General features: G+C 38.0%; 2 protein-coding genes across 4 annotated transcripts; both read right to left on the minus strand.

The window, feature by feature from the left end:
* Positions 1-14,882: 14,882 nt before the first annotated feature.
* DSC3 (desmocollin 3) lies at positions 14,883-54,360 on the minus strand. 2 transcript variants are annotated; one of them, XM_058676892.1, is made up of 17 exons: positions 53,969-54,360; positions 46,391-46,475; positions 43,991-44,187; positions 43,033-43,152; positions 40,949-41,104; positions 39,179-39,323; positions 36,962-37,128; positions 34,152-34,286; positions 33,599-33,784; positions 29,269-29,528; positions 29,025-29,167; positions 27,270-27,494; positions 25,039-25,263; positions 21,205-21,326; positions 18,769-19,023; positions 15,880-15,922; positions 15,666-15,801 (listed from the first exon to the last, which is right to left on the minus strand). In XM_058676892.1, the coding sequence occupies exons 1-16, from the start codon at positions 54,032-54,034 to the stop codon at positions 15,896-15,898; spliced, it is 2,514 nt and encodes an 837-aa protein (XP_058532875.1). In that variant the 5' UTR covers positions 54,035-54,360; the 3' UTR covers positions 15,666-15,801; positions 15,880-15,895. The 2 variants fall into 2 exon arrangements, with proteins under 2 accessions (XP_004579640.2, XP_058532875.1); XM_004579583.3 differs by lacking the exon at positions 15,880-15,922 and having other exon boundaries at positions 14,883-15,801; positions 53,969-54,359.
* An 18,583-nt stretch (positions 54,361-72,943) lies between these two features.
* On the minus strand, positions 72,944-107,688 carry DSC2 (desmocollin 2). 2 transcript variants are annotated; one of them, XM_058676990.1, is made up of 17 exons: positions 107,164-107,688; positions 100,316-100,400; positions 97,964-98,163; positions 96,927-97,046; positions 95,118-95,273; positions 93,693-93,837; positions 92,253-92,419; positions 88,098-88,232; positions 87,416-87,601; positions 85,588-85,844; positions 85,318-85,460; positions 80,853-81,077; positions 77,925-78,161; positions 77,411-77,535; positions 75,266-75,520; positions 74,736-74,781; positions 74,511-74,648 (listed from the first exon to the last, which is right to left on the minus strand). In XM_058676990.1, exons 1-16 carry the CDS (start codon positions 107,230-107,232, stop codon positions 74,746-74,748), a joined length of 2,541 nt encoding a protein of 846 aa, XP_058532973.1. In that variant the 5' UTR covers positions 107,233-107,688; the 3' UTR covers positions 74,511-74,648; positions 74,736-74,745. The 2 variants fall into 2 exon arrangements, with proteins under 2 accessions (XP_004579642.2, XP_058532973.1); XM_004579585.2 differs by lacking the exon at positions 74,736-74,781 and having other exon boundaries at positions 72,944-74,648.
* Positions 107,689-117,708: the final 10,020 nt, after the last annotated feature.

Below are 117,708 nucleotides of genomic sequence, written 5' to 3' on the forward strand. Positions count from 1 at the left end.
GCTCAGCTCCAGCCCTTGTGGTCATCTGGGGAGTGAACCAGTAGACAGAAGATCTTTCTCTCTGTCTCTCCTTCTCTGTGTAAATCTGCCTTTCCAATAAAATAAATAAATATTTTTTTAAAGAGTGATGTTTCCCAAGCATTATAGCATGAGTGGATAGGCTTAGGACGAAGAAAAGATATTCAAAGCTAATGCGGCTCATGGCTGTATGGATATGTCAGAAGACAAGCCAAATTTCCACTGTGAAAATAAAAGCAAGCTGCCAAATGTTGATACTCGCAACTCATTTCAAAAACACGTGCTTCTTCATGCCTTTTTTACATATACTTTGTAATATTCCAAACTCACTTGCACAGAAGCCAGCGCCAAAACATGCAAATGACATCTGGCAACTGGCAAAGCCAGAATGATAACTGAGCTCCAATTCAGTGAAGATGTAAAAATCAGACAAAAGAATAACAAAAAGGAAGAAAAGAAGAAAACTCAAAACAAGAGCAGGGGATGAAGAAAGAAGAGACAGCAGAAGAGAAAACCCGTGTGCTCACTTAGCACACAGCCAAGGTTACAGCTCATGCTTTCCGTTCCAGAAGGCCTCCCAGTAATTATTTACCCCACTGTGTAGCTAAGCTAGCCAAAAAGCAGCACACAATCTTTAATTCCCCCTCCACAAAGAAGAACAAGAACAAATGGGTAGCTTCATGTTGAGGCAGGTGTTGTCTGAAGAGCTTTGAAAATCATTAGGAAAATAAGAGGGACCCAGTGTTATGCAGAGATACTGGGTAGCAACACAGAGGAACACAGCCAAGCAGCCACTGAGCCCCTAGTCCAGTGACGGCGTGAATCCCCACTGTAGCATGAAGGTGAATAGGAGAGCCTCAGCAGAGCGCAGTGAGACTTCAGAACCACCACACACTGAGAACCCAGTCAGGTGAGAGATGCATTCCCTGGAGATCAAATGGTAAGACGCATTGATTCAGGAAAGGAACCCGCATCCCCCAGAATCTGCAGATTACATCTGTGGCTACATGGCACCATTTTGGAAAAGAGATCATCATTTCAGATTAACTGTTGCAGGAGACAGAGCTCCTGCAAATATTCTCCCATGGAGCCACTAGTTAAAAACAAATTCTGGCAGTCTCATAAATCTAACTATACCTAGCAACATAATAAATCATGAACCTTTACTTACCACAATGAAATCAAATTAGAAATCATCAATTAAAGAAACTCCAAGGCCCAGCGTGATAGCGTAGCAGTTAAGGTCCTTGCTTTTTACATGCCAGGATCCCATATGGGTGCCGGTTCTAATCCCAGCAGCTCCACTTTCCATCCAGCTCCCTGCTTGTGGCCTGGGAACGCAGTCGAGGACGGCCCAAAGCCTTGGGACCCTGCACCCATGTGGGAGACCCGGAAGAAGCTCCTGGCTCCTGGCTTTGGATCACCGCAGCACTGGCTTTGTGGTTACTTAGGGAGTGAATCGTCAGATGGAAGATCTTCCTCTCTGTCTCTCTTCCTCTCTGTATATGTGCCTTTCCAATAAAAATAAATCAATCTTAAATAAATAAATAAATAAATAAATAAATAAATAAATAAAATAAACTTCAGAAATTATGCAAATAAGTGGAGATTGAACAACATGCAACATGATCCTGAATGATCACAAGTGAATGCAAAAAAAAATTTGGTTTATGTTGAGACTAATTTGAAGTTGAGACAAAGATACAAAAACAATTACAGCAAAAGCAGTTCTAATAAGCAAGTTTACAAGAATAGGCACTTAGATTAAAAAGTAGGGGAGTATCAAGTACACAGCATTAGAAATGCATCTCAAGGACTTAAAAAACCTAGAGGAAACCAAAGCCTAAGTTAATTTTTAAAAATGAAATAGTGCAGACTGTTAGAAACAAATGAAATGAGGACTAGCGCTGTGGTCTCGTAGGAGCTGTGGTGCTGGCGTCTCAGATGGATGTCAGTGTGTGTCCCACCTGCTCCACTTGTGATCAAGCTCTATGTTTACATTCCAGGAGGACAACAGAGGATGGTTCAGTTCCCTCTGCCAGTGCACCCATGTGGGAGACCCAGAGGAAGCTCCTGGCTCCTGGCTTTGGATCGGCACGTCTACAACCTTTGTGGCCATTTGGAGAGTGAGCCAACAGATGAAATCTCTCTCCCTCTCCTTTTTTCTACTCTGCCTTTCAAGTAAAAATAAAAGAAATATTTTAAAAGAAATAAGCAAAAGTAAGAAAATAATTCAAAATGGTAATAAAATGAAAGTTTGTTATTAAAAAGATCAGTAAAATTGATGAGTCCATTATCTATAAAATCAGAGATTAAAAAATAGGAGACATCACGACTGATAATACTGAAATACCAAGAACCTTTAGGGACTTTTAAACATATCTGTTTAGTTTTATTAGAAAGGTAGATTTTTATAAAGACAAGAAAAGACAGAAAGATCTTCCATCCTCTGATTCACCTTCCAAATGACCTCGCTGATAAGAGCTGAGTTAATTCAAAGCCAGGAGCCAGGAGCTTCCTCCTGTTCCCCCACACGGGTACAGACCTAAGGGAACTGAACCATTCTCTACTGGCCTACCAGGCCATAAGCATGGAACTGGGTCAGAACTGGAGCAGCTGGGACACAAATCAGCTTGGGGTGTTGGCATTTGAAGGCAGAGGTTTAGCCAATTGAGCAAGTGTGAAGGCCACATTAGAAACTATTATAAATACCTATTTCCCACAAATTGGAAAACCCAAAAGAAACACATACACATTGGGATACTTACAAATCACTAAAACTGATCTATGAAGACATAGAAAAACAGAGCAGCCCAAATGGTTTCACAAACTTATCTTACGGAAGAATAGACACCAGTCCTCCTCAAACTCCTTTAAAAAACTGGAAAGCAGGGCACTTTTTAAAGAGTTATTTATTTTTATTGAAAAGTCAGATAGACAAGAAGAGAGACAGAGAGAAGGATCTTCCATGCGATGATATACTCCCCAAGGGACTGCAATGGCTGGAGCTGAGCTGCGGTGATCCAAAGCCAGGAATGAGGAGTTTCTTCCGGGTCTCCCACGCGGGTGCCGGGTCCCAAGGCTTTGGGCCATCCTCAACTGCTTTTCCAGGGAGCTGGATGGAAAGTGGAGCTGCCAGTATTAGAACCAGCATCCATATGGGAATCCCAGAATGTTCAAGATGAGAACTTTAACCGCTAGGCCACCTCGCTGGGCCCAAGGAGGGCACTTTTACAAACTCATTCTGCAATGCCAATATTATCTTGATTCCAAAACCAGACTAGGATACAACAGAGAAATAAAGCTGTAGGCCAATATTCTTGTTGAAAACAAAGCAAAAATGGTCAACAAAGAATGAGCAAGCAAAATCAAATTTTATGTTAAAAAGATCATTCATTCTAGCCAAAGGAAATATTTCAAGGATATAAGAATGATTCAGCGTTGCAAATCAGTACACTAATACATCACCCCAACATAATGAATGATAGAAAGATAATATGGCTATCTGATTAAGTCCAGAAAAAAAATGTGTAGAGTCCATCACACATTCACTACCAAAAATCATAAAGTAAATCAATTACAGAATGAACATACCATGACACAATAAAAACTATATACGACAAATACACAGTAAATGTAATATTAAATTGGAAAAAGATAAAATTGAGTGGATATTTAGTCTAGTAATTAGCACCTCACCTGGGGTGCTTGCATCCCATGTCTGAGGGACTAGCTCTGGTTCCTGGCCCAGGTTCTTTTTCAGACTTCTGCTTGTGTACCTCTTGAGTGCTGCTGTCCTTGCCAGTCCCGTAGGAGACCATGACTGAGCTCTCAGCTCCCACATCTGGCTTTATCTAGCCCCATACTCATGGACTGGAAGAATTAGTAGCATTTCTTAAATATTAACTAATTTATTCAAAGGCAGATCTACACTATGTGTGACACACACACACACACACAGATTGGGTTGGGAGACTGATATCTTTCATCCACTTCCAACATGGTGACAACAGCCAGGACTGCACCAGGCTAAATCCAGGAGCCTGGAACTCCAGCTGGGTTCCCCATGTGGGCAGCAGGGCCCCAAGAACCCAAGCCATCTTCCACTGTACTCCCAGGTGCATTACCAAGGGTTTGGATAAAAACTGAAACATACAGGACTCAAAAAACTGCTCATACAGAATGCTGGCATCGCAGATGGCAGCTTGATACACTATGGCACAATGCCAGCCCCAATCAACATGATTATAATATGCTTACTACCCAAAGTAATTTATACATTAAATGCAATTCCTAATAAAATACCAGACATCTTCAGAAAATTAGAAATCATCCTGAAATTTATATAAAAATATCTCAGACCCTGAATATTCAAAGCAATCTCGAACATAAAACAGCCAGAGACCTCACAATAGCAAATTTCAAGACACATTGTAGAGTTATTATAACCAAATAGCAGGGCCCTGTCGTTCAGAACAGAGACTAAATCAGCAAAACAGAATAGGAATTCCAGAAATCAGGATTATACCACCATCCTATTATTGAAAAGGAGGTAGCCATGTACACTAGAGAAAGTAGAGTCTTGAATAAATGTTTCTAAGTAAAATGAAAATTCATATGCAGAAGATTGAAGCAAGACAACCCTCAACACCCAGACTTCTTGCTCCATCTAGCAATTTGCTTAAAAGGAACTAAAAATCTAAAATACAAGACCTAATGCTTAAGAACCATGAGAAGAAAACACAGCAGAAGCGCTGAGAGACATGGCCATAGAACATATTACTTAAAAAATCAGATCCTAAAATTAAGGCAACACATGTAAACATAGACAAATGGAATAATACTAAAACAAAAGAAAACTTCTTCAGCAAAGGAAACAACAAGGTGAAGAGACAAGTGACACAACAGAATAAGATGTTTGCAAGCTACTCAACCAACAAGGATTCAAATCCTGCACACAAAATCGAGCACGTTTTTGAAGGATCACAACTCGTGACTACAGTCACAATGCCTACATGATCTGGATTCTCACCCACCATGCTACTCTTCCTTGCTTCCATTCAAGTGCAGTTTTATTAATTTCACTGCACATAGCAAAGCCAAGTTCCTATCTCGGAATCTTTGGTTTTTTTTTTCTCCCGAGGATCCTTGCTCCCCTACTGAAGCTCATGTCCACATGGCTTGCTCCCTCAATTCCTTTAGTTCTTCACTCAGGTGTCATTGTAAGGGATTCCTTTGACCTCATAAAATCAAAATAGCTCATGATTCTCTATGTCTTACTCTAATTTATTTTTCCATATTATTCATTGCTACAAGATGTTGTCCATGCATTTTGCATTGGTGTAGTATTTGTGTCCCTTTGCTTCCTGAGAAGTACATACCAGGAAAACCTCTAAAACTGTGCATGACATTAGGTAATTCACCAAGAAATATTTGCAAATACCTAATGAATTAAAGATAAGTGTTTTTGAACAATGACCTAGAACAAGAGAAATGAAGCGCTTATCTAGGTCACTTGGCAGACTGAGAAATATTTTCGCCCTTCTAGGTCAAAAAAAATTTTGTTGTTTTGTTTATAAATGCTTTTGTTTATATATTTTATTTGTTTGAGAAACACAGAAGTAGAGACAAATTCAGAAATAATTACAGGGAGACCAATGCCGAATAGCCCTTGTCTGCTGATTCACGCCTCACATGCCCAAAACAGTACCAGAACTGGAAACTCAGTTCTGATCTTTATACGGTTGTCCCCAAAATGTGAACCATTTTCTGATGCTTCCTAGGGGTACTATTAGAAGGAAACTGGACTTAGTAGTAGAGCCAGGATGTAAATCAAGACATTCTGATATGGGATGCTGGAACCCAAGGGGTGCCTTAACCACTAGAGGATCACTTGCTTTTGTGTGTGCTTTTATTTTTCTCTTCTCTGCATGCTGTTGTTCTGGAGTTGTCCTGTTTCCATTACCTATTAACATAATAATTTTACATTTTTTAAAAATCTTTCAAGCATCACAGTTTCCATGATTTGTGCACTTCTTAGGATTGGGTTTTGCTTTTGAAGATTTATGTATTTTTCTTGGAAAGGCAGATATACAGAGAAGAGGAAAGACAGAGAGGAAAATTTTCTGTCTGCTGAATCTCCCCAAGTGACCACAACGGCCAGAGCTGCACTGATCCAAAACCAGAAGCCACCAGCTTCTTCCAGGTTCCCCATGTGAACGCAGGGTCCCACGGCTTTGGGCCGTCCTCAACTGCTTTCCCAGGCCATAAGGAGGGAACTGAATGGGAAGTGGGGCAGCTGGGATTAGAACCGGTGACCATATGGGATCCTGGCACATACAAGGCAAGGACTTTAGCCACTAGGCTACTGCACAGCATCCTAATTTTACATTATTGTTACATATTTAATACACATGTTGGTGTAAATTGGAGATGGGCAGTCTAATTGGTTCAATGGAATGATAATTTGTTTCGCTGGATTATCAACAAAAGAAGACTGACTTGGAGTTGGCACAATGGCTCAACTGCTTAATCCTCCACCTTCAAGGGCAGTATCCCATATGGTTACTGGTTCATGTTGTGGATGTTTCACTTCCCATCCAGCTCCCTGCTTGTAGCCCAGGAAAACAGCAGAACATGGCTAAAGTCCTTGGGATCCTGTACCTGTATGGAAGATGGAAAGAAGCTCCTGGTTCCTGGCTTCGGATCAGCTCAGTGCAGCCTTTGTGGACACTTGCGTAATGGGACAACAGATGGCAGATTTTTCTCTCTATCTCTCCTTCTTTCTGGAAATGTGCCTTTCAATGAAAACAAATCTTAAAAAAAAATAAGATTAGCTTTCAGTACTTAGTTTTTAAAGATGTTTTAATTATTATTATTATTATTATTATTTTGCAAGTAAGAGTTACAGAGAGAAAGGGAGAGGCAGAAAGAGAGAGAGAGACCCTCCACCTGCTCTTTCCCTTCTCAGATGGCTGCAGTGCTGGGCCTGGGCCATTATGGAGCCAGGAGTCAGGAGTTTGTCCTGACTTCTCCACATGGACAGCAAGGGTTCAAGTGCTTGGGTCTTCCGCTGCTGCTTTTCCAAGGCTATTAGCAGGTAGCTAGATTGGAAAAGGTAAGTTGGGCCATACATAGGTTAAAAACAGTATTAATTGCATGAATTCTTTAAAATGTAGGCTCCTGTTACTAACAAAAAATGACAGCCTTCATTTTAATTTTATGAAGAAAATTAAATATTGGTTTCAATTTTGTCAACCATTAGGTTAATCACTTTTCCACTGCCCAGAGAAATAGAAGGGGAGTGAATGCCAAAGTAAAAACATGTTTATTTTAAAATGTGTATTTTCTAAAATTAATTTTGTGATCAAAGCTATTGCTAGTAGCCTAACTTAGCCCATGTAAGAAACATTTACAGAAAAAAAAATGATTATTTGGCATAATTTTAAAATCCATTCTTATCATTTTTCACAAACTTCTTGAAAACCCATCAAGTATACAATCTGGTTCCTTCTAAATGACATATATTTTGAATCAAGGGGATAAGAAGTTTTGAAGATTAGAGCATCCCCAGGTGTGATCTGATGACAGGCATTCTGTGTAGAGGTTAAGACACTTGTGATGTTCATAATCTATATCAGAGTGCTAGGTTTGCACACCAGCTCCATCCCAATTCTAGCTGCTTGGGCATGTGTACGATGGGAGGCAGCAGCTGAGTGCTCAGATATCTGTGTCCCTGACATCCCCATGGGACTCACAGAATTCTGTGTTTCCAGATTCTGCCTAGAGCAATCCCTCCTGTTGCGAGCAGATGGGGAGTGAAGCAAAGAATGGGAGTGCTCTCTTTCTAACTCTCTCTCTCTCTCAATTCATAAAATCATGTTTTTTTAAAAAAAGATATGATATGGAAATTGTATTCTTATTTGAACTCTAAGACTTTGTCCTTACTGTGAGTCAGATACATCTTGCTTCACCAAGTTAAAATGTGACTAAACTAACCAAAGTCCAGTAAAATCCTCTCCATTTTTGTTTTGTTTTTCCAATCCTAACATATTTAACCCATTTTTGCACTCCTCCAAGCAATCATATATTCATATGTCAGTTCTAACTTGTCTGTGATGATTAATATTAAGGAAAAACCTAAAAAATTTCAACACAATGATAATTTGTGAAATTTCCTTTAGCTCAGAACTGTTCAGATCATGTCAGAAAAATCTGGGTAGTCCATAAGTCTTCATTTCAATGTTAGAGAATAAGTTATCAACTAAGTGTTATACTATTTTGCTGCATGGACTTGGCACACATATAAGAAATGAACCCATTAAATCTAACATTGAAACCTGTCATAATAAATGCATATCCATTTATATCACACAGCCCATAATTACACTTGTATGCTTTGAAGAGAAAGCAATAAAATCAATATAAATTATGGGAGAATTACATAACAAAATGTTCAGGTGCTTCTGGAGTCAGACTGCATTTAGTTCAGGCTGCTGAAAATTCTGGCTCTTGGAATTCACAATAAATATTCCCGCCCTTCCACCCTGCTTTTTATGAGCCATACACAGGAGATAAAGAATAATTACACCAAGAATAGGCTACGGTTTTCAGTCAAAACTCAAGTTTGTTTGTTTCTCTTTGCAGTTATGTGTTGTGTGTAATCACAGCGTGCATCTTAATATTGTCAATGTGTGCTCAGCCCCAGATGTCTGCTCCTGTTCTCTCAGTCATAGAAGTTTGAGTCATGGGAAGGTGTGTTCCCTCTCATGTAAGATTTTTGAAGAGGAGCCATGGACGTGGAAAGCCAGAGGCAAAGGCAGAACCCCAAGCCTCTCCTACTTTGAGGATTCACATGTTTCTTGCCTAGCAACAAGCAAGCCAACAAACGAAAAACAAGGTGGACCAATTTATCTTGAAAGGAAATATGTTCTAATCCCTCCTTAATTAATCTCCAATGATTTCTTTGTTCACATGTTAGGTGAGAATTCCACTTTACCTCTCCCATTGACCAGGAACATATTTCCTTTTGTATTCTGGTAATTATTATTTTCAGTCTTTTTTATATAAGCACTTGAAGACAAATAAGTGGACAGAAAGCAAGACACTTTTAAACTTAATCTGGGTACTATTGTTAAGCTTTCTGACATGCAACCAACCCCAAATCTAAATTATAACAGTGCTGAAAAGAAGTGTAGGCTGGCATTCACCTTTAAAACAAAAAAGAATAATTATCACTGATGTTCCTTTTATAGAATGAACATAGAAGCAGGAAACAACCACAGTTCCATGGTCTGGAAAGTATATGTTTATGCCTTCTTAAGATCTGTCATTTATTTGTTCGAAACTTAGAATAGGAAGAGGTAGACAAGAGAGTTCTTCCACTGGCTTACTTGGCCAAGGACTCCAAGAGCTAAGGCTTAGCCAGGCCACCATCACCCTGGTCTCCCACACAAGTGATAGGCCCAAGACCTTGGGTCATCTTTTGCCTTTCCAGGCTCAGTACAAGGCAGCTGGGCCACAAGCACTGTTTGGGGAATCAAACTACTACCCCAATATGGAATGCCAATATTGGAAGTTGAAGTTTTGACTCATTGCCCTACAACCAAAGAAACAGAATTTCTTCTTAATCACAAATTTTCTTTTCATGGAAAATGAAATTAGATACAATTTTGTAGTACATCCAGCTACATGCTTAACACAGTTTTATTGTGTCCAGCAATATTCTATGTGCTTTATTAACTAATATAATGATTCCAAAAAATCATTAAAAGTTAGATTTATTAGTTTAACTTTACAGATGAGAAAACTAAGGAAATAAGGAATCTAAAGATTAGGTGACACAGTCAAGACAGTGTAGAAATGACATTTGATCAGATCAGTAATTGTTTAGGTGCTTGGAATGTGTCTTACACTTTATCATACACGCAAAAGTCAAATGAGCATTCCTGAAATCAAATTTTATACACAAAGAAAATAAAATAATGATGACAGCAAAATTTCCAGGAATTGAAATACACAAATCATACTGAAACTAAAACGTTTTGAGACAATTAATATATTTTTGAAATCGCCAGGCTTACATTTGATGCAGAACACACTCAAATATGGGGGAAGAGTCACTGTGAAATGTACAGTGCTAGTGCCAGTGAGATAGCTCAGCTGGCTGATCCGCTGCCTGCAAAAGCCAGCTGGTTTGTGCTCCAACTGTTCAACTTTTTTCTTTGTTTTTTTTTTTAAGATTAATTAATTAATTAACTTGAAAGATTAATATTTTTCTGAAAAGATAGATTTACAAAGAGAAGGAGAGATAGAGAGGAAGATCTTCCATCCACTGATTCACACCGCAAGTGGTCCCAATGATGCGAGCCAAGCAGATCTGAAGTCCAGAGACAGGAGCATCTTCTGGGTCTCCCACATGAGTGCAGGGGCCCAAAGCTCTGGGCCACCTTCTACATCTTTCCCAAGCCACAAACAGGAAGCTGAATGGGATGTGGAGCAGCCAGGACAAAAACCAGAGCCCATATAGTATCCTAGCCAATGTAAGGCAAGGATTTTGCCAGTAGGCTATTGCGTCAGGGTCCCAGCTACTCTACTTTCTTTTTCTGTGCGTTTGTCTTTATTTTTTACTGTCATGAAGCTTCTTACTCTCTCACCTCCTTCATTTCTTGTTTTTCATTTTTTATTCCATTATTCCAGATACTGTTCCATAGGCTCTGGAATTTCTCATCCATTCTCTTCAAATCCTCCATCCTACACTGATTTCTCCATATCATTACATATGTATTGTAGTATAGTCCTTCATAAGCAGTTGTAAGTGCATAATTTTGCTATTTAAGTGTATCCTGACAATTGTAGACATGGACAGTGGCAGAGTCCAGCGTCCTATCGTTAAAATACATTCAACAGCTCCATCGGGAGTCCATCTTTGATTTGGAAGTAGAGACGCACACTGCATTATATCTTCACATCTGTATGTGATAGTCTGTACATGTATCTCCTTAAATGAAAAGCCATAAAACAACAGAGAGAAAAATAAAAAATTTTCAATAACATGAAGTTAAATATAATGCTACTGAATGACTAATGTGTCACTGAAGAATCAAAAAAAAAAAAAAATCCAAAACCCACCTAAAGTAAATGATGCTATTGTATAACCTGAGTCAGTGAGGAAATTAATAAGAAAAACAAAAACTTTTTTTGGATGAATGAAAATAAAAATAAAAATATCAGACCTCCTGAGGTGTAGCAAAAACAGGATTGAAAAAGCTATTAATCTTGTATTTTACATGAAGGTTATCTTATATAAGACAGAAAGGATGATATTTGCCTTTTGGGATTGACTTATTTCACTGAGAGTAATTGTCTTTAGGGACCATTTGGTTGTCAATGGTAGAATTTCATTATTTTTAATGGCTGTGTAGTGTTCCATGGAGTAGATGTAACAGAGTTTCTTTATCCACTCCTCTTTTGATGGGCATCTGGGTTGTTTCCATGCCTTTGCTACTGTAGATTTTGTGCTGTAAATATAGGAATATAGATCCCTTTCTTATATGCAGATTTCATTTCTTCTGGATATATTCCCATAAGTGAAATAGTTGGACTATACTGCAGATTCATGTTAAGTTTTCTTAGCACTCTCCATCCTGAATTCCACAGTGGTTGTACTAGTCTATACTACCACCAACAGTTAAATACAACTCCCTGCTTATAGCTTGGGAAAGCAGTCGAGGATGGCCCAAAGCCTTGGAACCCTGCACTTGCATGGAAAATCTGGAAGAAGTTCCTGACTCTTGGCTTCAGATCAGCTCGACTCTGGCTGTTGCAGCTAGGGATTGAACCAACAGGTTGAAGATCTTTCTGTCTGTCCTTTCTGTAAATCTGTTTCTGCAACAAAAAATAAATGATTCTTTAAAAAATGTAAAGGAAATGAGCAGTGCCTTAGTTGCAGGTTCATCTGTTATCTAGTCTGAAACTATCAGAACCAAGGTTGGAATATTACCTGTTCTTAAGAAAAGCACTGCAGTATTCTCCCCATAATTATGGTGCGTCTCAAGGTAAAACTCCTGCATCAATATACAATTTGGAACTCTGGAACATGTGAAACTGTAAATACTTTTTTATTTTTATACTCAATCAAAATCGTGTAGAAATGTGTGTATGCGTGTGTGAATTTGTAAAGTGGCTTATTTATAAAGTTAGGGAAGACAGTGGTCTCAACAGTATAATATGTATTAATATTGACAATTTAATACTCTGTAAAATATCTCTCACTGTGATTATTTCAAAACTTAGTTTATATAAGTGAAATGCGTACCTTGTCATTAGATTATTGTTTATATCCCTTGTCTATATTCCCACTGAATGTCATCTTTTTTACTTCTTGAATTAGTTAGTGTCAAAATAAGCCTTTGAGTATAACAGAAATTAGAAACGTTAACTCAAAAATAAAAAGGAGAGAGAGAAACAAGGAGAAGCGAGAAAAGAACAAAGGAAAAGTGAGGAAGGAAGAAAAGAAGGGAGGAAGGAGAGAAACAAAAATAAGAGAGATAGGGAATGAATGACGTGTTGTACACACTTGTATGAACATATGAACAGCATGTACACTGCTCTCTCTCAAACTCTCAAACACAGAAGCAATGTGTTATCAAGTGCTTCTGTTTCCATGACATCCTTAAGCACAATTTTGAAACATGATCTCTTTAGAATCATTTAATCTTGAGTAAAGACAAGAAACCAAGTTAACATTATTTTATTATTTTATCAATTGTAGATACCATTTTTACACATGAACTTTCCCTTATTTCAATCTAACAGGTACCTTTTTAAAGAAAAGTGGCTTCATTCTTAAAAATATTCATTTTAATTTATTTAAAAGTCGTCGACAAGTGAGAGAGAGAGTCTTTCAGTGGTTCACCTGTTAAGTACCCATCACTGCCAGAGCTAATCCAGACCAAAACAAGGAGACACAAACCCCATCCAAGTCTCCCCCAAGCAGCTTAACCACTGCACCACAACGTGACTTGCAAGGCAATCCACCTTGCAAAATAACTTCTTTTAACAGCAGAATTAAAGTTCTGTTTAAAACATGGTTAAAAGAAAATAAATTCATGGCATTTTAGACAATTAAGCTGTTCCTTATATGTAACAAAATAGCCTATACATTAACATAAACATTCAACACAGTTCACAAAAACATAGAAGATATTTTCCTATAAACTGAAACAGAATAATTTTCACTCCACAATTATAAGGAACAAATAACATTCCACATTTTAAATGATTGTGTCAAAATAAGAATTGCAGATTTATTTTTTAAAAAAAGTCTAAGAAACCTCAAATGTTAGGCACTAAAATGAATATAGAACCAAGACAGAATATCGGAGACATATTTAGCAGAAGAACTTCTTAGAACCCAGAGGGTTACAGAAGGAATGAAACATTGATCATGAATGCCTTATTTGTTCTGTGTAATCAGTCCAGACACATCCTGTATATGCCTTCAGACTCATCGTGTTCTTAGCTCTCTTCTCCATGACTGTACTCCAAATAAAATGGGTTGTAGAGAAGAAGTTGGCTGCTAATTCATAAAATCAAATTGCAATTGTACTAGTAGAGAAAAGGTGGAAAAGGTGGGGACAAACTCAGGGGATAAAATGAAGCCGACAGTACCATAACGACTTCTATCCTTGGTTAGCCACTCTCTTTGCCCTTGAAAACCTAGGTCTTCAAGTTGCTCTGACTCTCCAAATATCCTTCTTGAGCTTGCAGGCTAACTCCTTGGGTCCCAAATGGACAATTCCATTTTTGTCCTACATGCATTCAAAATTCCTATTTTTTTCATGATTTTTAATAATGTATCATAAGGAAGTAAACCGATACCAACTATTAAAGTAAATCAAACAGAATGGTGATTCACACACAGTATTCCTGGCTCACAAGTGAAGCCCTGTTACAGATTTCATGGACAACGTTGGTATAGTGATGAAAGAAGGGTGCCATGGAGTGTTGGGTCTCTTGGAAACACAACAGCAACACTCTAAAACAAGGCACTTGGTGAGGAAAGGAGACTTATTTTGTAGTTCTCAGGATGTGACTACAACATGGTGTAGCACTGACAGGGTTGTAGGTTTGGGTTAAGGATAATCACTCCCAACTCACTGCTTTAATAAGAATTGCCCCAAATAGACTTTAACCTCTACATTCTGATGGACAGGTTTTGATTTTTTGGGTCTATATAAAAAGAACGTTGACAGATAACAGAAAGAAAATAGTAATAGAATATTTGATTTCAGGTGAGATAAGTTTTAAAATGCTTGCAGTTTTGGCTTTAACTAATATTGATTCCTCTGAGGAAACTTGTCACCAGAAAGCAAGAGGCTCTTGCTATGGCACACAGTCCTAATATTCACTACTTATGCAACAGCAAATCCACTGTGTCACCTGTCTCTCTCTGTTCTTCTAACTGAAATCTGGTAAATTTTACGTTTTTACAATAAAAAAAAAGTATACCAATGATGTTATACTACCACATAGTTCATAAGAATCGGCATAAAAAAGCTATCTCACTTCTCAGTCTTGGAATCCTATCATAGGACAAAGCCTGTCTCAGCTATATTTTTAATTAACATTGTCCTTTTTGTTCTCAATTTTTAATGTTGCATTGGTTAATAATTTTATGTCCAAAATATTTATTTCAGGTTATATTCTTATAGAAAATTTCTCCCATTGCAAACTCAACAAATCTGCCCTTTAAAGTCAAATTGAGAAGTTCGCAGGAAGGCAGGGTTGTTGAGCCAATTCTTAAAAGTTACCCAAATTTAAATTTAAGTTTAATTTCTTTTGTGTGTGTGTCTCCTCAAACTTTCCTTAAGTAGTAGTATTCAACATGTTTTATATTTTTGAACTGTCATAGTAAGCAAGTATATTGTAACAGTAGCAGCAAAGCTTAACTAATGCTAGACTTACATTTATCAAAGATATTTGTAAAGAAATTATCTTTAAAGAAGAGGAGATACTTTTAGACCCTAATTCCAGTGTTGCAGCATGAGTTTTGGTTATTGCATATTAAACATTTTACACTTCTTGAAAAAAATAGCAATGAATTTTCTTAAAATACAAACTGATGAATACTGCTGCTTGAAACTTTGAAAGTTCAATTTATATTCACGTCCCTTCAATGGAGTCACACCTTTATAAACCCCTCATAAATGAAAATATCCTAAATCAAAAATCCATTTACAACAACTGAGCTACAGACAATAGAGCTCTGAAACACAGTACCCTGTAGAATACCACCTTGTAACTATGTTACTCTTTAGGAACTGAAACTACCACTGCCCCAAATCTTGAAAGGAAATATCAACCACATATTGCTAGTCTGGGAAAAGGACAACATTTAAAATGTGAGGCATAGTTTTATTGGATTCACATAGCTTCACATCATCATGAAGCTGAAAAATTATACGTAGCACCGTCATAAGGCACAACCCCTCTCTATGTAAAATGTAACTGAGGTTTCCAGTATCATTTTTGGAACCCTCCCAAACATATAGCAAAGACATCTCTAATTGCAGCACTGGGACTTTATCTCTTTGTGCACGCTTCAGCTAAGTTAATGAATTTGGGTTCCAAGTTATTTAAGAAGTCAAGCCCATCTTCTTCCTGCTTTTCACTACAGCAGCCTACAGAGCCGGCTGGAGATCCTCTTCCTTCATAGTTATACGCAAGAACATAATCTTGAGATGGCACGTGCTGTTCATCCTGATTACACAGATGCAATTTCTGCAAAATTTGAAAGAACAGATTTATTATTGTTTAAAACAATTTAAACATATGAACATAAAATTAATTTTTATTTACCTTTCATGTTTAATTTTTAACCAGTGTGTCCTCTAATGGATTCCTACACACAAAAAATGCACATGATTGGTCTATATCATGATTGTACCATAAAGACAGTATTACTACATTTCTAGTAATCCGTACACATAGAAATATGCATACAAATGTTTTACTTAAGTACATTTGAGTTATGATTAAATGTTAATTCCTGAATTTTCTATCTATAGGTCAGGCTAGTACACAGAAAAATATACATCATGAATAGGAATTGAACTTGAATGTCAAACAATCCACGTTGTAAAACAATGGTATCCATGGCTTTACCGACCAGCGAAGGGCTTTGGGGTGAGTTGTTTGACATCTTTAAGTCTCATTCTCTTCACATCCAAAATGAGAACAAAAACAATGACCATCTCAAGGGATTATTTTGGAAATTAATGATGAAATACTAAGAAGTTTGATCAAAATACCCAGTACACAGCGAATGCGTGATAAACGTTAGCTAAAATCACTAGCATGTGTAGTTATAAAACAGATAAGATTTACCAAATGGCTCTCAAGACAAATTTTCTGAGAGAGTCAAAACATGACAAGATAGACAGCTGTGTAATAATAATAATAATAATAATAATAACAATAAAATTTAAAAGTCACTGAATTTAAGAGCCGTCAATAAAATCCGTTTTGTAAATACAGGCTTTTGTAATGAAGAAGAACCAAGCATTCAATCCATCTTTTGTCATCATTATCTTTCACCAAAACAACAGAAAAAACTACAGTTTTATCACAGAATATTGCTCATTTTAGACAAGTCAAATACTAAGAATTTTGGGGGTGTATGGTAAAACACTGGTAATCTGATGAGAGAGGTAAAAAAAACATCACCCCCCCAAAAAAAAAACTTTCGGAGACAAGCTGTTGGCACAGAAGATCAAATCCTCTTTGGGAAGCCCATTTGCCTCACTGGAGTGTCTCTCTGGGTGTCACAGTTCTGTTTCCAAGTGCGGCTGATAAACCTCCTGGAGAATCAGCAAGTGATGGCTCACCCAGATTAAGTTAAAGGCTCTCAGCTTCAGCCTGATCCAGCTTTGGGAAGTCTACCAAAAGATGGAAGATTTCTTTGTTTCTTTCTCTATCTCTCTGGCTTTCACATAAATAAAGCTAAATTTAAGAAAGGGAATGCAATCAAGTGATTCTCAACACTGGCTATGCAATCATCTGATGAATTACCCAAGAACAAAAAATTTAACACCAAACTAATTAAATTAGAATTTTTCAGGGTAAAAGGACGACAACAGCAGTATTTTTAAGAGCTTCCCATTGCATTTCTATACATACTGAGAATCCCTCATTTAATTCACCCTTTCCTTCACATTCTTGATTCCTTCTAAATAAAACACTGCATTTGCTTGACACAATACATACTAAAAATATTCCATGGTAATTATATTTAAAATAAATAATGGTGATTATACTAGATTACATATTTCAAAATTTTTGAGGTAATAAATTTTAAACGCTCTCTCTATAAAAATAAGTATTAACATGCTAACAAGTTTAACCTAATCACCCCACATTCTACGTACAAGTACACTATAATGTGTTTTTCTATAATGTTAGATACATGTCTGATTTTTCATTAAAAAATTCATATGAAACTTATTATTTATTCTTTGCCTCAAAACCATGTACAGATGTTTGTGTTTTCACAGAGATATACAGATTTGGTTTTTAATTGTGAGGCGTTAAAATTTTTTTCACATTTTTCTTTTTTATGTTTTTTATTGTTATTATTCTCCATAATACAGCTTTGTAGGTATAGGGTCCCCCCTCCATCACTCCTTCTACCCTCCCCTCCTCCCCTACTAGTTTCCCCATATTATAACAATAGTATAATCCTTCACTGACAGTCACAAGTCCAACATTCAGCTATTTAAGTATATCTTGGCATTGTAGGTATAGGCAATGGTAGAAAATCTGGAATCATATTGTCCTCGTATAATTAACAGTTTCATTATGAAGCCTTTTATTCAGAAGTGGAGATGCCTGCAGCAACATGTTTTCACTTCTCAGTTTGATAGTCTCTATTATGTAGTTCATCTATAAAAATATATCTATGTGGGGGGAGGGTGTGGGGAGGGGTGGGGAGAATCCCAGTACCTATGAAACTGTGTCACATAATACAATGTAATTAATGAATAAAAAAATTAAAAAATAAAATATATGTATGTGCACATTTATCTATCTATCCAACTCCTGTGATTATGCCCAAAGGAAGTGAAATATGCATATAAGAAAGTTACCCACAACACTATACTTATAGCAGCACAATCCACAATACTGAGTACATGGAAACAACCCACATGCCTATCAAAATAGGAACGGATAAAGTCGTGGTGTATCTATTCCGAGGATACTACTCAGCAATTAAAAGGAATAAAATTCTATCATTTGCAACAAAATTGTCCCAACTGGAGATTATTACGCTCAGTGAAATAAGTCAATTGAAAAGGAAAAATATCATATGTTCTCTCCGGTGTAAGGCAATATTCATGCAAAATACAAAAGAGATACATAGCTTAACATATATATATATTCACATTTTTCTATATCAAAAAGTTTTCATGAGGCAAAACCATATGTAACAATGAAATTTTAATGAAGAATATGAGCCGCCTCCAATTTTATGAGAGATTAGAAAGTAAGAAATATTACAGAAATAAGATATTTTACATCAAATAACATAATAAAATCAAAGAGCATTTTAAAATGACCAGAACAAGCTAGAGAAGGCAAATGGAAGAATATGGAAAAACAAAATTATTTACAAATCTGTTAGTTTCAATTTCTCAATATTTTTCACTTGGATATTTAAAGCTTACACTCAAAAACACATAGAGAACTCACTTCACCGAGTCGGGGCTGAGTGAAATTGTGCCACTCGGAGTAGGTGTATCTGCAGCTGTCCATCTCCACGTGTCCTCCCCTGCAGGAGTCCAGCGTGTGGTGATGCCCGGCTCCCCGGTAGGATTCCAAAGTCTGCTGTCCTTTCAGCATTTCAATAGTTTCTTGCCCTCCGTTTCTGACTCCTGATCCCATGGTGCCACAAAAGCCTTGGCTAGAGTTGTTGGCAGTCTGCATCATAACTCCATTGACCGAACACTGAAATCAAATCAAATGAGGTCAGTCATGCCAGGAGGAGTTAGCCAAGTGTGCATAAGAAATATGAGAGAAAGAACATTTATTCAACCTTCATTGATTCATCTGTTCAACAGATATTTTATTAGTTTCTACCTATATGTCACAATGCCAAGACCTATGCAACAACAGACATAGTCCCTTCAATAGCTCCAAAAAGGTGTTATTCCAATGTGAGAGAAAATAATTTGGAGCATGTGATTACTCTGCTAAGTGAGTACAGACTGACAGAAGATTACAGAATCAGAACATTCAAAAGCAAAACCAAGCAGACCAGGTGAAGGAGACTGGGGAAACTCTGAGCTGAAGGACCCAAGATCAGCAAAAGTGGGAGAAACAATCCAGGAGCCATGGGGCCAGTCTGGAGGCAAAGGCAAGGGGTACTTCAGCCAGCTGAGAACGGCTCACCTGGGGGAGCGAGAGACAGAGAGCTACTCTGCATAAGTATAGAAGGCCAGAGAATATAAATATCTATCTGCCATGCTAAAAAAAAAAAAAAGAATAGACCTTATGAATTTTGTGGATATCCAATAAAGTGTTTTCACCTATCGTGGGGAGGAACAGATTTTAAAAAATACCATTCTGATCCATAATATGGAAAACAAGTATGGAGACAAATACATAGTCATTGAGATCACACAGGGTCACTATACTGTTGGAATACGATAAGGATATAAGACAGAGTCAAAGCAACCATCAATGAAAAAAAGTGGCTGCGATCCATGGAGATTCTGCTGGTGGGATCGAGGGATAAGGCAGTCAGTCAATAACTATTTATGCCATGCCTTATTTAGAGTGTCCACCTCCGTCATCCCAGTAAACTCATGTTTCAAGTATCAAGCGCTCCTAAACCTTCATCTTCCCCATCACTAATGTCTTCCTGTGCTCATTAATTATCTTCTGACTTTTTTCTTTTTTTTTTCTTTTTTCTTTTTTCTTTTTTTTTTTTTTTTTTTTTTTTTTTTTGTATTTGGCCAGTCTCCTGCAGAAAATCCTCTTACACTAAAACTCCCTTGCGAAGAAAATAAATGCATACCTTACCTGTAGGTCACCTCCCTGCTTCTACCCTCTCCCTCCACATCTCATTTAGGTTTCAAATGTCCATTCCAATACTTTATTTCTTTCATTCTCCTGACCACATTCCTCAGGCTTTTTCTTCACTTTCAGCTATTTTCACCAACTCTTCACTCTCAAACCCTTCTTATTCTTTAAGTCACGGTGTACACTGTGTCTTTTTCTCTAGATTGTGTGGTTGATCCAAATCACATGCAAAGGCTTATTTATCTGAGTACCACTAAGTATCTTTGAACTCTTATAATGCTCCATCATGCTGTTTATTGCCATGATTCTAGATTCTACTTAATCTTCCGGATACCAGTAGGTTCTATTTCCCCACTAAGTAAACTGAAACATACTTAAGGAGAGACATGCCTTATAAATACTTTTATACAAAGGCACTTCAAATAATTTGTGAAACAAAAAAATCAAAAGCTAAAGTTACTTTGATGCAAAAGAAACTGGAATTCATTTCATTTTTTAAAAAATATGCATTTTCTATCGACCTTGTAAATTCAGAATGTGTGCACGAACTTCAAAAATTGCTGCAACAAATAAAACTTATCAATGTCATTCTCCACACTCAGAAGTGACTAGGATATTTCCAATAAGACAAACGTAAAGCCCAGCATGTCAGATATCCCAACCTAAAAATAAGATAGAAGAGATTTCCACCTCCAGCCGATCCTCGTTCATATCTTCTAGGTTATCTCTAGAAATTTCAGCAAGCTGCTTTATCATTTTTAAATTTCTTCGCATAAATGGCCAGTTAGATATACAAATAATATCTACAAATACAAATTGTAGAAAGTACCAAAAATCTCACGGTTATAGTAAATTTACAACACCAAAGAATGAGTTTAAATTGGAACACTTGAGAGTGGAAAACAAGAGAACAAAAAACAGAATGTCTCGTTTAATAAATGTCACTCTTTAATAAATGCCAAGCAATTATCTACAGACAAAACATTGATACCTACTAAGACTGATCCAATCAAAATATTAATTCACTTCTAAGTTTTGAATAATCTCATGGGAATGAGTGGCAGAAATTATGAGCTGGAGATAAATATTCACTAAGTGACTTACCACTCTGTCATCCCCTGGAGCTTCAGTGTTAGATATAATTAAGTTTTGCTGTGCTATATCTTCAGGAAAATGTTTTCCTTTTCTGGTACCAACAATTCCACATACTAAAGTTAGCAATACAGCTGAGTTTAGAAAAAAAACAAAAAAAGATACTCTATTTAATATACATAGTATAAAATAATAATCCCTTATTTTTATTATAGAGTCATAGACGCAAAATCAAGTCATTACACGGGGTTTCCCCTACATGACCCTGCTTTTCTAATCTGACAGATCATAATTTAACCAAGAATCTCATATCTTGGGTGATCACTTGTATATTTTAATAGTTTTCTTCTATGATTAAGGGATTCGATTATACCCACCAAGCAGAAGTATTTCAATTATGAGTTCTACTGCACAATAAAATATTATGACACTTACTTAAGGCAAAGACATTTAAGAGGCTTACTGATTTTTCCCCAAATTCTTTCTGGCCATTAAAAAAAACAACAAAAGAGAAATTTCCTTTAGAACAGATTGAAATCCATCTATCTTAATTAAATCTATTTTGTGTTATCTGTTCACAGTTTTTATCCTACTCAAGATTTTGACAAACCTGTAATGCAATAAAACAAACAGAAATAAAACCAGCAAATCTTTACAATGTTCTGCAGGATTCTGTACTGCATATTGGCACACTCGATTCCCCCACTCCAGCCAACCACGTATCTTTATACAGACCACAAGCTAAGACATTTACTTTTTAAATGGTTGATAAAAAAAATCAAAAAAGGAATAATATATCATGATATGTGAAAATAACATGAAATCCAAATTTTGCTATCCATATGAAAAGTTCTATTGGAATATAATTATGCCCTCATTTACATTCAGGTTTTCTATTGCTGTGTGCCTCTAACAGGGATAGACATGACTGGTTAAACACACACACACTATCTGGGGCCGGGGTTATAGCATAGCGGATTAAACTACAGTCTAATATATCAGCACTCTACATGGGCACTGGTTTAAGACCCAGCTGTTCCACTTAAGAGCCAACTCCCTGCTAGTGCACCTGGAAGGGCAGCAAAAAATAACTCAAGTGCTGGGCCCCCAGTGTCTACGTGGGAAATCTGGAAGAAGCTCTGGATTCCTGACTTCTGTCTAATACAACCCCAACAGTTGCAACCTTTTGGAAAGTAAAACATTTCTCTCACTTTCTACCTCTCCCTCTTGCTTTATAACGCTGCTTTGCAAATAAATAAAAATAAATCTTACAATGTTCGCTAAGAAGACACTTCAAAAATTTGTGAGAAAATGGGATGAAAAACTTCTATATTTCCATGACTTAATCTTTTCTTCTTCCACTAATTTCTAGCTATGCTGGTCTTAGAGCATCCATTGACTTCTCCAGACAAATTCAGCTTGGAATGTCAGCGATAACTTTACATTCAGAGTGAAATCTCTCTTCTCCCACAGACATTCCACACACTTAAGCTTTACCTCTTCAAAAACAAGGCAACACATCAATGCAGCCTTCTCACTTAGGCCTGGCTAAACAATCTTCTAAAAATTGCAATCATTAGTGGTCTGTGCAGTATAATAGTATGCTAATCCTCAGCCTGCAGCACTGACTTCACAGATGGGCAATGATTTGTGTCCTGGATGCTCCATTTCCCGTCCAGCTCCCTGCTTATAGCCCAGAAAATTAGCAGCAAATGACCCAGATGCTTGGAGAGACCAAGAAGCTGCTAGTTCCTGAATTTGGGTTGGCCCAGTTCTGGCCATTGTGGCTTTTTGGGGAGTAAACCAGCAGATAGAAAAACTCTGTCTCCTTTCTCTGTAAAATACGCCTTTCAAGTGGAAATAAATAAATATTTCTTAAAAGGAAAAAAGTTGCAATCGCTCACACCAATATGCTTGCACATGGATTCCATAGCATTTCTGATCCTAATTATTTTCTGTTGGTCTATGTCTGTCTCTCTCTCTCTCTTTCTCTCTTCTGTATTTTACTATTACATTTATTTTCCATTACACAGCTTCTAGGGTATAGAAATACCCCCTCCCACCTTCCCTTCCTCCCTCCCTCATTATCCCCCAGCCCATTTTCTCCCATATTATTTCAGTAGTATAGTTCTGATCCTAATTCATTTCTACCATTTTTCCTTCATATAATTTAACTTATTTATTCATTCCCTTCCACAAGGCAAAATGTTTGTGGCTTTTTTTTTATATTATGTTTGATGACTAATTCTAAACATGCCAGACAATTTGTAGCAAGCAAGACATATTCTATATATAATTTTTTTGCTGAATAGGTGAAAAATAATGAGCTTTTATTAGAAATATGCCATGCACTGCTCTACATGCCATGGACACTAACTCAATTAATTTCAAGTGCTGTCCATAGAGTAGGATACTGGATTTGAAGATAATTGAAGAATAGCTAAGAAACTTGACTTGGTCATATGGTTTAAACATGACAAAACAGGGATGCAAACCGAGGCAGTCTGCTTCCACATATATATTCTAAATAATAACATTAATCACAAAACAAAGCCCATTGAGGCTTGAGAACTGGATGGAGGTAAAAAGATGGAAAAATAAGGTGTCACTGGGAAATATGGAACTTGCAAAAATGAACCAATATTTCAACATTGGTAAAATTCACCCTAGAAGAGGTATTGGATGCAAATTTGAATATCTCCCCTAGTTCTGTGACTGAGTGATGAGAAAACATGAAATGAAAGTGGGTTTTAGTGAACTTTCCTAGTGATGCAGTTTTACATTACCCTAGTTAGCTCTGAAACAGCTACACAGTCCAAGTATGAGATTTTTGAATTCCAAGAATAATGTTGTGCCCTTTCATAGAAAATGCTAAAACAATTCAAATGATACAAAACAGATTTGGAAAGCACACACATATAAAGGATGTTTACCATTTTAAAAACTCTTTCCCTTCTTATTTTTTTCTTATTTATTTATTTATTCAAATGATCTTAGTTGATTAGGGTACAAAGGGTCAAGGGCTACAGGAAAGTAGGTAATACCATTGTTTCCACACTAATATCATTTTTTTTTCCCTGTACCTGGGGTCAGGGGAGAAACAAAGGGAAACAGACTGAACAAGCCTGCAGTACATACTGGCATGCATGGGAACCAGGGTAGGGGGCAGGCCTGGTGGGGTTATGGGGAGTTGCCTCAGCTAGGCTGCAGCTCCCACTGGTTTGCGTGAGGACCATGTATGAAGTGGGTGGGATCAAGCTGGATGACAACACCAATTGGTTCAAGCGGATGACAGGGCTGGAAACAGAACTGACCCAGCAATTGCAATGACCAGCATGTGCGTAAGATGATTGCGGCGACGGACTGTGCCACACACTGTACTGGCAAATTCACACAAGAACCAGGTTTGGGCTCATCTCAGATGAAGTTTCTTTGGAGATACCTCCAACTGAACTGCTGAGCTCAGAACCCCAACCATGAAGAGACTATGTCAGCCAGTAGATTCTGAAGAGGTTTTATCATGATTGGAACGGCGAGATTGGCAGCAATTCAGAACTGTTGAACTATCAAAACTGCTTGAGCAGGACCATCAGAACGTGCCTCACATTGGGGACCTGGGATGGGTGGGAGGGTGGGTGGGGCTTTTCCCTTTGTTTCTCCCCCACCCCAGATACAGGGAAAAAATTATTAGTGTGGAAACAATGGTCTTACCCACTTTCACCCTGTAGCCCTTGACCCTTTGTACCCTAATCAACTAAGTAAGATCATTTAAAAAAATAAATTAAACAAAAACCTTTCCTGAACTTAGATATTTTTTATATTTTTTAAGTAAGTGAAAATACTTACAGAATAGTAGTGCTATACCCAACAATATCGCAAGGATGGCCCATTTTCCAAGTTCTATTTGTCCACTCCTTGGGGCAGCAAAACATTGACTTGAATGTGTACAGTCACAAAGATTAACCTTCAAGGTTTTTGTTGCAGACATTCCTGCTCTATCTTTTACAGTAATAGGAATTAAATATTCTTGAAATTCAGCATTTTTCTGATATGAAAGACGGGCAGCTGTATCTGAAAATAAATGATTATTTTTATAACTAATTATCTACTACTTAGAATCTACTTCACCAAGTTCATTTGGAAAACCATTATTCTTAAGGAACTACCTCCCATATGAGAATAAATATCAAGACAGTGCTATCTCAAACCTTTGTATGCCCTTTGCAATAATTTACAAGACATTTATAAAGAAATAGTTTGGCATTGGAGGACCCAATGGCATTCAAGCAGTATTTGACAATCTTTTATCTATACAAATGAATAATGATAGATTGTCTGTTAACACAAGGCTCAAGCATTTTGAATGAATTAGCATATTCATAAAGAATTAACACCTTCAGTAAATGCAAATGATGTACAAAGTTCACAGACTCTCACTCATTTACCTTTTGCATTCATCCATTATAATAATAAATAAAGTGATTTTTGAAAGAACAACCAAATGCTACCATTAATACCATCTATCTGATACTAATATCAATAACAGGAAGTTAATTAAGGTTATCCAGACTGGTTATAATGCATATACAAATACAGATAGATCTTTATCTCAGCAATTTGGTTTTTTATTCAATTATGATAGTCAAATTTTTCCAACATTCTTGATATCTATTTTAGTGGCTTTATTATCACCAAGCCAAAAGCTCCATAGACTTTCCATGCAAACACAACCTTCTCAGATTTCTAAAACAGACCAAGTGATGTGGCGAAGCAACATGATGTGCATTGAAAGAAGTCATGTGTTTTTTCTAAGACTTGATAAATGCTTTGTTTGAACTGTAAAAGCTTCAAAAACTTTTGGCTGCACTTCTCATTTAAGAGCTCCACAGGGAAATGTGAATTAAACTTGGGTTTATTCTGCATCCTTCATAATTACATAGTGTCTAAGACAAAAATTTCCTCACGTAAGAACACAAGCTGAGCAATAGCATCTAATTTATTCACTGTAATGCGATAGCTTCTGGTTTTCCTTATCAATCTTATCGCCTTTTAGACTGACCTTCTGTCACCATCATCAACAATAATAAACCTGGACAAATGGGTGCTACATCGCCCTATTTGCACCCTTCCAATGCATATCAACTGTTGGCTGCACTGCAACGCTCAATCTCATAGGAACGGAACATAAGGTCCTCTGGTAACCCTTGGCATTCCTTCACAATATTTTTATACTCCAACAACTCTGCTTTCCTCATTCTCCTAGTATGTTTCTTTTTTGATGTACATTTATTATTTAATCTATTACGGATTTAAAAATATTGGTTTCCCAGTTCATATCTAGTAATTTTGGGTTAGGTGCTAAATAACAAAGATGAACTACAAATCTCTGAAAATCCATGTATTGGAGGAAAGCAGTAAACAGACTACAATACAATAAGAAATTGCTATGACACAGCTAGCAAAAGTCGCAGCCTCACTCCTCCTTCAGGACAGACTTCGTCAATCCTGACACTTAAGCTGATTTGTGTCTCTCTTCTTTATAATGTCAGAAACTGGAACAGTGGTTCATAAATAAAGTAATATTATGAACTTAAAAGTAACTTTCAATATCTTATTTTTAAAAATCAATTTCACCCTGAGATTACACATCTTCTCCTTCATTAGTATAACATAATTTTAATAAAATTAAAAATGCATTTATTTCCTGTGAATTCGAGATTCGCAAACCGCTAATATAATGCATACATAGTAGAGAATATATAATCTTAATCATACACATTAAATTTCTGTTAACATTGTAATATTAAGTATGTTTCAAAAGTTTATCTAAATGATAAGCTTCCCAATACCATAATGAAAGATTTTGGTCATTGTCATAAGTATAAACTTTGCCTTCATAAAACCTGTAGTTCCTTTTACTTTTATCCACTAAATAACATAACATTATAAAATATTTGTGAAATACCAATTTAACCCTCTAAAATCAACTGAGAAGCAATCTTTTTGTTTTTGTGCAAGCAAATAAATCTAATCTCTAATTGTTCAGAATATATCACAGATTGCACATCATTAAATACCATTAACTCTGTTGAGGGTCCAAATTCTACTGATATCTGGAGAAGCACTTTCCAAGCTGAAGTAAAATGGAGCTCCGTTGACAGCATCATCAGGATCAGCAGCTAAAATGTCAGCGTATTCCATCTTTGACTTGCAAATTATTATATAATCTTGAGGAATTGTTGGTGCGTTATCATTCACATCTTCAATGCTCACTATAAGTGTTCCAGTACATGACCTACCAACTACAAAGAAAGGAGTAAGACTTAGAGTTGCTTCTAAATTCTTTCATAGTGTCTTAAGGAAAATCATCAGTTAGATTCCATATATTGATATTTTGGTGCTTTTTTTGTTTTTACAAACTCTGATCATCATAGGAATGTAAACAAATACACATGTATAAATTAAATATGTAAATCTTTAAAAATAATTGCAGCTACCCTAACAATTACAGGCTTCAATTAACCTTTTGCCAGAATTACTATCAAAGCATAGAAGCATATACTAAATTTCAAATGCTCTCTTTTTTAACATATTTATTTTATTTATTTGAATGGTTGAATGGCAAAAAGAGAGATGAAGAAAAAGAGCTCTTCAGTCAGTTGGCTCACTTGCCAAATGGCTGAAGTAATTAGCCCTGGGCCAAGCCAAAGTCAAGGGCCAGGAACTGCCTTCATCTCTCCAGTGTGTGGCAGAGACCCAAGTACTCGAGCCATCTTTCTCTGCTGTTGCAGGAGCATTGACATGGAGTTGGATCAGAGGTGAACCAGTCAGGACTGGAACTACTGCTCTGATACGGGCTGCCAACATCACAGACAGTGGTTTAAGCTGCTACATCAAGTTGCTTGGTCCATCCTGTTTCTTTAGGTTAATAGTACAGATACTGAACAGTAAGTGAATACAGGAAACTGTAATCCCACACAGAGCCAAACTACCCAGACACACTTCAAAAATATATGATGGCAAGACTTCACAAGCAGAGATTCCAAACGTGTTAGTCTAAGACAATATCAATGCACTAATATATATATATATATATATATATATATATATATATATATATACATACATACATACATACATATAGGCAAAAACTCAAGTTCTAGTAAACAAAATCTCTGTGGCAGTCTCATGAGACCCTACTCCTACATTTAAGTTTCATTTTACCATTTTTTTAAAAAATAGATATTTGAGCATAAGTGCCTCCTACACTGGGACATAAAGAAAAATAGGACATGACATGAGTTCGTGTCACCAAGCAGTTTTGTCTCATTACAATGATTAAGAGTAGTAGAAGGGCCCGGTGGCGTGGCCTAGCAGCTAAAGTCCTCGCCTTGAAAGCCCCAGGATCCCATATGGGCGCCGGTTCTAATCCCGGCAGCTCCACTTTCCATCCAGCTCCCTGCTTGTGGCCTGGGAAAGCAGTTGAGGACGGCCCAATGCAGTGGGACACTGCACCCGCATGGGAGGACCCGGAAGAGGTTCCAGGTTCTTGGCTTTGGATCGTCTCAGCACCGGCTGTTGCGGGTCACTAGGGAAGTGAATCATCGGACGGAAGATCTTCCTCTCTGTCTCTCCTCCTCTGTGTATATCTGGCTGTAATAAAATGAATAAATCTTAAAAAAAAAGAGGAGTAGTAGAAACAGTGTGAAGTAATGTTTAATCAATCACATATAATTATTACATGAATAATTTCTAAGCAAAAAAGAAGTACAGAAGTGCAATCGGTTTTCCTATTTACTTACAAATTAAATGATTAAAATCACTGTTTTTACCTTGGTCTGTTGCCAGGACTGTGATATTAGACAAGTAATTTTGGGGATCCATCACCTCTCTGTCTAGGGCTTTGGAAGTTATGATCGATCCTGAATTTTCATCAATAGTGACCCACCCTCTTGGGTCATGTAATATTTTGTACCTGTTAATAAAAACACATTTAGTATCAAAATTGTTTTGAAATGAGTAACTATGCCAAGTATTACCAATAAATTATTAATATGTGGGTATATATATTTGTACCTTAGACCATTGCTATTCCTAGTTTCAGGGTCATATGCCTTATAGCCGTTTGTCTTTGAGCCCACTGCTGAGTTTTCTTTAATCCGGACGTACTGGGTGAGAGGGCTGCATTCAGGCCCCTCATCCTGATCTCTTATGTGAACTGTAACTAAAGCTCTGTTCATGGTTGGCACCCTGGCTGCAAAATCTCTGGTGAATGGTTCTTCATTGCTGACTCCAATTTCAAGGACCACTTGATGATCTTCTTCATAATTCAATGGCTTTAAAAGAAAGTAGATGTAGCTTGGCATCAGTGTGAAATATATTTGATATTTCATTGAGCAAGTGAACTTTTGTCAACATGAAGGGTGTTACAAGAATTTTATGATCGCATTTTTGTCAATATTAAATTTTACATTTTGCTGAAGAAGTCTGTGATACTATGCTATCCTTTAACCAAAAAAAAAGTTCATGCAGCTATTTTTATAGGGTAACAAAAAAGAAATTCTTGAACAATTGTGACAGTTCAGTCTTACTAAGGAAAGCTATCCTGAACCTCTAAGCAATAAAAAGATGGCAGTGTCTATTTGCAGACCTAGGGCTCGTCTTATTCTCTAGGGAAATGATTCTTAGGTTAACTTACTCTCTCCCATCTACAGGATCCCGGGCATCCTATAACTTGTAAAACTAGGGATTGTCTTAAAGGAAACTAAGAGTATAATGATTTCATTTTCCATCTGAGAAGAAATATTCTGCTTTAGTTGCCTTATTAGATATCTGAGCCATTTCATTTCACATTTTCCTTTTATCAAAATCCATCCAGGTTCTGATTGCTTCCTAGGTATCTATTTTTTTCCTTTTGCTGGCTACCTTATGAATGAGTTAGGTAACCCTTTTGCACATACTCAATGAAAATTTCACTTTGACAATTTGAGACTTACATTTTAAAACTGTAATTTATCCAATGAATTTCTGACAATCAAAACGAAAATGTGAAGTATTTAATGGTAATTATCTTTAAGTATACATTAGAGAACTTCTCTAAGCCGTCAACTTTTAGAGCTCATTGAATCCTCACACCTTTATGAGATGGATATGATCATCATCCTGCTACAGAGCAGAAAACTGGAAAAAAGAGAGGTAAGTTGACTTCTCTAACAGCAAACATTCCTCCAAGCTGGAGTTTGAAACCAGGGTATCTGTCTTCAATACATATCTTTAACCACCAAACTATAACCCTTCTGCTATCCTATGCTGCCTAATTGGGCTAAAAGCCTCTAAAAAACTGTTCAATCAAGAGTTTAATCATTGAATTTTGGACAATAAAACCAGAGAAATCCATAAAATATTAGTTTGCACTGCACCATTATAGTATTGTCTCTTGGGTTTTTATATCAAAAACCATCGTGTAAGCATTGAACAAAACCACAATTAATGAATAATACTGTTTTGAATATTTCCTCAAAGCTAGACATTAAGAATGACATTGAAAATTCTAACGGTATCAATTTTCAGCGACCTATAAGAATGAATATATTGACATACTACTGATTATCATGAGAACACTAAAACGTTAGGTAAATTTCTGAAATTTTACAGTATACAAAATATGTATAAGACTTTTTCTCTTTAATAAAAGAATTTAGAAGCTGGAGAGTCAAGCGTGAAGGAACACTAATATCTGTTTGCTAGATGCTATGAACACATCTCACAAGTTCACAGATCACACACGTCAGCACTATCATGCAGGGAGAAACGGGCAAGAAATGGATGGGAACTTGGGAAACAGATGCTGCATTTCCGGTATCTTTGTTCAGTTTATCAGTTTAAAATGCACAAATCGGGGATGAATAAATCTCAGCAATTACTGAAGAATGTGAATTCTCTTCTGCCTTCTTGTTCATCATTTTTTTAAACAGTGGTTCAAGATAGCTCATATCGGCACCATCGTTTGCAATTTCCTAGAAAAGGGACTGTCATGGAGACAAAACTGAGGGAGCTCCTTGCTCACACCAACCCAGATGCTGCTACCGCTGCTGCTGAAATGGATAGAAAGTGGTCAAGTGTAAAAGTCATCCTTGACTCAGCTAGGAGATACATCAGCTCATGCCCTGTGTGGTCACAGAAAGTCACCTATTATGCAAAATTACAAAGGCTAGTCCCAAAAACAAATGACTTTTGAATATAAAATACTAACAGCCTGAGAAAAATTAGCATAGCACTTAAGAACATGTGCTTCGTATCTGGTCTCCACTACATCATAGCTTTGTGACTTTAGGAAAGCTTCTTAATTTGTCTGATAGTAACTTTGCTTTTCTACACTACTATTGTAAGAATAATATTCAAAACTGTGCCATAGGACTGACATTGTAGCATAATAGGTTAAACCTCTACCTGCAACACCAGCATCTTAAATGGGTGCTAGTTCAAGTCCTGACCAACCCAGCTCTCTGCTCATGAACAGGGAAAAGTAATAACAGATAAACCAAGTGCTTGGGCCTTTGCCACCCATGTGTAGGACCTATATGAAACTCTTGGCTTTGGCTATCTGCCTGACCCAGCATGCTCTCTCTCTCTCTCTCACTCACTCACTCTCTTTTTTTTCTCTCTCTCTCTATTTTCTATGACTCTTTCAAAACTAAATAACTAAGTCATTAAAACAAACTGTGGCATAAGGTAAATGCTTTGCACTACAGTTCTTACTAATCTGTCAAGATGTCACCCAGGCAAGACAAGGGAAAGAGGGATTTTTCCTTTTATCAACAGGCAACATAACATAATAACAACATATGTCACTGAATACAACAAAATTTGCAAGGTTTATTCAGCTAAAAATATATTTGTATAATAACTTGGTTTAAACAGCTAATGATTTAATCTTTTAGAGAATAAAAGAAGGGAAGTATAATCCCATCCTGAGTAAAATTCTGCATTGGAAGGAGGGGAATCCTTTACAATGGTTAGTGCAATAACGGCACTCTTCCTTTTAACCAGTGAGGATAAGGTTGCGCATAACCGCGCCCACAACCTACAAGACAGAAAAATGTCAAAGAATCTTGGCATTGTAATGTTTACCATTAAAATGGAAGATGCCTCACTGAGGTGAAAAAGTAAAGATATAAATTGCCTATACAAACACAAATCCTTTCTATGGAAAAGAGTAAGATGTGATCACAGAAATGTGTAGCTACCAAAATAGTTCTATAATGCCCTCAGGTTTTCTAGACACTTGTAGAAAATACAGAAAGGCCAAAATGGAATCAGATGAGAAGTTATACATTCACATTTTAAATTAATGGAAATTAATGGAAATAAAGGCATACACATCCTATTTACGTAGAAATTTTTATATGCTTAACATGTGGAATTCAGTTTAATTCGACTGGTCTCCATCTTAGAGAAATCTATGCTGATCCCCAGAAGCTGTTTAACAGAACAGAAACATTGTTTATCAGTCCTTTGGAATGAAAATTATTACAGGACATGGACAAAAGTTCCCAAAGGCACTTGCAATATTATTTTTAGTTATCTCTGTGATTGGTTATTATTTAGGAAAGTTAGATACTGAATATATATTTAAATATAAGCAATTACTTGGTCTTTAGAAATATATATATATACTCATATATATATGCACATGTAACCTTTGGAGAAAATATACTAGAAATCATTTGCCTTAGTTAAAGCTTACAATAAAAAATTAATTCAGTTATTTGAATATTTCTTCCTTAAGAAAAACAAGACCATTAAGTTTCTAAAATAACAACAATATTGATGGCATAGTCTCTGTTCATAGGTCCTGGGTAACAACCTTGAATGACAGAGATCTTGGAGGTGCCTCACCAGTGGGCATAAAGCAAACAATCTAAGGAGTCAAACTTCCCATATTTGATAAGAGTGGCTCTATCTGGCCTCCCAGATTCATTCAAGATCTCAAGTTGTTCTTCCTGACATTTCCAGTTCAAAGCCATTACAAGACAAGGACCTACTCTGAGAACTTTTCTTGGCTGCTACTTTTTCCAAAGTTCAAATGACTGGACCGTCAAGAAGGAAAACCTTCTTAATAAGAAAGGTCACTTTCTTATTTCCTCTCCTCTAACTGTAACTCATTAAAGAATGGAAAGAATAAGTGGTTATAAATATCATCATGTAGGAGACAGTTAAAAGAATTGGGAATATATCCTAGTTAGTAGTGGTAATAATATTACACAAAAAGACAGATATTAGATGTGAACCATCAAACTCAATAAATTGTAAATCGTTCACCAATTTGTAGAGCAAATGATCACAAACTGTTCAGTTGATTAAAACACGTTAATTGGAAAATTGTCAATTATACATGTTACTTTACCTTTACAACATACAAAACTCCATCATTAGTGGTTTTGTCAGCGGTGATTTGGAAATAACCATTTTCATTTCCTTTTAAAATTGTAAAATTGGCCCTCCAATTGGCAGTGTTAATTAAATCCTTGTCATCTACAGGTATTCGTAAGATTTCCACATTATACACATTTTCTTCTACTGAAGCTTCATACTGAAAGAGACATTTAAAAATCATTAAAAATTTATGATACTGAGAGAACTTCTAACAAAGATAAATATTTCATTCACTTAAAAAATGTTTAGTGTTTTATATAGCTTACTTTAAAAACATGAATCACAAATACTGTTGTTTCATTAAGTAGAATTTTTCTAATGAAAGAATTTCATTGCAAAGAAGACTCTAATGTTACTAATCATTTACAAAAGATTATATGACTAAATAAAATTAATTTATCATCTGTTTACTTTGTATTTTATACATAACATAAGCATACACACTTCAAAGCAACATAATATTAATTCAGGTAAAATAGCAACTGATAGAAAAGCAGTGATTAATTTTGATACCATATACTTACAGCATTTTGTCTGAAAGTGGGTGCATTGTCATTTGAATCTTCTATTGTAATGATACAAGTGGATGTGCCAATCAATCCAAAAAACTGACCATCCATATCTTGTACTTTCATTATCAATGTGTACTTGTCTACAACCTGAAAACAATGTGAATAGATGTTGTCTTAAACCCTTCTATTTAGATTCATAAATGAAACCTCAACTGCACATTCTTCAACCTGTGTTCCATTGTGCTTTTTGATTTCCTCATTCATATACATTCTAATAATTTATAGACAAGATGATGTTGAAAATCTACATAGAAGTTCAATTACCAAGAGCCACAACTGCATAATTAGCAGATGATAGTGAAGTTTATGAGTGTCACAGAGAGAAATAAGAACACCTGAGTTTCAATAATTTCTTATTTCTGTGAGAGACAGAAAGAGTTTCCAGCTGCTAATTCACCACCCAAATACCAGAAGGAAACCGGAAACTCAATCCAGGTTACTCAGGTCGTTATCAGCAGCCTGATTGCTGGAGCTATTGTCACCTCCCTGGTCTGCAATACCAAGACGCTGGATCAGGGGCTGGAGTCAGTTTTCAACCTCAGGTTCTCCTATGTGGGATATAGGCCTTTTAATCAACATCTTAGTCATCAGGCTAAACATGCACTCTTGGACATCTGAGTTTTTATAAGAGTAGTCCTAATTTGGGGTGAGCCGAACTGGATCAAAGCACCAGTTAAAGAGCACAGTGACAGTGTAAGACAAATGGATCTGAATCTGCCACAGTAGCAGTGAGAACAAAGAGCAGGGGTTACAAGAAACCTATGTAGGAGTTAGAATTAAATAGGCCTCAATAACAGGATTTTAGACAAATTAAGAACAAAAAGATTGAGGGTGGTGCTCAGAGATCCTTCTTGGGTAGGTGGGATAATAGGAATATCATCAATTCACATGGAAAGTGAAGGAGAGGCACTTTTCTTAGGAGATGGAAAACAGAGTTTTTCTTTGCACTTGCTACATGCCTAAAGAAAGGTTCAAAAATCACTTAGCTATCTAGTTCCATGTTCAAGGGAGTTTTTCTTGCCATTAATGCCAGCCTGGGAGCCAAGAGTGTGTAGGTGGTGATGGAATTACTGCAGGGATCACATAAACCAGGAGAGATCACAGGATGGCAGCCGAGGACATAAACTATAGCATTCAAGCATGGAAAAAAAACGAATCAAAGGACACTAAACGGGAAGATCAAAAAGCTGAGAACCAGAATCCCATGAGTTAAGCGCCAACAGTGGATAGTGACATGAAGTAACTATGATATTTGGCAATTGTATAGTCTCTGTTTTGCATACAGTGGAGTAATGTAAAACTGGACCCAGGGTTTCATGATACAGTCATCATCGTTTTCTTACTCTTATCTTACTGTTTGAATTCTTTCATCTTTCTTCATTTCCCTCATTTGAATTCCTTGGATTTCATTTAACTTGATCTCCTTTCCCCATTGAAAATCTGCATTTCCACTCTCACTTATCTCTCCCAAAGGCTTTAAGAATCTGCTTGCCTGATTTTTTTAATGATCTAAATTTTGGGGGTAACTTTTTTTCCTCATTTATTTCTTTAATTTCTGTATTGTTCTGTACAGCAGACTCGATAACAGTCCCTCATACTATCTTACTACATTTTTTTAACCCTCCGAGTAAACCTGAGTTTCATCACAAAATTGTATCTTATTAGTTGTCTAACCTTAAATCATTTAATTTTTAGAAAACAGGAGTGGAGGAGGAGTTTCAAGTACCTTGGTTTCACTTCATTTTCATATCATGTCCCCATTCTCTACAGACTACAAAAAATTCCTATTGTCCATTCCAAAATGTTCCCATTTGTTATCATTACATTTGTCACATAAAATGCTCTAGACCCACAAAATTAAAATCTACTGATATCTCAATCCTTTGTACTTCTGCTGATTCATTTGTACAGGCTTCCACTGTTCTCTTTTCATATGGTATGAAATTTCTTGAATTTTTCTTTATAAATTTTCTCCTAGTAATATGAACCCCTCTGTTGATGTTTTTCAAACTATAGCAAGAACCAAAGAAGAGTCCTGATAAAGCTACGCCATCCATGTGAAGGAGATTCGTCCATATCAGTCAATAACACAGGCTCTGAGCTAGATGTCAGCTGATAAAACGGCAATTACAGCAAAATTTTGATTGTTAATCATCAAAATTAGAAGCAATAATCTTTCTGATGATCAAAGTTCTTTATCAATCAGATACAACACATGTTCTGAGCAAACAAGGAAGCCATAAAGATGAAATAAAATTATTCACAAAATAATCGAAAAAAGTAAAACACACATATTATTATGCTACTACAATCATCCGCATCATATTACAGATTTTTAGTAACCCATCAAGTTGATCTCAATTAAATCTTTCCTGATTACATCTATATAACTGAGAGGGGCCTGTGATATCATTTGTACTCATGAAACAAGCAAAACTGCCTCTGACAAGAGAGCTGAAGGCTTTCATGATGTAGAATCAATTAACCACATACAAGAAATACAACAGCACTCAATGATCACTATTTTAATGCTTAATATGTTTGTTACCTCTTATGAAAACTGATTGATCTATAGTTCCATTCTTAATGCCTTCTGTTACACAGTAAAATAAAAATAATATCAAACAACAACAAAAAAAAAGGTCAGGAGTTCTTATTGTCTTGTGCCTAAAATAACATGGGAAACTCTTAATTCGTAGGCTATGAAGTTACAGTAAATGGAGAGGAACAGTCTTTGATATTCCACGGAATGTGCACGCTACCTCTCTGTCCATGGAATGAGACTTAGTGGTGATGACACCTGTCTTTGGATCCACAGAAAAAATCCCAGGTGATTTTGGTGTTTGCTCCAAAATGCTGTACTTCAGCTGTGTATGCATTGTGTCGGGCTCATCTCTGTCCGTGGCACACACTACTCCGACTTCAGTACCTGCACAGTTACAAAATCATCTTTCATTTCCAAAACTGCAAAACATTTCGAAAGTATATACACTTTTCAAGTGGTAAAAACCTAATGTAAAATGCATTACTTACCAGAGGTTTTACATCTCTAGCTAGGATTGATGAAGACAATTTCAGATTTAGAACACAAAACACTATGATTGTGAGAATCAACATATATTTGTGCTATGTTCACAGTTGAAATGTTTGATGGTAAACTACTAAAAGAAGTTAGCGGCATGCAATCAAGAAAAATTTGGGGACCCAGCGTTGAGGCAAGGCTGGCAAGGTCACCATCTGCAATGCAGGCACTTTGGTTGCTCCACAAAAGCAGAGAAACATGGTCCTAGTATTTGGGTCATTGCCAGCTACGTAGGAGACTTGAATGAAGCTCCTGCCTAGCCTTGCAATGCCCTGCCATTGCAGCCATTTTGTGAGTGAACCAGTTTGGATAGAGCACTTCCCTCCCTCTCTCCCACTCAATCTCACACTTTCAAATAAATAAATACTTAAAAAGAAAAAAATTTATGGATATACATATAAATATTGAACTATTTCTATATGTATATTGAATTATTTTTTAAAAATTGAACTTTTGATTACTAAAACTTATCAGTGATTTTTATTTTTTTAGATTATACATGTGAGTAATATGGAGGTTATCGTAGACTAGATAAATTATCAAAGTAAAACATAAAGACAAAACGAGATTTAAGAATTCAGTGAATTTCAAAGTGGTTAGTAGAAACCATCAGGCAAGTTAGCAACATCCTCCTTTACAACTGTGCGACTGTGCCAATGTGTTTACATTTTTTAATACGTTCTTCAAAAATTTTTTTTGAAAGCCAAAGTTACAAACAGAAGGATATTCTGTTTATATCCCCTATTCACTGTTTCATTTTTCAAATGTCAACAATGTTGGGGGCTGAGGCAGGCTGAGACCAGGAGCTAGGCGACTCCTTCTCCTTTTCCACGTAGGTGCAAAGCAGTCCAAAGACTTGGGCCTTCCTCCTTTACTTTCCCAGGTACATCAGCCAGGAGCTGAATTAAAAGCAGAATAGCCAGTACTTGAACTCAGCACTCTTATGGGACCAGAGCTGCAGGCAACGATTTAACACATTATACCACAATGCCAGTCCCCATAATTTCAATCTTACTGCAAATCTCAGAAGATAAAATAAATGCCTCACTCAACAGTCCTTATGCTGGAGCACTTTAACTTGTATACATGAGGGTAAATATTTGGGATAGAGAACTTATGATGTGAGTTTCTCTAAATGTACACTATTCATTCTAATACGGAAGTAGTGAGTAGTTTTAAGAGAAGAAGCAATATACGAAAGGACTGTAAGAAGTTGTATCTTTAGTGGATGTCACTCATTATTTCCTATCTAAAGTAGGATTCTTCACAACGGCCCAGTGGCTAAATCTTACTTTGAGCATGCTGGGATCCCATATGGGTGCCAATTCCTGTCCTGGCTGCTCCACATCTCATCCTGCTCCCTGCTTGTAGCCTTTCAAGGCAGTAGAGAATGGCCCAAAGCCTTGGGACCCTGCATCCATGTGGGAGACCCAGAAGAAGCTCCTGGCTGCTAGCTTTGGATCAGCTCAGCTCTGGCTGTTGCAGCCATTTGGCGAGTGAATCAGCAAGTGGATAATCTTTATCTATTTTCTCTCCTCCTCTCTGTAAATCTGCCTTTCTAATAAAAATAAAGAAATCTTAAATTTAAAAAATCTAGTCTTCTCTAGGAGGTGAGAACAAAGATAAATGCATATAAAGAGAGAATGAAATAAAATTTACAAGCCAAATGTGATAAAGTTTAAACAACTATTAGATGACACTATTATTAATTAGTGTATACTGACAACACCAAAAGCTTCTGTAATATCTGGAAGGCACATATTTTAACTAGAATGGATAAAATAAAAATTTTTAGTACACAAAAATTAGTCCAATATCACATCATAAGAAGAAAACTAATAAGCTCAATGTCTTAAAATTTTTTTCCCAAACATATTTAACATAAAAGTAGCCTTACCAATTCTACTACTTTCCGGAACTTTAAAATTATAAATAGGTTTGGTGAAAACCGGGTGGTTGTCGTTTTCATCCTCCACTTTGATAGGCAGCGGAAGTGGAAAGTCCGCAGAGTACCCATCGGCAGTATACGCGTAAGCAACCAACTGTAAGACAGGAGAAAACAAGCTTAACACTCCATCAGATGCTATCCAAGAAAGGATAAGATGCTCTGTTGCCTTCTTTACAAATCTTTCCAATTATAAACCACTTTAAAGATTTGTGTTCATTGTTTTTTTTTAAATTACCAAACCATCAAACAGATACACCTCACAGCAAAGAACATTTATAGTTAATGGAAATCACTACCTTGTAAATAGAACCTAGGAGAGAGTCCAATGAAGTCAGGGATAAATTAGTCCACTATTCTGGGAAATAAAATGTGAATATGAGGGTTCTTCAAAAAGTTCATAGAGGGCCCGGCGCAATAGCATAGTGATTAAAAGTCCTCGCCTTGCATGCCCCGGGATCCCATATAGGCGCTGGTTCTAATCCCGGCAGCCCGGCTTCCCATCCAGCTCCCTCCCTGTCACCTGGGAAAGCAAGGGAGGACGGCCCAACACCTTGGGACCCTGAACCCACGTGGGAGACCCAGAAGAGCTCCTGGCTCCTGGCTTTGGATTGGCTCAGCTCCAGCCATTGCGGCCGCTTGGGGAGTGAACCATCAGATGGAAGATCTTCCTCTCTGTCTCTCCTCCTCTCTGTATATCTGCCTTTCCAATAAAAAAAAAGTTCATAGAAAAACAATTATAAGATAAGCTTAATATGATGAAAAATTTGCAATTCCTGCAAGGTTTTTGTAATATGCATTTTTTCACTGACTATTTGAACAACCTCACATGACAAGTTCATGCAGTCCTTACTTTCTCATCAGAAAGTTATATCAGGAACAGATAAACTCAAAACAACGTGAAAGAACTCCCTACTGCTACATCATCTAAATAAAGCACAATCCCCAACTCTGAACTCTTTGTTTTACTTCATAAGGCACATATTTTAAAGAGTTTCTAATGTAAACTTACTATTTTTGTTAATAATTATGAAAGGCATTGTGATGCCAAACAAAATGTATTTCTATTTAATATGTGATTATAACATTTTGTTGAACATTTGAATAGCTTTCATTTGGGGGCCATCCATCCTGTTTCTTATTCTGCTTCAAATCCTTCTTTATCTAGAAGCAGTATTCCCAATGTTGAGTCATTTTTACTAAACATATAGGGGACCCTGACCCATAACATACGCCCATTACACTGAAAATTGTCAAGAACTTCCTGCAAACTCTAAACTTATCCCTCTCAGGTTGCTGGCTTCTGAACCCGTATTTATGTTTGGTCTCCCACCTTGCTTCCATTCTAGTTCTTAGACGAGATCAGACAATCAAGCACATGCAATGAAAGCATGCAATGCAGGGAAAAGTCTGTGAACCAATTCTGAGCATTTCTTAGAGAAGGAAAATGTAAGAAAATGCGTCACAAGCAAAATCAATTTCCTGAAAATTTTCTGGAATTTATATGAAAATATAACTGAGCTTCTTTGTTCCCTTTCAGACTTACCTAACAAAACTGGGATTAAAGAGTCAATCAAGTATTCCAAGCATTGGACATTACACTTTCCTTTGACTTTAGGATAGTGTCTAAGAGGAGAGTACAAGGAGACAGGAAAGTAGATGAAGTATCAGTCGAAACATAGTTTAATAATGCGAAGTCATGCTTATCAGTAAAACCCCTACTTCAAAAACATCATATTCTTCACGATCCACAGGTCGGGTACAGTATAGATTTCCAGTGTCTCTTTCAATGTAAAACAAATTCAAAGGTTCTTGATCAACTCCACGACCACTTATTGAGTAATAAATGGTATAATTCTGTGCTGCATCAGATTGAACCTAAAAGGAAAATAACAAATTAGAAATCAAAGAAAATTCATTAAGTCTGCACCTGGTTTTTCCTTTTATTTTACTTTAATGATTATTCTTATTTATTTGAAAGGTAGAGAAACAAGGGCAGAGAGAGGACAGACACACAGAGAAAGAATCTTTCATCTTCAGTCCTAAACTGCCCCTAGTAGCCAGAGCTAGGTTAGCTAAAGCCAGGAGCTCAGCAAATCGATCTGTGTCTCTCATGTGGCTGGCAGGAATGCAAGTATTCGAGCCATCAATTTCTGGAACTTAAACTCAGACACCTCAGACACCCTAGCACAAAATATGGACATTACAAAATATTAACCTCTGCACCATAGCACCCATATTTATATTGTATTTTAAAGAGAAAAGCGCAATGGAAAAGATAGCAAAGAAAAGCCACACCCATTGTTGACAGAGGTGAGACAGACAGGTGTCACTTTGTACTGGTGAGATGAATGCCAATTGCAATGAGCCTAGGAAGTCAAACTAGCAGAAACGGAAAGAATAAACAGTAAGGATACACAGGGAAAGTTTTTCCTGGAAAAGGGGACAGGAAGGGAATCAAGCTAAGGCTGAACCTAGAGTGTTCAGAGCAGCAAGTGGGCCACCATTGTTGCTATGCTTAAACCTGTCTCCTGGTTTTCCAAATACATTTTAGCTTCAGAACAGGCCAGTCTGTGTTTGATCCCTGCATGATTATTTTGCTGTCTCTTCCTGTTCCACTCTCTCAGCACGGCTCCCCAAGGAGTCATTCCTGCTCTCACTTGTGCATGTCCTTCGTATTCCACAAGGATTTACTGGCACGAAACTTCCCCATCCCTTGGAAACCGGATCAGATGGCTTACCCACTAAGCCTTTCTTATGTTTTATTACTGTATCTTAGGGTTTTGTTTTCATCTCCTGTGTCAGCAGGGCACTGTGAATCACTAAGTATTGAAATCATTTGTCTACTTCTAGCCCCTTCACTAGCCCACAAGCCATGAGAGCAAGGAGTAGGAATAAATACATTCCTGTGTTTAGTACCTGGGATCGTGCCTTACAGAGGTGATAGTATGGACAGGTAACCATCTGCTAAATGAACGAGTACATGAATACAGACTTCTGAGGAACTGTCAAGCCTTTCTCACACCATGAGCTTTCATTTATTCCGTTAATCATTTTATTTGCTTTTATTATGCTCCATAGACATCTTTCAAAAAAAATTTTTTTTTTAATTTTTTTTGGAAAGTTTTTTTTGTTTGTTTTTTTTTTTTTTTTACAAATTTACAGAGAGAAGGAGACTAAGATCTTCCAATCACTGTTTCGCTCCCTAAACGGCCAAAATTGCCAGAGTTGATCCGATCTGAAGCCTATGGGATCTTCTTCCGGGTCTCCCACATGGGTGCAGGGGCGTGAGGATATGAGTCATCCACTGCCTTCCTAGGCCATAAACAGGGAACTGGATTGGAAAAGGAGCAACTGGGACTAGCACTAGTGCCTAGATGGGATCCCAGCATGAGCTAGGCAGGAGATGAGCCTTTGGCCACTGCACCGGCCCTCAAAAACATTTTTAAATTTCCATTTGTTCATGTTTAAAAAGTTTTCAGTGACAGAAATGTGGTGCAGCAGTGAACTCAACACTTGAGATGCCTACGTTTCACACTGGAGTGCCTAGATTCCAGTCTGAGCTCTGTTCCCAATTAGCTTCCTGCAGCCTAGGAAGAGCAAATAATGCCGTCAGTATTTTGATCCTGTCAGCCCCATGAAGGATGTAGATTAAGTGCTTTCTCCCTCCTCCCGCCAAACCCCCCCCCTTTGTCTCTCGTTGCCTTTCAAATACACAAAATTAAAAAACAAAAAGAAAAAATCATTGGATCTGAACAAAACGGACTTAGAACAAAAGCACTTTCCATGCAAGAATCTAAACTTACTTGTTGAAGCAGTAAAGGAAACGGACCCAAGGAATTCTCTTGCATTGAACAAGGAAGAGGTACCCATCTTCTCTTGGTTCGCCGGAGCACAGTTTCTTTAGTGTGTCTTTTCTTCAATACCTGAATTCAGACGGTGGGAAAGCCAGTCAGCAGAAGCCTCACCATCTACTTGGCTATAACATAACGGGCAGCCCATAATGCTAACCCTTCCTGCTCTGAAACGTCCATTCTGAAGCTAAACTAGTTAATAAAGTTTTCTTTTTATTATTAGGAAGTGTAGGAAGGAATATAGCTAGCTTAAAATGCATATATAAAAGTTTCATAAACAAGGACAATTTTTTGTTTGTGTTTCTAATACTGACCTACATTGAGTTACACAGTTGTCACTACCAGGTTAGCTCCTAAATTATAAAAATGTCTACCCTTGTGGAGTGTTCTTGGGAATATTTTGTGTTTATCAGTTAGTGCTAATCATTCATTCAAACGTACTGTTACATTTAACCATTTAGTTAAGCAAGAAGCATACATTTAAATATATTGTTAATACATTTAATATATGATCTAGTCTACATTTTCCATCATTTTGTGACTGCTTTCATAACAGCCTGTCTTCCAGACAAAATATTTCTATCAGTACAAATTTATGAATACTACGGTACAGTAATAGCCAAACTGACACTGGTATACAGGACCCATTAATAAGAATTTATAGATGCAAAAACCCTTCATGAAGGCGGTAGCATTTACATTTAGCAAAGGACAAATACAGCCAGTGTTTCATAATATTTAGAGGGAGAGGGAAAAGGGAAAATAGGGATAGAGGTGAATGCAGAGAAAGGGAAGGTGATCAGGGAACTGGTGGGGAAGCCCTAGCTATCCTTTGTTCCTGTTGCAACTTTGGACTAGAGTATTTTAATAAAAATAAGCACATCTGAAAATATATATGGTAGTTGAATACCTTCTGCTGCTGCCCCAGGAGCACAGGAATCTCTTTCTGTATCCCTGTCTTTATGTCAGAAAGCCGTATGATGAATGATCTCTCTTCAGACAACACGGTGGCACGGGCTGTGTACACTGAGCCATCATCCAGAACTCTGAAGTCAGGATCACTTGACTGAATAAGGTCTGCAGACCTGAGACACTTGTTCAAATTAACTGCAAGAAAAATTTTCAAATTACAAAGTGTAAATGTTCCCACACACAATATGTTACAATAATTCCTATGAGTCTCTTCAAAGTCATGAAGTTGCATGAAATAAGCCAATCACTTTCATTTAGCAAATATATTAATCTTTTTTCTATTATTCCTTTCAGTTTAAAAATAAATTCTTGATTATGTATTTTCTATTTATAAACATGTTTTAAATTTTTCTGTGCCTCTATGAAGCTTCAGAAAATGTTCTTTCAGTGAAAGAGGTGACCCTTACAATTATGAATGTTGAGCTGTCCCGCATACACCAGGAGAAACACAGAAATGCTTCCCTTGGCAATACAGTGTACTCTGAGTGTCAAGATACAACTCGTGTTATGCCATAACAGAAAAACCCACCACCAATGCAAGGTGACACATGTGGGTACCGGTTCTGTTCGCGTCCTGGTTGGTCCACTTCACATCTAGCCCTTTGCTAATGGCCTGGGAAAATCAGGAAAGTTGGTCCAAGTATTTGGACATCTACCACCTATGTCAGAAACCCAGATGAAACTCCTGGCATCTGGCTTCTCAGCTTAGCTCAGCCCAGATTACTGCAGGCACAGGGGGTGGGGGAGTAATGAACCTATGGATGAAAGATTTCTGTATCTTTGTTTCTCCCTGTATTTTTTTTTCTTAACTCCAACTTTCAAATAAAGAAATAAGTAAACTTTAAAAATAAATAAACAATATTCTCCTATTGACAGCCAGAATTTATTCATGTGAGCCCTAAAAGTGGTGGAGTGTATAAATTAGAAAAGCATCCAAATAGGAAAAGTCAGTCTGGATTCTTCCCGCTGGCACGTCTCTGTAGCTTATCATGCAGGTACAAGGCTCCGTGTGTTTCCTCAACTTGCCAGGGTCTCCTAAGGAAATTTTCCATAGATTCTACCCTTTGTAGTAATTCTATCTTCTTCTGTGAGCATCCACACACACCTGTCCTCCTTCCCACTCTTTAGCTATCTCCTCCAACAGAAACCAAAGTGCTAAATCAACGTTGCTTTAATCACCTCCCAAAGTACATGTGCTACCCATGTGCAGTATCTTCACTTTAATCCAAGCCTCTGACCTGTGGTGAGTGAAAATGTGTATCCAAAAAGTGAGCATCTTTTAGTGTGAAACACAGCTCATTCACATTCTGATGACTTCTGGTCTACTCCCTTGGAAACATTCCCAAAAATTCTTTTCTTTCCCCTTTCTCACAGTAATAAAAGTAGTATCAATTCAATAAAATTAAACAAGCACTTAAACACAAATGAACTTATTAAAAACATAAATTTGGTGTCCCTTGCCTCTAGGCAAGCTGTATCTCTTTAATAAAAAAAATAGTCCTGATGCTTTCCTCTGATATTCATGGTACCTAAGGGAAAGCCCACTCAGTGCAGCTTTCCAGCTCTTGGCAAAGTTGGAGTTTCCCAGCCTCTCAATGCTCTGGGGGTAAATGACTGAGTTCAGTTGAATGGATTGGCTTATCCTATTCTTCAATGCATCTACATCATGGCGCTAATTCTCTCAGCTCCTTGCCTATATTTTTCCAATGCTTAAAACTCATATAATACTGAAAGTGCTGTTTTATATACAATAATTAATATAAGTAGAACATTTACACTATAATTTACTACAGAATTCAGTGGCATTATAAAAGTGGAAATACAATTTTAAATTATCATGATCATCTCATTAATAAGTAGATTCAAGCTAACTCCTAAGGTTAACAAAAAAATCAAGCTACTTACAGCCTAAGTAAGCTAATTTTCTACCTTGGTAAAATAAAATTGTTTTAAAATTGCTCAGCTCTAAAAAAAAAAAAAAAGAATAATAAGGGTCTGGCACGATGGCCCCTAGCGGGTAAAGCCCTCACCCACCTTGAATGCATCAGGATCCCATATGGGTGCTGGTTCTAATCCCAGTAGCTCCTCTTCCCATCCAGCTCTCTGCTTGTGGCCTGGGAAAGCAGCTGAGGACGGCCCAAAGCCTTGGGGCCCCACACCCGCATGGGAAACCTGGAAGAAGTCCCTGGCTCCTAGCTTCGGATTGGCACAGCGCTGGCCATTGTGTTAACTTGGGGAGTGAAGCATCGGATGGAAGATCTTCCTCTCTGTCTCTCCTCCTTTCTGTGTATCTGACTTCGCAATAAAAATAAATCAATCTTTGAAGAAACTTGCTCACCTCTGCCAATAATTTTGTCTGCGTCTAATTTTGAAGGTACATTAAGCACCACCCTTTCACAGGCTTCACCAGCAAGACCAAAGATCTAGAATAAAAAAAGAAATACATACATATATGTAATACATATTATAATGTTATATATATGCATGATATATATGTATAATATCATGTGATATAATATAAAAATATATAATATACACATATAATTACAATATTATAGATTATAATATCATGCATGTAATATTATACATATATAGAATTGCAATATCATACAACAAAGAATAAAGAACACAGACCACATGATTCCCAGAATAGATGCAGAGCAGGTTATTCACAAAATCTAACACTGCTGTTCTACCAAAAGTTCTCAATAATCTAGAACTAGAAGGAAGCTTATTTAACATGGTGAAAAGTATCTATGGGAAACTTTCAACTAATGTCATACTTAATTGAGAAAAACTGAATAACATCAAAAACAAGAAACTAGGATGTGCTTTCACCATTTTCTCCAACAATATACTACAGTTTCTCTCCAGTGAAGTTACACAAGAAAATAAAATCAAAGGTATTCAAATTGGGAAGGAAGAAGTAAGATTTTCTCTATTCACCAATGACATCAACTTGAAAAGAAAAAACCATAAGGAACTCACTGAAAAACTATCAAGACTAATAAATGAACTCAGTAAGGTTATGGCATATGAGATCAACATGAAAAAATTAAGTGCTCCTGTACACTGTTAATGAAAAATACGAAAACAAAATTAAGCAAACAATTCTATTGTGAGTTGTATTAGTAAGAATAAAATATTTAGGGACAAATTCAGTGAAACAATTATGAGATTTATACTAAAAACCATAAAAAGTCACTGCAATAAATTTTAAAAGATCTAGATAAGTGGAGAGATAATGTATATCCATTAATCAGAAGATAGTCACTGCGTATTCAGAACAACCCTATCACAATCCTGACTATCTTGTCTGAAGAAATTAACACTCCTTATGCAAATTTAAAATAGAGATAAACTTGGAAAAGAACAAATTGTGAGGCCTTACATTTTCCATTATCAAAATAAGTACAGAGCCATAATAATCAAGAATGCCAGTTGCATGAATATATGTAGAATATGATGAATGAAACAGAGCTAACATCTCAGAAACAGCTCTTTAAATAAATGCTTATCTGCCAGAAAGTATAAGCGAAGGAAATGCATTTTCAACAAGTTGCATTGAGATAATAATAAATTGTCACATAGAAAAATCAACATGCACTTTTAACTAAATACCTAATTAATACCATACACAATATTCCACTCAAAATGTTTCACAGATTTAAATACATAAATTAAAAGTAGATAAAATTGGGTGGGGCTTTTCCCTTTGTTACTTCCCTAACCCCAGTTACAGGGAAAAATGATATTAGTGTGGAAACAATGGTATTACCCACTTTTACCCTGTAGCCCTTGACCCTTTGTACCCGAATCAACTAAGTAAGATGATTAAAAATTAATTTAAAAAAGGAAACTATTGAAAAAGAAAAAGTAGATAAAACTAAGGATCCATTTTCAAATATTTTTTTTTATTGGAAAAGGAGATTTACAGAGAGACGGAGAGACAAAAATCTTCCATCCACTGGTTCATTCCCCAAGTAGCAGCAATGGCCAGAGCTGAGCTGATCTGAGGCCAAGAGTCAGGAGCTTCTTCTGTGTCTCCCAGGGCTTTGGGCTGCCCTCAACTGCTTTGCCAGACCACAAGCAGGGAGCTGGATAGGAAGCAAGGCATCCAGGACAGGAACCAGCACGCACATGAGATCCCAAAGCATACAAGATGAGGACTTTGGCCACTAGCTATTGCGCCAGGGCCAGGGATAAGCGTTCATTATCTTTTGCTAGGCAATGCTTTCTTGGATATAATGCAAAAATACAAATGATAAAGAAAAATTAGCAAACAAGATTTAATTTAATGTTACTCCTTCATTCTTCAGAAGTTAAAAACAATCCACAGAATGAGAGAAAATCTCATATTCAAAATGCATAAAGGTTTCTTACAATCAATTTTTTTTAATCTACACACGTGCTACAGAGCGGTTTCTGAGAAATACAATCCCCAGGCAAATATATAGAGACAGAGTACATTAGTGGCTGTGTAACACTGAAGACAGAATAAGGAAGTGGTTGAAAACGGACATGAGGCTTCACTTTAAGCTGATGGAAATAATGTTAAATTACATGCCATTATTGTACATTCTATGAATTTGCCAAAACTCAGTAAATTGTGCACTCAACATGGATTGTTATGGATGATAAACCATACAGAAATAACCCTGTTTAAAACAGAAAGGTCAGGGCCCAGCATGGTAGCCTAGCAACTAAAATCCTCGCCTTGAACCTACAGGGATTCCATATAGGTGCCGGTTCTAACCCCGGCTGCCCTGCTTCCCAACCAGCTCCCTGCTTGTGGCCTGGGAAAGCAGTCGAGCACAGCCTTGGGACCCTGCACCTGTGTGGTAGACCCGGAAGAAGCTCCTGGCTCCTGGCTTCGAAATGGCACAGCTCTGGCCATTGTGGCTGCCTGGGGAGTAAATCAATGGATGGAAGATCTTCCTCTCTGTCTCTCCTCCTCTCTGTATATCTGTCTTTCCAATAAAAATAAATAAATATTAAAAAAAAAGAGAAGGAAATTACAAATTGCACAGAAAGAAAAGTGTTTTTTTTTCCCATACCAACCTCTCTAAATTGTCAGAAAGAACAAAAGATGGCCAAAGTGTTTGGGCCCCTGCACTCACAAGGGAAACCTGGAAGAAAGGGTTTCAGGTTGACCTACCCCTAATTATTGTGGACATCCTGGGAGTGAACTATTAGATGAATGATTTGTTCTTCCTTTCCTTCTAACTGCCTCCCCAACACTCTGTAATTCTGATTGCAAATAAATAAGTAAATATTAAAAAAACCCAAATTTACAAACTCATCAATGCAATTTCAAAAAAATAAAGCAGTAAAAATCACAAAGTATATCAGTTCTGATATAATGAAATATGAAGCAATTCTATAAAAGTTAAAAGATTTTAGACCTCTTCCACAGATGCTGTCGGTACATGAGGCCACAATGATGCAGTGTTGAAAGGAAGAAAGGTAGAATGGAGGCTATCGAGGGCTTACTTGAAATATGAGAGCTCCTGCATTCCAGGCCATAGTACCCACAGGTAATCACCAAAGCTGGGCAGGGGTGGGTCAGATGGGAGGATCTTCCAAGGCTGGGCTGCCACAAGAGATCTACTTGGGTCTCCTCAAGTGGATCACTGTACCCACCAAGATGCGCAGGAACAGGGTCATGAGCAGGCTGTACCAGGCTGCTGAACTGACTGTTGCACTCAAGAGCTGGATCTGTGGGGGCAGTGTTGTTGTTTTTAGGGGTCCTCTCAACTATGCTGTTATACTGCATTCATATGTAGATTTCAATTATGTCATGATTCTTAAAACTAATTCAGTGCTATATTTTGTGGGAGTTGGATATATTAATGAAAATAAAGTAATTTTGTAAAGACAAAATTAACTAATAATTAAAGATATTTGTAAATAATTTATATATAAAAGAGTGCCTAATAAAAAATGCAACACAAAAATATTTCAAAGATTAATGAAGTATAGCGATGATTTGAGTTATAGAAGAATCCCTTTTAATGGAAAACTCAAGGGCAATATTAAATATCTGATAAAACCTGGGGTTAAGGTAATTTTATATAAAAATGTAACAAATTAATTTTAAAATAAAACAAAGTATCACTGCATTAAAGGAAGCAAAATCTTTCATTTTATTTTATAGTAATATATAAATTTTATTGTGTGATTGGCATAGTATTAGAAAATGTATTAAGTTCTTGAAAAATTGAATATGAGAAGAATAATAATTCAAAATTTGACAACTGGTAATGATTTAATATTTGTATTGTTCAGTTGTATGAGTAAAATATACAAAGCTTTCAAAAATGGCATCCTTCCTCAATACAGTGAAAAGCTGAAAAACGGAAAATTTACGGAGTCTCTGAAATGTAGAGTATCTTCTGGATTGACCACAATAATTACAGAATTCATTACTTCTGAAACGATCTTCTGCATTTCAATTCTTGCTGTTTAAAATGCGCACTGCAGGATTTATGTCTCTGTATTATCAGGACTTAGATGATTCTAATAAATTTCCCTTTAACTAGACTTGTTGTAAGATCAAATCACAGGTATGAGCAGTCATTGGTCACTGCAGACGGCATGTATGAAGCTCAACTGCCACAGAAATTATAGCAGGTCCAAAAGCATGCACATTTTTAATAGGTACTCTACTAGGAAGAGCTTCTGTTACTGAGCTGTATCTCCATGGGAACATCAACTACCTCCTTTCAAAATGGTAACTGTGTATGCATCGGTCTAAATATATAAAATATGTAAACATTTAGACTGAGGATGCATGAATCGAAATACTTCTTAAGCTCACAATTTTGATATAAAGTACTTTGCTCTTCCTTTATTCACCTTATATTTCCTTTTTCACTAATATGAATGTCAATAAAAATTTCTTTAAGAAAACATGATGAATATGTTGAGGTATGTGTCTGGCCTGGTCTTTAAGCAGAGGTTAAGAGTCCCTGGCCTCACGTCTGGGTGCCTGGGTTCAAGTTCCAGTTCCAGGTCCTGATTTCTTCATTCTGCTAACACAGATTCTGGGAGGCAGTGCGCTGCAGTGGTTGGGTTCCTGTCATTCATGTGGGAAAGATCTGGCTTGAGTTCCCAGCTAATAGCTTTGACTAAGCCCTGCTTTTGCTATTGCAGGCATTTGGGAAGCTAATAGGGAACTCTCTCTGTCTCTCCCCCCGCTCCCAAAAAAAGGGTATGTCAAATATTCTCTCAAGAACAAGAAAAATCTTTCTGGTCAAGGAGTCACACAAGTCTCATTCATGAATGCTACAACATCTGAAAATAAAGCATGCATTTCATCAGTGAGAGTTATAGACAGCCTGCACAAAGCCATTTCAAAAATCCCTTAGAAACAAAAAGCAATTTAAAATGTGTGTTTTCTATGACACAAAACATTTTCTAAATCCACAGATAATTCTCTTTCTCAACGCACATTTTCCACATACTTGTTTGAAATACCCAATATTCTGCAACAGGTAAAGAACAGACTTGGGGGTGGGGAGGAGGTTATTCTAAACATTTCAGCTGTTTTAATTGCTCTTTCAGAAAAACTCTTATCAGTGAAATGATAAATTGTGGCCAATGCTATGTCTTTCAAAATCTTTAATGAATAATAATATCCAAGGTGGAACTGATATAAAAAACAATTTAAAAGAACCTGTTGAAAAGGGAATCTCTTAACTGTAACAGCAAAAGACAGCTGATCTAAAGTGAATTATTTTTCACCATCCCTAACAATGTGTTACGGTAAAGGGGGAAAATAATATGGACGATCCAAAACCTTTGGACAATTATAAAATGGTCTGATCTAGAATTTTCCTAGTTTTCCCTTCCCTTCCCTTCCTTCCCTTGCTGGCTCCTCTCCCTATACCTCTCTTCCCCCCTCTCTGTCCTCTCTTCTCTCCCATCCCCATCTCTCCTCTCTTTTCTCCTCTGCTCTCCTTTTTCTTTCTTTTCTCCCCAAGATGTGTGTGTGTGTGTGTGTGTGTGTGTGTGTGTGTGTGTGTGTGTATATTGGGAATCGTATTTGACCCAAAGTTTAAAGTGTGGCTGTGGAAACGAGGCTTGGAAGGAGACGCAAGCAAAAGCTTCCGTCCAATGGGAAGGTACCTAGGCTTTTCTAACAGCTCCGGGACACGTGTGATGCTGTCTCAGATCGTGTTGGGGACTTGCTTGGAAAAGCTCTCCCCTCAGAACAAGCACTACTTTTGAGAGGTCCGTTAAAGTCTCTGTAAATCAAAAAAAAAGTTTCTAAAATGCTTTGCAATTAATGCTGTACTGAAAACGTGAGAATCCTCTAAAACAGATGAAGACAGTCGGTAGAGTTCTCGTTACCTGCCTGGATGAGACTGCGAAGAGCTGAACACCAGGGATTGCACATTCAAGAATCCACTTCCCACCAAGCACACTCCACTATTCAAGCCTACAGTTACACCATGCTTTCCAGACGCATTTAAATTACTTTCAGAAATAACACAAAGTGTATGCCAAGATCAGAGCTGAAGCTTTCTCTGTTTAGAATTATGGCACCTTTTGTTTCTGACACACACTGCACCCCATTCTTTATCTTTCACACCCTCCCCTAGGGTAAGCAAGAAAATCTTGGAAAGGGGTTACTCCCCTATCACCTGACTCCTTAGCAGGAGGTATACAGCCAGCAAAAGACAGGAAACCCTCAAATGTAACACACAAGTGCACGTTTAGCTGGCAGATCCCACTGTGAGTACGGGCTTGGATCATGTGTTGGCCCTGCTGCTGGTGGGTCTCCAGGTTTCCTTCACAGTTCCTTGTCCATCAACACTCACCTATCTTAAACCTCAGCTGGCACCACAATAGTCAAACCCCACTGATTTGGAGAGAGGACGTAGCTTGGATTCCATCGCTTTGCTTGGGTCCAGAACGGTAAGAATGTGCACAACCTCCCAAACCAGGCCTCGCCCTCCCACCCAGCGCACCCCCAAACATCTCCATGCTGCTAAATCAGGACTGGCGGTTCCTTTCCATCTGCAGCAAATACTGCACTTCCAGCAAAACTGAAACTTCGCGCAAATTTCTTGATTTTTTTTTTCTTACAAATGTCTTTACTTCTCAGAGAAGCGTCCTTAACATTCTCTCTCGGAGGATCTCATCTTGAGTTTCGGGGTTTCTTGAGAGCATCCCTCCTCCGGAGCCCCTTAACTGGGATCCTAACATCCCTTTCTTCCCACCACAACCCTGTCTGTTGGCTTCACACCAACTCAAGGTGGCACCAGGCCACAGACCCCAGCCTGCACCCAGGCCTCCCACACCTTTCATGCCCCAGGCACTCTCCACCCCCGGCCAGGTGGCTGGCAGGCCGAAAGGTTGAGGTGAGCTCCTGAGCGACTTTCCTGGTAGCAAAGCTGGGAAACTTCTTTCAGAGGCCACCTTGCCCGAGGATCTGCTGCCTAGCAGGACTCTCACTTCCCTCACCAACATCCTCATCAGGGGTCACTGGTACCCCGGGGCCATGGACAGGTCTTTGAACTCTCATTTCAACGTCTATGACTTGCTGGCTCCATGCTCCTGAATTCCTGATCATGAAACAAACTCTTGTTACTTGCCCCTCACACCAAATGCACACCAGTCAACTCAAGCCCAGCCCTAGAGCAAGGCGAATCCTAACCTCTCTGCCTAACCGCGGAGGCACCAGCCCTCCTGCTCCAAAACCGGAATTCCAACAATCAGGATGCCCCCAAAAAGAAATTTCAACCCTCACTTCTCCAGGGCAGAACTTGAGACTCGCGCCCGCCCCTCAGGAAGAAACTGAACCGCAATGGTCACGTAGGTTCGTTCCATTCCGGTGACTTCCCTTCAGGGCCCAGAGCGCATCCAACCCTTCCCCACCCCGGCTCCCTTAGCGCGCGCCAGGGCTCACCAACAGGGACAGCCACAGCTGCCTGAGGAGAAAGCTCAGCGGGATCTGGGGTCCCGCGGCAGCCATGGAGACGAGAGCAGGGGCTGCAGAACGCCGGCGCCTGGAGTGGACACCAAGAGGGGCGCGGAAGGTGGTGTTCTTGCTGCTTCAAGTCCCCTGGGTCTCTCTTTCAGGCTTGTTTGCCTGCCCGCGAGCCTACTGGCTCCTCACACTGGATTGGACACTAGAGCCGCCGAGCCGCCGAGCCGCCTCTCCTAGTTATTTCTCAAGGTTTATCACCGCTGCGGGGCCTGGAGAGCTGCCTGAGCCTGCCCCCTCGCTCCCTGGCGGCTGCCCCGGCGCTCGCTCATAGGAAAGCGGTCTGGGGCCCAGCCTCTCCGGCTGCGCTCCCACGCCCCTTCCTGCCCACAGGCGTCTCAGCTCTTCCCGCCCCGTCCCCACTGCTGACGTTGTGGAGCGCATTCCCACCTCGGATCCCCTACCCGCCCCAACATGCACTCTCCTGGATGCCAGGAACACCCTCGTGATGGGCTCTGAGGAACCTCCCAGAGACTCCTGAACGAATTCTGGATGATGTCGTCAAATTAAAACAAAATGCATACATTCTCCACAAACTCGACTCATATGATAAAATAGACCACACAAGGAAAAGTATCCCATTGGCAGGGGTAAACAGGTATTTGCTGTGCTAGAAAATAAAGCCGTGTAAAAGTATCCCGGTGTGACCATTTGAGACACTTCAAACTGAGTACCAATTCTGTGTTCTTGAATGAAAATTAATTAGCGCATTACTTACATGGTCATCATGCTAAGAGACTAGTTTTCAGTTTGTCAAAGGAAACTCTACCGCACAAACCTTGCAATATAAAATGAAGCTTTCATGTTCGATATTCAACATCTATCAAAGTCCGAAATCAAACACGCATAGTATAAAGGGTTGTGGGAGAGGAAAAGGATACGACCCATTTGCTGATGAAAGCAATTCCAAATCTGACACAAACAAGTTATCCTAGCCAACAATGTAGCTCATAATACTGCATGCGCATCCTTTATTTCCCTACAAAAGGAGTTTTGCACTCTCTAGACCCCATAGGCTACGCTGCACAGGACATTCCTCTCAATTATGCATTATAACTCCTCAAAGTGCATTCAGATATTTGCAGGTCAGGACAGCGAATCCAGCAAAGGATTTTCTAGCCACCCCTAATCATCCCACCCTGACCCCTTTTAAAAGATTTCTTGTTATACTACCTGTTGCCTAAAACCCAGGCCTTCCCTGAAACTCGTGGACTCGGCATCAACATCCAGACAGTAAGAGCTTGCTAGTCCTGTTTCTGAAGCAGCCCGTGTGTGTGAACGTCCGTATGGCAGAGCCCTTCTGTTCTAGCACATAGCTGTCTGAACTCCAAGCCTTCTTCATCCACGATCTGAGGCCAAGTATCCCAGCGTCTCCTCCAGACCCCAGCTAACCTCCAAAACCAATGTGGAATCTCCTCTCCCTGAACCTGGGTGAGAAAAGGAGAGGCTAACAGCAACCTCTCCAGCTCTCCCACTTTAAATTCACTGTTAGAGTGAAGGATTGAGTGGAGAGTTGAAGAATTAACGTGAAAAAATTGAAGTTCTAGAGGACAGACTTTAATTCTTGTGAAAAAGACTGTGAAGAAGCCAAGATACTAGGCTAAGAACAGGCCATGAACAGCTTTGGATAGATTTTTGAGAGCAGGATTGGTGTGGTGCTTCAGGCTAAGCTCTACCAGTGATGCTGCCCTCCCCTATCGATGTCCATGCAAGTCCCAGTCACTCAGCTTCCAGTAGTTTCCTGCTTATGTCCATGAGAAGACAGTAGAAGACAGTCTGTGGGAGATGTGGGTGAAGCCCCAAATCTCTGATTTTCCCTAAGCCCACGTCCAGCTGTTGTGGACATTTGGAGGAGTGCCAATGGAATGAAAGATAACTCATCCCTTTCCTCCCTTCTCTCTCTGACTTTCAATTAAATGAACCACTTTTAAAACTTTGGGTAAGTTTGCAATGCATTAGCAACCTGCTCATGCATTCACGTATCTTGTTCTTGATATTTAGGGAATATATGAATTTCGACTGTTGTTCTAGAATTTCAAATTTATCTTCAGATTAACTAGAATCTGACCTTATTAAAATGACTCTCCAAGTAATTAAGACTAATAAAAAAATCACTCTCTCCTTGTTGTTTTGGCTGTGCTGCAAAGGCAAAGATACTCTTACACCTGCTGACCTTGTAACAGTCTCCCTGAGCTTCATGCTAGAGTTTCTACAAAATAAATGAATTCTGAAGTGAAATTCTGAAATTTCATTACAGAAAAACTATAAGGCATACTGGAGATATTCCAATTCACAAAAGTCTGGCTGCAATGTAAACACTGAATAATCACTTCATGTAGTATTTTAATAACTGCTTTGGAATTTCCTATTTTATTATAATGTGTACTTGGACATCATGAATATATCAGTCTTGGTCCCAGTAAGAGGAAATGCATATTTACAATTTCGAGAAGAATCTTTTTTAAACTTTCTGTTTATTTGTTTCATTTACTTGAGAGAGGAAGAAAGGAAGAGAGAGAAAATGCCTCATTTGCAGATTCACTCCCCAAACATCTACAATAACACAGCCAGAACTAAGCCAGGCTGAAGTGAGGTTCCAATGTTGTCAGTTTAACAGCTAAATACTTATCCTAAGAGAAGAATATTTAGAAACTTCTATAGTCACTGCATACATATAACTTGGAGATTACTTACTTACTTTTTTATACATAAATTATACTTTTTTAAATTTTCCAAAAAACTTTTGAGAATATGAACTGGATGTTTTCTACAGTAAAATGAATGCTAAGTTATCATGAGCTCTCACAAAACATCACTAAATTTATCTAGTACCCTATCCCTCAAACTGCAAAGCTGATTAAAAGTCACTGCTCAAAGAATACCAGACCAAAAATGGAAAACGATGCATTATTTTCCCTCCACATGTTCTTAATCTGAAGGATAACAATAAGTGAAATTCGAAAAGGGAGTGATTTTACATGAGTGAAATTCGAAAAGGGAGTGATTTTACATGAAAGTATAAAACTTGAGAAAGCCAGGTAAATAACAGTGTTTTTTAGCAGAAGGCCAGGCCAACAAGATAACGGAGAGTTCTCTACCTGTCCCCAGGAGGGCTCTCTGGTCACAGGAACGGGAGTTCATCTCATGAGGCAAGAGCTGACCCCTGCCCCATTGAACCATGCTTCCTTACACAACTCAGTCGGGTGCTGGCCTAACACACCCACTCATCTCAGTGGATTACATAGGAGCTGGCACAGCCAATCTGTTTCCCCAAACATGTCCATAAAATATGGCAAGATGGCTCTGTGATGTCAGACAACCTTGCTAGCAAGATAAGAGCGGTTTTTGAAAAGAAGAATGGAGTGAAAAGCTGAAGAGTCTGAGTCCTATCTTAGAACGTCAGCTCAGATGTGCTCTGGAATGTTATTTAGGGTAAACAGTGGGACTAGATCCTCCACTGAAATTCCCAGAGCAGTACTGAGAACAGCCTTGACTTTTTTATTCATTCCCAATGACTGTTTTGTGATAATAAAGAAATTTAAATCGAGGTTAACCTATGTCACATTGCTGTCAGGTCCAGGAGCCATCCCAGAACCATGTCTCTGATCTCTTCTCTTTTTCATCAGAAATATTCACTTCTAGCTCTACTTTCAACCCTATAGAAAAGGTTCAGATTAAAAAGAGGCCCTCAAATACAGGTCAAATGATGCCTGATTTCCATAGAAAAGAAAGTTTCCTCTTCCTTCTATTCTGACATGAGGCTCCTCCTGTTTCTTCTCATCCTAGGATGAACTTTTCTCCTCAAAATGTTTGATAGCAGGGCTGTCTATTTCTTTTTAGGGAAAAATTTCCCCTAGCCACAAAGAGGTGGCCTTTCACCACGAGTGTGGCAACAAGCATCCAAAAATTTGACTTTTCTAGAGACTGATCCAATCTCAACAGCAGGGTGAGCATAGCTCAGAAAGATTCCCTATTTGTGTCTCCTTAATAAGTCAAGAACTGTTACAACACTTGTAGTCTTCTTCCCCAAAAACCTTACAACTCCTCTTCTGCCGTCTTTGTAAGAAGGGAGGGGCAGGTTCCTGTGATTTCACACTGAGCTGGCAGGAATGGTAATTTCCATACAGAAAACAAAACCCCATTGTGTGACAGATGACTTCTTACAGTCAGTGAATAAAATCCCTGTAATAGAGCCTTACTGAAGGGCGAATTCACAGTCCTGCCCATCTTGGAAACAGTCCCTTGTTCATTGAGGTTTCCTTCAGCCTGAAAATCTCTTTCCCTGGGCGAGGCTGGAATTTCTCCTGGACATTCCCATGTCCCAGGCACCCACTGGGCAGAGCATTGCTCAAGCATGTAGGCGACAGGTGTGAGTGGGCCGTCTGCCAGATCACAGGTGTCATTAACCTTAGCATCACTCCGACTCACCACTCCATTAGACTCTTCCAAGAAGTCTGCGGAAGTGAGCATCTCCAGCTCCAGTGCCTTTCTACCAGCTTTGGAGAAGAGAAGCAGCTCCCCTCACCAGCTTTCCACTGATGATGCATCATTTAACTCACCATTTATTGATGTTGTATTTTCTTCATCCGTAGCTATACATTAATTATAATTATTTCAAGGTGTATTATCTCGATTCATCTTTTGTTTTGAGTCTGCCCAGTGTCCAGAGTCCTTATGTCAATAAATGATGTATGACTCTCTATCAATTAACTATTTACTTTCACCAAACAGGCTCATAGCCACAACAATAAATGATTGTTCCTTTTCTGCATTGCTTTCAAGTGTCACAGTTGTATTTAACATTTACCATTCTAATGAGCAGTGCTACACCCAAAGAGATAAGCACCAGTCTTAACTTGCAAACATCTGTGATTCAGAGTCCCATCGCTTTAAACAACTCTGATACAGAGGTCCTACTCAAATGTTAAAAGTCAAACAAAAAAAAAGCTACTTGTGGGAATGTACCAGAAAGGCCATTTTAAAGCATGTTTAATACAATTTGCTCTTTCACCATTTTGCAAGTTCTGTTGATATATTAATCATGGAAAGTCCTGAATTAAGTATAATACTTCACTTTTCAAATGACAAGATTCTCAGGCTGCCATTGTGGTAAAGTATCAGATTAAGGCTCCTGCCTCAATGCCAGTATGCCATATAGGTGCCAGTTTGAGCCCCAGCTGCTCAATTTCCAGTCTAGCTTCATATTAATTGGGAAAACAACAAAAAATAGCCCAAGTAGTTAGGCCCACATACCCAGATGAGAGATCCAGAAAAAGCTCCGGGCTCCTGACTTCAGCCTGGCTCAGACTCAGCAGCCTTTGCCACCATTGGGGAACTGAACCAGCAAATAGAAGGTCCTCTCTTTCTTCCTCTCGCTATAACTATCTTACAAATAAATAAAAAAAAAATTTTTTTAATCAACAATGTTATAATTCCCTGAAAAATTGAGAATACTGACAAAATACTCCAACCAAGTCCCCAAAGTAATATTTAAGTCTGGGGATAAATTACTTGAAGCTCAAAAAAAATCGTCAATTTTCTTATTCAGAGCAGCATTGAACTTTGATTAGATAGAAACTTGGCAGTTTCTCAACCTCTAATTTATCTGACCTAAAATGTTATAAATTTGCAAGCAGAAATTAAAGGCCTCTGTCTGTCCCCATTCTGCATCCTATAATGGGTGAGTAAAAAAAGTTACGACTAGGTAAACACTGTGAATGTGACCGTGACATCATGGGTCCCTTATGGTGTCACACATTTTCAAAATATTCCTGATGATTGACACCAGTATCAATCCATCTCAGTTTGGTGCATAGAAGGACAGTAGAACACGAAAGGCCAGGCTTTCTCCTCCCAGCCAGAAAGATACAGAAAGTGATAAGAATAAACAATCTTATCAGATATGTTATAAAAGACAATATTATTTCTGCTTATTTCCTGTCATCACATATGAGTCACTCTTTTTTAATTTTTAAAATTCAGTTTATTTTAAAGAGAGCGATAAACAGAGAAATTCCATCTTCCGTTTCAACGTTCAAATGCCCACAAGTAACCAAGACTGAACCAAGCCATGTCCAGGAGTCAAGATCTCCATCTAGGTTTCCCATGTGGGTCAACACCTGTTGCATCCCAGAAAGCAAACTATAAGGAAGCTGCAGTCAAGAGGGGAGCTGGGACTTGAACCCAGACATTCCAATAAGCTGATTGGGCATCCTACAGTGCCAAATATTAGCCCTTACATTGTTGCTTGAAAATAAGGAGCTCTGAAACTCTTCTAGGCTCTCAGTCACTTTTTCCAAACAGTAATTCACAGAAAGGAGAAGCACTGTATTACAGTAAGTGGCGAGGAGTATAACATATTTTTCCCCAAGATTGTCCGAAGACCTCCTGCTTATTCCCTCCTTGAGTCTCTTAGTTTTGAACAAATGCAAAGTCAAGTTTTTTGTTTTTGTTTTTGTTTTTAACTCAGTTGAGTCTTTGTATAAGGCCATTGTTGAGGCAAAGTCGAATAGGTTTGTTTTGGCAACCACCAAATAATACATTGAATAAACCTGGTCCAAACCAAAAAAAAATGGATGCCCACATCTGCCAGATTTGGATACTCTAACCCCATCTGTTGAGAGACTCTAATGAAATTTATATTTTTAACTTTTTTTGAAGATTTGTTTTCATTGGAGACAAAGAACTGAGGATTGGACTACCCAAAGAACATATGTATGTAAGTATGTGTATATAGAGATAGATACTTATGATATATATCCATAGATGTACACAGATAAATAGCATTGCTTTAGTACACTCTTAAGATTCATTTTACTTTTTATTTGGAAGGCAGATTTACAGAGAGAAGGAGACAGAAAGAAAGATCTTCCAACCACTGGTTCACTCCCCAAATGACTACCATGGCTGGAGTTGAGCTGAGAGCCAGGAGTTTCTATGGAATCTCACACTTAGGTGCTTTTCCAGGCAGAGAGCTGGGTGGGAAGTAGAGCAGCTGGGACATGAATGGATGCCCGCTTGGGATATCAGAGCTTGGAGGTAGAGGACTAATTAGTTGAGCCATTGCCCCAGCTCCTTAACTTCTTTAACATAATTGCCTGCAGCTAAGTCCATGTATTTTTCAAATATCTACCCTCTTCATCTTGTAAAAGCAGGTATGTTTGGAAAACATTTTTCTTTCCATTTGATCCAATTGTGTAACCTACACATCTGAACAGTTCCAATTTTAGTTCAATCAGTTGCTCAAAGAATGGTACTTGTGCCTTTTTTGCTTTTTTCTTTGAGTCATAATTTAAAGACAGCAAAATTCACAGATTGTGAGTGCACAAATTGATGACATTTGGCAAATACTATGAGCTACATCATTCAAATCAGTGTAGAACGTTTCTTTCACCTCAGGCAGTATCTACTCCCAACCTGGGGAACCAATGTTCCGCTTCCTGACACTAAAGAGTTTTGGCTTCCTTAGGCTTTCACACAAACAGAATCAGATGTTGTATTATTTATTGCTGAATTACTTTTTTTAAATCTATGAAATGTCACTTTTACATGACTCCAGAATTTAGTGGCTAAAAGCAAAGACTCCTTACCTTAGAGTATCTACGTTTTTCAGACTTGGCTTAGTTAACTGTCACTGTACTGAAGGCTCATAAATACTCAAGGTATTTAGCTGGTGTTACCATCATCTCACAGCTTGGCCCTGGGAGGATGCATTTTTTAGCTAACTTTTAGGGGCCTTGGTGACTGTTGACCACACAAGTTTCTAACCACATGGTCTTTTCTAGGGCAGAAAACACCAGGGATATCTAACACCCCCAGGGACAAGTAAGAAAGATAGGGACGCCAAAACGTAAGTCAGTGTTTTTTTCTAACTTAATGCCAGCGAATGAGTCCCCTATCTCTCTGCTGCAGTCTGTGGACTAGAAGCAACTCACAGGGAAATCGGATTACACAAGGACGTGAATATGCAAATACAGAGATTAACATCTTAATGGCCAACTGCCATTTAAATGCTTATCTAATTTTGTGTGGAATCTTTCATTCAGTATATTTTAAACTCATTAAATACAGAAGCAGTGGACAGCATATCCAGTTGCACATGGAACTTATGGCAGTCCGTTGGAAACCGCAAAGGACGCCTTGGTACCACAACAAAGGATGATGACAGAACAAATTGATCAACTACTCCAGCCACGTGTTGGCAGTGAAAATCTGGACAAACGGAGACTCTAACGTGGACTATGTCAACCAGTGGATTCAAAAGAAAGAAGTGAAAGGAAGAGTAACAGTACAGGCCATAACAGTGAATGGGCAACAGCACAGTATAGTTTTTTGTGCCCACCATGAAAGGACCTGGAGGAGGTTCCTCGCTCCTGGTTTTGGACTGGTGCAATACCGGCCGTTGCGGTCACATGGGGAGAGAATCATCGGATGGAAGATCTTCCTCTCTGTCTCTCCTCTTCTCCGTATATCTGACTTTGCAATAAAAATAAATACATCTTTTAAAAAAAGATACAGTTAACAGTTTCATTGGGAGGCCATCTTTGTTCTGGATGTAGAGATGTACACTGCATTGTATCCTCACATCTGGATATGATAGTCTCCATTACACAGTTACTATACATCCCCTTAAATGAAAAGCCACAAAACAAAATCAACAACAGGAAGAAGAAATTAACAACACCATGAAGTTAAATAACTTGCTACTGAATAACTAATGTGTCATCGAAGAAATGAAAAAGAAAATCAAGAACCTTCTTGAAGAAAATGATGCTACTGCATATATGAGAGTCAGTGAAGAATCTAATAAGAAAGTGCTTTGAAGAGATAAAACTAAAATGAAAACAAATTCAAAATCCATGAAATATAGTTTCCGCTTATCTTTGTTAGTGAGGTATGTCTCCTGTAGGCAACAAATAGATGTGTTTTGTGTTTTTCATCCAGTCTACTAATCTATGATGCTTGATTGATGAGTATAAGTCATTTACATTCAGGGCTAATATGAATGGGTGCTAATTTGGTCCTGTCATTTTAGCAATGGGTGTTCATTTTTTGACTTAGTCTTCTATTGTTATTTTACAGAGATGTTCTTCCCATTTGCCTTTGGTTGTGGTGGGTGTTATTCCGCTTCTCTGTCAAGAGACCATCCTGAAGTACCATTTTCAGGGCAGATTTGGAAGAGGCATATTCTTTTAACTTTTCTTTACTGTGGAAGAATTAAGGAAATTCCAGTAATGCCTGCATTCAGGGATTGTTTCTCTCACACGTTCATTTAAATCCAGTTTTTTAGGGTCTTTAGAGAAACATTCATCATTGAAAGGTTGCAGCGATTCAACTTTTCATGCTGAAAAGATGCAATATTTATTCTAACTCTTGGTGCTTGGAATTTTATATAGTTTCCAGATAAACTTCATATGCCATCAAGTTCTTCTACTTATAGTAGACCTAATATATATGATTTTGAGAAAACTTAGGATCAAAATCCCAACCATTTGTGCTCATTGCTACTAAGAAACTGTGAGCTTGCAGGCCAATGGCCTATGTGACCTTTAGCTCCAATGGGCTCTAATTCTCATGAATCAAGGCCCACCCAAGCCTGGTTATCTCACAAGTGGCTCTAAGTAATTTAGTGGGTGGTTACCTTAATTGCTGGACTGGACAAGAGCCAGGCATGGATTATCCATGGGCTGTCCAGCCGAGATAGGTAGGGAATGTGTGGTATTCCCCCTTACCTTGCAGGTTATTGTGAATTGCCCTTTTTCAAACTATTGTGGACTGCCTCTATAAAAATCCCATGAATGTGCTGTTCGAGGCTGCACTCTGTTAAGGGTATTAGTTTCAGTCAGCCGGTTGACCAATCAGTCAGCCAGCTGCCTGCTCTCAACCAAGAACCCAATCTCGGGCATGTTGAGCTTGAATAAACCATCAATGTGCACTTGCATCGACTTCGGACTCCTGGTGATTTCTAGTGATCTCAAAATCTGGGCACAATTTATTTCCATGTCCATAATTATGAGCAAGAAAAAAATCTCCACACTATTTTGGTGTTCTTTCACTGCTTGAATAGCCAAATTATCATGTAATGTTCTTAGCATCATGGTACAGTAAAAAATGGGACAAAGATAAGTGTTTCCCACAACTTCTTACTAATTGCTATCACAAAATTGTTACCAGAAAATTTCAATGGATTTTTTTTCTCAGCTTAGTATATAAATAAAAAGTCAAGAATCAGTTGTAGGCAGAGATGTCTTATTTGTAAAGTGACCAGGTGAATGTAGGAAAAAAAGAAGGGGAAAGCATCTCCCGGGAGAGGACCAGGAGATGGGGTGCCTCCTGAAAGGAGAGAGGGAGAGACACCAAAGTTTTTTGGAAAGGTTGTAGAATTTTAAGTGTTCCCTGACCCCTCCTTGCCTGAGCAGAAATCTGCAAGGAAGACATTCTGCATGGGTGGCTGTAAGCCAGTTAGGAAATGGCTGGACAATCACTCACTTCAAGATGTGTCCAAAATTTTGGTGGGCTTGGATGGTCTCACAATAGATTTATAATCAGGGATTTATGCCTGTATTAAAATCAAATTTTATTTTCTTTCCAGGTAGCTCTGTTTATTCCAGGGGGCAAAATGGAAGAGTTAGTGGGACGCAGAGAGCAGCACCTGGTTGAACCACATTGCTGCTTGTCCTGCATGGTTCTGATTTGCGAGTGTCATCTCAAGTGATTTGTTTCCTAATATTCTCTTCTTCCAGTCAAACCCAGTATTTTAGAAGACAAATTACATAGCAGTCTACTTGAGGCATTTGGAGTTTTAAAGGTGATGAATAACCTGGGAATTTCAGAGTTTGGTGACCCAAGGCTTGGTGTGAGCAATCCTGAAGATTGTCAGAATGTTAGAGGACAACTTGTTCTAATTGTAGTCTCAGTTGTAAGCTCAGCTGTGGAGTAATCTGTGAAGTACTGATGGAGGTGTGTTCTTCCTCATCCTTCTTTAAGTCCCACCCAAATGACATTGAAGCTGTAGGAAAAACTACAGCATCTCCTCTGTGTTATTCTGCTACCTGTTTCTTAGACATTTCCTTTCTAGAGACCAGCAATTAGAGTATTGACATTTTTCATCTGCAACATAAAAAAAATTCACAGCACATGTTAGGATTTTTAGTTTTGATTTCTATCTTTGATGGTTGAGATTAGCAGAATAGATATGAAACAATGCATATATTTTAAAAAGATTTGCTTTTCTTGAAAGAGTTATAAGGAGAGAGAAATATATCCACTGATTCACTCCCTAAATGACCACAAATGACCAGAGCTGTGCCGTATTAAAGACAAAATGGGAGTCAGGAACTTTTTCCATGTCTCCCAGGTGAGTGTAGGGTCCCAAGGACTTGGGCCATACTCTGTTGCTTTCCCAGGCCATAATCAGGGAGTTGGGTTAGAAGTGAAGCAGCTGGAACCAGAAGCAGCACCCACATGAGGTGCTGGAGGATTAGCTTGCTATGCCACTATGCCAGTCCTGAACATGAACATTTAATATCAATTAAATACTTATGTGTAACCTACTCTGATATTAAAAACTTTCTAAATTAAATAATATGAGGCAAGTAAGAATAGTTAGATATCAGTAAGGCAACTGGAAGAATTAATTGGTATTATGGAGTCTGAATTTAAATTATTAAGCATAAATACCTTAGAGTACAATGTAATTACTGGATTCCCCCTTGAGCAGGAAACTCTAAGGAATTATTATGTCTAGCTTATGGTAAAGTTCTCTGACAGATTCTCTCCTCTCCAAAAGAATGCAAATCAGACCATGTTAGGGAAAAGAATGTATTTCAACAGTATCATGAATATAGATTTGATATAGATTCTATATAACAGATTTGATAAGTGTGTAATGAAAATAGGGAACAGAAAAAATAGTTATTATCTTGCAAGGGGGAAATGCTGGTTGAGTCTTTCTATAATTGCCTTCCTTGCCAGTTTGTGTCCCAGCTGCGTTACTTCCAATTAACGTCCCTGCTTGTGGCCTGGGAATGCAGCAGAGGTTGGCCCAAAGACTTGGGACCCTGCACCCATGTGAAAGACCCAGAAGAAGCTTTTGGCTTCAGATTGGTTTCATCTCCGGCCATTGTGGCTGCTTGGAGGTGAACCAACGTTTGGAAAATCTTTCTTTCTGTCTCTCCTTCTCTCTGTACATCTGCCTTTCCACCAAATATAAATAAATCTTAAAAAAAAAAAAGAAAATGACAACTAATAATTATTTTAATTACATTGATGTATCTCCTCATACAAAGTTATTTACACAATTATCAATTCATTCAAATTACTCTTTGTTGCAGTACTCATGGAAAAATCCCATGACAATAAGCATAATTCTAAAAAACATTTCCTAAAACTATTGCTTAGCAATCACTCACAAGCTTCCAATATTAAATTGTCTGGCAATGAAAGAATTTGCATAGTTTCTGAGAAAGAAAAACAAGATTTAATCTGCAGGTGCCATTTCATTTCCATTATTATAATCAGGTGAACTATTTCTTCCAAGCATATCATCAAAAATTTAAACCTCGCTCATGCATTCCTTGTCGCTTAGATTTAAGATAAAAGGGAAAAGCATTATCAGTTTGAAGGCTTTTCATTTTAACTAGCAAATTAACACCTCAAACTTTCTTTTAGAAAAAGGGATGATGTATTATAGTTCTGGGTTGTCTCTTAAGTGTCTTGGAAATCTGCTTTTTTTTGTCCTTGAGTAAGCCACATCAGTATTGTGGAGACATACCTTTCTTCAGGGTTAGGATTGTGAGATCCAAAGAGCCTGGACTAAGTAAGCTTTTTAAAATTCCACTGCATTAACTACCCTAATACCCCAATCCTATACCAGTGATAGAACTTACATAAAGAAACGGAGAGTTGTAGCAAAGAAAATGTCATTATTGCCTTAAACACGCTACTTACACACACCATTAGAAGTGTGATAAAGGTGTTTATTAGTGACCAGGGGAGTGTGTCCAGCTGTATTAATCTCATGGCAGCTCAAATTCAAATACGTTGAAGTGTATGAATACCATTCCCTGTGAGAAAGGGAGACTGTGCTGCCTCCCAAACTGGCTAGGTTTTCTAGAATGCCCTTAGTCTTTTATTGCCTTAATATATAGAGCATATTATTAGAAATAAAGGTGTGAAATACAATACTTTCTCTCCATAAGGTGCAGAAGGCACTTTGGAAAGTTGCATATTTCTTTGTCACTGAGTAAATATCCTTGCAGGTACATAGAATCTTTGCATTCTTCTCTTAATTCTTTGGTAGAAACCCTTTCTCTGTTTAAGAATTCTGTATTCATCTCTCTGCACCTTTCAGTTTTGACTTTCTAAGTTCTCCTTCCCTGGGAGTTTAATTGCTTTCCACTGACTCCTTTTGCATGGGCATACACTTATTTTTATTTTTTGTCATTTGCATTTATTTACTTGAGAGACATAGATTTAGAGTTCTGTAGAGAGACAGAGTTCCTGTAAGTTAGTTCAGTCCCCTGGTGCTAAAACTGTAAACCAAAGGCTCTATCCAGGTTTTCCACTTGAGCGGTAGGGACCGCACCACTGGAGCCATCACAGCTGCTCCCAGAATCTGCATTAGTGCAAAGCTGGGCCCAGAGCTAGAGCTGGGTGTCAGTCCCAGGTGCTTCACAACAGAACACAGGGTCTAAATCAACATATTAAAGGCATGCCCCTAGCAATACTTTTTAAACTGAAAAGTCTTCACTCTTTCCCCATTTTTGTCCTTATTTCTTATGGCTCATTGAAGCTCCTGACCTCAATGGTTACATACTGAGCTTTTTAATCATTGTACCCTACATAGCTTCCATACAACAGCATGATGTTCCCAAACAGCCACGACCACTTAGATAGTTACCTGTTTCATCTCATTTGTCTCTGAAAATCTGATACTGCTGCTTGGTTTCTGGAATAGATGCAACATTTTTTACATGCATATTGCTGGTTAGCAGCATAATGTGAAACCTTAATTTATATTAACTTTTCAATATGTGATCCCAACTATGGTGCTGCTTTAAAATTATGCATACATAATTTTTGGCATATGGTCCTAATCTGTGCTCCTTCCTACAATTCACATTCATGTGATGAGAAGGAACCATGGAAAATAGTATGCATTTTAAAGTAATTGACGGAGATCATGGCATTTCACTGATTGAAGTATTTCACCAATTTCTTATATATCCAGCAGCTGCACAGTATCTTGGGTAATATCTAAGGTAAAAACTAACTTAAAATGGGTAACTTGAGTAAACTCCAAATGATCACATAATCTCAGCTACTAAGTCCCTGAAACTTGAGAGTATATAGCATGAACCTACAAAAAAGGTAGCAAATTTACTGAAAAGTGAAACATTCCCTGTTGCTTCAATTAAGCTATAACCTACATGAGTCTGATTCAATCCTGGATTTCAGCTTAATAAACACTACAAGTGATTTTCATGCAGATGTTTGAAAAAAGTAATAAAATCCAATATTTCTGCATATCACCCTATTATTTGCTAAATGCAAAGCGATGAGTATTCTGTTCTCTTCCCTAAATCCTAACAAAATAAATGACAAAGAGCATCTCTAGCAGACACTTCTGAATCCAAACCTCTTAACTGCACAGGTGTTCTTCAGAACAAGGGACTAGTCACAGAGGCAACAAACAATGGCTCAAACAGCCCTTGACCTGGCCCATGCACTCCGGAGGCTCTGTGCTGCAGGGCGCTGGCAAGAAGCTCTTCTCTGGCGTGGACACTGGCTTACATCTAATGACGTTAGAAGTAAAGAATACCACCAGAAGCCACATCACAGTCAAATCCACTATAAAATAAGAATTATGCAGTTTTAAATTATTTTTATTTTAAAAATGGAGAAGACAGGAAAATATCTTCCATGTGCTGGGTCATTGCTGAATGTTCATGTCAGCCAGAACTGTGCCAGGCCAAAGCCAGTTGTCAGAACTCAACTCAGGTATCCCATGCGCCTGGCAGGTACCCCGTACTCTGGTTTATACTCTACAGTGTGACAAGGTGGGCATCAGAAGCAGAGCAGCTGAGACCTAAATGGGGCACCATGATTTGGGATGTAGGCATCCCAAAAGATGATTTAACCACTGTGAATAACACCTGCCACAGATATGGACTTTTTAAAATAAAGTTGTGCTGGGGCTTCTAATTGATCAGGATGATATTCTGCCAGCTCTACCTTCAGACCAGAGATGGTCTCCCCAGGAAATTGCTGAATTTATCTGGACAATAAGATGCTGGACCCTATGCTTGCTATATGCTTGCAATGAAAGAATCTTGACTGATTCTGAATTGTAATACAGCAACAAGGTGGAGGAATCCACCATAGGGGGAGGGCATAGGGAGGGGTTGGGGGAATCCCAGAGCCTATGAAAATGTGTCACATAATGCAACGTAATAAAAGAAAAAGTAACATCAAATGTTCTATTTGCCTCACTAACTTGCTATTTCAAAGCACTAAATCCACGATTTCCTCTTTTATTATGCTGTTTGATTTTACGTTAAGATTTTATGCTCCATGCCTTAATTAAAATAGAGCTGAATGATGTGTTTGCTTGGTGAAAAAACAAACAAACAAACAAACCTGGGGCATAGGAAGTTGTTCCCTGTGCACCATGAACAAACCAAACAGAAACTCTGTGCACAGTGCAAGGATATCAGCTTTAGAACGTTATTTCGTGCCCCAAATTCATTCTCCAAAACCATAGAAAGCCCCTGGAAAGCAGAATTCCATACTCACATCTATTCTTTTGTAGCAATAAAAAGGAGGGAGGAGAGAAGAAATTGGAGGCACAAGAACCATTTCAGCTGAGTGTTGCTGAGAGTTTGAACTGGGGTACTGGTGGGAAAGGATTGAGGTACACCAGAGGCAGGATTCACCTTATCCCCACGAATACTTGGCTTTGGAAGAGTGGAGGCACAAGTTCACTCATAGAATACTAGGGTTCTTTTGCATCATCTGGAACTTTTATTTTTTGTCTGTGTTCAGCACTTACCTTGGGCCAGGCATCGTGTGACGTGTTTTATAAGCCTTATTCCATTCCTTACTCACAGCCACCAAGTCTTGACCTGCAGTAGGGGATGTGGGTGGGGAGATGAGCTGATTCATCTTGTACTTTCTCATCATTGCCCAGTCTTTGTATTCTATATTATGAAGGTAGTACATGACTGCACTGGGAAGGCACTAAATAACTAGTACAAATGAATTAGTGAATGAGTTTTTGTTTATAGTTTTCTAAAAATCTGATAGATTTTCAACAAAAAAATGATATGCTATGTAAAAAGAAAATCAAAAACTCTCAACTCAAACCTAAGTAATTAGGGGAACACCACTTACATAGGAAACTCAACAGGATATGACTTGATGTGGTAGCACAGTGTTGATTTTTATAAAATAAGTTCAAGTACTGGAGGGTTAAAAAAGAGCCCAAAGAAGAATTGAATAAGAGCTGTGAGCATATATCAGTTAACCTCATTGGTTCCTATTACTAAAAACAGTTCTAAGCATAAAAAGTATATTATTTCAAGATATTACCATGTGGATTGACCAGAGCAATCTCAGGACTCAAAACTCTGAACTGGAATCCAGAGGAAGAGATGGGGACAGAGATGAAAGTCTAGAGCAAAACAAACATGGCAATCAGGGCAGATGATCTGTCCCTCCTCCAAATAAACATAAAGACATTTCAGAAAGCTCATGGAAATGGAACCAAAGCATTGCTTAAAATAGAAGCATAGTTTTTTCATGAGACATATTTCCATAAATTTATTTCAGTCCCCTCATATGGTTGATTATGAATTTCAACACCTTTTTAGTTAAGTCTTAGTATTTATTACACTGACTGACAGGCAATGTGTGAGTAAGCTTTCTAACTACTAACAACGACAGACCCGGAATCTAGTAGGATATTTCCCAAGAGACAATCAAACTTCTAGGAAAACGTACAGAAGCATCATGGAGAGGCATCAGCTATAACGCAGAGCAGAACCATCTGTGATTATTCCCAAATAAGACATTCTCCTTTCTCATAGATTGGTAATAGGTGTTGAGATACACTGAGTACTAACTCTGTATTCAATCTTCTCATGAATTCACGCTTTTAAAAAATGACTGTTTTCAAAGGTGGAGTTACAGAGAGAAGAAAATATAGAGGGAAAATAAGAAGAAAAAAAACTGCAACCCATTGTTTACTCTCCAAATGACCACAAAGTTTGGTTTTGGCCAGGCTGTATTTAGCAGTCAGGAACTTCATCTTGGTCTCCCATGTAAATGAGAAGTAATCAAGTGCTTACAAATCTCCCCACCTACTGCCTTCTAGGTACATTAATAGGAGGCTGGATCAGCAACAGGGGAGCTGGTACACAGATAGGTTAGCAGACCTGGGCACCTTTAACAGGAGATGCAGCTGTCCCAAGCAAGGGCTTACCCTGCTGTGTCCTTAAAGCCGGCCTGAATCAATTCTTTCAATTCCAAGAAGAGTTCTGTTAAGCAGATTCCTCTACCCTCCTCTCCAACCTTCAATACAAGGGAGAAAATTAAGCAGAGAAAGTTTAAGTGACATCAAATCCTTCAGCTGGCAAGGGGAGAGCCAAAATATGTAGCAGGACATCTTACTCTAGAATCTAGGCCATGAGAATAACTGGCAATCACCAAAAAGCACAGGTTCCTGGGCAAGGGATTGCTGATGTCCGCAGGACTGCTGGGTGAGCTATTGCCAAAGGACTTAATGCAGTAATCTTTTTTAAAAAAGATTTATTTTATTTCTTTTTTGAAAGTCAGATATACAGAGAGCAGGAATGACAGAGAGGAAGATCTTCCAAACAATGGTTCACACCCCAAGTGGCCGTAATGGCGAGGGCTGTGCCGATCTGAAGCCAGGAGCCAGGAACTTCCTCCAGGTCTCTCATGTGGATGCAGAGTCCCAAGGCTTTGGACCATCCTCGACTGCTTTCCCAGGCCATAGGCAGGGAGCTGGATGGGAAGCAGGGTCACCGGGATTAGAGCTGTGCCCATATGGGGTCCCGGCGCGTTCAAGGGGAGGACTTTAGCCACTAGGCTACTGCGCAGACTGAGTCATCTTATATATATACAATTTTACAGGATTTCAAAGCGAATGTCAACTTTCAATGGAGCTTCTGCTTTCCATTCAATTTTACTCACTTTATAGTATTTCAAAGCAGGCAAGCATTCAGCTTAGGGGTATGTCAACAAGCTTCAATCTTCACACTACACATTCAGAACAACTGGATCTCTAAGAATCAGTCCACAGTAATCGCTGAGAAGAGACAAACTCAACTGACAAATGCTCCAAGACAGGAAAAACAAAACATTCTTTTCAGCATCTGATTTTCCCAATTTATTTTGTTAACACAAAAAGTTGTAAATATAATTTATTTAAAACTATTTGTTGTTAATAGGAGTGTCTTTAAGGGGGACCACTCTGCACGACTTATGATTTATCCAAATGTCTTACAACCAGCCTAGCACAGGAGTTCAAATATCAGTCCCCCCATTTTAAGATGATTAAAAGCAGACATAAGCAGTGTAACCAATATTCCATGGCATAATGGTCTTCAGAATTTTTATGTAAATGTGGTGACATAAGTATTACCAAAGATATTTACAAGTAAAATTCCAAATTCTAAAACAATGTGTTTCAGAGCTCTACGAAGCTAGTTGTGTCTATAATTAAGTAAAACACAATCTCTTAAACTTGCATCAGGCCCATGACTTACAAACCCACATGGATTTCTAAAAACAACCTAACTTATCATGGTAAAATATAAAAATTTTAAGCATAATTTAAAAAAAACTTTGGAAAATATTATGTTTAACTGAGCAGCAATAAAGCTATTGATGCAATAAGCTGGTTATAAAATGATTGCCCAATGTTAATTTTGAAAATTAATTATCATAATTCAATCTTTTAAATTTAAGTTAGGTACTTTAGAAACGATCATAACTACAAGAAGCATTTAAAATTTTCATATTATTGGTTCAATATATAAATTCACTCACTGAAGTACATGATGATATCTTGCCTAAAATTTGGCTGACTGCTAATTTTGTGTTATTACTTTAACATTTAGCTTGGCCCACTTTGATATTTATTAGAGACTACAGCAGTAAACTATTTCTTTCAAAATAACTTTAGAAACAGAGATGAGTATTCATCTTATCTACAAAGTTATAAAACAGATTTCCAATGTAGTTTTCAACATGCCTATATTTCAAAACTTATTTCAAAAACGATCACTATTTTCATTTCTGAGCTATATTCTTACATGAAATATATGAACAGCAAATGTGCTATGAATATTGAATTCCAGGTCTAATTAAGCTGTTCTTTTGTTAGTGTACAATGTTGCATCTAACAAAGCATGGCACAATTTTTACAGCTTCATGGTCAAATTAAACGTTCTGTGTTGAGGAGGCAAAGAAATAATCATCAAATATTCAAAACAATAAAGTTAACTCTATACCAATTTTAAGAAAAACAAGAATATGCTAAAAAAAACCCTCAAAAACAATAATTCACTTCAAAAGAGAAAAAAAAGTTCTTAAAATACAAGTTTCCCAGCTCAAGCAAAAAATTTTACAACATAGAAGAGAAAAAGAAAATAAGATGAAGAAAAACCAGTTGACATTTCAAAGACAAAAATTTTACAAGAATAAAAATATATTCTATAATCATTTTTGAGCCTTAAATTTCATTGACAAGATAAGTGAGAAAATGCATGTGTATTTTTAGGCAGGCAACTGAGATAATTAATGCATAATTTTGTATAGAATAAAGTCTAAAACCAAAATAAAGCAAAACGGAATTGTAATGCAGTCTAAGCCTGATTAGCAATCTCCCTTTTCATTATGAAGAAGACTCATGTCACAATAACACAATGCGAACAACACAAACTTTGGAATAGATAGGAAAATGACAGTTTTCAAACACAACACAATTAACTAGTTAACTGGAGATAATGTTCTCTACAATATTCTGCAGAGTTACACTTCAAGTAGTCTATAGTATAGACATGAGTCAATTGCACTTCATTGGTGCTGTCATGATGCCCAAATGTAAACAATAATGCAGACTTCTTTAATTTTTCTAATTGTAGAACCCCTTGCTGAAAATAAGGTAAATCAGAAAATGTAAAAATTGAAAAATATGCACACTTATTTATAAAGTATTTCTCTAAATGCACTTGACCAAAGAGATTCTATGCAGAATAAAAGGAGAAAAGTCCCCACCATAACATCATCTACTTAAAAACAAAAAGTCCTTATTTGTAACTAAAAGAAATAAGCAGTAATGTTGTCACTTGGAGTTTGTAGATTTTTCAGAACACGTTCATCTCCTTATGCATGTTTCCGCTAGTGTCCTAAATTTGGGTTCCAAATGATCCAAAAATTCAAGCCCATCTTCATCGCGCTGCTCACTGCAGCAACCTACAGAACCAGCCGTGGATCCTTTTCCTTCATAGTTGTAGGTACGAATGTAGTCTTCGCCACACTCATGTGCATCTGCTTGATTACACCGACTAACTTTCTGCCAAGAGAAGAAATACCATATACTTTATTATTATTATTTTAAACACCAGAACTTACTAACATAGAAATAATAGCTTTGATTTACCTTTCATTGTTTAATTTTTAATCAGAGTGTGTCCTCTAATGGATTCCTATATATAAAAAATGCACATGATTGGTCTATATCGTAAATCACACTATAAATTCAGTCTAAAGCATGCTCAAAAATTCATACACGTGGCAGCAATCATACAAGTGTTCACTTTAAGTAATCATTACTTTCCTCTTCCAAATGATGGTTAAAATGAAATGATAAGGTCAGATTGATCACGCTGTTAGTGTCTGTACCAAACTTTTGGATTTTCATTTACCAGTTTTCTGATGAGAAATATTATCCCAAAGCCATGGAAGAATACTTTAAATATCAGCACACATTGTTTCAATGAGTATTAAGGAAATATAAGGAGGAGTAAATAACCACTTAATGTGAACTTAGCAAATCAAAAAGAAGGAAAAATAACTTGTCAATCAGTATGTTAAAAATTAATTGACAGTAAAGAGCTAAAATACCCTACATTGTAATCATTTCCAAAGTTTAAAGTAAATAGAGATTTGTAGGCACTTGGGGCAACTCACCTCACTGAGACGGGGCTGTGTGAAATCGTGCCACTCGGAGTAGGTGTATCTGCAGTTGTCCACCTCCACATGTCCTCCCCTGTAGGAGTCCAGCGTGTGGTGATGCCCGGCTCCCCGATAGGATTCCAAGGTCTGCTGTCCTTTCACCATCTCAATAGTCTCCTGCCCTCCATTTCTGACTCCTGATCCCATGGTGCCACAAGCGCCCTGAGCAGCAGTGCCCACTGCATGGGTTGTGAAGCCATTTGTGGAATACTGAAATGAAAATAGTTTGTGATAGAAAAGCAGAGAACAAAACAGCATGAATTACAACAGTACTCATTTGGTAATGCCAAGATTGTGTGTGTTATGTATATGTGTATATGTGTTGTGTTATGTATGTGTGTGTGTGTGTGTGTGTGTGTGTTAGAAGGTAAGAAATTGGGCCCAGTGCAATGACTCAATTGATTGATCCTCCCCTTGCAAAGGCCAGGTTCCCATATGGGTACTGGTTCATGTCCCAGATGTTCCACTTTCTATCCAGCTCCTGCTTATAGCCTGGGAAAGCAGCAGAGGATGGTCCAAAACCTTGGGATTTTGCACCCATTTGGGAGATCCAGAAGAAACTCCTGGCTCCTGGCTCCTGGCTCCTGGCTTTGGATTCTCAACTGCAGCCATTGTGACCATTTGGGGAGTGAACCAGTGGATGGAAGATCTCTCTGTCTCCCAGTGTCTCTGTAAATATGAATTTCTAATAAAAATAAATCTTAAGAAAGGTAAGAAATTGAACCTTGTCAAGCCTAAGTATTTAACTTTTACAAATCCAGTACTTAATCTAGCATTTAATGCAAGAAACAAATTGCAGAAGCCAATGGATTTGGTTCCCAAGTTTAATTAGGAAGCTTGATATTTCCTTAAAATTTTCTTAAAATGCTGTGAATCTTGTATCACATCCCTCTAGCATCTCAAAGTTAGCACTATTATTCTCATGCATATTTACTCTGCTCAGTTTAAATTTTACTCCTTTTATTGACTAGAGCAGAAACACAAACAAGACTTTTCATTCAGCACCTAGTTCAGCTCCCAACCAACCAAAACAGAAAGAGATAGAAATGAAGCTCCCACAAAGCTGTAATAACAAATCCTCACAACCTAAACAAATACAACTGCATCACACAAGGAAAAAGAAGAGAACCAAAATCATGACTATTAATTTTACAGGCTGTGAATGCAGGACTCATAACATAGTCTAAGTTTTGTTTTGTCAAACCTCTCCTAGACACCATCATGTCCTGAGCTAGCAAATCTGTTATGGCCTGAATATCTGTGACAATTTCAATAGGCCATTGACTTACACCTCTTAAACATCTTGGGCTAGAAAACAAAGGTGGAGAAATGCAATCCCTTGCTAGAGTTGCTATTTCAGGTCGTCTGCCTCAGGCTTCTTCCAACCCACATCACAGTCAGAAAGAACCCATTAAAGTTCTTCCCACATGATCAAAGCTAGTAGTGATTTTACTGCTGTTGCCGGAAAAATTTTTTTGCACAATTATGCTGGTGTTCAGTGGCTAATTAAATGCAACATTTGACAGCACAAACAGCAGCTAACATACATGTGAAAGAACAGATTTAAAGTCAAAATCATGAAGCATTTGAAGCAGAAAGTAATGACACAATAAATGATTTTCACTATCAAGCAGCACTCTGTGCCCAAATTGAAGCACCCTATGTCACAGTGGTAATCACAGTAATTTTACCACTTCCATGGGACTAACGACATTCTGTGGTAAATTGCCTGCTATCAATAAGAAAAACTAATTTTCTAAGAAATAAACATTATGGGCTAATACATGCTTTGAGATATTTTGTTATTTTGAGAAACAGAGAGGAATAACTAGAAAGAGAGACCTCTTGCCCACTGGTTCACTCCCAGAAGCTTCTGCAATGGCCTGCACTGAGTCAGGCCAAAGGCAGGAACTGAGAACTCAACCCACTTCTCCCACTGGAGCAACAGAGGCTCAACTGCCTGAACCACAGCTTGCTGTCTCCCAGGATATGGATTAATAAGAAGCCAGAGCTGAAGTTGGAGCAGAAACTCCAATTCCATTCTCAGATATGGGGCATGAGCATTTTAACTCTTTTTGTGTTATTTTAGAAACTGCTTACCATTTTGTCATCTCCAGGGGCCTCTGTGTTTGATACAATTAGATTCTGCTGGGTTAATTCATCAGGTAAAACTTTTGGTTGCTTGGATGCCACAGAAGCTCCACAAACCAATGTAAATAGAACACCTAGAGAAACAAGAAAAATTACCTGAGTTAATCATAAAATAATAAATTTAAAATATTATGTTGATATGATATTAACATATTAATAATCAATATAAATTCAATAGTGGTTTTAAAACAGCTTTGTAAAGTATACAATTACAATCACAGATGTCAAGACAGTATCCAACAAAAAACTGTGCCCTAAACAAATATTACAAATACATGCTGCTTACAGTATTAAATTTTGTATCTGTGCTGAGAAGATATTAAATGAGGCAAAAATTCCTTCAAAAAAAAAATCTGTGTGTTATATAGGAATATAGAAATACAAATAATCAGCTCTAAATCTCAGGGTTGATTCTTAGAAGGTATTGTGAAATTAAAGCCTTTGAATTCAAGAAAGGACTTACAAAATAGCAATGCTATGCCCAGCAATATTGCAAGGATGGCCCACTTTCCAAGTCTGACTTCCCCATTGCCAGTCCTTGGACTCGCACGAAGCGTGCAGTCATTCTCAGTAATGCAGTCACACAGCAACACATCCAATGAAGTGACTTGAGACAAACCAAGCCTATCTGTAACTCTGATGGGTACCACATATCTCCCAAACGGAGGATCATTTTGATAGTAAAGACGCACTGCTGTATCTGAAAGAAAAATAAAAGCAAGCATTACACAATGACATTACTTTCTCCTGCAATTAAGTGACTATTGGATAGCTATTATATTGGACATATCTGATGGGATGGCACAAACCCCAGGAGCCTGAAAATGCAAACTGAGCAGTTCTAATCCACAACGGCTGTAAATACATCACACCTTATAGTTTGTACACACTGCCTCACATTTAAAAGTCTTTGTTCTCAGGTAAAAATATATTTTCTCTGGGCCCGGCGGCGTGGCCTAGCGGCTAAAGTCCTCGCCTTGAAAGCCCTGGGATCCCATATGGGCACCGGTTCTAATCCCGGCAGCATCACTTCCCATCCAGCTCCCTGCTTGTGGCCTGGGAAAGCAGTCAAGGACGGCCCAAAGCTTTGGGACCCTGCACCCGCATGGGAGACCCGGAAGAGGTTCCTGGTTCCCGGCATCGGATCGGCGCACACCGGCCCGTTGCGGCTCACTTGGGGAGTGAAACATCGGATGGAGGATCTTCCTCTCTGTCTCTCCTCCTCTCTGTATATCCGGCTTTCCAATAAATAATAAAATCTTTAAAAATATATATATATTTATATTTTCTCTGTCCACAAAGATATCCCTCCAATCACAATTAGCAATGCCTTGTTTTCCTACATTTTTAAAATATTTTATTAAACTCGTCTACATATTTTCTCTTATGCAATATCCATGATAGAATAATAGCCTAAAATTTCTGATATTTTCCTTTCGCTTGATTTGTATACATCATGACTAAAAAATATGAACACTTGTATTGTCAGAACTGATGCAACAATGTAGAAAACACTTGATTTGCACACATGGCAGCTCATGGGTCACACTGCTCAACTGCACCTTCTGACTCTAAGGGACACGAGACCAGACTCACACACTTAAAAAACGTTTTGATGTATTTTTTAGATGTAGGATAGAAAATACTCAGATCAAAATTGAATGCAATCTTAGGTTTAGAACCAGAGACACAATGTTATTTTGCAGTTACCAACCTAGCACAACACTCACTTGTATAGTTTTAATACACATGTGAATGTCGGAATGAAGAAATCACTGAATTAATCCATTTTCTTAGAAACCATGATTAGCATGTTAAGTCTATTATGTAAGAAATAATGGTAATGAGACCAGCAAACCAAAAGCATGATTCATAATGTGCCACGGTTCATTTAATTCATACCTCATTTACTCCTCTCCTCCAAGTAACTCCATTTTACACATCAGTAAATTGATGTTCAAAGAGAAAAACTAATATGGTGAGATTTACATGACCAGTAAATGGTAGAGGCAGTATTTAACACTGAACCTATCTGACTTCAAAGTCTCTTTAAGCTGCAGTCTTTTTCACTGGTTTCTCAGGCTTTTGGATGGTTAAATAGACCAGTAAACTTTTAAAAATAAATTTGTGACCAACATAATAATGCCAAGATTTTGTTCTGCTAAACAGAGCTATTAGAAAGAAAGCATCACCTCCTAGAAAAATTGCTCAAAACGTAATGATATGGTATGATGACACCAAATAAGCAGCTGGGACAAAAGTGTAAGAATAAAGTGAATATTTCCTAAGACAGATCAATTAGTCACAATCATATACATAAGAAATATTTTAAACTAAGTGCAAGTCTTATCCATTTACAAAACAGGATTCAAGATACAGTACCTTACCTTCTTTCTATAGGTCCTTGTTTGTGTTCCCTAGTTTATTCTGCCTTTTATAACTTTTCCTTTCTAATGTGTCACAATTGGAAAGTGAGACAGATTCGCTGAAAGCTTAAGGTTGAAAACATACAGGAGCATTGAAAATTTTCTCAAATCATGAAGGCTGGTACCAGCACATGATGGCTTACAAATAATGTGAGGAGGAGGCAGAGAATGTGCCCTACATTTGACCGCTGTGGGGAATGATGCAATGATGGTGATGGAGAGAGGTCATCCTCACTTTTGCTATTGTCAATCACTCTAGAATGTCCTGGGCTAAAGTCAAAAGTTCAGACTTATCACAAATGGCCAAAAGTCAGCACAGTAGCAAAGAAGGGTGATAACATGACAAACACTGGAGCATATGTGATATTGTCAACCAATGAAGGATTTAATTCCCTAGCCAATTGGCAAGTTAACTGTAGTTTCAGTGTTCTGCTTTCTTGGCCATGTTTAAACGCCTCAAAACAGACCACGAAATAAAACATGGGATCAACATAGAACCACTTTGAAAATTCAGCTAGTTCAGATTCCCCATGTGGTTAGCATTTGGTCTGCATTTGTCCAGTTCTACTTTCCTTCTTTCATAGCTACTGACCCCAAGAAAATAAATACTTGCTTAAGATGATCCCAGAGTGTTCTTCCTGGGGAACACAACTTCCGACGTGTGAAATTATTAGTAAATCTATGTAAGTGGGAGATTGGAAGTGATCACATTAGGTCTAGGCCATGAGAGTGTCTCTGTTCAGAGCAGGAATGAGAGCTCACTAGATTCTTGTGGGAATTTGGGCTCAGAATCAGTGAGAGACTCAAGAGGCCAACTGCTCATCACATCAAAACTGAGGAATAGGTGTGCTTACATCCATGATTTCCACACAAGGAATTGGTCTTCTATTATATCAAGGAAAAAAATATTTTAGACATTCTGATGTGGAAGAGGACAAAGTGATATTGTAAAAAAAAAATCCTACCATTAATTCTTGTCAGTCTCCATATTCTCTGTACTTCTGAATCAGAACTCGCCAAACTGAAGTCAAAGGGTGGGCCGTTTATGGGTTCATCACGATCAACAGCAACAATCTCCGCAGAGGACATGGTGGTTTTACAGATAGTCACTGTCCTTCTAGGTATGTATGGGCCATTATCATTTACATCTTCAAGTATAATTCCCAATGTCCCAGTACATGATCTCCCACCTCGAAAAATCAAAGAAGTGAAAAATATCATTAGTATCAAAGAGGTTCTACAAATAATAATTGCTATTTATATGTGTTCAATCATTCAATCACCATAAAAATATGGGATATTTTAAGAAATCTTGACTGATCTTTGAGAGAAGATATGACAATTTTCTGAGAAATTGGATTTCTGGATATTAAAATATACAAAGATATCCCAGAAAGTAGGAAAGCACATTACATACAAGCATGATTGCGAGACACTGAAGGCAAAGGCAGACAGGTGCTGAATGAGACTGGGGAAAAGAATTAGAGTTTTTGAAAGCCAGAATTTTATTCATAAATCATCCATGACTTTGGAGCATAGAAATTGAATAGCAAAAACATTCATTTAGAATATTAAAAGTGATATATTGAGGAGTTCAATGGTGGAAGATTGCAAAAGAACAAAATCACTTGGCAAACTAAAAAGAATTACTCTAAGTAATGCATCTATTTATGCAGTGAGCAAAAACTTCTTGAATCACTGCTCTAAATAAAAACTACTCTACCAAATCTGGGTTATTCAAAAGATGAAGAACTTGTGGATCCAGGCCACAAAGTAGTAATATGGTTTTGAAGACTAACTCTGAACAAAATCCAAAAAGTCTGTTCAAAGTAGTTAGCATAATACAAATAAGGAAGAGGAAGAGGGGAAAATGCCACCCACTTCCCCAGGTTTATGTCTTATATTTGGCTGTCAACCAAAGGAAACTGAAATACCAGACACAGTCCTAAAGTTACTACCTGGACCAGGGCACCTGAGTCACAATGCTTGGGCCTCTGATAGTCCAATGAGTTTGCTTCTGGTTTAGCACACGTGCAGCTCACTGTTCCACCAGTCCCACAGTCTTTGCCACACTACAAAAAGAAATGGCACCTCATATGACACCGGTGGGTGTACAGGCTATGAAATCCACCCTGTTTTTGCACTGCCCACTTAGAATCTGCTGCTCTGCCTCTGCTCCTGGCAGGATCAAACAAATCAGCAAGACAGGTTCCACCCAAAATGTGTCCAGATTACCCCAGACCTAACAGTCAGCAGACCCAGAACTCCATCAGTGTCATTCAGGTGCAATTTTATAATAGTGGGACTAAAGGACCAAAATGACTGTAAATGACTTAAATTCATCAATCAAATGTACAGACCAGTGGACTGGATCAAAAAACAAAACCCATCTATCTGTTGCCTACAGGAGACAAAGAGTTTAAGAAATTCAAGAACAGCAAAACAAACAACTCTGTGAAGAAATTGGAGGAGGAAATGATCAGACATTTTTCAAAAGAACAAATTCAAATGGCTAATAGACATATGGAAAAATACTCAAGCTCCATAGCTGTTTGGAAAATACAAACGAAACCACGTTGAGGTTGCACCTAACTCCAGTGAGATTGGCTACATTCAGATCTCTACTAAAAATACCTGCTGGCAATGGATGTGGGGAGAAAGGTACCTTCCTTCACTATTGGTGGGACTCTAGGCTAATAGCAACCACAACGGAAGTCAGTATGGGGAGTGAAAGCTGAGAGAACTGAAAAGAGACCTTCCCTATGACCCAACTATCCCATTTTTGGGAATATAGCCAAAGGAAATGAAGCTTGAATATGAGAAAGGGATCTGCAATCATATATCTACAGCAGCATAATCTACAGCAGCAAAGACATGGAAAGCACCCAGATGCTCGTCAAAAGAGGAATGAATAAAGAAACAGGGGGACATCTACTCCATGGAATATGACACAGCCATTAAAAAGAATGAGTTTCTACTATTTGCAACCAAATGGTCCAAACTAGAGACCATTGTGTTCAATGAAATAAGTCAATTCCAAAAGGACAAATATATGTTCTGTCTAATGTAAGGCCATCTCCTTGCAAAATATAGAATCAATAGCCCTTTAAATACTGTTTTTACTACATCTCAGGGGGTTTGATATTTTTGGCTTTATTTTCATTTGTTCAAAAAAAAAGCAGTTTTGCTTTCTCTTATTAAATTCTTCTCTTATTAAATTCATCCAGTAGCATCATTTTCTTCAAGAAGGTATTTGATTTTCTTTTTCATTTCTTCAGTGATACATTAGTCATTTAGTACCATGTCAGTTAACTTTATGGCATTGCGAATTTTCTTTCTTTGTGTTGATTTTGTTTTGTGACTTTTCATTAAGGAGATGTATAGTAACTGTAATAGTGACTATCATATCCAGTTGTGAAGAAACAATGTAGTATGCATCTTTAATTTCAAATCAAAGATGTACTCCTAATGAAACTGTTAAATCTATCCTGACAATATAATGCTGGACTGTGTGCCATTCTCCATACCTACAATGTCAGGATACGCATAAACAACAGAATGATGGACTTATGACTGCTAATGAAGAACTGGACTAATAAAGGGAAATCAGTAGCGGGGAGGGGGAGGATTTGCAGAGAGGGTAAATGAAATCCCAGAGCCTAATTAATTGTATCATAAAATAATAAAAAATAAAAATAGTTTAAAAAATAGTTAAAGGTAATCTTCTAACTACTAGAATAATATAGTGAAAATAGAAACCCACATTTCTATTAGAGAGAGATATGGGTAAAATTGCCCATAGAATTTAGATTGAGAAGAAAAGAGAAACTGAGCTTCAAGCTTAAAATCTGTCTGTGTTTAGAAAGGGAAAGGCTGCAAGTCATCACGTAGGAATGTATGGAAATGCGGATATAGGGGATGAGACAGATTTGAATAAGAGGAACCAAGTGTGATGGACAAGTAGAAGGGTGGGGAGTAAGCACAGGTCCACAATATCAAAACTAATGAGTAAAATGTAGATTACTTGCTTAAAAACTGAAAATGTGTACAGCTGAAGATGTACGCTGCTGATTTAAAAGAAAATGTCTTTTTTTTTTTTTTTTTTTTTTTTTTAGTTTGTATGATTGTTTGTTTGCTGTGAGGGGTTTTCGAAGCGATCCCGATGGTCATTGCGAGGGAGGGGGGGTCCAGAGGTGGAGCCAGGCTCGGACCAGAGAAAGCTCTCCTCTCTGGTCCCAAAGGACGTTTATTGTTCTTCTGTTTCTGCAGACCACTCAGGGCTTCTGGTTGTCTTTCCGATGACGTTGGTTTCTGCACGGTAGTGTTTGGACTTCTTCCATCCCCTGTGGAAGCTCCGGTTGGGGGTGGGTGACCTCAGAGTACTCGGCCTCCGAGGGCATCCAATTCCCTGTGGCCTCCTTGGCAGTTGGGATATAGTCCTTGTTGCTCGTATTAATAGTTTGTGGTGAAGGTCTGGGAGTCTTCATGGTTGGGATCCAAGCTTCCTCCTTACCACCTGTTCCACTCTGGAGTGCTCCCCTGCTCCACGCACATGACCTCCTGTTAAGAGGTTGTCAGGATCGCACCCAATTCCCCCCTCATGCATTGGTATAGTAGTTTTATTGTTGTTTAAAAAAAAAACCGAAAATAAATAAACAACAGAAAGTAGAACTTGAAATCTGACAGGAAAGAGCTGGCATGGATTGGCTCATGCCTCGCTGGGTGGGTCACAAAGATTAGTTACTCCTCACCATGGTGTTGAGGATTTTCCTGCACACCGCCCCCCCAAAAAAAATGTTCTGCACCTAAAATGTTGACATATATCTTGTTAGAGTTACAAGCCAGTCTGGATTATCCTAAAATCTGCCAAGATCAGCAAAATTTTACTTCAACACAACAACTGGCTAAATACTAAGATGAAATGGACACGAAACAGCTGAATGGTGCCTTATGGCCATTTTAAGGTATAGAGCAGCCGGTCCTGTATATGAACTAAAATTGAAATGTCAATGAGCTAATCATAGGTTGTGGCTAGGACTTGTTTTCCTTTTTTTTTTTTTTTTTTTTTTCTTTTTAATACACTGGTTACTCAAAACCATGTCAATTCCATAATATTGCAAATTGCTGTTGATGTTATATTGGGACTCTTAATTGACTGTGATGATATTCTGCCAGCTCAAACTTCAGACCAGAAAAGGTCTCCCCAAGAAACTGTTCAACCCATCTGGACAATAAGTAGCTGGACTCTATGCTTGGTATATGTTTGCAATGAAAGAATCTTGATTGAATTTGAACTGTAATACTGCATCAAGGTGGAGGAATCCACCGGGGGGAGGGGAGGGAGAGGGAGGGGGGGGATTCCCAGAGCCTATGAAACTGTCACATAATGCAAAATAATTAACAATAAAAAAAAAAAAGAAAATGTCTTACTCTGTTCTGATGCGAGGATTGTAATATTATAGATTCCATCTCTGATGCTCTCTGCTTCTCTGTCCAGAGTTCTGAAAATCACGATGGATCCTGAATTTTCTTCAACAGTAACCCATCCTTTTGGGTCATTTAATTTCCTATACCTGTTAATAATGAGGAATTAAAATATGTGAGGGATTATAAGCCAAATTATAACACTAATTCAAAACAAGTTCAAAACTTTGAAAACTACAGTTAACTTGAAGTTCACTACAGTAGAATTACAAATACCTTATGCCATCGCTACTTCTTGTTTCCGGGTCAAAGGCACGATATCCATTGCTTTTTGTTCCGACCGCTACATTTTCTGTAATTCGAACGGTCTGTGTTGCTGGGCTACACTCGGGACCTTCATCCTGATCTCTTACATTAACAGTAACTGTTGCTGTGCTCGTGGATGACCCTGAAATACCATCTCTTGTATATGGAGCTTCATTAGTCACGCCAATTTGCAGAGTCAGCTGTTGTCTTTCTTCATAATTCAGAGGCTACAAAAATAAATGTATTGAAGAATCAGATCAATCACTTAACACTCAGCAGCATGATCTGAAATAAGTAACTAATTGTTAAATAGATTTCTGATAGAAGTTTCAGAAAATACTTAATGAAAATGTGTACATGGTGACACAAGAGATACCCCTTTATGGAATCTATATCATGATCAGTAGATATTTACTACAACATTAAGAATAGCTTTTCTTTTATTCCTCAAATAAGCAGAATTGTTTGTTCTTGGCATGGGCTGAAAATAGGGCTCAATTTTTGTAAGATGCATTCAGGAGGGGAAATACAAGAATATAAACAGTTTACAATCATCACACATTCCTTTGAAAAAATCTAATTATTTGAAAAGTAGAGTGACAGGGAGAGAGAGAAAGAGAGAGGCGTGGGGAGGCTGGGACAGGATAAATCAAGGAACCTAAAACTCTCCATCCATGTCTCCCACATGACTGGGTAGGCTTAAGATAAAGGCTTGAGCCATTATCTGTTCCTCTTGGATGCATAAGCAAAAATTAGACCAAAAGTGGAGTAGCTGATGCTGAAACCAGGCACTCCCATCTGGGATGCCACTTGTCAGACCTCTCAGATGGCTTACCCTTCTGTACAAGCAATGGCCACCCAACAGTGCCCTTTTAAAACTCTTCCTTTCCAGTTCCTTTCTTAAAGCCTCAAAGTACCAAGTTCCATGAAGATTTATAACTATAATGAGAATGAATGATAGGAATTGTTTCAGGTCTTGGAGTTCACAGAAACAGATTTCCTTCTTTCAAATACCAACCTATAGGGCAGGTGCTGGGTAAAGAATCAGATATGGTTTTAAGGGAATTTCTTTGAATCAGAAAAAAATTATACACAAACTGGAGCTGATTTTCCTGATTCCAATAAGAGGGATTCATCACTTATGATTCATGCTTCTTGTGAAAATGCATGCAGAATAAGAAAACTCCACAGACATAAGATAGAAAGGGGTCTGTAATGAGCCCATGATTGTCCAAGATCAGAGGAGTTCAGACTGCTTTGTGCTCTAATGCTAGCTCCTGAACTAGCAGCAAGTCTGTTTCAGATGTTGTAAAACAATATGAAAATGAAACACTAGACATATATACATTTTTAAGTCATTGAGGATTCCGATTTTGAACTTGGATGATAACAATGTACTGAACATAGATGAATAAACTTACAAGCAACCTCTTCAAGGGTTGATTTATCATTTGGGGAAGTCATAAGTAAATAGAATTTCTTGGACTCAGATCAAGAAACAGGCTGGGAAAGCAAGGCAGTGTCCCCAAAATCAAAACTTAGAGAAATCTGATTTAAGAGAAATCGGCTACAAACTGGATAAAATATCACATTAACTGAATATATACTTGCATATATTTCTTTTAAATCACACTGTTATAAAAGTTATCAAAAATAAACATTCTGCAACACATATTTACACAACATGGTATTTATATTGCCCTATATACATTACTCCAACATTTAGCAGAATTCTATTCTTTTTATTAAAATGTAGTATACTATTCTTTGATATGATAAATTGTTGATTTAATCTTACCTTGATTACACACAGAACTCCTTCATTAGTTTTGGGATCAGTTACAATTTTAAAATTTCCGTTTTCATTTCCCTTCAAAATGGTATAGTTAGCTCTCCAATTAGGAGTATTAACTAAATCCTTATCCTCAACAGTAACACGCAAGATTTCCACATCAACTGTATTTTCCTCCACTGATGCTTCATACTAAAAGAATACAAGCAAAAATGTCATGTTAGTTAATTTACTCACAAAAATAAAATATCCACTAAAGGAAGCCCTGTTTTTCTAATTTTCTAAATATTATTTTTACATTTTTTTGTTAAAGATTTTTGTTTTATTGAAAATCAGAGTTACAGAGAGAAATCATGAGAGACAGAGAGGGGTCTTCCATCTACTGGTTCACTCCCCAAATAGTTGCAATGGCCAGAGCTGGGCTGATCCAAAGCTGAAGGCCAAAAGTTTCTTCTAGTTTTCCCATGTGGGAGCAGGAACCCAAGGACTTGAGCCATCCACCACTGCTTTCTCAGGCCATGAGCAGTAAGCTGGGTGAAAATGGAGCAGTCATGACTAGAACCTGTGCCCAAATGGGTTACTTTGCCAGTGCTGCCAAGGGAAATCATGTGTTATCAATGAGGATCTGCATACCTAATAATTAACAATAGATTATACATTTTTCCTCTTCCTAATATCATGTACTTACAGAAGAATGGGTGAATACTGGCAAGTTGTCATTCACATCTCCAATATTAATGATACATGTTGCAGTTGACTGTAAACCAAATCTCTGACCATCCATGTCTTGTACCTTTATTGTCAACTGGTACGTATCAATTACCTGAAAACAAAGAGATAACTTAAGTGCTTAGAGAAATGATCAACATTTTTATGAAATATATGTTTACGGTGTTTAACTTTCCTTGCATTAAGAATTTAAAGGGCACATTGTTAAATACTACGGCCTTTCTATTTAAGAACTTAACACTAGTATTTTTCATTCACTTTATGAAAACCATGTAATTTCTCAAGTTTAAAATCCTATCAACTGGTGTAATACATAATCAATGGTTTTATCTATTCAACAAATATCATCAGTACATTTTAAACTACACATCGATCTCTAACAACCTTTATCTCCTACCAAAAACATATTCCTCTTATTTTGCTTTTTTATTTGTATAAAGAAAACAAAATTTACATACAAAGTTTGAAGAGTACGTTGATACTCTCCACCCAAAAATTTCTTCTACTCTTATTTTTCATTATTTATACAATGATACATTTTCAATTTACTTCATAAATACAAGTTTAAATTTAAAAATGTATAGTTGTAAGTCAGAACTATCATTGTGGCACAGCTGACCTGTGGGTCAAGCCACTGCTTGTAAGGTCAGTACCACAAGCCCAGCTGTTCCACTTCCAATCTTATCCCACTCTAATGCACCTGGGAATGCAGTGAAAGATGATGTCTGGGACCCTGCCGTCCATGTGGAACACCCACATGGAGTCTCAGGCTCTTGGCTTTGACCTGCTCCAACCTAGTTGCTGCGCCTATCTTGGGGAGTAAGTCATATCTATCTATCTATCTATCTATCTATCTATCTATCTATCTATCTATCATGTATCTAGATAGATACATAGGTAGATATAACAGTAAACCTTACAATATTCCTGTAATAAAGCAATAATGTGAGAAATTCTCCATTTAATAAAAGATTTTAAAGATTAACTTCAATATATTTATATAAAGATTTTAAAAATCAGTTTGAAAATAAAGTTCTGGGGCTAATTTTTTCTTTCCATGGAAAAAATAGCATCTGGCTTTAAAATGTTGCTACTTTAAAAAAAATGTGTCTCCTCCTATAGCTCAATTTATTAGAAGAGAATAGGGGCTAGGGCCATGGCATAGTAGGCTAAGTGTCTGCCTGTGGTGCCAGCATCCCATGTGAGAGCTGGTCCATGTCCTAGCATGATTCAGCTCTCTGTTTATGGCCTTGGAAGTCAGCAGAGGATGGCTCATCTTCAGGAGCTTGCACCTAGGTGGGAGAGCTGGAAGAAGTTCCTGACTCCTAGCTTTGGAAGGAAACATCTCTGGCCATTTGGGGAATAAACCAGCAAATGGAAGCTTGCTCACTCTCTCTTTCTCTCTATCTCTCCTTGTCTGTGATGCTGCATTTCAAATAAAAATAAATAAATCTTTAAAATGCGAAAAGCAGCATTATAGTAACACCTTGCAGAAATACAGATTCTATAGGCCAGGGTTTTGGTGCACACAGTGCATTAAAGTGCAGCTTGTGACACTTTCCTCTCGTGTCAGAGTGCAAGCTCAAGTCCTAGCTGCTTGGTGCTGATTCAGACTCCTGCTACTGCACCCGAGAAGGCAGTATGCTGTCTGATGTACTTGTGTCCCTGCCACCCATTTGGGAAACTCAAATTCTAGACTCCAGGCTAAGAAATGGTCCAGCTCTGACTATCGCAGCCACTTGAGTGTAAACCAGCAGATGGAAGATTCATTCTCTCTCTCATTCTCTTACTGTCTCTTGTTTTTTTTTTTTCTGTGTCTGTGTGTGTGAGAGAGACTCTGCTTTTCAAGTAAACTAATGAACTAAATGTTAAATGAGCTAAATAAATACATTTTATTAAAAGAAAGCCGAAGTCTGATTCTCAGCTTCAAAAAAGGAGAATGCAATCTTGGGAGGTTGGAAAATCCTCTTTACCTAGGTTTCCTGTCCTATGAAATGCTTGTTATGATCATCCTTTCTGCCTTAGTCACTGTTGTCATAAAACTAAACATGTGAAAACATTTTTTTAACCTTCTACTGATATAATGCTCATTTCTGTTTTACAAAGTCACTTTTTTCCCCCTTAATTCAATGGTCTCTCAAACCTTCTTATCCTCATGCATTTCCCAAAACAAAATATGGTTTCTTTCCACCTCTGTTTTGCATGTATGAACTTAGTTTTCTTGTTTAACCCTTCCTTAATAATCCATCACAGTTTCCAACAGGAAAATAACGGCCTCATTTCACTTAAAAACATTTATAACATCTACGTGTTTCATTTGTAATGTGCTAAAATTTATTGACTATGATCAACTGGCTGATAACAGAATAAAGTGAAGTGTTGTGATCCTTCAGTTTTATTTGTAGCATCTTCACACGGAACAGAAAGAAGCTGACACTGTTGTGGGCAACAGATGAAAAATGAAACTCTAGAGTCAAAGAAATTATTACAAAACAAGCCTGGGGTAACTGCCATTGATTGGTTTCTAATTCTACCAAAAACATCTGTTCAAGGAAAAATACTTGTGTATTTTAATTTGTGAACTGAATTGGGCACTGTACGTTTTTATGAAACACCATATAGATAATAATTTGACTGCCTGTGACAAATTGTCATTTTCAAGAAAAATGATGCCCTTGGAAAACTCTTATCAACCATTGTAATATTAATGGAGGTGATAAGGAAAAGACTTTTTCTTTTCAAGACTGTTTCAAGAAATGTGCACCAACACTTCCCAATACTGATTTATGGTTTTATAAAATTACACACTGGGGAGATGTCCCCTCACAATATAAGAAAAACCAGTGGGTTTTTATGTAACAAAGAATGAAAGTTCATTATAAGACTTAGGAGTTTACATTACAAGAAATGTATAGGAAACAATTTACTATTTCTCAAGTTTTAGCAAAAGAGAACATCCACAGTGATTTGAAACTCCTATTAAAAGTTCTCTCTTTAACTTCATGTTTGACTCTTGTGTATATGCTTTAGCTAAAATCTCTTGTAGCAAACTGAATACAGGAGAACAGATAAGAATCTATCTTGTTATACTAAGCCAAGCATTAAAAGAGTTTGGGAAATACAAATAAGGTCAATATTCACATTAGTTACTTTATTATCTGTGGGAATCTTTTTTAATTTGGCAGTCTATTTAAAACTGAGAGCCAGAGATCAGGGATTTAATACGGACCCTCCTTTCATATATGTGAGGGAACAGATGAGGGGTCCAATGTGATAACTAAAGTCCTTGCCTTGCACACAATGGGATCCCATATGGACAGGACACTGGTTTGTGTCTCGGCAGCTCCACTGCACTTCCAGCTCCCTGCCTGTGGCCTGGGAAAGCAATCAAGGACTGCCCAAAGCCTTGGGAGCCTGCACCTGATAGGGAGACTCAGAAGAAGTTTCTGGCTCCTAGCTTCAGAGCAGCTCAGCTTTAGTTATTGAGGCAACTTGGGAAGTGAACCAGCAAACAGAAGATCTTCCTCTCTGTATATCCTTTCTGTATGTCTGTCTTTTCAATAAAAATAAGTGAATCTTAAAAAAAAATAGAGGAGACTGTTGAGAAAAGCTTGCAGACACAAACAGAAGCATTGTCATCTCTCTAGATGATGAATTTCTACACATTTCCAAAGGTTCAGCATTTGTTTTTGATATTTCCAATTTTGACACTATAGATAACATATTTGGAAGTTTGATATTATGTTTTTCAGAAAAGAAAAATATTTCAAAATTACCACAGCACAAATTTATATAACCATGTTTCTTAACATACTTAAAATAATATTAACAGTAAATATTTTTTTAAATGTTATTTGCTTTGAAATACAGAGGAGAAAGAAAGAGAGAAGAGACCTGTCATCACTGGTTCACTCTCCAAATGTTGAAAATAACTGGACCTGGGTTGAGAATATTAAAATATTAATAAAATAATTTTTCAAAAAAACCAGTTTTATAACATGCTTTCCAAAGACACGTCCTTAGGTGATAATCAGAGAAATGAAAATACTACTACATAGCTATGTTATAACCAACATTTTTATGTTACCTAGAGGTTTTTTAATACTTCTGTTACCTCTCTGTCTAGCTGAGATGATGACGTAGTAATGACACCCGTGCTTGGATGCATAGAGAAGAGGGTAGGTAATTTCGGCAGCTGCTCAATGATGGAATACTTGAGGCGTGTGTGCATTGTGTCTGGCTCATCCTTGTCAGTTGCACAGACCTGTCCCACTGTCGAGCCTGCATAAAAAATTCTCATTAATTTTCAAAATTCTCACATTTTCAATTTACCCTGTGCTTCATTCCTCTCCTCTGACCTCAGAACAGTTCCAGATCACTTTATTATATGCCAAAGTCAAAGATTTTGGAAAGCGTATGATTTCTCTATCCAAGATATTTTTTCTTTAAATCTCTTAGTTATTGAATATCTTAGTTATTAATTATCTTGGTTATATTTTGGAATTTGGTGATCAAATCTTTATCATGGTATTTAATGTATCATTTTTTAAATGTTGATACCATCCCTTGAGGACGTTTTTATTTCCTAAATAAAGAATTTTGTTCACAGCAAGTTTGTAATTGGTCAACTACACAAATTAGCTTTATCTAGGAAGTCCTGCCATTGCTAGTATCAGAAACAGCATCCTGACCTGCAGTTAAAGTGGATTGTTTCACACAATTGAGATAACATTTGTATTACACTCAGTAACATTTATGGTCATGCTCAGAATATTGTCGGTCATTATATCATTATGGAATATTAATAGATGCATTCAAGACTATGTCTGCAACTGCTCCTAGATGTGTTACACATCTTAAAAGGGTTTATTTGGAACAAGCAGTGTGACATAACAGATTAAGCCATCATCTGCAATACCAGCATCCTATATGGGGGCCAGCTTATGTCCCAGCTGCTTCACTTCTGATCCAGTGCCCTGCTAATGTCTCTGGGAAAGCAGCAGAGGATGGACCAAGCTCTTCAGCCATGACACTTACATAGGAAACCTGATAGAGGCTCCTGGCTCTTTGCAGCCATTTTGAGAGTGAATCAGTCAATGGATTCTTTCTCGCTTCCTCCCTCTCCCTCCCAACTCTCTCTCTCTCTTTCTGTTTCTCCATTTCTCTCTCTGTAACTCTGCCTTTCAAGTGAATAAATGCAAAAATAAGTCTTTTATAAGTACGTTTTTGTCTTACATTGAGATTGTATATTAACACCTATTTTTGAAGTGCTGTGCCTGGTAGCCCATGTACATTTTTCTTCATTTAATCTTGACAACAATTGGATGCAGTGCTGACCCGTTTCATGGATGAACAAACTAAGGTTTATCAAGATTAGGAAACGCATCCAGAGTCACACAAGTATTCTAGCACAGAACAAAATCCCAAATCCCATCCAGACCTCCTTGCGCGTGGTATCAAGCCATATGCTGCTGCTTACCAACACTTACAGTATAGCTGAACTTACGGGCTGAATCACATTAAGTTGTCACATATTGTTAAACTAGGTACTTACCAATTCGGCAGTTTTCATAAACTGTAAAAATGTAAGTTGTTTCTGTAAAAATTGGGTGGTTATCATTCTCATCCTCTATTTTGATAGGCAGAGGCAGTGGAAGCTCTGGTGTATATCCATCTGGAGTTGTTGCAAACGCAACGAGCTGCAAATGAGTGAAAATAGAGGGAAAAGTGAAAATAACTTCTAAATAAAACAATGTTCAAACTTTCTTCGGCTTTCATTTGGAAATTCTTCAGCACCACAGTGTGAGTCACACTTTCTGCTATTTTTAGATTTGGCCAACTTTATTGCCAAAAGAGGTAGCTAACTTTTTGGTGTAACAGCATTTTATGTTTAAAGTTAACTAATATATTCATCATGTTCATTTCCATGTAATTGCTCTGTATTTTCATGAGTATAATTTTTGTTCTGAAAAAGGACTTGGTGATTTTACGTTTCATATTATTTGAAAGTTTCAAGTGCACAGATTTTAAATATAACCTTCTGGACCCCTTTATACTTTGGATTCCTTAGGATTACAAATTCCCCAAATGCAATTAGCTTGGCTATTATCCTATTTTCTAAATGCAGATGATAGACATATCAATGCTTATTTTTCTAAAAGTTTTTCATAAGAACGTTTCAAGCTAAAAACAGGAATTCTACAATATAACAAATGAATGGTTGCAAGTTGTAAGTGAAACATAAAAATTTCTTCAAATTTCACATTATGCATTTCTATTCCAGTTTTTCATACAACAGCTGTGACAGCAGCAACAACTCATCATAGGCACTTTGAAAGTCAAATTGCAGGATTTTAAAACTAAGTACTTAATTGAAACTTTTGCATGTCTATATTTAATCAAATTTTCTGTTGAATAAAAAATTAAGCCATGATGGATACAAAATAATTATAATTCAGTTAAGAAAATGATCTACTCTGATGGGAACCAAGCCTTCATTACATGTGAGCACGACTGTGAATTATATTTAAATCCATATTCTTCCTTGGAAAAATTATTCAGATTATTAAAAGACTTAATCACTTGGTTAAGCATTGTCCACATTCCTTACCTGTGCAAGAAATGTTAACATTCTCCCATTGCAAGGTATTTGGGTATACTTAATATCCAAGTCTCTTTTACTAGTATCCCTACACCATGAAGAGATTCAAAAATATTTTCTGCCAACTAAATCACTTCTCATTAAAATTATATTCTTCTTTTCTTCAGAAAAAAACATAACTAATACAACCCTAAAACTAGCAACAAATTAATAAAATTCAATTTTATTGTTCCTTGAGAATTTATCTAGCCGCAAGTCTATTTTGTTCTATCATATATAGCTAAAATATTGAGAACAGCAAAGAAAGCAGAAAATAAAATGAGAATGGGAAGTGAAAGATTTACTAAATATTAATACTATATAAACTTTTGACTTTACCTCAAAAGATTGGTACTGCTCACGATCCACAGGACGAGTGCAATACAGATTTCCAGTATCTCTCTCCACATAAAATAAATTCAAAGGCTCTTGGTCAACTCCTGGCCCCCTGATGGAGTAGTACACAGTGTAGTTCTGAGCTGTGTCCGATTGAATCTAGAGAGTAGATTTTGCATTAGACAATTTCTTTTTCAGAACAGCTTTCATCTGTGTTTTTAGGTTATGGCATTACATTGCTATTTTTATTAGAATGCATATGTTCTTTTTAATTGATTATTAGCAATCAAGTTAAGATACCTAATAATCAAATTTCAAAAGCAATGCATGAGCTAAGTTATGTAGTACCATTTTAATTTTCTTGAATGAACAAAGATATATACAGGATTAATGCACTTATGGACATCAAATATTTAAGACTTTTTGCATCTTAGAAAATAAAGTATTTTGTGCATAAAAATATTCTGCTGTCAAGTTTTTTAAACTTATTTTTTATTATTTGCAATATAATATTTAACACATTGAGTTTAAAGTGTACAATCTGCAGGATGAAAATTTAAACTATGCTTTCTTTAATGAGCTTCTCATCACTTTAAGTGTCTTCTTTTTTATGACATCTGACTGAAGAAATAAGTATGAGAGACTGGAAGTTGAAGAATATCTTGGCAAGGGTGGTATTTTGGTTATTGATTCAAAAAGCAAAATTCTTCCAACCAAGTTTTATTCTCTCTGTTAGATCTTTTGTATTTAAAGGAAAAAAATAGTTTACATATATATGTGTGTATATGTGTATGTATATATGTATATATATATTTGAAAGAAAGAGTAACAGATTGAGAAAAATGAAGAGGTCTCTGATCCACTGGTATGTTTCCCAAATGTTCCCAACAGCCAAGGCTGAGCCAGGCCAAAGGCTCGAAGCCAGACGCTCTAATGGACTCTCCCATGTGGATGGCAGGAGCCCAAGCCCTTTGACCATTTCTGCTGCCTCCCAGGTGCATCAGTAGAAAGCTGGATTGGAAGCATAGGTAGAACAGGACTTGAGGCCAGACATTCCAATACAGAGGACAAATTATAGAAGATAAGTAGGGGATGGGCTGTAGTTGCTTATCATGATGCCTGCCACACAGGAAGATCTTGACCATCTTCAAGTCAAAATTGGTAGAATAATCACTTAACCATTCTTTCTTGATTTTAACTGGATTTTCTCTCAGCTGCACTAAATCTGTGGGTAGGTTTTAATGGAGGATTCCACCAACCATTTCAAGAACTTAGAGAAAAGAAAACCAGGACAAAGTTGGGATGATAGTGGCCACAGCAATGGAAAGAGACAGGGAGGGGTTTTGGGATTTCCATTAAAGTTCAAAAAAAATAAATAAATAAAAAAGATAAAGTGCCAAAGCAGATGCAGAATGAGGTAGAACTTTTATAAGGAATAAGCAATAGAGGTGTGTGTATCTTTCTTGTGGCTCTTGGGCTTTTAACAGTGACTGTATCTGTCATTATGGGAGTTGTTCAGGTATATCTATGGATATCTACAGACTCTCATATTCCTGTTGATAGAAAGATTCATTAAAGGAATGTGTTTGACAAAGCTAGATGAGCGTTATAGTTCTAAAAATTGCCTTTGCATGAAAAGGATTCAGAAATGTGTGTGCAAAGTATAAAGATGTATTTTTTATTTACACATATAGATTGAAACATAAAACTACACATGCTCACGCATTCATATATTCATATACAGCAGTTTTAAAAACTGCACATTCAATGTCAACATTTTTTAAAAACAAAAATGAAAAAGTTAAACTGTACCTGTTGAAGGAAAAGTGGGAATGGACCCAAGGAGTTCTCTTGCATTGAACAAGGAATGGGAGCCCATCTTCTCTTGGCTCGTCGCAGAACTTTTTCTTTAGGTTGCATTTGGTTTGGTACCTCGATTTACCAGAAGAAAAAGTTAAAGTTAATGGCTACTTTATTCAAAAACACTGCACTTCAATACATCTTTCTCCCCTCATGAGGATGAGTGAGGAATGCATAGTACATGGACAAATAATGAAGAAGTAGTCTCTGAAACTGTGACAGTAAAAAGCCTCTTGGGAGAGTAACTTGATGGAAATACGAAGCAAAGAGAGATGGAAAGGGAAGACAGAAGCGAAACTGAAAAAAAAATTACCAATGCCATATTGCTATGTAAAAACATGGGAGGAGAGATATGTAATGAAAATAAGGAAGCGTATGACTTTCTAAATTTAGCACAAGAATCTTCCACTCACCAGCAATTAGGCAGAGCCAGAGAACCAACAGAGAGATCTGTGCCAGAATGAGGAAAGAAACATAGTGATGACTCAAACTACACAAGTGAGGAATGGCCAATAGTTGACCAGGAATCATTTTGATAATGGGCATTCTAATACAGTAAGTATGCACATGGTGCAAACTTCCAATTACAACAGTCATTTGTTTTCTAAGACTACAAAGTATGCTTAATTCCTGGAGAATCAAGTCTTTTTACATAGAGGAGTGTTTCAGAAATTGTTTGTGGAAATCCATTTGATCGTAAAGAACAATGGGTGCTCTTGCATATGTAACCTGAAGTCCTATGCTGTAGTTTATCCCAGTTTCTCTTTTATTCTCCTGAATGAAAAGGAATAACAACATTTAATAATCCATATTGTTTTCTACATGTATAATTCTTTTCTACTTTGGATATTATTGATTTGTCTCATGGGTTTCATTCTTCATCAAACCAACTACACCATATCCCTTCTGGTTTTACATCTTCCCTAGTAATGTTAGATACATCTGAGGAAAAGACATTATTACACTTTCTTTTATATAGTTGTATATACCTCTGTTTGATGCTCCAAAAGGACAAATATTTCCTTCTCTTCTTGTTTTTTGGTGTTAGAAAGCAATATAGTAAAGCTTCTCTTTTCCGAGGACAAAAGCACAGCATTTGTTGTATAGACTGAACCATCCTTTAAAACTTGGAAGTCAGGATCAGTTGAGTGAATTAGGTTTGGAAATTTAACACACTCCTTCAAGTTAACTGTCGGAAATACAAGTAGCAAGACATAGTAAACCAGTGTCCAGACTTCGCAACAATAATCTACACATATGGTGGGAACTAAAAACTTAAAATTAATCATGCCAGCCTTTGAAAATTTCACCTTATTAAAAAGACAAATGAAACTACATGCCTAATTAAACTGTGCTTAAACATAAATATCACTTCTAATGTATATTTCCTATCTTTTAAAGTTTATTTTTATGGAGAGGGAAAGAGAGAAGTGGGAGGGAGTGAGGAAGTAGGGAGGGCTGAGAGAGAGGAAGAGAGAGGGAAAGAGATCTTCTAATTGCTAGTTCATTCCCCAAATGTTCACAGTAGTGAGGGCTAGTCATACTGAAATCTGCAGCCAGGAACTCCATCCAGGTCTCCCATGTTTGTGAATGGAACCCAAAGACTTGAGCCATCACCTGCTGCCTCCCAGGGTGTATTAGCAGAAAGCTGACGGGAAGCAGAGGGGGGACTAGACACCAAGCATTCCAATATGGATCCAAGTTTCCCAAGCAAATACTTAAGCCACTGTGCCACAACACCCACCCTCTATTTCACATGATTTTAAAAAGATATTTGGGGTCCGGCAGCGTGGCCTAATGGCTAAACTCTTCACTTTGAACGCCCCAGGATCCCATATGGGCACTGGTTCTAATCCCGGCAGCTCCACTTCCCATCCAGCTCCCTGCTTGTGGCCTGAGAAAGCAGTCGAGGACGGCCCAATGCTTTGGGACCCTGAACCCGCGTGGGAGACCCAGAAGAGGCTCCAGGTTCCCGGCTTCAGATCGACACAGCACCAGCCATTGTGCTCACTTGGGGAGTGAATCATTGGACAGAAGACCTTCCTCTCTGTCTCTCTTCCTCTCTGTATATCTGACTTTGTAATAAAAATAATTTTTTAAAAAAGATATTTGTACTGAAATAAAGACAAATGAACTACAGTGTTTGAGTATTTAGACCGACATGAAAATGTTTTTCCTTATTGAATGAAATTTGCTATAGACTCACACTTAAGAACACTTGAAGTAAGATAAATGGAATCTATCAGTTAAAAGAGGCAACTACTGAATTAAAATATTATAAAATTGTATCTATCTCAGAATAATCATCCTATGAGGGTACCCCATGAAGTTCATGCAAATAATATTTCAAAAAACTGAATAAATTTCAAAGAAAATTGCAAGAAAATTAACTTGTAATTCGATTGTCCTCAAAGTTTTCAAAGCACTGTCATAATCTTGTGTTTTCATTGGCTTAATGTTTTCTTACACATGTAATTTACATTTAAAAATTAATTGGATAAGTAAAGTAAATATGAGGCATTGTGGTACAGTGAGTTAAGTTGCTCCTTGGAATGCCCATATCATATATCAGAGTCCCAGTCACTCTGCTTCTGTCCCAACTTCTGGCTAATGTATCTCAGAAGGTAGCTGAAGATGACCCAAGTACTAGAATCTTTCTCATCCAGGTTTCTGTAAGCCTGGAACAATTTCTGGCTCCCAGCTTGAAGCTTACTGCAGGTGTCTGGAAATTTAACCAGTGGACATAAGATGGAAGACATCTCTTCTCTTTCATCTGCTTCTCCCTCTTTCTCTACTTTCAAGTCACTCTGTCTTTCAAATAGATAATAAATAAATCATTTAAAACTACAAAAACCATAGAGTGAAACAAATGCAGTAAGATGCTAAATGTGTTAGAATGAACATTCCAAAATAAAATCTTTAAAATGCAACAAGCAATTTTAATTCTATTTCTCAATTTTGCAGAAACATGTATACACATATTATATCCTCCATATAATCTAAATGCTAGCTATTCAAATTAAATAACCTTTTCTATTTAATATGAAATATTTTTCAAGAATTATATTCCTTTCTTAGTGATGACAGAGTGCAAATGAAATATACTACATAAGTTTTAACTATTAGTCCCAATACAGCTATCCTTATTTAAAATTTTTTTGTATTTAATTTGAATTCTTTTTTTTAACAGATTCAATGTGATTTGTAGATGCATAGTGATACTGCCTTCCTCCCTCCTTCCCAGCCTTCTTGCTATAAATCCTTCTTAAAAAAAAAAAAGACACTAATTTTCATGCGTCATACCAAATGAAGATTTATTGCATATTGATATAGCTTCTCACCTCTACCAATAAGCTTTTCAGCATCTAGTTTTGAGGGAACATGCAGTGTCACTTTTTTGCAAGCATCACAGGTAAGTGTTAAAACCTAAAAGACACCAAATAAATATCAATCATAAAAAGATTCTTTACTGTGGATGTTACTTATATAAGTTACAAGTGTTAGTGCAAGACACTATGAAATACATATAACATAATTTTTGTGAAGATACTAACTACGTATTAAATATAGCTTGATTGGTCAGTAAAAAGTTAATTAAAAATAAGCAAATATATGTGATTAACAATAATTGTTCATAGAAATCAGTTCACATATTGCCAAGATGAAATTTATACTGTAGCAAGAAATTGAAAAAACATTACATGGAGAGGAAGAGTGAACTGATAAAATTAGAATCATTAGCTCCCTCCTTCACAATAAAAGGGATACATCCAGAAAATGACATAGCCTCTGAAGTTTTGTTTGCTATACTGAAACAGACTCAGTAGTAACCTCACAGCCTAAGTAGTATTCAGGAAAGCAACACAGGTAAGAAAAAAATTTAAAAACTATTTTATAGGTAACAATTATTTCTATTTCAATCAAATTTTAATTGCCTACAAGCTATGGTTACCATATTCAAAATCTTTTAAAAACTCACTGCATTTAAGTAGAAGCATAATTTGTTGCCATGTTTTGGAGGGTGTGAATGTATTATGCCCCAGAAACAAGCCCATAATGTTGAAATATGAACTTATCACTGGATCCTTCTGAAAGATTCACATACTTTTTCTATAATTTTAATGTGCCTGATTAAAAGGAAGATAACTAACTAGCATGACAATGTTACTTAAAAAATTTATAAACTGAAGTCACTAAAATTTGGGTGAATATTTTCATTTCCAGATATATTAAGGTGCCAATGTAAGTTGTCCAATGCAAGTTATATGTAAAGGTAAGACAGATATCATGTTTCAAACAAAAGAAATGGATACAGTGATGAGACTGTATTTGAAATGCAAATTAAAAGAAAATTTGTCACTGACTGTCATTGAGAATCAGCTAATCCTGAGAATTCAAGCTCAGGGTGGTTGAAAGGACACATCAACATCAACTTACTCCTTCAGCAAATTCAAAAATTACAAAGGTAATCAAAGCAAAGTCTGTTCCCATGGAGACTACATTACAATGAGAGACAAAATATAATGTGCAGCATCACATAATGCCAAGGCAGAGAGCTATAACTGCTATGAGCAAAATATACCAGAAACCCAAATGACGGGAGTAAGCAAATCTGTTAACTCCCTAACTGGCAGAAAGGCTTTGAAAGAGAACTTTCCTAGGTGCAGTGGAGGAACAGCAGGAAGGGGTCGCAATGGATGAGCACAGTGAGGGGAGAGCAATAGGAGATGAATGTAAACACTGCACCTAGCAGGATCTAAAAGGCAGCGGAGGGCAGTGCAGATCTTGCTCCCAATGCAAAGAAGGGATAGCAGGTTTAGGGGTAGTGGCGTGGCATGACCTGATATGTTCTACAGATTCACTCTGCAAGTTATGCGGAAACTAGGCTACAAATGACCAAGAGTGTAATTCAGCAGAGCACATGGGGATCTGCAGGAGAAATCTGAAAAAGAGATGATAATGACTCAAACTAAGGAAATAATAGGGGAAGGATGAGAAATTTCCAAATTATGACAAGTCCTTAGATAACAGTATGCTGGACATCAATTTATTTGTATATTCAACAAATAGTTATTGAATTTTTGCTGTGCACCAGCTACATAATTTTTATGAAGCATTCATTCCAAGGTAAGATACATGTATACTTTCAATGTGATGGGATTAATGCAACGATTGGCAAATACGAAGAGCTTGTGAGATGGCAGGAGAAACTAATTCCATCTATGGCACAGGGTACGTCACATGAGTATGGCAACAATTTAGCTATGATAAGAGGAGGCAGAGCTTTAAATTCCAGGCACAAGAACAACACATGTGACAGCCCAGGGATGACTCAGACCTCAGAAAGAAACTTGGAAGGGCTAATGTGGGTGTCTGAGGAAGTTTAAAATGAATTAAGAGAAGTAAATGTGGGACAAATACTGAATGGTATTAACAAAAAACGTGGACCTTTCCTTAGAGATGATAAGAAACCAGTGATTTATTTTAAGCCAATACATTACACAGGCAATTTTATATTTGAATATGGTAAGTCTGGCCAATGTGGGCAACTGATCAAGGAGAAAATTTTTTATTTCAATTAATAGTCAACAAGGTCATCCAGAAGATGCCATGGCCCAACTAATTAAAATTGCATATGATACATATTTAAAACATATTTTAAAAAAGCAAAGAACTAGCTAACTAAAGTAGCAAAGAACTAACAAAGCAGCAAAAGCTCAAGTTAACACCAGAACACAGAGGAGGTATAAAAGAAACCTAGAAACTATTTCTGACCTGGGGGGATTTGATGCTGATTTTTCACTTCAATAGAGATCAGGATTAAAATTCCAGCATGGGCCCCCCCTAAGACCTAAGAGAAAATCCTTTCCCTCTGAATCTAGAACTGCAAGGCTACAGCCCACAGCAAGGTTAAGTCAGATGTGAACTGACCCTTGAGATTCACATGCACGCCATTTTCTTAGTCTAGAAACTTCATGAACCAAAGCAGGTCTGGCAAGTCATTACTACCAAGGATACCACAAGGGACTTGGTCAAATTCCATAGCTATCCTATTTTTTAAGGCTCAAAAATTCCTTTTAATAAATACTTCTTCAGTGTGACTTTGTATGCTATAGTCACAGCACCACATGGAAAGCAGCAGGGATAGCCCCTCTAAGCTCAGAAGCAAGATATGCTCTCCAAGCTCACACTGGGTTGAAGGTGTGCTAGATAAGAGCAAGATACCCAATACTTATGAATTGCAAAGGAAAAAGAAAAATAAATCTGTACCTGGAAACCCCAAGCAAATCAATCCGCAAATTACCATAAAATGGTAAGATAGTTCAGTATAAAATCATTAGCTTGCACATTCACAAACTAAACCAGCTAGATAACAACCATTTTCAAAGCAATAAAAAAGAATGCTAAATTTGAGAACAGGGACTTGTATCAAAAAAAAAATAAGAAAAGAAAAATGCACCATTTTGAATAGAAAAAAACCAAGATTTATATATGTTAACTCCAGATTACATGCAAAATTGTGAGTCCAATAAAAAAATGCTTCCTAATGCTAAGCAAGCTGATTCAAAAGGTTATAATAAGAAGTTTTAAAAAGCATCTACAAGAAAATTATAAGAAGTAGAAATATTAGCCTAACAGATATTAAATCTCCTATGAAATCTCAATCATTGATTAAAAGTGTAGCTTCGATATATAATCAGGTTATATATATTAATTGGAAAAGAAAAGGTAAAACCATTTCTACTTCTATTTGATGACTTATGACTCCACACAGTCCATAATGATTTTGTCACACTCATCAATTATGGATGGAGTTTTCTATTTATCAACATTGCGCCTACTCAGTATGGTGTCCTACTTTTGGATGTTTGCCATCTCAGCATGTTCAGTGCGACTTTTAATTCACCCGTTCTTCTCATGGGCAAAGTCAACATTTTCTTTCTTATTTTAAGAAACATTTTATTACTTTATTAGAGCTTTTCATGGCCATAATCCCAGTGGGCTTTCTCATGTTGACTTAAAAAAAATCCTTTATATATCAGATTATCACTTTAAAACATAATCTGAAAACTTTTTAAAAAAAGTTTCAAGTGTATTTCAACATTTTTTAATGTTGGTTTGTCTTATTGCCATGGAAAACTAAATATTTTTATTTAGTTAATGTTTTTATAAATTGACTTTTGATATCTAGTACATAAACAGGCCTACTTGATTCCTAATTTAATTATGAATCCACTGTGTTCTCTTCTATTAGCCATGCTATTATATTGAACACTTCCTTCTATTTGTTTAGAGTTTTCTGTGATGTCTGCATGAAGCACAGAGTCTTTATTATATTTTGGCAAACTACTGCCTAATTTAAATTCATTATTTAATAGCTTACAGTAACAAGTACACACCTTCTAACTGTCATATATCTCGCTTGTCATATGTAACCTCTATAGAAGAAAGAGCAACATCTACCAAAAGTACACAGTTATTTACATATTTATTTGTCAACTTCATTTTTTAAAATAAACTGTACTGATACACTTGTGCATATTAGAAACATAAATGTTTATATTTACAAATTTACTGAGACGTTATTTGTAACAGACACAAGTAAAAGCGAAAGAGACAGAAACAAGTAAAATGATCTACTAGACATCCTTTGAATGCAGACTTAATGGCATTTAATGATGAACTGGGGAGGGAAAAAAATCAACCACTCCCAGAGCTCATATGTGGCAGATAAGTTTCCGGTGCTATCATGCACTGGACACTAAAAGACAAAAATGCCACACACCATGGTAGGAAACGAGATAAAAGGACTTGTTCAGTGCTAGCACCTAGGCTAGCATTATTAATTTAGGATTTGTTGACATCTGTGTCATATTTTAAGCCAGGAAGCAGATGAAATGTTCTAGGAAATAGTATATAAAGGGCAAATTTTCTGAGTCCCAAGCTACGCCAGCATGAAAGAGTAGAAGAAAACATTAGTCCAATACATAGAAGCAGAAGATAGAATAGTGTTTGCTAGGGATGCCAGGGCAAGAGAGAACCGGGAGCTGCTTTCCAACTGGCATAAAATCCCAGTTATGCAAGATGGAAAAGTTCTAGACATATGCAGTACACCAGTGAACGCTGTCCTGCACACTTCAACATTTGCTGGGAAGGAAGAGCTCAAGTTTCACACTCCTTTGTTACAACGAAAAAAATACTGGGTGAAGAAAAAGAAACCAGGTGGGGAATCGAGTTCGGAGTGTTCAGAAAGTTTACAAAGTGAAACTGAACAAAGAATGAAAAATGGTATTTGGATTTTTCAGGGCAATTCCTGGTGACCTGAGAGAGGCACATTTCATCAGGAGTCTAGGTAGCAGGCTAAGTTCTCGTCCTGAAGACCTGTACTGAGGTGAGGCAATGTTAGGAAGGAGGAAGGAGCCGGTTTCTGGAATGATGAAGGATCACTTGAGCGTACAGGAAAGAAGGATTGTAAAGCCTCCTCCACCCTCAGAGTCATTCTTAGTAATAGGACACACTTTGGTTGTCATTACACAACTCTCAACCTTGAGGCCCACAACCCAACCACCACTGGATGCTAGCTAGACTTGGCTCACACACAGAGTAAGCCAGAGAGTGACCGGAACTGGGGGGCCTTCACCCCACCTTCTAGCCAGCAAGTAACAGAAGCAAGGGGGATGCTCAGCATCCCGGCTCTCTGCCCTACTTCAGGACTAAAACATTACAACCCGGGAGAGGAAGTCCCAGAAAGGAGGATTCAATCTCACTTTAATCCAGCACACTTATATGTGGGAGGCATGCAGCGGGTTTTTGCTGCAGAGGTATGCGCAGAGCAAAACAACTCATTGCTGGTACCTAGACGCACCTGTCCCGCAAAGAACAAGGGCCAATGACTTAAAAAGAAATGGCAACTTTTTTAAGGATCTGAGCACAATCTCTTCTTTGTCCCTGACATACCTGTGACCGTTACTTAGGCCAGCCTCAATGTTCCTCGACAGTAAAAAAAAAACCGCTGCGTACTTGGCTGGCACTTGCTAAGCATGGCACTTTTCTCTGCTATGAATACGACCTGTAAATTAACGGCTTGGCAAAGACACTCTAATAATAACAACCATGGCCATATCACGACTTGGGGGGAAAAAATGGAGGGCCCCTTTGTGAAGGCTGAGCTGAGGGAAGAAGACTGCATGGACCCGGGCTCACCATGCTGTGGTTTGCCGGATGCCTCCTGGCGACCTCTGGCCCTGTCTGGCTTGCAAGGGGCACTGCTTGCTATTTCCCCAGAAGGCCTGGGAAAGTCCGGTCTGGTCTACCTTTGCTCCCAAGGCCGGCCCCACCCCCCAGGCTCTCCCTCACCAGGGATTCCAGGGTCTCTTGCCTTTCCTAGAGAGATCTGGGCCTTTTTTTTTTTTTTTTTTTTTTTTTTTTTTGTGCTAGAGGACAGAACTGTCCCTCTTTGGAAATAAAGTCACCCCCTTTGGTTGCCAGATCTCAGAAGGTGCTCTTCAGCCCCTTAAAACGGGGAAACAAGTTGGGGCGGGCGTGGGGGTGAGATGGCAAAAAGAGAGATCCGAACCACTGCCCAGCCAAGATGCAGGGAACAGAAGCCCCAAACGCTAACAAAGGAAACTCCACAAATGGTCATCGACCCACTGACCGCCTCCGGGCTTGAGTCCATCCTGTCTCCACTCTTCCAAGCCCCCTCACCCTAAGATCAGCCAAGATCTTAAAGACAAATCCACCAGGAAATAAATGAATAAATAAAAACAGCATTTTCCACTTGCACCCTAGGATTCGGGCTTCGCGTGGCTTCCTTTCCGGTGCCTTGAACCCGGCAGAAGCAGAGGTGAACCCCGCACCCGGCGCACCCAGTGCACCCAGTTCCTGGGCGCGTACCCAGAGGCCAGGGTTTTGGACGCGTGTTCGCCGCCCGCGCCTCTGTCTCTACCCGCCAGGATAGATCTTATCGCCAGGAGACACCGGCCGGCCCTCCCTCTAGAGACCTTGGCGACCCTGACGCCCTCCCCTTCCTCCCCCCCACAACTTCGTTTTCCACCACTCGGAGGCCGGGCTGTGGCTGCCACTGACCCCACCCCCACCCCTGCTCCTGGAGCTTCCCCTCCTCCCACCTCCGGCCATCGGTCGCACCAGGTGCCCTGAGCCGGCCGGCCTCCCTGGCTGCGCTCACCGTGAGGGTCAGCAGGAGTTGCCGGCTGAAGGCTCCGCTCCGGGAGCTTGCAGGTCTGGTTGCCGCCATGGAGAGGGTTCAGGAGTAGGGTCGCCAGCAGGTGCCACCCGGAGGCCAGCCGGGGTGAGGGCGCAGCGGGGCGAAAGGCCGCGTCCCTGGAGCTTGCAGGGCCGGCGCGCAGCAGGAGTGCGAGGCGGAGCAGGTGGAGCGCGGAGAGGCGCTTTTCTTCTCTGTTTCTCTGAACCGTCTGTCTCTCACCCAAGGGGCTTTTCCTCCGACCGAGGGTGGGGCTCAGATGCGTCCAAGACACCGACGGGCCCCTCCTTGCTATTTTCTTAAGTCTCCATTTCTTCTCAAAGCGACAGGTGGGAACTCCCTCTGGGCGCCACCCTTTCCCCTCTGAGCACTAGGTGTTTCTCAAAGGCAGGACGCCACCTATATGCCCCATCTGCCCCCCGCCCCGGTGTCCGTCTGGCAGGCCCAGCAGCTGGCCCTGCCCCGCTGAAGCCCTGACTGTACCAAGACTCACCCCGCAGCGCTGGCCGCGGGCTCCGCCCAGCCCTCTGTGCAGGGTGCGCTGAGGTCCCTGCCCCGGGGCAGTTACAGACGCGGGAAAACACGCCCAGAGCTGCGGAGGCTGGGCTTTCGGGCCCAGCTGCCTAGGGGCCTCCTGGTAGGGGGTTTACACACTCTCTACTGGATGAAATTTCCTAGAAATAGCCAATTGCAGCTCACACATTTTTTTTTTCCTTCAAGATCTTCTCTATTTAAAATGTTGTGGTCAATGTGGGGGCGGGGGAGGGAGGCAAGAAAATGACGATAACCTGGAGGACAACAATACATGAGATTAGAGACTCCCGGCTGGGAGAAATAACAAAACCAAAGTAAGTTGTGTAAAAAGCACCCATTTCATGGTTATCTTAGTCTCTGGCCAACGTGAGCTACTGATGGTCTCCAAGAACCTTACTTGTCCCAGATAAAGTCAAGCTCAGGCCGTCCTACAATTTGTCTCTATCTCAGGACTTCGGAATCTGAGGGTGGTTTATGTCTTGACACTGAGAATGCGGGGAAAATGAGCTAGTTTGGTTTTGATGACTATTATACTTAAACTGCGCTCTGATCATGGCACCTAACTTGCTTTTCTAAAATGCAAAAGCTGTGTGCTTTCGACTCTTCAAAATGCGATGACATGGCGTTCTGACTCATCCTTCCTCACCTTTTTTTCAATTACTGACTTGAACCAGCTAAGTCTGCCCACAAAGGAGAAACTTGTCTGTTCCGCATTGTTTAGCTTAAGCCTCTTCGGGAGGATTCGAGAAACCTGTTTGGAAGACCAACCTTGACATTCACATCATTTCATTACTTGAAAACATTTACCATCTTAATACCTTTTTACCCAGGGCCCTATTGAAGCATATATTTAAACTCAAAACTAATGTCCAACACCAAATGGCTCGCACTCTGTATTAGCCCCATGCTCTGTTTTATTGGTGATTGCCATAATGAGCAGTTCTGTTGTCTCCATCCCCATAAAATTATCGCTGAGCCCTCGCTAGTAAAATCAGCCTGGGTCATCAACACGAGACCATTGTGACAGCCTTCCGGGTCTGTATTTTTTAACTCATATTTTTTTCAGTAATGGTTTCATTATTGTTCTCATCCTATTAATGATGACATCATCTATACTAGTGTGAAGCTTTTCAGAGGACAGAGAGGCTGGCTAGTTTCAGGTTCTAGAAATCTTCTTAGGCTATCCTCACCCTTGACAAGAGGATGTTTCCAAACCCATGTACACCTCTTAACAGCTAATGCCCTAGGGGTGGATAATGCTTTTTTCTCATTCCAGAATGGGGCAGGAAAGCAACCTTGGCAAGAATTCATTTTTGGTCCTTGATATCATCTTCCACGCTAGGCAACTGATTGAGACTATCAAAATGATGATGATTATTTCACAAGGATAAATTCTTAAAGCAAATGAATGAAATACATACCTTTAAATAAGTGATATCAATTATGTAGTGTATTTAGATGGCAAGCGTACTTCAAAATGTTTGTAGAAAACAGAATTTTATTTAAGATGAAATAAGTTTGTTTTCATCTGGAATTTATGCAGATTTTCTCCCAATATGCTTTTCTCATGCACTTTTAAAACAGCCTATCTGTACTCTAAAATGAACATCCCTGTAATATAGGTTTGAAATAACAGGCATATAACTAAGAAGGCAATGAGTAGTTGTGAATAAGCTTCTGTTGACATGACCTAAGTTTAGAAGACATTCACAAGACCCCCTTCCAGATATGCACATAGAAATAGCTTTTCCCGACCTGCTTGGACAGAAGTGATCTCTTACAGGAATCAACTGAGTTGTCAGGTATAACAGAAAGAAACTTAAAAGCAAGGGAAACCAAGAGCTAAGGGGGAACACGAGAAGCAAAAGATGAAGGGCATTGATTACTTTGTGAGAGTACAGAGGAAAACATCTCCCAATCACAATAAAATGGGTACAATTATAATGTTTACCTCTCACTAATAGCATTATGGCACAACAAGTTGAGCCACGATCTATAAAGCCAGCTGGCACCCAATATGGGTGCCAGTTCAAATCCTGGGTACTCCACTTCTGATCCAACTCCCTGCTAATGCACCCGGGAAAGTAGCAAAGCATGGCCCACATTCTTGGGCCCCAGCCATGTGGAAGACCTGATTTCTAGTTTTAGCTTGACGTAGCCCAAATAATATGGCCTTTGGGAGGAGGGGAACTCAGTAAATGGAAGATCTGTCTCGTTTTTCTCCCTCTTTATCAATGCAAGAAAATAAATAAATCTTTTTTAAAGCTCCGGCTCGTGCTCCAGCTGCTCCACTTCCCATCCAGCTCCCTGCTTGTGGCCTGGGAAAGCAGTGGAGCATGGCCCAAAGCCTTGGGACCCTGCACCCATGTGAGAGGCCTAGAAGAAGCTCTGTGCTCCCTTTGGATCAGTTCAGTTCCCGCCGCTGCAGCCACTTGGCAAGTGAATCAGTAATCAGAAGATTTTTCTCTACAGATCTCCTTTTCTCTGTTATCTCTGTCTTTCCAACAACAAAAAAAATCTTTTTAAAAATCTTAATGTTTTTTTCCAATATGTAATAACCAATTTAACATGCAAAAGAGGGGAGATATGAAATAATATTTTGGGACCAGATTGTCATTTTTAACCATGTTTAACCCTTGCAAATGTTGTCTTGTGGTTGTTTTACTTGGTTGCTTGGTGAATATTGTGAGTAGTGGGGAGTTTAGTTTGTGACTACAGAGTGGGTTAAAATACTGTGTGTAAATACCGCTGAAGAGAAGGAAGAGGGGGAAGGGTGTGAGGGAAGCAGGGGGTATAGTGTCTTCTGGGTGCTGTGCTAGGGAACACACAGTCTGCTCTCTATTGATTAATAAAAGTATAATTAAAATCAAATACAAGGCTCAGCCTCCCAATAGCCTTTGCATTTTGCTGCTGCTCCTGGGAAATACAAACGTGTTTCTTTCCTCCTTCTCACTCTGTATCTCTTAACAGCAACCACTACCAAGCCAAATCTGTAAACCATCTCCATCTGCTAGGGTTAGGAACAGCAGGAGAAGGAGAATGCGGGAAGACTTTGTTTCACAAAGGGGACTTCACTCCAGTGGCTTTCTACTGAACACTAATGGTGCCATGTGGCACGTGTGTTTTATCACCACAGAGAGTTGTCACGCCACAAACTGAAAGAACTCTGAAGAGACCAAATTCATGTACAGGAGTATCTCCAGGACCTGGGAATTTGACACAAACTTAGGTGATAAGAAACTTCTATTCCCATGGAAAATAGGATTGTCATGTGATATTTGGGAAACAGCATATGGCATGACCACCAGCATTGTTGGTAGTTCAAGTCCAGAGGAACGTCTTCATACAGAAACATTGGTTTCCATTGTAGAGACAAGATGTGTCTGTCAGAAACTCACACAAACACCCCACGTTCAAATATCTCAAGCCCTGCTATTTTTCCATGACACAGCTGCTTGCTTTGCTCTTCATTGCAGTTAGTAAATTTACGATCCTTCCACTTGCTCAACAGAGAAACCAAGGAGTCATCCCGGTTACCTCTTGAACTCCCTGTCACATCCCAGCAGTGGCCAGTTTTATTGATATATTCATTTCCTCAACTCTCATCTACACCATCAATTAACCTCCGTAGTCTGGCCCAATCTTTTCCTCCTAATACAGGCTTTCAAACTGTCATTTTGGAATTCTAGTAGCTCTCATTTGCTTGCCTCCTTTATTTTTCTTCTGGTTGCTTTTAGTTTTGCTTATATTGAGAGTCTTTAGTTCTCCTCACCTAGAATAACCTCCCCCGTCTTGCCTTTGGTGCCATCCTGACTTTTCCATGTACGAAAATACACATAGCTTTACCGAGCACATATAGACTTTAGTGGGTGTTTTTATAATCACAATTGACTAAAGTGCTGTAATCATTTGATTTATCAAAATTATTTGTGCCTCTTTTGAAATGCATTGATTTTTTCCAATTTTCTTATTTTCAGATAATTTCAGCTTCAATTTACCTATTGGTAAATGGGTATAATAACATCTAAACTTGGAATGTGTTCCTAATGTGTTAAAATGTTTATGAATAGTTTTGTAATTGCTTTTATACACCACAATAGGTTTTCTCCATAAATGTTTCTTGTTTTCTCTCCATGTAGCAGGCATTATCTCAAGCACAAAGATCCTTGTTATCCATGAGTTTATACTCTAATGCAGCCATGGGACAGGAGATAATAAACAATGAGTAGCAGAAGCCTATTATATGCCAAGTGACAACATAATCCATAGAACCTTGAAAATTCATGTATGTAAGTGGTAACATATTTTAGCATCCTGACTCTCCAGGTAAGTAATCAAAATAAGCAACAGGTTGGTACAACAGGCTGCTCTGTTTTATCATTCCAATTTGTGATGCAAAAATGCTTGTTTTCCCTTAAAATGTGCCTTCAAAAAATTGTACAAGTGTCATGAAAAAAATGGTATTTGGTAGCCTTGCTACTAACGTCATGAATGGCAAGCTGCAGAAAACACTGTCTAAAGGGAAACTCACCTCCAGCATTGACCTTCAGTAATCCAGACTCTAGGTCTCCCACTTCTTCAAACGAAATTCGAAATTCGCATGTAGAATGAAATACTCTGATTCCCTTATTTCTTGCCTAAAAGGTACAGTAGAATCAGAATCAGAGAGCTATCCATCCATTGATTCACATTCCAAATGCTGCAACAGTCAGTGCAAAGTCAGGTCAAACCTAGGAAACAGGAACTAAATTCAAGTGTCTCAAGTGGTTCTCATGGACCTACGCTTTTAGATTAACTATTGCCTTCTGTGTCGTGTAGTAGCCTAAAGCTGAAATTGGAGTGAACCTTGGAATCAAATTCAGTTACTTCAACATGAAATACAGGTATTCCAAACAACAACTTAATTACTAAATCAAAGGTCTGCTCCAGCTCTGACTTATTAAAATTTTCCTTTATTTTTACTTATAGGAAAGTCAGAGAGAGAAACCAAGATATTTCCATGTAGATTTTAGACATCTCAAACAACAGCTCAACAACTACACGAAGTGCTTGTCCCCCTACCTTAATTTTATGCAGCAACTTATTTACATTTTTTCACTTGTAAAAGAAGCTTATTATCCATCTTCTCACCCCTCAAAATGAAGAAATACATGTCCTGATAATCAGGTTTCAATCTCTGAAAAAGCCTGAATTTTACTTGGTTTTTGAGACAGTTTTGCTCTATTATATTTAATCTTAGGTTAAAAGGACTATTTCCCCACTTAGAGTATACATCCCCCCATTTTATAGAGAGCAAATGCTTTGCTAAAAATCATATTTGTCTGGATAGGCTTATGTGGATTAAGGAAATTGGCATGTTTTCTTCAGATTGTTAGATCTCATTGCTAATTACCCTCCTAAATTACACTCAGTTGTTGTTGCTCACCTAATGCACCCAGCGAAAGGTACACTCTTGTTACCCAAAACCTACTGAAAATCCCAGCTGATTCAAGCATCATTTAAAAATCAGCTTTTGATATACTCTATGAAGCAGAACAGCAGAATTCCAGGGCAATCATTGCTGTATGCAGTCATAATTTGGCATCATGCAAAACAATAAAATTGTTGCTTTTCACATATTGAAACTGCCACAACTTTTATTTTTACATCTTCTTTTATGCCTTTTGAAATCTGTTTGAGTAGGCAATTTGATGCATCTGTAGGACAGGTCTAAACCAAAGTAGTGAGATTTTGTTAAAATGCTATTTTTCTTCATTATGAGTTAGCACGGGGCTTGGCAGTGTGGCCTAGTGGCTAAGGTCCTCGCCTTGATCCCATATGGCCGCTGGTTCTAATCCTGGCAGCTCCACTTCCTCTCTGTCTCTCCTCCTCTCAGTATATCTGACTTTGTAATTAAAAAATAAATAAATAAATAAAATAAATAAAAAAAAAAACTATGAGTTAGCACAGCAAATTTTCCAAGTAAAGTGGCAATTAAAATGTCAATGATCTAATTTTGGTTATAGCAGGTGTCATGATATATCTTCCAATATAAGGTAATGAAGTTCATCAGAGAGACCGTTAACCAGATATCTAAATATTTTCAGGGATGGTTTGCTGCTTTGTGTGTGATAACAAGTGGTCACCAGCTGGGCAAGGACACATTTTTTTGAAATTTTTTTTTATTATTTTTCATGAAACAGCTTTGTAGATATAGGGACTCCCTCATTTCCAGCCCCCCACTACCTGCGTTTCCTCTCCCACTATCCCCTCATATTATTACAGTGGCAACAGTTGCAAATTCAACATTCTGCTACGCACATGCTCGATGGCATTGTAGGTATAAAAGCCAAAATCTAGCATCATATTATTGAAGTATATATCACTGTTTCACTAGGAGTCCTCCCTTTATTAGGGAGTAGAAATGCATACCTTGGGCCTGGCACAATAGCTTAGTGACTGAAGTCCTCACCTTGCATGGTCTGGGATCCCATGTGATGACCGGTACATACTACAGATGCTCCACTTCTCATGCAGCTCCCTATTTGTGGCCTAGGAAAACAGTAGAGGATGGCCGAAAGCCTTAGAACCCTGCACCCACATTGGAGACATAGAAGAAACTCCTGTCTCCTATCTTAGGATCAGCTCAGCTCAGCTGTTGTAGCCACTTAGCAAGTGGAACAGCACATGGAAGATCTTTCTCTCTGTATTGCCTTCTCTCTGTAGATCTGCTTTTCCAATAAAAATAAAATAAATCTTTAAAAGGAAGAGAAGACATGCGTACGGCAAGACATCTTCACTTCCAGGAATGCTAGCCTACATTATGCAGTTTATAAGAATTGCTGTACATACTTTATTTTCATGAATGTTGCCTCATATCACAAAAAATATGTGATATTTATCCTTTTGGGATTGGCTTATTTCACAGAGCATAATGCTTTCCAGTTGAAGCCATTTTATTACAAATGGTAGAATTTCATTGTAGGAATGGCTGTGTAATATTCCATTGAGTACATATATCACCAGTTCTTTATCCACTTCTCTGTTGACAGGCATATGGGTTGTTTGCATGTCTTCACTATTGTGGATTTGCTGCCATAAATATAGGGTTGTAGATCACTTTCTCATATGCTGATTTCACTTTCTTTTGGTATATTCTCTGGAGTGGGTAGCTTGGTCATGCATTAGATCAATTTTCAGTTGTGTTAGCACTCTCTATACTGACTTGCATAGTGGCTGCATTACCTACACTCCCACCAACGGTGTACAGGGTAGGTTTTTCCCCATATGCATGCCAGCAGGTGCTGTTAGTAGATTTATGAAAGTGGGTCAATCTCTTTGGTATTAGATGGAACCTCAATGTGGTTTTTATTTGTATTTCTGTAATAGCTAGGGAGCCTTAGTGTTTCATCATTTGTCTATTAGCCACTTGAATTTATTCTTTTGAGAAATACTTGCTCATTTCCTTCATCCATTTCTTAACAAGGTTGTTTGCGTTGTTATTGCTGAGTGTCTGAAGCTCTTTGTAAATCCTGGATTGTGGGGAATGGGTGCCCAAGCCACTCCCCAGAATAGGAAAGGGGAGCAGGATAGCGGCTGGCCCAGGGCCAGGAGGCGGAGTTGGTCTCGCCAGCAGGTAAACAGGAAGTCACAGGGATAGGCCGATGCCCTCGCTGCAATTATGTCATTGCTACTGGCCTATCAGGTAGCGCCAGTGGACCCACGGGGAGAAGTGATTGGTGGAGAATGGTATAAAAGCAGCCGGCTAAAAGCTAAGGTGTGGGACTAGGAGGAGAAAAACAGATGGAACAGGGCAGAAGAATGGGGTAGATAAAGCTAAGGGAAAAACTAGGGGGATGAGGAGGAGAAAGACAGGGAGAAGAAAGACGGATGGAATGGGGCTAGAAGAACGGGGTAGAAAAGCTAAGGGAAAAACTAGGGGGATGAGGAGGAGAAAGACGGGGAGAAGAAGGATGGAACGGGGCACAAGAACGGGGTAGAAAAGCTAAGGGAAAAGCTAGAGGGACGAAGAGAAAGACTGGGAGAAGAATGGGGTAGAAAAGCTAAGGGAAAAGCTAGGGGGACGAGGAGGAGAAAGATGGGGAGGAGACGGACGGAAGAAGAACGGGGTGGGGGGGAAGCGGCAGAGAGGGGTACAAAAGCAGTACAAAAGGCCTAAGGGGAGAAGAATGGGGAGAAAACCAGCAGAGAGAAAGCTAAGATCTTTGGGTGGAAAAGCTAAGACCAACAGGGAAAAAGGCAGCAGAGAGAAGGGCATAAACGTAGCCGCTTTTGGCAATAAGGGGTCCTGTTGCGGTTCCGGCTTTTCCCAGACCCTCAAGAGTGTGCCTCGTAGGTAGTGTTGCTGCCGGTCGGTGACACTGGATATTGGTCCCCCTACACGTTACATATTACACAAAGATTTTTTCCCATCTGTTGGTTGGCCTCTTCACTTTGTTGACCAATTAGGACACACTTCCTTACCATCTAAAGCCATACACCTGCTAAGGCTACCTGTGTTGCTCACTTAAACAGTCTTCCCTGCTGCCTAATGTTTCATGTGGAATTCATACTATCTGCCAGTTCATCCCCCTCATGCACACAAGAACTGAGTTTAGAAGCAGTAACTACACCTGAGTTTCCCATGTGGATGCAGGGACCTAAGTTCCTGAGCCATCATTTTCTGCTTCTCATGACGTGCCTTATCAAGAAGCCGAATAAGTGGAGCTAGGACTTAAATCCTGAATCAGTATTGCAGGGTCCGATGTGCTTGTCCTAATCAGTGCCTTAAAAGGCTACACCCCAGTGTCTATGCCACAACGCCCACTTCAAAATATTGCTTTTGAACATTTTCCAAATAACAGTGTAGAACATTGTCTACAATTAAACCTATACATAGACATCAAGTTTTATAGAATAGTGTTAGTAAGTTCAGGAGGAGGAATTAAAAGTTCAGCGAGGTTAGAAAGTGTTTAATGAAATTCACTTATAAACATTACATCAATTTTCTTTTAGGTGTCCCATTTTCATGTGAATTATATGAGATATGAATCAACGCAAGGAAAATACAGTATTTCCTTCACTATAAAATCAAGTAAAAATTACTCATAAATTTTAATTCTAAACACAATGTTTTATTAAAAGGAATTTATAAACAATCTAGTGAAATTTCATAAATTTCATAAATTTGCAGAATTAATATTTAATTTGGGGTGTAAACAGAGAATGACTTTGAATGGCATATATATATTACAGAGCAGTAGTTTTTTCATAAGGTAAATTTTAATATTATTTCAAAACCTTTTAAATAGCCAAAACTGCCTAGCCCAAATTCATTTCCCACACTTTCTAATATTAGAATTTTTATCTTGTCACCAAGAAATTTACCTTTGAACATTAACAATACTTCTACATTCAGCTACAAATTTTATTTCTCACTTAAACAAAAGAAAAATATGAAAACAAATATGTGAGTTAATATTTGACCAATGACTTTTAAATCCTCAGAGGACATTTTATATATATACACTTGGAAGCATAACATTATATTTCCAAAATTTGTAATATTTTAAAATTGTACAATTAACATTATTATGAGTTATGTATACATCACTAAGCAGAAATTTTAATATTTTCCCCAAATCTTCTTATGTTTATAAAAATCATACATTACAGATATCCTTGAAAATAAAATTTGAATTGTTGAGCTCTTTTTTTCCTGCATTACACAAGTAATGTCAGGGAGTACTTTACACACTAGAAACTTTACTTGAAAATAAGACTTGTCACAAAATTCTTAAAAAACACTAATTTTCTCTGCAAAAATTAACCCATTAATAATTAAAAATTAAGCTTTTATCTGAAAACACTTCTATGTGATGTTATTACTTTGAAATCTTTTGTTATAGCCATTTGTGGCAAACAAAATACTATTTATTGCAAAGAGTTTCTCTTTCAGTTAATAAAACATAATATCCTATCAAGCGTTATAACTTC

Source organism: Ochotona princeps, chromosome 18 (genome assembly GCF_030435755.1).
Source record: "Ochotona princeps isolate mOchPri1 chromosome 18, mOchPri1.hap1, whole genome shotgun sequence".
In the NCBI taxonomy this organism is placed as follows: Eukaryota; Metazoa; Chordata; class Mammalia; order Lagomorpha; family Ochotonidae; genus Ochotona; species Ochotona princeps.

What these genes read in the sequence shown, in the direction of transcription:
- DSC3 (XM_004579583.3), bottom strand. Translation starts at nt 54,034, where the DNA reads ATGGCTGCCGCGGGACCCCAGATCCCGCTGAGCTTTCTCCTCAGGCAG. An exon ending in TCCTGGGGCAGCAGCAGAAG is followed by an intron (nt 43,153 to 43,990) that starts GTATTCAACTAC and finishes GTCTGAATTCAG; the next exon opens with GTATTGAAGAAAAGACACAC. An exon ending in CTCAGCCCCGACTCGGTGAA is followed by an intron (nt 15,802 to 18,768) that starts GTGAGTTCTCTA and finishes CAAATTTTGCAG; the next exon opens with AAATTGCATCTGTGTAATCA.
- DSC2 (XM_004579585.2), bottom strand. Translation starts at nt 107,232, where the DNA reads ATGGCGGCAACCAGACCTGCAAGCTCCCGGAGCGGAGCCTTCAGCCGG. An exon ending in TTTTGGAGCATCAAACAGAG is followed by an intron (nt 97,047 to 97,963) that starts GTATATACAACT and finishes TGGTAAATCGAG; the next exon opens with GTACCAAACCAAATGCAACC. An exon ending in AATCCTCGCATCAGAACAGA is followed by an intron (nt 81,078 to 85,317) that starts GTAAGACATTTT and finishes TGATTTTTCGAG; the next exon opens with GTGGGAGATCATGTACTGGG.